The 115,104-nt window shown below is 45.6% G+C and overlaps 2 protein-coding genes and 1 long non-coding RNA gene across 3 annotated transcripts in view; 1 reads left to right on the top strand and 2 right to left on the bottom strand.

Moving 5' to 3' along the window:
• PAFAH2 (platelet activating factor acetylhydrolase 2) overlaps window positions 1-6,598 on the bottom strand; it is a 14,481-nt gene extending 7,883 nt beyond the window's left edge. The window contains exons 1-4 of the mRNA XM_028738789.2: window positions 6,347-6,598; window positions 3,749-3,899; window positions 2,982-3,078; window positions 207-275 (exon numbers count right to left, since the gene is read on the bottom strand). Coding sequence (XP_028594622.2) covers window positions 207-275; window positions 2,982-3,078; window positions 3,749-3,899; window positions 6,347-6,436 — 407 coding nt within the window. The 5' untranslated portion in view covers window positions 6,437-6,598. The remainder of the gene's footprint in view (window positions 1-206; window positions 276-2,981; window positions 3,079-3,748; window positions 3,900-6,346) is intronic.
• Window positions 6,599-45,401: 38,803 nt separating this feature from the next.
• Window positions 45,402-112,613, top strand: EXTL1 (exostosin like glycosyltransferase 1). The gene is made up of 11 exons (XM_028738787.2): window positions 45,402-46,882; window positions 89,162-89,255; window positions 92,563-92,670; window positions 94,072-94,191; window positions 97,830-97,962; window positions 99,900-100,018; window positions 107,963-108,058; window positions 108,496-108,582; window positions 110,494-110,654; window positions 111,230-111,401; window positions 112,105-112,613. The coding sequence occupies exons 1-11, from the start codon at window positions 45,945-45,947 to the stop codon at window positions 112,291-112,293; spliced, it is 2,217 nt and encodes a 738-aa protein (XP_028594620.2). The 5' UTR covers window positions 45,402-45,944; the 3' UTR covers window positions 112,294-112,613.
• Window positions 60,563-83,816, bottom strand: LOC114601547 (uncharacterized). The gene is made up of 3 exons (XR_003707779.2): window positions 83,714-83,816; window positions 69,747-69,908; window positions 60,563-61,231 (listed from the first exon to the last, which is right to left on the bottom strand). It is a non-coding gene; the product is annotated as an uncharacterized LOC114601547 (long non-coding RNA).
• Window positions 112,614-115,104: the final 2,491 nt, after the last annotated feature.

The following is a 115,104-nucleotide window of genomic DNA, read 5'->3' on the forward strand; positions in this document are numbered from 1 at the left end:
CTCTCCTTTTGCTCTTTTAGTTACCAACGTCCCTTTCATACTGCTGGAATTGTGGGAACAGATGCTTACAAACCGTGGCTGAATCCAGCAAATGCACACATGAGTGAGGTGGGCAACTGCAGCATATCAGAGTCAAATATCAGAGTCATACCAAAGCACACAAACAATGGGATGTCTTCCTGCTCTAAAGGGATTCCACCTCTCACCTGTGCTCAAGCGCCATCACCACAAAACCACGTGAAGCCATTTCAACACAGATGGCAGAGTACACAGTTCTGGAAATTGAAACAGAGAAGATAACGTTACAAATAGTGGAAAATCCCTGTAATTCCTCTGGTTTTTTGTTTTGTTTTGTTTAACGGAAATTTTGTACTGCTTAATTGTAAATAAATCCTCTGTGTGGTTTACCAAGGCTATATAATATACATTAAAATTCTCAGTAGAGATTGAAGTTAAAAACAAAGTTTTTTTATAACAGTGAAAATACGAATAAATGTAAAATATGAATAAAATGCAAGATTCAGTCATACCTTGGTTGCCAAACACCTTGGAATTCGTACATTTTGGCTCCCGAATGATCAAAAACCGGAAGTGAGTATTCTGGTTTTTGAACGATTTTCGGAAGCCAAACATCTGGCGCAGCTTCCGATTGGCTTTCGAATAGTTCCAGAAGTTGAACAGACTCCCTGAATGCATTTTGTTTGAGAACTAAGGTACAACTGTATAAGCTAACATTACTTATTAAAATTTGTTGGAGGCATCTGTTTCTAGGAATCTACTACATAGCTAGTGCCCTCAAAATCTTGTTGGACTACCACTCCCATCAGTCCCACTGAGCACGGCCAGTGGTCTAAGATGATGGGACCTGTAGTTCAGCAACATCTAGAATGCCGCAGTAAGTGTGTGGGAACTTTTGATCCTTCAGTTGTTGTTGAACTACAACTCCTCCCAGACCCAGCAAGCGTGGCCAATGGCAAGGGATGATGGGAGTTGTAGTTCAGCAGCATCCAGAGGACCAAAGGTCCCAACACCTGCCAGTCCTGAACCAAAGTGTGTCTGCTCCTAAACCTCAAAATAAAAATTAATCTACCTGTATACTATCTCTCTCTGTCCAGGAGACTGTCCTCTTCAAGATGCACAATACATTTCTCTGAACATAACTGCTCTGCTGGCAAAACATTCAAAGGTGTGATGATGACCCAGATCAGAAATTGGCATTCTACACCCCTTAGTAAGCTTTGGGTCACCTGAAATCACACCTCCAGAGGAGTATCTTCTACAAAATATTGAATAGCATGCAGCCCTGAGTGCAGAACACTAAAACCTGGTACCCCTCCCCTCCATGCTCCTTCAGACCACCTTTACACTGTACATTTAAAGCCTGATGACACCACTTTAAACAGTCATAGCATCCATAAAATAATCCTGGGAAGTGTAGTTTGTTAGGGGTGCTGAAGGTTGTTAGAAGACGCCTATTCCCCTCATAGAGGTACAATTCACAGTGTGGTTTAACAAAATCAATCCTTTTCCCCAGGGACCTCTGGGAATTGTAGCTCTGTGAGGGGAATAGGTTTCTCCTAACAACCCCCAGCACCTTTAACGAACTACAACTCCCAGAATTCTTTGGGAAAAGTCACGAGTGTTTAAAATGTTATCACAGTGGTATGGTATGAAACCGGCTGTAGTAGCCTCGCTGTTGCTCAGTCTCCCTCCAAAGAAAAACGCGACTTCTATGGTTCCTTGCAGCTTCCTACATAGAAATCCTGTTTACAATGGTAGTATACCCTTGACCGAAGAATACACTCCTATCTGGGATGGTCGTCCTCTTCCACCGAGCGTGCAGCTTCGGGAGGGACGCACATGGAGCGGTGAGGGAGGAAGGGGACACCCGCCTAGCCAGCCAGATCAGCCGAATCAACCCTGGCGATCAACGGGGTGACAGATGTCGCAGCCAGATCGCCCTCACATCCAACAATGGTAGTGTAAACGGGGTGTCAGTTTGGGAGGGGAATTAAACACAAGATCGAAGCTAACACTAAAAGCACTTTAAAAAGCAACAACCATTCACCCAAAGTCTAATCCAAGATGTGTCTGGGCTCATGTGAACTAAGCCGTTCTAGTCGATATTTATCCCTTGGTGCTTTCTAATGAGCTCACAAGGATTTGTGGGAAGACTGGACGGCAGAGAGCGGGTTTTTCCACATCTAAGGCATCTTTCCAATCCCTCTTGAAATAGATCCAAACCTGTTGGCAGTTTTAGTGCCCTATAAGCAGCTAGAGGGCTGCTCTTGTTCCAGATGATTGTGCCCCAAAATGCCACTCAGACAAGGAACACTGCCTGTTTTAAGAACTCCAGGAATGCTAAAGATTGTGACGCACGTTGGATACTCTGAAGTGCCAAAGAAATGCCAGGTACAGTGGTACCTCGGGTTAAGAACTTAATTCGTTTTGGAGGTCCATTCTTAACCTGAAACTGTTTTTAACCTGAGGTACCACTTTAGCTAATGGGGCCTCCCACTGCTGCCAGCGCACGATTTCTGTTCTCATCCTGAAGCAAAGTTCTTAACCCAAGGTACTATTTCTGGGTTAGCGGAGTCTGTAACCTGAAGCGTCTGTAACCCGAGGTACCACTGTATATTGCAACAGGCTAATGCAGTGACCTCTTGATCACAATCCATTGTTTTCCCCAGCATTACTGTCCTTTGCTGAAAGGCCAGCTCCATTGGGCCTCCTCTCCTTCTACAGTCACCCAGTAGCAGCCGTTCCGGCCTAAAGGCCCTTCTAGACTTGGGTGTGTTTTTCTGGAGGTGTATCTCGCAACATGTCATTGATGCAATACAACACTGCATTAGTGGTGGATTTACGTATACTTTACCAGACAAGCCACGTATCATCATTCACTTTATCATTTGCACTGTCCATTTTATCAGTCCACAGGAGGTCTTGCAAAGATGAAGGAAATGTGAGCAGAAGAAACTTACCGAAAGGCTCCTAATCCGTGGGAGAATATGATCAATGGATACTTGTGGGAACATGGTTTAAACGGAGCATCCCAGCTCACGGGGATCTTGCATGAACCTGTGGAAATCAATGGTCACATATGAATGTTCCAAGGCCTTGTTATGCAGCAAGTGGTCAATGCTTCACTATCCCAATTATGCTACGCTACCCAAGAAAACCTTTCGCTCTCTCTTCTTAGTGGTTTCTTGAAGTTCAGAATTGTTTCAGATACAAAAGGCACAACCTTTTCGCATTCCCTGCATGGTGCACATCGCAGGTTAGCGGCATCTACTAGACTTAGTTCTTGCTTGTACTGGTGGCACAAGTTAAGGAAATTTAAGACACTGGATTGACTGATCTTATGCCTCTCTTCCAATAGATGCTTTTACTGCACTATATATTTAAAACACATGACTCCTCCCCCCAAAAATCATGGGAACTGTAGTTTACCCCCTACAATTCCTGGCACCCATAGCAAACTAAAGTTCCCAGGATTCTAAGTGCTTTAAACATATGGTGCAGATGTGATGTTACTTCAAATTGTTGCAAGCCAGCAACTGCTGCATTTGGGAGGCGGGGGAATTCCAGTTCATCCTGCTAAGAAGAGCCCCAAGCTTCTGTCCCAAAGTCCTGCCCTGATGGTACTGCTGGTCTGAGAAAGTTTCAAGATCTTGAGGGTTACAGGTAGAAGAAGGGCACAAAAGCAGCACCACTGCACCAAGATGCTGGCAGCCAGCAAACCCCTTACCGAAAGTCACGCTGAGCAGTGGGGCGCACCATTTCCTGTTCATGTTCAAGTAGTCGGAGATTCCATAGTAGTACTCATAGCGAGGGATCCAAAAGGGCTGTTCTGCCCCATCCTGCTGGATGCAGGGGTAAAATAAGCGGAAGAAGAGGCCCTGAGGAAGAGAAAAGAGATTGTAGCGTAAACTCAAGCGCCTGCCTGGAGAAGGAGGACTCTACACTTTCTCCCAACACCACCTTTTTCTTCATTAAAGTCCGTAGGAATGAGGTACGGTCGTCTCATTTGCGCTTACTGAAATTAATCCAAGTAACAGCACAGGACTTGTTACCAGAGCCCTCACTGGCACTGGGAAGTATCTGGGGGCAACCAGAACAAAGATGAGAAATGTTAAAACTGTACTTGGATTTGTTTTGATGGCTGCAAATCTATTCATCTCTAGATACTGGAAATATGTGGAGGGCCTTTCTATAGAGGCGTGGTATAAAAAGGTATCGTTTTTTTGGAAGTTTCAGAGAAGTTGATCACTAAAGTGTGATTATTTAGGGGACACATCAAAAAAGACAAATTTGGCCTGACTTCATCGATTGTATAGCAAAATTGGAAGAGCCCAACAGATTACCAGCATTATTTGCATTTACTGGTATATGGGACCAATAATCTCAGCTACTTCTCTTCAGAGTCCAGATACATTTGATGAGTATAACAAGTTAACATTTATTAACGTTTTTGCGAAGCAACAGATAACCATCTCATGATTATTTTTTATTTTTTATTTAATTCATATTTGTAGGTAGCATTAACATTTGGGAGGGGTGTCAGGGTGCTATTGTCAACAAAAAATAACTATCAGGTGTGTGCCTTCATGGGTTGGGGGTGCCTAGGACAAGGGGAAATCTAGCTATCTGTAACCACATAAATTTTGTTTTGTTTTAAAAAGTTAATTGTGAAAATTAAAAAGCCTGTTCTCCTAATCCCACCTTTTCTGTGAAGCTTTGGGCACAGCCTCCCAGTTCCCATCCTATGCCCTAATGTAATTCAGTCAGTACAAAAGGGGGAGGAAACCTTCTCAGCCTGAGGGCCACATTCCATCCTAGGCAGCCCTCTGGGGGCCACTTGCCAGTGGAGGATGACTCCAGAGGTAAAAATGTGCCAGGCATATGGGTGTTTTGCACAGAGCAGTAGGCTTGTTTCAACATACAACACACAAATCTCTTCTCTCCTTTATCCAAGTAAGCAAGAGGCACTACAGTATCAGGGTTCAGAGGACACTTTCCTGTCACCTCAGGGAGTGACGCAAGGCCAGTGAGGGGGTGTGGCTTGTGGAGAATGCCAAGGGTCAAACTGAGAGGCTGGGAGGGCTGCATTTGCACCTCTGGACCTGCGATTCCCCACCCGCTGCTACACAAGGGAGCATGCCAGAGCTATGCCCTTACTTCTCCTTGTCATATGTTCAATTAATAAAAATAATATGTTGAAGGCACAGGAGCAGAGCAGGCTGCGTTTGTTTCCTGCAAGTTGGTCACCTTGTTAGATGACATCCAGATTATTCATTTTCCCTCTGTGCCCAACCCTGTCTCCCCCAACCCGAAAGAACCTTGGCTGGCTTTCCTGGTGACAGTGAGTCACCAAAACAAAACATCACAGAGATACCAACGATACCAGCAGAGGGCACCCTCTGGATAGTTTCACCACCACCTGAAGTGCAAGGGGTAGCCGGGGTGGCCCGGGAAACTACCTTCCCTGGGGCAGCCCCTAAGTTGTGGAATCCCCCTCCCCACAGAGGCAAGGCTGCCACATTCATTATGTGGTCATCCATACTAGGCTATGAAGCTCAATAGGTGACCTTGGGCCTGTCACTGCCTCTTGGCCTAACCTACCTCACAGGGTTATTGTGGGGAATGCCACCTTGAGTTCCTCAGAGAAAAGGTGGGCTAGAAATGTGATATACACATTTTTTAAAAACCCACCCTATTTTCTCTGCCCTGAAAATTGTTTGAACTGATTTAAAAATATTTTTAATTAAGAATTGTAACCTGCCATGGAATCTCATGGTGGAGGGTGAGAAAAACAATCTAATAAACAAATAAAAATAATAAAGGCAAAATACAAAACTGCTAATTGCCCAATTCATACGACTGCTGTGTTAGAATATGCTCTCTCTCCAACCAGTCTTTTTTTTGAAGGGGGGAGGGATGGGAAATAATTGGTGTGACAGAACTGGGGGTTCCCAAGCCGTGGTCTGTAGACCACCAGCCGCCCCTGAGCTTCGCGCCTGTGAAGGACACTGGCGATCAGAATCCTACAAAGTCTGTACTCAATTTGTAACGCAATAAAATACAATGTAAGGAATGAAGTAAAGCAATAAAAAAAAATCACACGGCAGCTAGCACAGCGCATTACAATGGCTACCACAGGCGGGGGGACGGACCCATTATGTGGCCTGCCAAGACCCCCAGCTATTTTCAAGTAGGGAGAAATAGAAAAAAATGCCACAAGAAGCAAGTCGGCGGAGCCCTGCTCCCTTCTTCGTTGACTCTCCAAGCTGACAGGCTGGGCCAGCCTCACTTCTGCCCCCATCCCCGCCCCAGCAAATCACGGTACCTTTGGCGTCTGCCCCACCATGACATCCGTGCAGCCCACCGGGAAGGCTCCCTTCCCATGAGGCAGCCCCAGCGACTGGCTGACCCCCATGCTCTCCTGCTGCTTCGCTCTCAGCGCGAGCCGAAAAAGACGGGTCCGCGGGCGCCCCTTATTTGAGAAAGACGCCAGCGGGCAGTTTCATTTCCTCCTTCGGTTCCTGCTGCGCCTCGAGAGGCGAATCTGACGCTCGGCTTGCGCATTGGCCGGCATGGCGCGCCCTTTGCCACCGAGGCGCGGTGGGAGGAGACGGGGGACCGGGAGGCGGGAGGAGGCGGGACTCGAGCTGGGCTCTGTATTGTTTTGCTTCTAAAGTGGGGAGAGAAACGGCTTAAGGCGCAGAAGTCGAGAAAGTTGAAGGATCCCGCGCCTCTTCACGCTGCCCAAGGCTGCTTCGTTGCGCTCAGTCGGTAGAGCATGAGACTCTTCTTAAGCTCAGGGTTCTGGGTTCAAGCCCCACGTTGGGCGAAAGGGGGTTGGACTAGATGACCCTCCTGGTCCCTTTCAACTCTACCATTCTATGATTTGTCAAGGAAGGGCGATTTCTTCCGAAGGAGGATCTGGCACGTTTCAGGATCCTCTTACGCCTGCCCTCCTCTCCGTCACGCGCGCCTTGCGACACAGCGCTTAGTTTGTTTTTCTGGCGTCCTTGGGCGCAGGCTCGTCACAATTTTTGCGAAAGACAAAAGGAAGGGGGACTGTTTCTCAACAGCTGAACTCGGGGTCAGATCTGTCGATTTGGGTTTTCTTGTTTGTTTGTTTGTTTGTTTGTTTGTTTGTTTGTTTGTTTGTTTGTTTACTTATTCGAAGCGTTTGCACCCCGCTTCAGCCAAAGGCTACCAGAGTGGCTGGCATACAGTACAATCAGTTAAAACTAGATAGTCTCTGCCCGCACATGCTTACAATCTAACATTCCTTCAGTCTTCAGTTCGGCTCTCCACATCTGATTGAGGGTTTTTTGTAAAATGCTCCTGGGAATTTATCAGGCTTTTATTGTTATTTGGCTGTTTATGTACTGCTATGTCATTAAAAAGAAAATCAAAGCAGTTTACAACAAAATCTACATAGCAATAAAAATTGTGTAAAAAAAGAAACATAGACCCTCAACTCACTATAATGGAAATATGTTTTCTTTAATTGTTTACTTTGACCATGAAAAGTTTTCAGCCAGAGTTTAAAGGCATTTTGGTGCATATCTCTCCTCATACACAATTTTGCTATGGAATTTTGTCTAGTATGCCAATTATTTCAAGCAATTTCCTCTAATAAAAGGCTTTAATTTTTATTTTATTTTTTGCCAATATCTACATTTTTCATGCACATTTTATAGGGTAGGATAACTTTGGTAAAAGTCAGATAAGTGCATATTTCAAAGGATAGCTGTGTTCTGGTTTGCATATTGTTTTGAGAAGGATGCACTAGGTAGAGTCACGTGAGAATTTAAAGCAAAGTGAATTCTTTTCTCGATTTAAAAAGTGGGATCGAAATACTCTCCAGCAGATAGATGAACCAGCATGATAATGGAAAGTTTCACCTGTTGAGTTACTGCCTGCACTTAATCTGCACAGCATGCACTGCCAGAACGCAGGGGTGCAGCTGGGGAGCACAGATACATTAATCTTGCAGCCTAAGTGTCAAACATTGGAGCACATCCTGCAGCTGCACTTATTTGGCCTGCAGGATATCAACTTTCACGCTCTAATGCTTTTTAATGTGTTATTTTACTATTCTGAAAATTATAGGATAGGGGAGCTAAGTGTGTATTGCTCACTGGAAAATGTACAGATCTATGGTTTGTGATTGTTTTTTTAAGTGTTCTTAGTGTCAGGGCAATGTGCTAGTTGGATTTTCCATAAATCTGATGAAGAGATTTTCACAATCATGTATTATTATCATTATATGGTTTTTCCCTTGTCTGTGTTTTCCTCTCGTCACCATCCTTGTCACTCCCTCTAACAGCAAACTCAGGCCATGAGTGCCAATAGGATTGTTGCCAAAATGGGGCCACTGAGAATCAAGAAGGAGGTATCAGTAGGTACATGTGTTGGATATGCAACAGTATGGCTCATTCAGTCTCTAACATAAGGGTGAATTCTGTTAATGCTAAAGTCAGCTAGCCAAGAGAGGGATGGGATGCTGCTTAGCAACCAGGCATGAACCGCACTGAGGCAGCACATGCTCTGACTGGCTGTGTAATTCTGAGGGAGTTTTCCTCTGTATGTTTGGTTGAATGTCTTCCTCCCAAACCGAGAAAGACAAAACCTCTGTTTCTTTCTCCTCAAATTATATACTGCTTTTGTTCAGTTTCCTTAATAAGGTGTTATCAGATTTATTTTTTTCTCTGGACTCAGTCTGTGTTATTTAAGTGTTATTGCTAATAAGGAGGTCATACTATATTGGAGGGGGGAGCCAAGGGACCGCCCCTTTTTTAAATAACCCGTTGAGGAGGAATGGGTATGTTTAGCAGTTATGGAAGGAGCATCTGGAAGTGCTCTTTTTGAATTGCTTTATTACTTATAGCTAGGTTGAGGAACCTGGGGCCCACACAGGTGTTGTCTGTTTGGGACGGAAAATAGAGGCAGGGGTGTGAACTGGCCTGCTTGAATTCTATACCATTTATATTGTCCTGGACGACAGCATGGTTGGTTGGCTGGCTGGCTAGCTATATGGAACCCTGAACAGGAGCACTACTGTTGGGGGGGGGGGTGAGGCTACATTGCAACATTTTCTTGCAAGCCCTACTTGTCAACCCTAACTTTTTGCCTGCAGTGCAAAGCAGGAATGTGCAGTCCAGCAGAGGGTGCCACTTAACCATTCAGTAGCAACCACTCCTCCTGTCTTTAACTTGCTTCCAAGGGAGCATCAAATGGATTGAATGGAGCTGAAGAAGAGCTGCTGAAGGAAACCTTTCAAAGCAGAACAGGGGGGCCTGTGCGCCCTCCAAATGCTGTTGGACTCCATCTCCCATCAGCCCCAGCAAGCACAGTCAATAGTCAGGAATGATGGGAGCTGTAGCCTGGCACCGAGGAAGGCTCCTGCTTGCCAGTTTCCCATAAGCATCTGGTTGGCCACTGTGGGAACAGGATGCTGAACTTGATGAGCCATTGGTCTGATCCAGCAGCCTCTTACACTCTCCTTTAATGGCATTTGATCTGCAGAAGCAGACCTGCGATCATATTTAGGAGAGACATGTGGCGCTGTCGTAAGAGTGCTGTTAATTCTCCATAAGTTGATATAAAACTTTCCCCCCGTAGGATGCAGCTGCAGAATACTCATGACTGTCTTATCTCTGTTGCTGTGCAGACTAACACATAGTGCTGGCCTCTGTCAGAAGCTCCAATTACAGCATTCTTTGTGGAGAAGGATTGTTGGAGACAAAACTGTAAAGAAACTGAATTCTGAAGTTGCAGGGCTTTGACAACTTCGGACCTCTCTGGGCTCAGAGAGAGAAGCCATTCTGAAGCAATTGTGTATAGGAATGCCCAGAAAAGGAATACCAAGACCACCTTTGTCTGCAGCTGCATATAACACACTGTGTCTAAGTCTTGATCATTTGCCTTGACGCATAAACGAAACAAGGAATTTGGGCCATTTAAAGTATTATCATTAGTCTGTCATGGAATGTTTTGAATGAGAAAAAATATTTTAGGTAATAACGTCATCTTAACTGCTGCCATACATCATGGCAATGTTGTCTTTTCTGGTTATGTATCTTAGATGTGAACTCAGAAATAACAGGTGAATAATCTAGCTTTTCCAATACAGTGGTACCTCAGGTTACAGACGCTTCAGGTTACAGACTCTGCTAACCCAGAAATAGTACCTCAGGTTAAGAACTTTGCTTCAGGATGAGAACAGAAATCACGCGGCAGCGGCATGGCAGCAGCAGGAGGCCCCATTAGCTAAAGTGGTACCTCAGGTTAAAAACAGTTTCAGATTAAGAACGGACCTCCAGAACGAATTAAGTTCTTAGCCTGAGGTACCACTGTATAGAAATGTCTTTGGGAATTAAAATACCAAGATACTGAAAATGCAAAGTACAAATTTTGAGTCCAGATACTTTTCATAGGTTTAGTAACGTGTTGGGAGGAGTGTGAATGCAGAGTAATTCCGTCTTGCTATAATTTACAGCAAATCCCGATGCCTGACCAGAGCCTGCAATTTCTGACATAATTACAGGTACAGACTTAGCTGGATTGGAAGTCATGAGAGTGACATCACCGGCAAAAATATTAATTATATGTTTTTGACCATTAATAGTGACACCTGATAGTCAGTCTAATACGCACAGTTACTTTCAGTTCCCTTGATTCTTTGTGGGTGAAATGAGTGCTTGGAAAGTAAGGTGCAGATGTGGCCAATGCTTGCGCAGACTTACTCCCACCCACCCATCACCCCAGACTTTTATTTAGAGAGATCTCACCAGTAGAAATCGGAATGCAGAACCGCAAAGTGGATGCTCCACAGTTTGGCTCTGGCAGCCCTTAACTTGCTGGGGATGATGACTTCACCCCTGTCATTTTCCTGCCTGCTTTTTTGTGTGATCTGAGATAAAATGAAGGCAACTAGGATGAAAGAATGAACAGCATGACCGTCGCCAAACCCACAAGGAGCAAAGAGGATATGAGAAGCCGAAAGTTCTCCCAAACCACACCAGATCTGCAGTCTTCAGTGGTGTTAGGAAGAGGGCAAACTCTTTTCGGGCATCTGGGAGCTATTTTCTTCTTGGGCTCAGCGAGAGTGAGTTCTCTTTTCTTCTTCCTCTGCAGAAACAGTTTAGCTCATCCCTAACCAAAAACACAAAGCTGCACCATTCTAATAGATCCTTTCTCTTTTTTATCCTTCATTTTTTTTCTTTTTAACCAAATGGAACCGGGGGGGGGGGGCACGGAGGAGAAGCCATGCTGTCAAGATAATTACATTTTCTGTTTAATTAAAAACAGAGACACGGCCAGTATCTTGTGGTACAGCTTCGCATGAAGGAGAAAGCCGGTTTTTCTTGCTAATTAATATGTTTCATTGTGCTGCTTGAGAGGAAGTTAGCATGCGGAGCAAAAAACAGGTTGAAGTTGAATTTTAAGGTTGTCCTACCCTTCAGATGCATGTCATATTTAACAGATTCAGCATGTGCTCAAGGCAGGACCAGTAAACTCCTATCTAAAGGACCTCCTTCTGCTGTATGAACCTGCTGACCCACTGAGATCATCATCTGAGGCCCTGATCTTATTGGTTTTCGATAGTTGGGTGGTCACTGATCGGAGGCAGGACTCCTTCTGTGGTGGCACCCCACCTGTGGAGCTCCTGCCTGAGACATGTTTGCCCTCTTCAGGCATTACAGTATCACCAGTGATGGCTGATGCTGACTGAGACTGGAAGGGCAGAAGACAGGGAGCCGAACAGCAGGTGGCGCCAGAGCCAATGGCAGGTACAGTCAGCTAGTGCTACTTTTGTCCCCATCCTCCTCCCAGCTGTGTTCTACCACTGAGACTAAGGTGGAGGAAGCAGACAGGCAGGCTGTGGCACCACCAGGACTGACTGTTCGTAGAAAGGCTGGCAAGTGTAGCCTGGGCTGGGGCTGGCTGTAGGTAGGGTAGTGGAGTAAGACCCTGTTTGTCTCTAACAGACTAGCCCTCACTGGTTATTCTAAGATGCAACCCGGTAAATCTCGGCTGTGGTGACACTTGTCTAGCCAGGGCCGGCCCTGCCATTAGATAGGCAGCAGGTGCAGCAACCATTTCAGACAGCAGGTGCTGGAGGGGCAGCCCCTCAGCCCTTCCTCCTGAGCTCCTCTTCTGTTGGGAGAAAAGGGCTGTGTGTTCCCTGTGGTCTGCCCTGCACCCATGTAACTACCCTCTTGCCCTCAACAATATCCCATTGCCTGTATTGAACTAAGATTCAACTCCCAGTCCTGCTGGTTCTGTAAGAGGAATGGGAGTGCCATGTTAGGCACATAGGAAGATACCTTACACTAAATCAGATGACTGACTCCTGCAGCCCAATTCTGTCAGTGCTGACTGGCAGTGGGTACCCAAAGTTTCAGATAGGGTTTTTGCCCAGCCCTACCTGGAGATGCCAGCGATTGACAGTACACAAAACTCCCTGCTTTGGAAGTTTACTTTAATCACACAAGGGCTGGAATAAGTGGCACAGCTCCAGGGCCAGGGCTAAACGTGGATCCCAGAAGTCCCAAAGCCTAGGCCTCCAACCTTTACCCTTGTACCTGGGATTACTCCATCAAACACTAGCACTTGTAGACATCTATACAATTGTACGGTAGGTTAGCTATACAGGGAATTCTTAACTCCTGAACATCAAGAGACATGACTAAGTCTCTTTGCAAAGTTTTTACACTTGTCTTGGGGGGGGGGGGATGAGGATTCTTTAACGTCCAATCATGCTTGTTGTGTAATAGTAGTTTCAGAAAACAATTTCCAGGGACTACTTGATCTCAGATGAACTCACCACAAGAAAGATGCATCCTGGGTCCTAATAGGAAGAGCCAACAAAAGGGGAGGGGGCAACAGCAATTCTTTAGCACCCCATGAATTCTTATTGCCTGCTGTCCAAACAACTCATCAATCCCAGTTTTGACTTCATTCATTGGCTAAAAACACTTGACAGGCAGGAGCAACCAGCCTGGCTCATTTCACAGAAATTGCTTAGACGGGTACCTGCCCAGTTTGCTCTCTTTCTAGGAGGGCTAGGGACTAAATATTTTTGTTCAAATAAATGAATGAAAACTCAGGGGTCTGGGGTCCCTGCTGGCAGTACCAATGAAGGCCTTGGTGGGTGCCCAGGCGCCCAAGGGTGCTGGGTTGGCAATCACTGCACTATTGACTGCAAAATGTGGAATCTCTTTAGAAAGACGATGTCATTGCCCTCCAGTCATGTCTGCCATGTTTCCTGGAGGGGACAAGGCGCGAGAAGAAGAAGAAAACTACTGTAGAAGAACATTTACATAAAGGGTAGACTGAAATTAATGTTTACTAATGAGAGCTGCCAGATACTCTGGGGACCAGTTTATGAAAAATAAATCACGGTGTCCTTGCTTTGGAAAACAGGCTGTTAATTACAGCCGGCTCCCCTTTGGGACATTCTCACTCGGAGGCAGAGAAAATAACGGCTCCCATAGAGCAAACGTTTATGGAGCCTTTCCAAGCTTTCAGCTATTTCATCTCTGCTTCACTGTGGCTAGACACAGCTGGCCCTATCCATAGGCAAGGTGAGATGGTCGTCCTCATTTCTGGACCCACGTGAATCCCGATAAAACCCTTCCTGCGCAGTAGAGGCTGGTCCATTGGAGAAAATGGGGCACTGCCCCACCAGAGTGTGGCTTTGTGATCCTCTGATTCTGTAGCTCATAGCCTGCTTGGAGCTGTTAAAAGTTTGAGCATGACTTTGTTTTGGAGCAAGCTAGGCTATTTTTGCTTCTGGGGAAGGAAGGAGCAGCAGGTCAAAATGCCATCTTGCCTCCTTGACATCACAGCCCTCCCCTTTTAAATGCATCTACAGTGGTACCTCAGGTTACATACGCTTCAAGTTACAGATGCTTCAGGTTACAGACTCTGCTAACCCAGAAATAGTACCCACTTCGGATCTTGAAATATGGGTCCCCCCAACAAAATTTAAAATTCGGCTTTGTAATTTGTAATTTATGTGATGCGATTTAATTTGATTTGATTGGCCGGTTGATAAAAATTATTTTTTTAAAAAATAGAAATAGTACCTCAGGTTATGAACTTTGCTTCAGGATGAGAACAGAAATCGTGCTCTGGTGGCGTGGCGGCAGCAGGAGGCCCCATTAGCTAAAGTGGTGCTTCAGGTTAAGTACAGTTTCAGGTTAAGAACGGACCTCCAGAACGAATTAAGTACTTAACCCAAGTACCACTTTATATTCTGCCTTTGATACAAGAAGTTCACAACAGCGTATGTTGCGCTCCTCCAATTTCATATTCATAACAACCCCGTGAGGTAGGTCATAATTAAAATATAGGAAGGTGCTTTATGCAGAATCAGGCCATTGGTCCATTTAGCTCAGTACTGCCTATACTGGCAGCTAGCAGCTCTCCAGGACTGCACAAAGAGAGTATTTCCCAGCCTATCTGGAGACAGTGAACATGGCACTTTCTGCATATAAATCCGATCATCTACCACTGAGCCCTGGCCTAGATATATTTGAGAACCAGGATTGTGTTGGACTGTGTGACTTATCCCCATTCCATGCTGGTGTTCCCCAAGCACTCTGCTTCCTTGGGGAGGTTCAGGAACCTGCCAGTCTTGGAAATTTAAGAGGCAGCCCCTACAGGCCTGGCTGCTTTTTTGATCTTATGCCACCTTCAGCCCATTTCCATGCTGAGGGGCCAAAGGCAACGCTCCCATCTGATTGCTTTGCAGCTGGCTTCTGTCCTGCGGGGCGTTTTGACTCTGTGCCGAGAATGCGGTGGAAGGGTGTGGAAGTCCTGTGGATACAAACAGAACTGAAACCAGGCGAAGGGAGAGGCAGCCAGTTCAGACATGCAAACTGCCAACTTTTATTGTCATGACGATTACAAAACATGCCCTCTCTATGTGGTGGCGGCTACTCATTCGAAGTCTTGCTCCCTAGAACCAAGGACTCTGGCATCAGGACCTGGGGCAAGCAGTTTCCCCTAGTATAATGCATTTTGTATGGTATCTTCACAGATATATGTATATTTTTATGCACGCTTCACCCTAGTTCATGCATTTATATCTGTCTTGCACTCATTACTTGGCTAGAGAACTGCACAGCAAAATTTGGAGAGGTGCAAATTTTGAAGGATGGCTGCGTTTTGGTTAATTCATTGTTTTGGGAAGAGTGAATTGGGTAGGTTCACCTTCAAGTAGGAACTGAACTGAATGCCTCCTCCATCCCTTGTGGCACTGCAGCTTCCAGCTCAGGGTGAGTCAAGGGAAACCAGAACCTAGATGTGTGCAGGTGGGTTTGCGGGGAAAGAAGGTACTAGTCAGTACTGGAATTCCCCTGGTCACATAACCTTACCTGCCCACCATTCCTTTATCATTTATTTTCAATTTCTTTACTAGAAAAACAAAAATATAAATATAATATAATTTAAATATAAAACAACACCGACTATAACAAATAGATGAAAAAAGAAACACCATCAAAACACAATTTAAAAAATGTGTTTATATTCCACCTTTTTCTCCAAGAAGCTCAAGTTTACAGTACATGGTTCTCCCCCTCCTCATTTAATCCCCACAACAACCCTGTGAGGTAGGTTAGGCTGAGAGGCAGTGACCAGCCCAAGGCCCTCCACTGGGCTTCATATGGTCAAGTAGAGATTTGAACCCTTGGCCTCCCAGGTCCTAGTCCAGCGATCTGACCACTGCATCACACTGGCTCTCTTTGGTATGTGCTTGAATCCATCCTGAAAAATACTCAGAGACTTTAGAATTTAAGATTGCAGGAGAGGGGTGACCCTGAAAATGGAAGACATTTGAAGCAAAAGTGTGGGAGGGGGAAAAAGGGAGGGAGCAAGTTCAGTATTTCATAATCTCTAGTGTCACTGATTTTAAACTCTTGTACTTAATTTTAAATGACCGTGCTTCTAGGTTGCGGAAGTATTTTGAATTGCTGTTTTAAATGATTGTATTTTGTTAGAATGTGATTTTTGTAGTTTTGTGTGTGGAGGTGGCATAGAAATGTTTAAGAACCCAGGACCCTACTGGATCAGGCCAGGGGCCCATCTAGTCTAGCATCCTGTTCCCACAGTGGCCAATGAGATGCCCTTGGGAAACCCTTGAGCAGGACCTGACAGCAACAGCACTCTCCCCTCCCTCTGGTTTCCAGCATCTCACCCAAGTTGGTGACCATTTACCGTATAACAATGCATATGTAAATAAAGGCAATAAAATGGATTTAAAAGCTTCAAAGTGGTTTGAGTGATGTCTTCTCTCTCCATCCGTTTTTTTGACAGTTGTAATAAGTTTGCCAAAATTTCACTCATAATAGATTAACCGACATGGACCTCACTTTGTTAATTAATTGAGCTGAGCTCTTCCTTGGCTCTAGTTCCTCAATTCTCATAAAATTACCTTGCTTTATATCCTAACGCCAAGTCTTTTCTCTGCACCCGTGTAACGATTATGCCTAACTTACTTTGCACACATCCATTGACGTACCTGGGCCTTACCTTGTTAATTAAGCTGGAGAGGAGCTGGGTGAAAAAATGCTCCCCAGATCTGAATATTTGGCAGTTGCAGAAGTAATTTTGGGGCTCATCCAGATGACCTATTTATTCTGCATTCATCCTGATTTGGACCCACCCTATTCATGTGAGTGTAATTTGTTTTAACTGTTTTTAATATTGAATTTTAAATTGTTGTAACCTGCCCTGGGACCTGCTGGGGGAAGGGTGGGTAATAAATTTAATAATAATAGTATATTAAAGTAAAATATGCTTGCACGACACTTATGTGAAGATGACTAGTGATGAGGGAGCAAGTCAATTCAGTTCATATTTAAAGGAGAGCTTACCTAATTTGCACTTTCGAAAACAAGATGCAAACTGAAACACACTCATCCCTCAAAATTTGCACTTCTCTGAACTTTGCAATGCATTTTTCCAGCCAATTAATGTTTACAAAAATTGATATACTCGTGTAGAGTGACCATATAAATGCATACATTCATTTTTTTAAATGAAAATAATTCATTATATTAGGGGAAATCGCTTTGCAAAGATGTGTCTGTAAAGAGAAATTCAGGCTAAAATGTTGAGGAATTTTCACGAGAACTTAAAAAACAACAATGCAAACTGTTGCAAAAATGTGGAGAACTGAATTTATGTTCAGTTTCTGTTTCAGTTTCTGTTAATTGGTTCTCGTGGGAAACTTGCAGATTCTAGCTTCGCACAATTAACTCAGGCTGGTGTCAATTTACTCTTGGCAGAAAGCCCAGGTCTGCTTGACCTAGAAACTACTCACTCTGATTGGTTAATGACCAGCACTCTGCTCTGTTATCTAGGATTGCTAGCTCAGTTTGAGTTGAGGTGTTGTTAGGAGTAGAAGTGCTGTGTATGGTTTTGAGAGAGAGAAAGAGAGGGTTTATTTTGCTTTGTTTTTGTATGCAGAAACTCTGCTGGTTTTATTTTCTCCTTTTAATAAATCCTGTAAATAGTTATTCTGAGTCTAGCTGACTAGTCATTACTGCCGCAACTAGCTTCCTCGCTGTGCAGGAAAACTCTGCTACGTTTGGGCTAAAGCCAATAGGGCTATGCCTGACACTTCAAAGTTCCATGAGGTTATGGGCATTGTGCTGCCAGCCTGAGTTGCGGTGGTGTCAGCATCAACGGCGTTGGTTCCAGTAGTTCCAGAAGTTGTTGTTCTCTGGCTGGTTCCTGACCGTGGTGAGCTGGTGACGCAGTGGACACAAGGACAACAGCTGCAGCGTGTGAGTGCTGGGTGCTGTGGTTCCTGTTTTCTCTCTCGGTGGTCGTGAGTAGCTGGTTCCGGGTTCCAGGGACATCGCTCTCAAGATGGCCTCACAACCAGTTCAGATGGCTTTTGAGCGTCTGAATGACTCCAATTACTTGCTGTGGTCGGAACGCATGCAGGCAGTGCTGCAGAGGGATCGTCTCTGGCAAGTGGTGAGTAAGTTTCCTGTGAAGCCTGATGATGAAGACCTCGATAAAGACCAAAGAGCAAGGGCCACAATTGTCTTGGGGCTGGAAGATTCCCAGTTGCCGTATGTGAGGGGAATCAAGACAGCTAGAGGTGTGTGGCAAGCACTTAAAGAACTCCATGTGCGTGAGACAGCGGTTTCCAAGCTGTTTATTCGCAAGGCATTGTACAAGGCAATGTTACAGCCTGGGGTTACAATGCAGGAACACCTACACAGTTTACAGTTAAAGTTTACTGCGCTACAGGAAAGAGACTGTGCGTTAGACCAGCAGGAGAAGGTGGCTATTATTTTGAGTTCTCTCCCGGAAAGCTGGGATAATTTAGTTTTGTCTCTAGAAGGCATGCAGGAGCATGATTTATCAGTCAGTTACGTTACTGGGCGTTTGATTGAAGAATGGCAGAAGCGGCAAGAAAGGTCGTTGGCTGCAGAGGCTTCTACAGGCGGGCGGTTTGGAAGGAGTTCTCATGCCGTACCAGAGGTGAAGCAAGTGCAGCGTACCGGTGAGAAGTCAGCGTTTGCTGTTAGGCGTTGTTTCCGATGTGGGTCTTCAGCGCATCTAAAACGACAATGTCCGGAGTTGGTCAAGTCTCAGTTGCCGGTGCAGGAGCAGAGACGAGATCAGCAGCAGCAGCGGAAAAAGAAATTCTTCAAACAAAAACAGTCGGCTCAGCTGGTGACCGGCGAGGTCAAGAGTGCTGATGAGAAACAAGCGGTCTGGGTGGTCGATTCGGGAGCATCTCGCCACATCGTAAATACAGATGAATTGTTTGTTTCCAAGAACTCAGCACAGCGCAGCCAGGTGGCTCTAGCAGACGGAAGTACTTCCGAAGTGATTTCGGGGGGTGCAGTTTTTGTTCCTTGTCTTCGTGAATGCCTGCAAAATGTACTTTGTGTGCCGTCATTAAGGAGCAATCTGATGTCTGTAGATTGTTTGCTAAAAGCTGGGTTTAAAGTGCATTTTGAAGGAGACAGTTGCATTATTAAGAAGGCTGGTGAGATTTTAGGCACTGCTAAGTCAGAGGGAGGCTTGTTTTGGCTTAAAGCAGGATCTCAAGTTGCAGCAGTAGTCAGTAAATCTCAGCCTGCAGTGAATAACAAAGCTATACATGACAACTGTGTGCACTTATTGCATAGGAAAATGGGGCATGCTTGCTGGAAAAGTGTACTAAAAATGTCTGAATTGGCTGATGGGGGTAATTTAAAGAGTTGTAACAAGTACCTTGATTGTAATGTGTGTAAAAAGGTCAAAACACACAGAGTCTCTTACCCCAGAAGTGACAGAGTTAGTGAGGCACCGCTACAGCTGGTTCACATGGACGTAATTGGTCCATTTGCTGTAAGCAGGGGTGGATCACGCTTTTCACTAACAATTGTGGATGACGCCACACGTTATTCCTGGGTTTTTCCCATGAAGAATAAGGGTGACGTGTTCACTAAGTTTAAAGGCTGGGTGGCATCTGTGGAAAGATTTCTGTCCATTAAACTCAAAAGGATTCAGACGGACAGAGGTGGCGAATTTATGTCAAATGCTTTTAAAGATTGGTTACAAAAGCGTGGCATTGGGCATAGGAAAACGAACGTTTTTTCCCCAGAGGAGAATGGCGTTGCAGAGCGAAAAAACAGATCTTTACAAGATATGATGTTTGCCATGCTTGATGATGCTGATTTGCCCATGTCTTATTGGGGGGAGAGCATGCTCACCGCGTGTTATCTCCAAAACAGGCTCTTTCATCAAACAATAGGTACAACCCCGTACTTTAAATTGTTTCAGAAAAAACCCAAAATTGACCATTTGCATGTGTTTGGATCAAAAGCCTGGGTATTAATTCCGAAACAAATGAGGAAGAAGGGAGATCCTAAGACCAAACAGTTAGTGTTTGTGGGTTACCAGGAGCTGGGAAAAGGTTTCCGTTTTGCTGAAGGGACAAATGGCATTGTGATCTCCAGGAATGCCAGTTTTTGTGAACATAGTGGCTGGGAGAGACTACATGCCAATACTGAGGTTTGGTTTGAACCTTCCCAGGAGCTTCATGACTCTGAAGGTAAACACAGGGAGTCAGAGTCTGAGGGGGAGGAAAGTTCAGATAAGAGCTCTCAAGAAAGTGAAGTTAGCCAGAGACCAGTGGCTAAGCAACAAAAGAGAGGTCGTAGTTCTGAGGAGGAAAGTGGGTCAGAAGAAAAATTTTCTCCCAGAAGATCTAAAAGACAAAACAAAGGAGTGCCTCCGGTGCGTTTTTCCCCAGATACTGCAAATGTGTTTAGTGTAATTGCAGAACCCAAGAGTTTTCAGGATGTGTTAAAGTTACCAAAAGAGGAGGCAGAGCGCTGGAAACAGGCAATGGAGGAAGAGATGTCCTCTCTGAATGAGCACAAGGTGTTTACACCAGTAGCAGCGCCTGAGGGGGCAAAGATTGTAGGCTGCAGGTGGGTGTACAAACTTAAACCTCTGGTGACAGGAGAGTACAAATACAAAGCTCGTTTAGTGGCTCAAGAATACTCTCAGAGGCCTGGAAAAGATTATGACGAGACTTTTCCCCCTACTGCTAAGGGGGACAGTGTAAGGCTGATTTTAACGCTTGGAGCAAAGAGAAAACTCCTGTTAAACCATTTTGACATTCAGACTGCATATTTACATGCGTCAATATCAGAAGACCTGTATCTTGCCGAACCGCCTGGTTATGAGACAGGTTCCAATAGAGTGTTAAAATTAAACAAAGCTCTATACGGTCTCAAACAGGCTGCAAGATCTTGGAACAAATGTTTCCATGAGGCCTTAGTGTCATTTGGTTTCAAGCAGAGTACAGCTGACAATTGTGTTTATGTACGTGGTACAGGCAGTGATCAAGAGTTTTGTCTGATTTATGTAGATGATGTTTTGTATACTTGCAAAACAGATAAACAAACTAAAAGATTTGCCAAGCAATTGTCCAGTAAGTTCAAAGTGAAAGACTTAGGCCCGGTTAGGACATATCTAGGGTTGGAAGTGTGCTGGGCCCAAGATGGCAGCTGCTTAATTAGTCAGCAGAACAAAGTTAAACAACTACTGACTACATACAGGATGCAGGATTGCAAAGGGGCAGTGGTGCCTATGGATCCAGGTTTCATAAAAACACTTCATATAGATGAGAGTCCTGAATTTGAACATCCTGATGTATATCATTCTGTAATTGGAAGTTTATTGTATCTAGCACAGTGGTCCAGACCTGATATTAGTTATGCAGTAGGCATATTAAGTAGATTGGTCTCAAAACCCACACTAAATGCCTGGAAAGGGGTAAAACAAGTTCTGAGGTATCTGAAACAGACAATTGGCTATATGTTACAATTAAATTCTTCAGAGGATGAAATGTTGAGTTGCTTCTGTGATAGTGACTGGGGAAATTTGCCGGATAGAAAATCTGTCACAGGACTAGTCATAATGGTCGGTGGAGCTTTAATCAGCTGGCGGTCACGCAAGCAAGACGTTGTAAGTGTGTCATCAACGGAATCAGAGTACGCCGCATTGAGTGAATTGTGCAACGAGGTGATTTATTTCAAGCATTTGTTAGCAGATTTAAATGTAAATTGTGGAGAACCAGTACAAGTTTACATTGATAATCAAGCTTGTATAACCTTAAGTAAAACAGAGGGTTTCAAATCGCGTTCCAAACATATCTCTGTAAAATACCAAAATGTACGTTGCTGTGTACAAGACAATGTAATCACCTGTACTTATGTATCAAGTGAAGAAAATGTAGCAGATGTGTTAACTAAACCATTGGCAAAGATAAAGAACAAGCGAATGTGCAAGGGTTTAGGTTTGCTGGAAAAATGATCTTCTACATAGGTGTATTTGGTGTTAATTGTTCAGCAGAATCTGTGAGGGGGTGTTCAGTTTCTGTTTCAGTTTCTGTTAATTGGTTCTCGTGGGAAACTTGCAGATTCTAGCTTCGCACAATTAACTCAGGCTGGTGTCAATTTACTCTTGGCAGAAAGCCCAGGTCTGCTTGACCTAGAAACTACTCACTCTGATTGGTTAATGACCAGCACTCTGCTCTGTTATCTAGGATTGCTAGCTCAGTTTGAGTTGAGGTGTTGTTAGGAGTAGAAGTGCTGTGTATGGTTTTGAGAGAGAGAAAGAGAGGGTTTATTTTGCTTTGTTTTTGTATGCAGAAACTCTGCTGGTTTTATTTTCTCCTTTTAATAAATCCTGTAAATAGTTATTCTGAGTCTAGCTGACTAGTCATTACTGCCGCAACTAGCTTCCTCGCTGTGCAGGAAAACTCTGCTACGTTTGGGCTAAAGCCAATAGGGCTATGCCTGACACTTCAAAGTTCCATGAATTTAAGATTTGAAAAATGAGAAACTGGAATTGACAGATTAAGCCATCCATAAGCACTTTCATCTATGGATGCCTCCAGACTAGGCTGTGTGACTATATGACAAACAATGTGAGATATGAAATTATTCCAGATTATGGGGCAACTCAGAGCCTTGTTTCTCAGGCTGCCTCTGGACTGTCACTATTTTGCAGAAGTGATTCAAGTGCATACCAGAACTTTAGCTTTGCAGTTATAACGTGGATTACAGTACTCTGTACCCCCTAGCACAACACTTCCACTTTTAAAAAAGCAGCTGGTTTTTTAAGGTCTGGAAAGTAATGAGGAAATGGGCTGAAAAGTGTGGTGTGAATGAATAATGGGAAGCCATATAAGCACCTCACAAGCAAATCAGGATGAATGCTCATTGCCATATAAGCTCCCCAGAAATAAATCAGAACAAATACACAGTGAAGACTGGACCAAGGCTGGATCTACACACAGGGGGAAAACGCTATAAATAAGTAATAAATTAGATCATTATGACAAAAGCAAAGCAAAGCAAAGCAAAACAAAAACAACCCTATGTAAAATCACATAGACAACGTTTTTGCTCTGCAGTTCCATCTGGTGTTTTATCTTTACAATGGAGTTACAACGATATAACTGCCTGAGTGTAGCTGAGTCCCTCGTCTAACCACTGTGTGATGTTTGTGCAAGCAAATCAAGATGGGTGCTGAATAAACAAATAATCCAGAAGAGCCTCATTTTAACTGCAGAAACCTAAATATCCAATATGCACTTAAATCCCCACTGCAAAATAATGGCAGTCTGGAGGCAATGCTGCTCTCTCCAGATAGCTTTACTTTCAAAATCTCAGCAAAGAACCATCCTTTGTTTCTTTCGATAACATTCCTCAGAAGAAGAATGAAAACTTAGAAGAGTGAGAGCTATATGGACAATTTCTAGAGCTACGTAGTTTACTGCCTAAAATGATGGAGAGGGCAGGTCGTAGCACATGTCTGAGTCTGCAACATAGCCTGTTTGTTCTGTCTCCTGTTTATGTTCTCAGACCAGACCCTAAGAAGCCCCCCCTCCCTGCAGTCCTAGAGGGGGCCCCTCTGCCTCCCCATTCTGAGGTTAGCTGTGCCTGCCAGATCTCTAATGATAGCCTTCGCAGTGGTGAAAAGCAAGAGGACAGGGGGAGCTTTGGTGAGGTCTAAATGTAGCCTGAGCCGTAAATGTAGGGTTTGGGGAGGGAAAATGTGGAGGGGAACTGCAACTCAGCTGAAGAGCACTTTAGTAGATTTTAGTTTAGAGGAAGGGTAACACACCCAGAAATGCAGCCCCAGCTACAGCTGTGAACACAATTCTCATAGACCTAAATGAGTTGATTCCTTGGGACATTTATACCCCAACTTTCCTCTAACAAGCAAAAGGCAGCATACATGGTTGTTGACTGTTCCCCTTGTATTTGATGTAGGTTGGCCAGACAGACAGGGACTGGGTCAAGGTTGCCCAGTGAGCTTCAAGGGCAAGTGGGGATTTGAACCTGGTTCTCCCTATTCCTAGGCTGCCAGCCTAACCACTACACCACACTGTCATCTGGGCACTGCTACAGATCAGGCCCTCTCTCTCAGTCCAACCAATGGTGTTTCAGCCTTGAAGAAAAGCCTCTCCAACAGATCATAGGGAGCAAGCAGGAAGGTGCAGAAGACAGTATTTCAGTTATCCCCGGCCTGAGCCATTAGGACAGGAATGGGGAACCTCAGGTCCTCAAGATTTTTCCTAGGCCATGTCTCCCCAGGTCACAGCCCACACAAGCCCTGCTTCACATCTTCCTCAAGGGCCTTTTCCTGGGTGGGATGCATCTTTGAATGGTGATAACACTTTTTGCTTCCTTGGACGGCGAGATTGCGACTGTACGCAGAAACCTCTGGTGTTTGTGCACAAAGAAAAGAAACACACCTGTTGCTCCTCCCAATTTGCCCCCTAAAAGGCTCCCCATGAGAGAAAGTGACTGCCTTTTAGCTGAAACAGCAGTAGGACTTTCAAAGTAATCATGCTGACAGCTTAAATTGTGCCAGGAACTAAACAGTATTTGTTGGAGGAAGGATAGCATAAAGTGTAAGAAATAAATAATATTTATCTCATCCTGCCATGAAAAGATCCACTGTCAGTGCCTTAAACAAACTATTGTTTCCAGGGTGCTTTGGGGGGAAGCCATAACTATTTAAAGCAGTATAATAGTGGTTTAAATATATAATGCAGATGGGGCCATTGGCTCCATCTCTTCTGCAACAGGCTGTTGAGGAAATCAGTAATGCTGGGCACCACTTTCTCCGGGATCCTTCTCTACCACGGCTGATCTTCTCGTTGCAATACTCCTAGGACATTTCTGAGGGATCACAGGGCTTTTTGGAATATTGTTTGAAAATCCCAGGAGAATCAGAGCTGTTAATTTACATGAATGCCCCCGAGACAGAGGCAGACACATTCTGTGTGGGTGTGTGCATGTTTCTGTATGCAAGGGGGCGAGTCGGAGGCAGACGCAGAGGCACATAAAAGCTATTAAAGAAATAACTGCAATGAAATCAGACTTTCTAATCAGCACTAAAGAATGTGCCTGTAGTTGGAAAGAGAGAGAAAGGGCTTAAATTAAAACACTTAGTGCTCCTGACTACAAAGGGATTCCATACTCATAAACAAATCCCCAAAACTTCAGCTAACGTTCGTCATGTTGCCATGTTTTTTTAAGGATGAAAAATTGGAATACTGACAAGCTTCTGCTGCAACTGACTAGCATGCTTACCAACTTTTCAACATGTCTCTGTAGAAGCCTGATAGGCATTAGCCAGAGTAGTGGACAGTGTGGCGGGGTGGTGGCACTAATCTGACTTCCCAACACCTAAGTCACTGCTCCTTACTAGGGAGGAGCAGGGAGGAAGCAGGGAGGTCAGTGCGGTGCGAACATACCAAAGGAGCCTCTCTGGCTCTCCTGCCAGTGTGTTTGGACTGCGCCAACCTCTCCTGACACCGCCTCTCCCCCCTCTCCTCTTTGGGAAGCAGCAGCAACTCAGCCGTTGGGAGGTCAGATGAGCTCCATCGCCCCACCACATTGCCCACTCCTGATTAGCAGGTGATATTAGGGGTGTTCAGATTTTACATTCAACCAGTGGACAATCTGCATTCCTGTGAACACAAACAGCTGAGTTTTATGAATCAACAAGAATAGACTCTTTCACACACACTTGTACATGTGTAGAGACGGCTTGTATCTGTGTTCAGCGTAACATGTGAACAAGATTAATGAGTGGGCCGGCCCACTCATGAGGCAAGTTGGGGCAGGATCCACAGGAGCAGCAGATCCTCATGTAGGATTTTTATTTCCCCCTCGTTCCTGATGTAGCTATTCACTCACTCCTTCTTAACTGGTGGGGGCAGCATTTTGTGGTTCACCTCAAGTGCCAAAATGTCTCATAGAATTGTAGAGTTGGAAGAGACCGTGAAGATCATCTAATCTAATCCAACCCCCTGCAATACAAGAATGAATATGCAGCTGCCCCATACGGGGATCAAACCTGCAACCTTGGTATTATCAGCACCATGCTCTAACCAACTGGCTGGTTCAGTCTGAGGCTCAGGTTGCTATTAAAGGCATGCACAGCCCACCCTATGAAGCAGTTGTCAGTGGGGGCAGACCTGGAGGCATGTTCAACAATGCGGGGCAAAGAAGCAACACGAAGTTTCTTTCACACATACACATATATATCTCAGTCTCCTTGGTTGTTATTCTTTCTTCCCCAGGGCAGAGTTGTCCCCCCCCCTTCCCTATCCCCTGGCTGTGAGTATTTATGTGGCTGGCACACACCAAAGTAATGCTGGGGTCTCCATAGATCATCCCCACAGCCATAAAAGCTGGCAGAATGAAATGAGTTTAGTGCACGGGGATGGGGAGGGGTGGGGGGAAGAAGACGAGAAATGATTGAAAATGTTGCAGATTGGTCCAAGGCCTTGTCTCACTCTTGCAGGGAACGGCTCCCCTCTCTCATCATCTGCCGATCCCAGGGCGGCTCTGCCTCCTCTCTGCTCCTGATTAAATCGGTCTCTGCAGCTTTTTACATATTTATTGGGCCACCGGGGAAGTGGGGTGGGAAGGAGGGGTGTGCGATGTTCCTTGGGTAGCCTCTAAACATTGCAAGGACACATCCATTTGTTCTGAGGATGGAACGGCTCCAAGGTCTTTCTTACAGGCTCCCCGTGTAAATAAATAAATAAATAAATAAATAAATAAATAAATAGGAAAAGCCGTTACAGACCCAAGGATTAATCTGATTAGATCAAAAGATCTTGAGAAAAATAGTACAGGAGTGAGCTGACCTACTCCCCTTACACAGCAGCCCTATACATGTGCTTGCAGAAGTTAAGTCCCATTGAGTGTGGTGGAGGCAATGCTCAGCGAAGGGGATGGAGCACTGCAGCCTCATAATTGCTTAGGCTTCAGCTAGCCAGCATTGGTTTGTTTATCCCTCAACCAGCTGAAGTTTCCAAAAGGCAGTTTTATGTAGTTAGGGGTGGACGAGAAATTCAGTTCCTATTTAAAGGCGAAGCTAATTCACACTTCCCCCCCCAAAACAACAACATGCAAACCAAAACATAGCCACCCCTCAAAGTTTGCGCTCCTGCAGATTTCGAAGTGCAGTTTTCCATCCAGGCAATGTGGACAAAAATGTATATACTAGGGTAAAGTGTGCAGTTTTAAAAATGCATATCTTAGTGAAAGTAACTTACGAAAGTGCATTGTATTAGGGGCACAAATGGGAAATTGCATACAAATATGTGCATCTTAGGAGAAGTTCACATTAAAATACCGAGGGGTTTTCATGAAAACAGCAATGCAAACTGATGTGGAAATGTGGGGAACTGTACTTAAGACTATAAGAATGAGAAACTGGGGTTGGGGTGGCCGTGGACCCTACTTTACAGAGGGCAGAACCTGGGCAGAGAGTGGACTGCCCCCTATAAAGTAGAACACCCAGACACCCAATGGCCATATTTTAAAGCACAGAGTTCCAGGAATCGGTTTGTTGTCCATGCTGCCATTCCTATTTTTAAGACTGGTATCATTTTCCTACACTGCAGCCGTCTCCGCTAAAGAGAGTTATCTCAGGACCAGCTTGCGCCTGGCACTTGCCCCAGAGAGGTCATCGGAAACAGACATGTGACAAGAGAGGCTGTCACAGGCTTCACCCTGCTTAGCACACATTTCCTGGTTATCGCATCAAAAACCTCTGCAGCAGATGGAGTTGACAGCGAAGCCTGCACACTAAAGACTTTGGGTAGGTTTTATGAGTCAACCGATCTGTGAACTCCTTTGAAACAGGATTGTAGTGGTAGCAAGCTACCTTATGAGCCAGACCCTTGGTCCATCGAGCTCAGGAATGCCCCCACTGGCTCTCCAGGGTTTCAGGCAAGGAATCTTTCCCAGCCCTACCTGGAGATGCTGGCAGATTGAATCTGGGATCTTTCGCATGCAAAGAAGATGCTCTCCCATTGAGCGACAGCAAATTCTGGTCCAATGCGTTACTTGTATGGCTGTGATGATGCTATGAGTGTGCACTCATGGTCCTGCTGTGACATGTGTAACCAGTATGGTATCCTCCGGATGTTTTGGGCTACAACTTCTGTCAGCCGCAGTCAGGGATGATGGGAGTTGTAGTCCAGCAACATCTGGAGAGCACCATAGTGGCCACAATCCCCCCCTGCACCATCTGCCCCAGGCAGCTGACTTTGGGAGCCATGTAAGGGCAGAAAATGGTTGTATTATTGTTATATTTTTACTGCTTACAGGGTTTTCTGCCTCTGGTGCCAGATATCTTGGCTGTACTATATAGTGCTATACAGTGTGACTGGGTTGGACAGAGGGCTTTTGCTGCTCCTGTTCAGGCAGCAAAATATATAGGGGTGGGCCCTATATGATATAATTGCCATAATGCGGGGATAGGGAGCCTGTGCCCCCCCCCTGAGGTTGCTGCACTACAACTCCCATCAGCCCCGATCTTTGGCCATGCTGGCCAGGGGCTGATGGAAGTGGAGTCCAACAACATCGGGGATGGGGGGGGCATGGTCTCCCCATCACTGCCATATGGGCATGAACTGAATCTAATCTGGAATCTAAATTAATTTTGTGCACAATGCTTCAAATCACATGTGATGCTAAGCCAAACCATGGCTCAGTGAACATGCGGAGTCCTGGATAAGAGATCACGTTAACTTTGCTTTTCTTCTGATCCTGCTCCTACTGCATGGTCTGGCTTATCTTGTTGTCTGAACCTGGGTTTGTCTCCTCCAGACAAACCAAGAACAACCTTTGGTTGCTGTAGCTTGTGGCTTGTCTGGTGTGAGACAAACCATGAGCCCAAGATCAGATGACATGCTCACCATGGCTTAGCTTGCAGCAGCAACAGGACTAGAAGAACACAGTAATATGCCTGGAACTGAATCATACCCTTGGGTTCATCTAGCTCAGTAGTGTCTACATGGAGATGTGGGGGATTGAACTGGGGACTTTCTGCATGCAAAGCTGAAGCTCTGCTACCGAGCTACAGCCCTTCCCCAAGGAGAAGCAAAGCAGATACAATCTCCTCTCCATGACCCTGAACACTCATGAGTTTGCACCAAGCCATGTTTTGGTTTAGCATTACATGCAAACCAGGTCAATCCTCCCACCCTCCACCCCAGATTATTTTTGGAGTACACTTTACACACCCTGCCCATCCCTCTCCTCTCCCTCTCATCAACAACATCCAGCAAGGGGCATTGGGCAGGGTAACTGCTATTCGAAATACGGAGAGCCAGGGAGAATCGCTCACCTTGGGAAAGTGGTTTCAGAGGGTAGCATCCCTGGGTGGAGTGTCATGTGCACCCTCTCCCCAAGCAGCATCAGATTACTCAGCGATAGGAAGCTTCTGTAGGCTGAGTGTTTTGAATCACCCCAGTTAAAACCCCATTGTCATCTCCAACAAGGGAGAGCTTCATTTGAAGCAAGTAGAAGAGAACGTAAAACTGGGCATGTAAAGAAAACAAAGACACAAAGAGCAGGCTAGCTAACACAAGTTACCAGGAGCTCTTAATCCACTTCAGGTGGCTCCTTGTTCCCATAGCCAGAGTGCAAACAGCAAGCGCATACCCCACCCAGCATGGGCACGCTGGAATCTCAAGTTTCTGCTTCCAGCAGCCAAGGCGGGGCAGTGAGGTGGCGGGGCACCTTCTTTTCTACGAGATGCTCTTAGATGAATCAAGTGTTTCTGGAAACCAATTAACATACACCAGTTATATATTTCACATGTAGATAAAGAGTTGAGTCACCATGTCTGGGGAGAAGGTAGGATGAGGGTTTGGGTTTTTTTTGTTTGGAGAAACAGTGAGTAAGAGGTGGCACGGCAGGAGCTGGAAAAATTATGCATGGTATGGAGAAAGTGAATAGAAGAAAGTTGTTCTCTCTCTCTCCTAACACCAGAATTTGGGGACATCCAAGGAAGTGGAATGTTGGAAGATCCAGGACAGATAAAAGAAAGCAATTATTCACGCTGTATGCATAGCTATACTTGGGAATTTGCTTCCACCAGAGTCAGTGACGGCCACCAACTTGGATCGCTATAAAAGAGGATTAGACAAATCCATGGAGCAGAAGGCTATCGATGGCTACAACTGAGGCAGTAATGCTTCTGAATACCACTTGCTGGAAACCACAAGAGGGGAGAGTGCTCTTGTGCTTGGATCCTGCCTACAGGCTTCCCACAGGCATCTAGTTTGCCACTGTATGAGCAGGATGCTGAACTAGATGGGCCATGAGCCTGATCCAGCAAGGCTCTGCTTATGTGAATCACTGCCACACTTTGCATGCGTCTCTTTGAGTGTGTGTCTGAGGGTGGTTGGATCAGTTCAGGTGGGTCTGCATCCATTGAGTGAACTGCCCCCCCCCCCCTTTAACATATGCCAGTAGGGCCTGATCAGAAGGCATGTGACGCACCACCCTTGTGGGAGTTAAGCAGTTCTGGGCTCTGTCTGTACCTGGGCGGGTGGCTGCCTGCAAACCTGGTATGTGCCACCCTGAGTTCCATGAGGGAAGTAAGTTAGGAGTCTTAGGGACTGGGGGGGAGGGGATTTGATTCCCTTCGCATTTCAAGGTGAACATACCTAACTTGCACTTTCTGAAAGTATCTGAGAATGGAAAGAAAGCCATCCTTCAAAATGTGCACTTCTCTGAATTTTGCAGTGTGGTGTTCCAGCCAAGAACAAAATGCATAAACTGTGCATAAATGTGCATATATTAGTGAACGTAACACACACACACACAAAAGCATCACATTAGGGGAAATTGCTTTGCAAAAATGTGTCTATTAGGCAAAATGACATACACATGTGTCTATTAGGAGAAATTCACAGTAGAATGCTGATGAATCTTCATGAGGATTTAAAAAAAAAATTATATATATATAGCAAACTGATGTGGAAACATGGAGAACTGAACTTACGATGGGGGGGGGGGGTTAGAGAAGTATGAGAAACCAAAACTGACATCCAAAGGTTGGAGAAGGGCTGTAGCCAATAGCTGAGCATCTGCCCAGCATGCAGAAAATCCCCAGTTCAATCCCCAGCATCTCCAGGTAGGGCTGGGAATGTTCTCCATCTGAGGCCCTGGAGAACTGCTGCCAGTCAGTGTAGACAATACTGGGCTAGAAGGAACAATGTTCTGATGGTATGAAGCAGCTTCCTATGTTCCTGTGACATACTCACCCCCATCCTTGTTTGGGATAGAACTATGATGAATATATCCTAAATGCTCTATGTAGAGATATCTCTGGACAAATAAAGATGGGAAGAGTATTTAAAAAGTAAGGGGAAGGAAATCTGGGGTGCGATGAAATAGTTGGTGCTCAGGGCCCAAGGCCACCCTTTATCACAGCTCATATCAGGGGCAATTGCCTACCTCTTCTTCCCAACCTGGGCCAAGCAACTTACCTGCTGTTGCCTCCAAGATCAAAAGAGCTCAGTTAGTTATTCAGAGCCGCACCTTCTCTTGGCCAAGTTTCACTGCCAAGAAAGTGGTCATCTCTCACCAAGGATGTTGCTGCATTTTAAGCAGCACTGGGGAGGGAGAGAGAGAGAGAGAGAAATCCCATCCATATAGTTGTATTTCATAGTCATATTTTCTCAGGTCACTTTCAGTCTCAAAGCTCTGCTGCAAATCTTTTCTCCTATAAGGAGTTTTAGTGTGCATGAGAGAGTGTGTTTTTCCTCCCCCTAAGCAGGGGTCGGGGACCAGTGTGCCTTCAGCCTAATTTCAGGCATATCACAAGGAGGGAAAGTGGGGTAGCAGAACTGGGCCTTGTCCACTTTTAGCCCTGGCTCCAACCACCTCCAATATCTGACCCCTGACAGATTACCTCCAATGGAAAATGGTTACTGAAATTATAACAAAAGGGTTCCCCATCCCTGCCTTTGATTATCCATTCTAGAACTGTGACTGCACAAACGCCAGACATTTAAAAACATGACTCCCTAAATAATCCTGGGAACTCTAGTTTGTTCAGTGTGCTGGGAACTGTAGCTCTGTGAGGGGTAAACTCCACACACCTATCTCTCCTCCATCCAGACAAGCCAGAGGCCTTATCAGAGTTCAAAGATGTGTTCCAGCCAAGCAAAAGCACTTGCAGGGGCTGGCAGGGCCATGGTGTGTGTCCTGCAGGGAGTTCATGGGGTTATTATGAGGTTAAAAACAGAAAGGAGGTAGACCCAGGAGGAATCAGTTCAAATGAAGCCAACTTTCATCTGTATCTCTTTCCCAAGCAAATAAGAACCCAGTGATGAGCAGAAGGACTCAATGGAACATATCCAGTTAAAAGCCCAGTTGAAGCAGACATCAATTCTCGACTATTTAAAATCTCTTTATTGAGCCCGAGGCTCAATACATGTGTAAGGGGACCATAATGCACATCTTGGCGGTTGCAGTCCTTTAAAATAAATCTCTTGTAAAAGGGAATAGCCCCCCAGGGCATGGTTAGGAATGTAAGAGCTTACCAAATGCCAACAGCCGAGTTGTTTGAAGCACTCGAAACAGCCCCTTCCCCGTAAAAGAATATGCCAGCCTCTTCATCATTGTCTGAGGAGGAGCCAGAACAAGCTTTGTGGCCAATATGTAGGCGCATACGAATTGTTGTGCCGCAGCAGAACGAGGCCTATCTGCTTCAGCAGCCTGTGTCCCTTAGGAGCCAGCTGGATGCCTCTGGCTAGACCAGGGTGAGCAGCCATTCCCATGTAGGCAAGCTTCTGGGAACTGAAGACCATTGGTGGGCGGGGCCAGAATCAAAAGTGGGTGGAGCAATGGAAGTGACTCTTGCCTTTGTGCAGTGCGGCTATGTTCTTCCCAGTCAGAAGCCAGAGGTTTGCACACACATGCATACCTCTCAATCCTCCATCCAGGGAAACAAGAGGCATTACCACAGGTCAAGGGCACATTCCAACCAGGCCAGAGCAATCACTTAGCACATAGAGCAGGGCGAATGAAGAGAGAGGGGCTGTGGCTTGCAATGTCCCAAGGACTGCAGAGAGGTTCCTGGAGGGCCTGAGGTTCCCTACCCACAATGCTTTGATTCAGGACTCAGCTATACAGCTGCAAATAGAACGTTTTAAGTGTGTTTAAAGTGCATTATACAAGTGTGACACTAGATGGCAATAGTGAGCAAATTCAATATACCACATTTTTCCATGGACAAGACAATGCCCCCCCCCCATCTTATATACTGATTTATATTCTAAGTCTTGGGTGAGGTGGTGACTCCAGCGAGTGCCAGACTCAGGGCCACAGAGCTAGCTTGAGAGGCGAGGCAGTGCCGAGGCGAGGAGGGAGCTTGGCTGCAGCACTGTCGGCTCTCACCAGCTGAGGCGAGGTGAAGCCAGATGCAAGCTGGAGAGGCAAAAAGCTTTTTGACGATTTCCCAAAAAGGCTGAACAACTTTAAAATACTGATTTCTTAATTTTGGTCTCTCAAAAGAAGGGGTCGCCTTATACATGGGGTCGTGTTATATACGGAAAAATATGGTACAGTGGTACCTCGGGTTACATACGCTTCAGGTTACATACGCTTCAGGTTACAGACTCCGCTAACCCAGAAATAGTACCTCGGGTTAAGAACTTTGCTTCAGGATGAGAACAGAAATCGTGCTCCGGCTAAAGCTAAAGTGGTGCTTCAGGTTAAGAACAGTTTTGGGTTAAGAATGGATCTCCGGAACGAATTAAGTACTTAACCCGAGGTACCACTGTATTTTTCAAAACTAAAAAAAACCCCAACCATTTTCACAGCGTTTTTTATGAGTCTAGATTCTAGCTCAGTTAGTAATGTTAATGAAGTGATTGGCAATCACATTGCAGGTTTTTCTTTTTTTAATAAACATAAATTGGGGGCTGGGTGTGTGTGTGACTGGCACTGCAGGGCACAAGGCAGGGAGGTTTAACCCCCTCCCAGCAATGATTTCAATAAAAACCACCTAGTTCTCATGTGGCATTATACAAAGCCATACAAAATATATCTTAATATTTTATAAAATAATGCTAAGTGCTGCATTGGGTTGTGTTTTTTTTTTTCTGACCCCAAGGAAGGAAAAGGTTAAGCATCTCTTCCCCAAGTGTTGTAGTGGTGATCACAATCTCTCCTTGCACCTGGTACCATAGTTGGTTTGTTTGCTAATCCTGTTGTGAGCATATCATGGCGATAAGCCTTCCATAGTAGCATCGCAGTGATAAATATTATTGGGGAGAGGACTGTAGTCTGTAGGTGGCAGAGCACAGGTGCAGGGTCTCCATCTTAATTCCTGGCAGTGAAAAGCATTCCAGGGAGCAGGTGATGGGGAAGGTTGTCCTCTATCAGAGACCCTGGAGAGCTGCTTCACAAAAATTATGCAGCTTGGATTTCTTTTAATAGACACATTCTTGTATGCAGTTTTGACTAATGCGCACATTTTTGCAAAACAATTTCCCCATATACAATACATTTTTGTGTTATTTTCATGAATATATTCATTTTCATGAATATTTTCCCCATATATATATATATATATATATATATATATATATATGCTTTCGTAGATTTTCACGGGTACAGGAATGCAGGTTTTGGTGTCCTCGGGTGTCTTCCCGTGTAAAAGTTGGGGTGTCTAGGCGACGTTTCGACGAGGTCTCACTCGTCATCTTCAGGCTGGTGTTTTCGGCTTCTTGTTACTGGAACAGAGCAGGATCTCAGTGTTTGAGTTCCTATAAATACTGTTGAAGGTGTGGTGTATAGCCTCCAATGTTTTGGGCAGAGAGGAGGTTCCCAGGCTAGTGTGCCTTTTCTTCTTTTGTTCCTTAATTACTTGAGGGATATCTTGAGTGATTTCTTGAGCGATATCCTGAATCCCACTTAGGTGGGTCATTAGGTGTGGATTAGTTTCTCAAGCCTTTGTGTCTTGAACTCTTGAACTTTGTGAAGAGTTTTTTTGAGAAGATGGCTGTACTGCATTTGGTTGTGCTCTGGCTTGGCTTCGTGTATAGGGGCGAGCTGTGGTTTTGTGGCCTGTGCCAGCCAGATCTGTGTAGGGATTGCAGGGGGGTGCAGCATCCGGAGGTGCCACCATGGTTTGGCTACTGGGTGGTATCTGTAATTCATCTGTGGAGAGGGTCTGGGTTTGGGTCTGGTGTGGTTGATTGGTGATGGCGTTCTGTGTGCCTCTGGATCTGGTGCCTTAGACAAGTCAGAACACAAACCCAAACTTTGGCTCAGATATGTTGACGACACCTTTGTAATTTGGCCACACGGGAAGGAAAAACTGGATAGCTTCCTCACACATCTCAACAGCCTACACCCCAAAATACAATTCACTATGGAAATAGAAGCCAACAACCAACTTCCCTTCCTTGACGTCCTAATCTACAAAAAACCTGATGGCTCCCTAGGACACACTATCTACCGGAAAAAAACACACACCAACCGCTACTTACATGCACAATCACACCACCACCCTGCACAAATAAACTCCGTAGCCAAGACTCTCATCTCCAGAACCAAACGCCTGGCTGACGAAGACCACTTGACAACTGAGTTACAGAATCTCTCAAATGTGTTAATTGCCAATGGATACCAGCAAAACAGGGTTACGAAACTAATCCAAAAAGAAACACCCCCAAAAAACCAAGACACAGAAGAAAACAATGGCATGGCCCTCCTTCCTTATATCAAGGGCACTACAGATAAAATTAGCAAAATCCTCCATAAACACAATATCAAAACAGCCTTTTGCACCAACCAAAAAATAGCCAATATCCTCAGAAACCCCAAGGATAAAATCCAGTTGGAAAACCAAGGGGTCTATGAAATACCCTGCAAAGTCTGCCCAGCCACGTACATTGGACAAACAAACAGACGAATAAATGCACGTATCGCAGAACACAAGAATGCCGTCAAAAAAGAAGAAAAAACTTCCTCTCTTTTCCAACACATGAAAGAAACAGGACACGAAATTAATTTTGCAGATTCCAAATTGCTCTTTAACATGGAACATCACCACAAGAGAATAATCATGGAAGCCATCGAGATAGAGAAACACCCTCACAACATGAACAAGCGTGACGACACATCCCGCTTGCCAGACATCTGGAAATTAGCCCTCCCCACAAAATCTGACACCAGATCCAGAGGCACACAGAACGCCATCACCAATCAACCACACCAGACCCAAACCCAGACCCTCTCCACAGATGAATTACAGATACCACCCAGTAGCCAAACCATGGTGGCACCTCCGGATGCTGCACCCCCCTGCAATCCCTACACAGATCTGGCTGGCACAGGCCACAAAACCACAGCTCGCCCCTATACACGAAGCCAAGCCAGAGCACAACCAAATGCAGTACAGCCATCTTCTCAAAAAAACTCTTCACAAAGTTCAAGAGTTCAAGACACAAAGGCTTGAGAAACTAATCCACACCTAATGACCCACCTAAGTGGGATTCAGGATATCGCTCAAGAAATCACTCAAGATATCCCTCAAGTAATTAAGGAACAAAAGAAGAAAAGGCACACTAGCCTGGGAACCTCCTCTCTGCCCAAAACATTGGAGGCTATACACCACACCTTCAACAGTATTTATAGGAACTCAAACACTGAGATCCTGCTCTGTTCCAGTAACAAGAAGCCGAAAACACCAGCCTGAAGATGACGAGTGAGACCTCGTCGAAACGTCGCCTAGACACCCCAACTTTTACACGGGAAGACACCCGAGGACACCAAAACCTGCATATATATATATATATATATAGTGTGTGTGTGTGTGTATATATATATATATATATATATATATATATATATATATATAGTAAACATTGTTCAATTGGAGAACTACATCACCAAGTTACAACAGGTGCAAGTTTTGACAGATAGCTGTGTTCTGGTTAGCATATTGTTTTGGGCAGTGCAAATATGATAGCTTTGGTTTTAACGGAGAACCGAATTGAATTTCTCCCGAATCCCTAACCCTGACTAGCTGTTGGGAGGGGGAGAAAACTGTGGGGTAGGTTGGGGATGGGAGTGCACTGGAAGATAGCATGGCTATCTGGCTGGAACCCTGAGCAAGAGCACTTCAGGCTTCAACATGTTGTTTCAGGTCTCACTTGTATATTGCTCAGTTCTGCTTTACTTTTACAGATTAACAACTTAAAAGCAGAGAGCCAATGGTGGAAAAGGAGGGGGGAGCTCACCAAGCAACCACAGGCAGGTCAACTGGAGTGTCGTGTGAGGATAAATGAGATAATCTCATGTATGATTTCCCTGAGCTCCTTTTTGGAAGGGTGTGATAAATATAATATATCAGAGAAGCTCACGGAGCTGGCCTAAAGAATCTTAGAGCGCGTCACAAGGTCTCATTGGTACTTACGTTAGAAAAATCAAATGCATGGCTTTCACTGCACAACTGGCTGCCGTCAGATCTTCCCAGCCTCCTTTTTCCAATATCTCCAATGGGCCTATTCCCACAGGAGTGCCCTACACCATTGCATTCTAATATATACATGCAGCTTTCAGCACACCAATAAAATGCAATGTCTGCCACACCTCTGTATATATCAGGTATGGTGGGGAACCTTGTGGGATGTAACATCACTGTAGCAGTCAAGTACAACATTTCCTATTTGCCCAGAGTGGACACACAGAGGGATGTTACTCCAGCCAGGAGGACTTCCTGTGACACCTGGTCTGGAGCATCCTCCCTCTGCGTGTGACCAAGTAGATGGGCGTGACCCTGGGAGACCCCATATAAGGGCTAGTCACACAGCCATCTTCCCTTACTCTCCTTTTGCTGTTTCGCCTTGTTCCACCTTGGTGTTATTTTGCTGTCTGCTGGCCAGCAGCACATGGGCTCATTTGCCACATGGGATGAACCCACACTCTCTTCTGTAACTACAAGCCAAAGCCTACCTTCATGATCATACTGTGAACTGAATGCAAGTAAACTTCTTATTACTTTTAAGAGAAGACTGTTGTGTCTTTATTCTTTTTAAAAGGGAACAAAGGGAATTTACCAGGAACAATCCAATCTGGACAAGCCAGACTGGATTGCTTAACTCAAGAGATACTACCAATTCGCTTCCTGCAATATACAGGGGAATGTACTCTGCTACCAGCTGACTAGCGTGAGTGAGGAAGCATATTTTTAAATCAATATATCCTCTCCTACTATCCTCAACATTCCCACAAACCCTGGGCACTACAACTCCCATCAGCCCCAGCAAGCATGCCCAATGGCAAGGGATTATGGGAGTTGTAGTCCAGCAACATGGCCAAAAGTTCCCCACACCTGATATGTATGAACATGGACTTGCTATAGGTTGACATGATAATGTCAGTAACGTTTCTCCACTAGGGGCTACTGCAGCTGTGCCTTTAACAATCTGCTTGGTCACTATAGGTGTCCAGGAATTCCATGCAGACAAGTGAGCAGGCTGGTAGAGAGAGGAGAGCATTCTCCATCTGTCTTCACCAGTCTACCTGGTTTCTATATCAGTGGTGCCTCTGCTGGGTGTTGCCCGGATGGCGTTGACCTGTGACAGGGCCTTCTTGGTGGTGATTCCCCATTTGTGGAATGCCCTCCCTGGTGAGATGCATCTGTCTTCCTCCAGTTTCAGCAGGAATTTAAAAACATTTCTGTATACCCAAGCATTTTATGCCTGAAAAATTCTGTTCTTGCAAACATTGAAAGTATTGCTGTGAGAGTAGGCAGTTATTTTTAGGTACTTTTTAAATATGTTGTTTAAATGTATTGTTTTAACATTGCATTTGCTGCCCTTAGCACCTTTGGGAGGAAGGGTGGGGTTTGAAGTAAATAAGTAAGTAAGAAAGTAAGCAAGAAGAAAGAAAGAAAGAAAGAAAGAAAGAAAGAAAGAAAGAAAGAAAGATATAAATAGCCACGGAGGAAGGAAAGCCAAGCAGGCTTGCAGAGCAGAGATAGATGGCTACATCCTTCACCTGCCAATTCCCTTGGTAGAAGGCTTTTTTTTTTAGTAGTCTGCTAAGAGCAGTAGCGTACTGGTCTTGGATGGGGTGTGTGTGTCAAAGACCTGTTACTATTTCTGCAGCAGAGTCCCTGCAGGGACCTTGGTCTCCAGTGTCCTAGAACTGGCCAGTCAGCATGAAAGCAAAGCTTTATAGTTGCTGTGATTCCAAGGCTAAGATTTGGGAACCCTGAAAACACAAGGGGCTTCCATTTCAAGAGAACGACGTGCAAGTTCTGTTACATACAACGGAACTTTGTGGAAAATGCAAATTAAGCCCCTCCGAAAAGAAGATATTGGAGCACTCCAGATCATTTGCTCATGTACATGCACAGAAAATAGTAGATCTAGCTGAAAGACAACACATGGGGATCTTGTTCCAATGCACCCCTAATTATTATTATTGTATAAATATAATATTGTTGTATAATATTAGAAGGGACATGGCTGCTTTGTTGCCAGACTTTGAAGTCTGACCCTAAGTCTCCATGTTTACCTGACTCCCTACAGGTGGAGGGCTTGAATCTCCAAGTGCGAGAGAATGGATCCGCCCTCCTCGGCTCCCTTCTCCAGGGCCACCCCTGGGTCTCAGGTTTGGGTCCTGAAATCTCAGGATCTGGGATGCTCTTCACCTGGCAACTCTACGTGGATGTGACTATCATGAAGGGGCTCTGCACTTCTGATTTTGCCACTGCACTGCTGGCTAAGAGGGGCTAGTAGCCTGCATTTCCATGGGGGGTGGGCTTCCCTTCCTCAGCATCCAGCTCATTTCCATGCTCAGCGTGGAAGGCTACAGCTTCATAGCAGGCTCATAATTTTGTGAGCTTATTTATAAAGCTGGACTACCTGGCATTTGAAATGGCAATGTGAGCAGGGCCCTGAGATTGTCTGCTTTTGAGGTGGATCCCGGCAAATGCCAATCTCAGACACAACAGGATGGCAGCTGCCAAATTCAACACAGGAAGCTGCAATCCTCAGCACGTAGACCTGAGCAGCATCAGGTTTCAGGAGGTTTGCCTGAGAGTGAGAGTTTCAGCAAAGACAGTTTCTCCCATCACCACTTCAGCACCAAAAGGAAAGAAGTGACGTAGTCTCAAATTCTCCCTTCTCTGCAAGTGCGAAAGGCCCAATCTTTAAACGGAGTCTGGTAACGCTAGTTCTGAATGATCCCCACGTCGAGAGACTGATAGAATTTCACCTGCTCCCACCCCCGCATTGTCAATTATTTTAGCCTTATTTCATGTCACTCAAAAACAGAGAGCCAAGTGCTGGTTTTAATAGCGGCATGGTGCCAATTGGCAAGGATGGACCATCTACCTTCCCTACAAATCAGGTCAATTGTGTTGCCATGGTAAAAGGCTGTGATCTCGTAAAGAATGGTATTATCAGATTATAAGCAGAACTAAGAGATTCCAGTCAGAGAAAGGGGTGGAGATGGAGTGCAGGCCGGGTGACAGGTCAGATGGGTTAGATCCCCTGTGTAGCTGTGCTTGGCAGGAACAACAACAAAAACCTCTCTCTCACACAACCTGTCACTTTTTCCTCTTGTACTAGAAGGAGACAGACCAATGGAACTGGTAGGGCAGAAGACAGGGAGGCTCAATGATAGGGTGGAGCCAGGTACAATGACAGGCAGCGTCACAGCGAATGAGAGGCAGAGCCAACTATAATTCTCATTTTCTCTCCATTCTCCTCCCAGCAGAGTTTGACAAGGGCAACCACGAGGTTACAGCGGAGGAGGAGGAGGAGGAGGAGGAGGAGGAGGAGGAGGAGGAGGGGGAAGCTGACAGACAGGGCCACCTTCTGGTTATCTGTAAGGCAGGCGGATGCAGGCTTGCTGAGGGCAGATTGCGGTTGCTTGGGGTGATGCCCCACATGACCAGCCTTGATTGGACAGAGCCATGCTTCAAGTAGGGTTGTTATGACAGTGCAAAGTGAGGGTCCTTCCGGATTGTTCCTATTTTGGGGTGGGGTTCAAACACATACTGGCGAAGTCAGGTTTTACAGTTAAAGCTGATTGGGCACACTGGTGCCACAAAACCCCTTCCCCCAAAGACAAGACTTTTCACAATAAGAAAAGTAGTATGGAAATGCCCTGGTAAGTATGGGTAAACACTTGCTTTGGCCTAATATTGTCTAGCCTCCTGCAAAGAAATCAGGATGAATGCTCAATAAATGTCTTGAAGCGCCCTGAGATAACCTTTATGCCTTTGCCAAGCTTAATAGCTTAATATATCATATATATGCTCAATTGGTATGCATTGCAGGGGGTTGGACTAATAACCTTTGTGGTACCTTCCAGCTCTACAATTCTATGATCTACGGTCTATATTGTTGGCATACTTTGTGGGGGGAGGGATTGCAATAAAAGGAAGTGCCAGCATGTTCAGTGTAGGTTAGGGATGAGGAATCTGTGGTCCTCCAAATGTAGCTGGACTCCAGCTCCCATCAGCCCCAACCAGCATAGTCAATGGTTTGGGATGATGGGAGCTGCATTCCAATAACATCTGGAGGGCTACAGGTTCCCTGTACCAGGTGTAGGTGGACCAAGTACTATCAAGATTTAATGGGTCACCAGTGCCTTTAGTTAAAACCTTTCTGTTTCCTGGTCCTGGCTGGCTTTTTCTTCCTGTTGGCTGGGGAATTTGTGATGACTAGCCTCTCTTAACTGCCTCAGTGTTAGATTCTCTTCCCATCGAGGGAGGAGGTTTTAATTAGTCTGATCAGAATTCTCATGTGTAGCGCATGGGACAAGGTGGGAAGGGTTAATTAACTCTGAGGGATGTGAAGAAAACACACATGCTACAGTGTTGGAAATCTATTCACAGAATATTCCCTCACACAAATGGTTTCTGGCCTGTGACTATATGAGTTATTTGTGGGTGCAAGAAGAAAATAAATCAGTTTGTAGAAAGCTCCTGTGCCTGGTCGCATGGAGAGGAAATTTTATTCTTTACTGATAATTAGTGAAATAGCTATTTAAGAACCTGTGCTATAAAACTGCTGGTTTTATTTTCTGTTTTTCTGGTGTTTAACTCTGTTTCAGCTGCGGTTGAATAAACTGTCTTAAGTGCTGTTTTATTGTTCTTTTATGCTGTTTTCTATTTTATATTGCTGGCTGATTTTTTTAACTTGTTCTGTTTGTATTAAATTAACTTTTATGCTGCTAACTTGAAAAGTGTAGTACAGGTTTTTGAAGTAAGCAAATATATATCATTGCCTTTGCTGAAAATGTTTTAAGATCTGAGTGAAATGGATTTTGACATGTTTGTGCCCCTGCACACCTGTCAATCATGCAGTGTCATAATAGCATCATATGACTGACAGATGAACAGCCCCATGCACCTGTAAAATTTAGCCCGTAAGGCAGTTCCTGACAAGGATCTGGACCTTGGAGCTAAAAAGCTTCCCACCCGTTACAGTCAGATGCCAGAAACTTTTAAACTTATGCCTACCTAGGGCCAGTCAAAATATAACACTTAACCATGGTTTGTTGCTGTAACTCTGATTAAAATTCCAGATGTACAGTGATACATGTTTTACAACCCAAGTCTATGCCTTTTTCCTCATGAACAACTGACATTAGATTTAAAGCCTGTCTTCTAGCAGATGGGAATGGCTGTAGGAAGGTTTAGGTGGTACAGCCAAGGGACTTCCAATACTGTCCCCAAGCATCTGCCACTTGAGGAAGTAATCTCACTTTGCCTAATGGTAGGGCTGGTCCCAATTATCGCTTCTCAAGCAGAGAGTCTGAAGATGTGAGGAAACTGCCTTATTAACGATAGTTTCCTCAGTGTAGATCTAATATGAATCCATGGTTAACACAAACTATGGTTTGTAAATCTGGTTCAAACCATGATTCTGCATCCTGGTTTCTGGGGAATCCTTAACCTTCATAAAGCATCATATCTACATAAGGGCAGATAGTTTTGTGGTTGGCCAAAATACTATTGGGATAACATATAGCAGAGTTATCTGAACAGGAATCCTCATGCCAAATAGCGACAACATTAGTAAAATATACCGTACACTGTCCTGTCTTTTTCCATGATGCAACCAACCACAGGGGAGTTAAATCATTGTAGTACAAACACAGCTATGGATCTCGCTGTAATATTTTGCAGACATCAAACGCGGCAGCACTTCCGAATCTCTGGTAATTAAAACCCTGACTTGATGGAGTGTGTATCTCCTATTTCAAAGGAAAGGCTGATGTCAGTGGCATATTTTTAAAGGAAGCTCACATGAAGCAGGGTTGATCAGAAGACGACCAAGATAGATTCTGTGAATGGCTGATTGAGACCATGTGACATGGAAATAAGAACTGGCAACTCTGAGAAGTATGTAAGTGCTGTACGTGATTCTTGAATAATTTGGGAATTATATGGGAAACCACCCTATAAATTATGTAATTTTTTTCATGTTGTAAGCTGCTTTGAGCATGGCTTTAACCACGGAAAGCCGAAAGGTGGCATAAATCATAATAATAAAATTATGATGATGGATGTTCCAGGATAGCTCAGTTGGTAGAGCATGAGATTCTTAATCTAAGGGTCATGGGTTCGGGCCCCTCGTTGGGCAAAAGATAACTGCATCACAGGGCATTGGACTGGATGACCCTCTTGATCCCTTCCAACTCTACAATTCTATGATTCTAGAAGACTATTGTATTTTAATATTCTGTTGGAAACCACCCAGAGTGGCTGAGGAAACCCAGCCAGATGGGCGGGGTATAAATAATAAATTATTAATAATAATAATTCTGTGACTCCAACTCCCACCAGCCCCAGCCAGCATGACCAATGATCAGGAGCATGGGTGTAGCGGGGGGGGGGGGGGCAAAAATAAATAAATAAAATAAATAAATAAATAAATAATACATAGCAAACTGAGGTTCTGTCCCCACAAAAGGCCATCCCCCCCTAACAAAAATCCTGGCTACGCCAATGATCAGGGGTGATGGGAGCCGTAGTCTACACAACAACACCCACAGTGCTCTCCTTGCTTTAAGGTTTGGGGTAGGGGGCTTTTCCCAAACCTGGAGATGCCGGGGATTGAACCCGAGACATCCCGCCCTGTAAAAACACGTGCTCCACCACCGAGCTACCGTTTTGCCGGGGTGGTGGGCAACTCTGGCCACGTGGACCGGCACTTCTCGACGAGGGAAAGGAAAAAATGTAAAATGCTTCAATCCCCCGCCCCCCGCCAAAAAACAAGGTCTTCCCCTTCACCCCTCAAGGCGAGGAAAGGGTTATTAGGCAGCCACGCCTTTTTGGTAGGCGGAGAGCGAATGGCAGGCGAGGGGGGCGTGGCCGAGGTGGAATGTTGTGAAGGTGGAATTGGAACGTTGTGTGCGAGGACCAGATGCTGGTTAGCAGGAGGCGAGATGGGGAGGCCAGACAGAGAGACGAGCGGTCCAGCGGTTTAAGAGCAGCCGAGATGCAGGATGGAGGAGAGGAGAGGTGAATGCCATTTGTTGCTTTATTGACTGGAGCAAGAGGGCCGGTCAACGGAGAGTGACGCGGAATGAATAATGGCATAGGAGAGCGCGGCACGCAGCGATCCAGAGGCAGTTAGGTGCGCGGCGAGGCGGCGGCGGCGGTGCTGAGCCCAGGGTTGGCGCCCCGCAGGATTTATTCCGAGGAATTCTCCCGATGCATATCATGAGGCCAGTGCAACTCGAAGTAGAGGGATCAGATCCCACGGGGCAAAAGCAGGCGGGGATCGGGTTCTTCTAACGTCCGAGCCGATGGAGAAAAGTGACAGGTTGATTTTTTGTTCTTTCTCTTTTTTTAAGAGAGAGAAACAGACCCGCTCAGGGACAGAAATAACTTCAATCAGAGAGAAAGGAGGCGCGGGAGGGGGAATATAAACTAAAGGAGATCAAGGGAAAGAGAAGGAGATTAATATATCAAAAACGCAGCTTAGTCTTAAAGGACCTCCAAAAGGCTTCTGTAATGAGGCTGGGAATGTAAGCTTGTTGTAACTCCTGAGCAAGCTAAAAAGGAGGGGGTGGGAGAGAAAGAAGCGGGGTCGATGGACATCGCTGGGAAAAGGGCAGACGGGACCCTCTCCTGCATCTCAGACGCTCCTTGACACTTGACGAGGCGCCTGAGAAACGTGACCCCGGAACCCCTGGCTCGGTGGGTCTTCCGTCCATGGCAGAAGCTGCTGAAGTCTGCCGGTGCGAGTCTTTAAAGGCAAAGGATCCGATTCGGACCCGGCCGGCGTGTGAGGAGAGGCTGATCCTCGGGTTGCAGAGTCAAGTATCCAAAGAGAGGCTGAGCTGTTGAGAGTAGGACAGGGTGAACTCCCCAGAGGGGTGTGCGTAGCAGCAAGAGGCAGGGCTGTGGCGTCCCCGAAACTGATACCGGGACTTGAGAGCAACAAAACAAATCTGCAACCGCAGACTGGGCAAGAGAGTGGTTTGAAAGCAACATACAAAAGGCACAGGACGACTTGTTTTTTTAAAAGAGGGAAGAGAAAGAGGGCCGCCTCACTGAGGATTTAAAGCAGCAGCACAAGCCTCACACCAGAAAGTGGCAAGGGGGGAAATAGTAACAATCATCTCAGTTCAGGGTGGTTGCAAGCTGCGATAAAAAAACATTGCATTGTGGAGAAACGGGGCCCTGTAATGCTTTGCCACCTTCAAAGGGCAGGGAGATAAGGTAGGCTGCATATAGCAGAACTTAAGCGGTGCTGCTCTGAAGGAGAAGAAAGTGTTGCCATCAGAATTCGAGGCACAGGAAAAGGAGGAAAGCGAACTTCAAAAAGTGGAAGGAGCAGCAGTACCTGTGTGTGAGAGAGAGAAGATGGGAAAAGGTTTGGAAAGGTTAATACAGTTTTCCATGATTGACACGCCTCTCCACTAGTTTTGAGATTTGGGCTCCTGCTTAGCTCCAGTTGATTTACTTGCATCTTTTGAACCTGCCTGAATAATTTTTCCTTTCTGGATCGACTGAATGACCAACCTGGCCTCCTTTTTTCAAAGAAAGAGTTGAGGGTTCTGTATGAACCTATGCAGGCCCGGAAAAAATACATTTTCATGACTTTCTTTGCCACCTGGCTTCTGCTTTTCTTATTTGGAGGAGACCAAATCAGGCGCCTCCCATTCTTCTCTAGCAAGAAGGCTGGAGGGCTAAAGAGCTGGCCCCGCTGGGCAGATGGATTTCTCCTGAAGAACTTTGCAGATCCTGAAGAGCTCCAAAGTGATGATGGGGACAACGCTGAGCTGTCCCTCAAAACCCGGAGGGAGTTGAGGAGAAGCATCTACAAGAACAGCAGATGCCGCATGGACACTTGCTTCGATTTTTCCAAGTGTAGGGAACATGGGTTCAAAGTCTTTGTCTACCCCTTGGAAAGAGGGGACCCTGTCTCAGAAAGTTACCTCAAAATCATCACATCCATTGAAGAGTCACGGTATTATACCTCCAATCCCAAAGAAGCCTGTCTCTTTGTCCTAAATATTGACACTCTGGACAGGGACCACCTCTCCGTACAGTATGTCCACAACATCAATGAAAAAATCCAAGGTTTCCCTCTTTGGAATGATGGCCGCAACCACCTCATATTTAACCTTTATTCTGGCACGTGGCCTAATTACACCGAAGACTTGGGCTTTGACATTGGTCAGGCTATCCTAGCCAAGGCGAGCTTTTACGTGGAGAACTTCCGGCCTGGTTTTGATATCTCCATCCCTTTGTTTTCAAAGGACCATCCCCGGAAAGGTGGGGAGAGGGGCTGGCTGCAAAAGACCTCTGTCCCTCCAAAGAAAAAGTACCTCTTGGTTTTCAAAGGAAAAAGGTACCTGACTGGTATTGGTTCAGACACCAGGAATGCCCTCCACCATATCCACAATGGCAAAGATATTATTTCCCTGACCACGTGTAAACACGGCAAAGACTGGGTGAAACACAAGGATAAGCGGTGTGACAAGGATAATACAGACTACGAAAAGTAAGTGAGATGCTTTTTCTGACTCTCTGGGGCAGGTCATACCACAAGGCAAGGTAGATTTTGGGTACAGTTTAGGGCAGCAGTGAGGGATGCCAGTGGCTATGATCAACAGGGGTCAGGATCCATGGGGAAATTCTGCAGAAGTCCTGTGCCAAGAGCATGTACTCCTTCCAACAAGCCTTGTGCAAAACAATTTCCCAATCAGCCATGTCCCGTTTTAATAAGCATGTGTGAGGTGCGATTTTTATTTCTCACCTCAGGCGTTGAAATGTGTTGGGTGAGTCCTATAATTTGCTTCTAAGATGCTTAGGTGGAGATGTTCACGCAGTGAGGCAAACAGAGGACTCAGCAAATAAAAAATGCAAGTGCGACAGAATTTCCAGGATCAAAAAGCTAAGATATCTCGAAAGCCTTGTTACGTGGATTTGTAGTGTGACCCTCATGTAATGATGTGTCAGCGTAACCTTGCCAGGTTTGTTTGCTCAAACTTCTTAGGTTGAGCCACTCCTCAGTAGGGTTTGTCCCTGGAAGCTGTCACTGCCAGGGCTTGGCTCTGGAATGTGTAAAATGATAGTAAAGAAGAGTGTGCCTCTTAACATGTGCAGAGTGCTATCCTCTCAGTGCTGAGTCTCTGCAGCCAGCGCCCATATTTCTGGGATTGGGGTAGAAGTACTGGAGATGGAAGGCTGTTTCTTTATCCAAGCCTTGGTACTCTTCATTTTTATCATGCAAACTTATGTGGTCTGCACTACTTAGCATAATTTACTGTGCATAAGCTATCTTCTTTAGTCTTTTATGTTCTTCTATAGCATATTGGAGATGGCTAAACAAATATTTGCCTCCTTTTTCTTTTTCTTCTGAACAGCTAAGCCTGAAGGGTTCTGTGTGACTTGCAAGCTTCCAGTGCTAATTGGCCTTAATAAAAGTGCTTCATGTTCAACACTGCAGGCAGCAGTTACTCTTTTACTTTCAGATAATCTGCATGTTTTTATTTTAGGCAAATTGGTATAACTTGCATATCATTTTCAGAAAGGCATAGGGACTTCACGCACTAGACGTTTTCGATACTTCATCTGTGACATAACATTGATTCTTGTTCTGGAATTATTGATCCAGTTGAGACCCGTTTTCAGAAATATTTTATCGGGATCTAAAATGCATAATGAATTTAGACTTCTGTTCACTGTTGCTGGGCTTCTTGTCAATCTGTTATTGCCATTATTATTTCAAAAACTATTGAGCCAATGAATGCTAAGAATTTTTCTTTTAAAGCAATTTAAAATATTGCACTCATGTTCTCAGTATTCCAACAAATGACTCAGGGCAATTAAAAACCCATCATGTTCCAGGTGATGTAAGGCAGCTATAAGTCTGATCCTGATTGTATGCATGCTTTATTCAGAAGTAAACCCCACAGTATGCACTGGGATTTGCTCTCAAATAAGTGTGAGTACGACAGCTGCATAACTGATTTTAGTGAGAAGAAGCTAAGCACATAGATGAGAAAGTAGTTATAAGGGACTTAAGGAAGTCTGAGGCTGTAATACTGCCTTTGGCTGGAGCTGATGGGTGTTGTATAATTTATTTATATCCCAACTTTCCTCCAAGGAGCTCAGGATGGCATATGTGCTGTGTCCCCCCCCCCCATTTTATCCTCACAGTAGGTGAGAGACTTAATGGCTGAGCGGGGATTTGAACACCGGTCTCCCTGATAGTAGTCCGACAGGCTTATGAAGCCTACTGTAATGTGGTGTACACTTGAGAAGGGAACAAGCCCACTGAACCTGGTGGAAGTTACTTCTGAGTAAACATGTGCAAACAAGTGGGGTGCGCCTTTGGATTGTGCCCTAAGCGCATCACTGGTCCCAGTCATTTGCTTTAATAATAGTTGTGGTGGGTTAGTCATTAACCCATCCCAAATAGTATTAACCATTGACGGGTGAGTTGCCAAATGCTGAATAATCAAGGAGGTGTACAAGATTACCACTACTTTCAAGAAAGTGCCTTGTCACTAAACATCTAGTCATGGGCCGTCTCTGATGTTAACCGACATGACCAGGAAATTCTGCGAGTTGTTCTGCAATGGAGTCTCTCCTCTTCCCCTCTCCGCCAGATGGGAGGGGGTATAAAATAATACATTGTTATATATATTATATTATGATGCTGATTGAGGGCCAAATCTGCTTTGGAGAGTGTGCCAACTTTCCAGAGCACATACACATGGGGAGTGCATGTGGGGTGAGGAGGAGGGAAGAAAGAAAGAAAGAAAGAAAGAAAGAAAGAAAGAAAGAAAGAAAGAAAGAAAGGAATCATAGAATCATAGAGTTGGAAGAGACCACAAGGGCCATCGAGTCCAACCCCCTGCCAGGAAGGAAGGAAGGAAGGAAGGAAGGAAGGGAGGGAAAGTTCTGGTTGCATTCATTCTGCATCCATTCTGTTCACACAGTGACACAATTGGATATGATTATTTTAATTTCCTTTGGTTTATTCATTTAAAGATTTTTTGGCCACCTTATAGGACAAAGTTCTGCCTAGGTGACTAACGCAAGATAAATTCTCAAGTGGTACCCCATACAAAAAATGATATAACTTATGTATGGCAAATCCCATTTTCAAAAGTCAAGTTGAAATGTTATAATCTGGTCTACAGAGAATCACCTATTTATTTGTCATGCAATAGACAGAACAAAGCGCTGTCCAGACTTCCTTGAAGTGGATACAGTCCGTGCATGGAGAGAGGATTGGAATTGTACCCTCTGACCTCCAATGTGTTGTTCAGACCTTGTGTACAGAGCCTCTTCACAATGCCTAGCCGAGTTGTGCAAAAGGCCCAATCAACGCCTAGAGGTCACAGCCAGGGGTACAATCCCACCCCCATGCAGGTTGACTTTACTCTCTTGAAGGATGCCTGCACAGGGTGTATTACTCTATTTCTTGGGTAGGATATTAATATTTCCAAAAGGGAAGCACATGCTGGCTGGGGCTGATTGGAGTTCTGGTCCAAAACATCTAGAGGGCACCAGGTTGGTGAAGGCTGCTTTAAATGGTTTGGTTATTTTAATAATATTTTATCCCTTTTTGCCATGCAGACCATTAGATTCTAAAGCTTAGAGAGAACAATCTGGTATTCTTTCAATTGTGACATGGAGCTCTTTTCTTATTGCAAGGTTTCCCAAACTTGGGTGTCCACCTGTTTTTGGACTACAGTTCCCATCAGCTAGGGATGATGGGATTTGTAGTTCAAAAACAGCTGGAGACCCAAGTTTGGGAAACCATGGCTTATTGTATACTGGGTGAGATGCAAGACAACACTATAAGTACGGTAGCTACTAGCCCTGTGCAAGTCAGAATTTACTCAAAGGGGCCAGGCAAACAATCTTTTGAAAACTGGAAGATAGTTGATTCCCCTTTTTTCCCTCTTGTATGACCACTCTTTGATTTATTTTTATTTTTCCTTTTGGAAGATATTGTGTGCTGGTCATCCTGTAAAATTCTTCTTGTTGGTAATGAGGAGGGCTAGTCTCTTTTGCTGAATATACTGGCAGTGCTAAAGCTTGGATCAGTGGTGTTTAAAGTGCATAAAATCTTCACTATGACTTCAAGTATTTAAAAGACCTAGACCCCAGATCTTTGGGAAATCCAGGCATTTTGATAAAAAATTAGGTTTGGGCAGAAGACTCTTGTGACATCTTCAAGACTAGCACATTTATGTCATAAGACAGCCCAGAGGCTGCTGGTGGTGCAGAATGAAGCTGCTAGGCCGGTTATTGGGGCAGTCTGACAGGACCCTGTGTTACCGGTTCTGAAAGCACGGAGTGAGCTACTAGGCCCACTTCAAGGTGCTACTGCCTTGAAATTATTAGCTGTTTTGAACTCTGCCTGCCCTGCTTTTAAACAATTTAGATGTTTTAATTTTTTAAAAAATGTTTAAAAAATGTTTTTATATTATTTTATCATGGCATTGTTTTACTACTTTGGTGTTTTGCTGCCCTAGGCTGCTCTTGGAGGAAGGAGGGATAGAAATTAAATTAGTAATAATAATAATTTTCTTTGACATACAGTTCGCTTCCTTAGACTCAGGAAATCTTGTGCTATAATAAACGTGTCAGACTTTGAGGTTCCACAGTGCAAAGCTCTTTCTTTATCAAGGTTTGTACCTGCTTCCCCCAAATCCTTAAAGCTTGGGAGTGTGCAGTGCTTCAAAAATGTCATGACACAGATGAAATTTCACCACATGATATATATGTTGAATCAGGAAAGCTAGGAGGTTTGAATGACCAAAGCTGGGATAAATGATCTGGGGTTTTGTTTTGTTTGCTGACCTTTCAAGTTTGTTGAAATCAGCAGGCTTCTGCTGGCATAGAGCTTGACTCTTAGTTTCAAGGAACATAACAGATGGCAAATAATTTCCGTGATCATTCCTGTCTCTTCCACGCCGTCCTCAAGTACACCGCTACTCAATTTTCTTGATGGGGTGGAAGAAGGTGAAGTGTCTAGAAATTCAGGGATTCCCAGGCAGCTCTTTGTGAAAGGTCAAATAATCTAGCCAAATTAAAGGCGAGATAACCTGCTCCTATTTTTCTTGGACAGGATTCTTTAAAAAAACAAACAACAACAAAAACCAGACCTCCAGCCGTGATGAATCATGCTTTCATTGTGTGATTGTTCTGTAGTAAATATTGGATTACACTCAACCTAGAAAAAGCTCTTGGTTGCCAGTTCACACATGAAAGGACATCGCTTTGATTACCCAACACTCGATGGCTCCTTGCCAGATGTGTGAACAGACTCTATTAGCTAACTGTACTGGGTTTTGAGACGATGCAGAAGGAATATGAAATTGCTGTCTGTGGGTGCTTGACCTCTGGTGAGTCATTTGCACATGCACACCGTCACTTGACGCAGAAATCCTCATGTGACGATTGTGGATGCACGAAGCAGCCCTTTTGTTTCAAACTCAAGACCCACCTGGCACTATGTACTTATTTATTTCATTAAAAATTGTACACCCTTGTTTACAAAAAATCAATAAAATTATCAATAAGAAAAATTAACAGCAACAATGGAAGACTTTCAGAAAGTTAAAATAACAAAGGACTAAAAACAGATTGAAACTGGCGTCAACTTTCTAAACAACTAGGTAGGCTTGTCTAAACAAAAATGTTTTTAGCAGGCGCCAAAAAGAGTACAGTGACGGCTCTTGCCTGGTATCAGCAGGCAGGAAGTTCCAAAATGTAGGTGCTGCCACGCTAAAATATTCCACAAATTGAAGCTGCCAAGTGGGCGTATATGGAATAAAGCAGTATCATACCATTTCAAACAGTCATGGCTACCTCAGAGAATCCTGGGAGTTGTTAAGAGCACCAGTCATCATTACGAAACCCTCGTTTCCCTCACTGTCTTACAGTTCCCAGAATTCCTTTGGAAAGAGTGGTGGACTGTGAAACCATTCTGGGATTTAGAACTGTGGGGGGGAATAACGAGCTGCTAACAACTCTCAGATCGGTGCGGTGCAAGCAGACCAGTAGGAACACTGGATTGGGTCTCTCAGTGCACCCTTGTTGTGTCTGCTGTGCCCTGTCTCAGAAAACTGTGATGCCAGAAGACTGGCTCCTCCGAGTGCTGGCCTACCCGCCAGCCGCTCCAGGAGAAAGTACAGTGGTGCCCCGCAAGACGAATGCCTCGCAAGACAAAAAACTTGCTAGACGAAAGGGTTTTCCTTTTTTTAGTCGTTCCGCAAGACGAATTTCCCTATGGGCTTGCTTCGCAAACGAAACGTCTTGCGAGTTTGTTTCCTTTTTCTTAAAGCCGCTAAGCCGTTAATAGCCGCTAAGCCGTTAATAGCCGCTAAGCCGCTAATAGCCACTAAGCCGCTAATAGCCGTGCTTCGCAAGACGAAAAAACCGCAAGACGAAGAGACTCGCGGAACGGATTAATTTCGTCTTGCGAGGCACCACTGTATCCCCTTCCCTCTCTTCCTTCTTGCATTTATTCAGTCAACCAAGTATGCTTCTCTGAAGTTGACTGAAAACTGTATCTCATTTTGGAATTTATTTCATTTATTTATTATTAAATCTATATCCTTTCTTCTTCCCTGGTTCAACCCCTCCTCCTTTTTCCCTCATAACAACCCTGTGAGGTATTATTATTATTCATTTCATTTCTATACTGCTTTATGTTTTTAAGGGGGGAAAATCTCAAAGCGGTTTACAACCTGCATTAAAACATTAAATGAAAAGGTTAGGCAGAAGGACGGTGACCAGTCCAAGTTCACCCAGTGAACTTCATGACTGAGATGGGATTTAAAACATGAGCTCCAGGGTTCTAGATCAACACCGACCACAGCACAACACTGGCATGCGTGTTCAGTAGGTGTGAGAAGTATCTGATGGTACAATGAATGATTGGCATCTTTCGTTGTGCATTTATTTATTTGCTTTGTCATATTATTTTCTCTTCCTACCTCTGAGCATTGAGCTTACTAATTTTAAAAAATGGTCAAAATAATGAAAACACAATAATTTAACAGAATAATCCAGAAATAACTAACATCATCATAAATCACCGAACAAGAATTAGCATAGCACAGAAAGATATTCCTAGTCCTTATTAAGGGTGAGGTAAAATGGGATGGTTTACAACTTGAGCCTCTGGAAATCTGAGGTCATGTCCAAATTAATTTGTTTGTTCCCTGATTGTTATGGGAAGTCCATAAACCAAGCAGAGTTTCTGGTCCTAGAAGGTTGAGCATTTTTGTGCAAGAATAATGTGGAATATATAAATGCATCAAATCCACTAATTTTTAATTTGGCATCTGCTATGATCTTGAAAACATTAAGCAATCGTTTTAACTAAATGGAACCAAAATCTAAATAGTAACCAAGCAACGTATTTCTGATGTGGATTTCAGCTCTTTTAAAAATTATTATTTTAATGTTCATTGTAACATTAAGCCGTGCAGATAAAACAGAATAACAAAACGTGCAATTCATTCAGAGGCTAAAATTTGAATCGTCTAAACCGTCTAGAGAAAAAAATACAAATTAAAGATATTACTTAGAAGCCGGGGGGAAGAAGAAGGGAGAAAAGATAATGAAATTTGATATCAGAGAAAGTTCTGACATTGTCAGGCAGATAGTAAAGCGTTAAACTACTGGCACATAGTGGGGGTCATCACCATTTTTACAGAGAGAAGAGTGACATTTGGAATTCATAGCGATTGCACAGAGATCTGAGTACACAGACTACAGTAATGATAAGCACTGATTCCAGGTTTTGGGGGACTCCTGCAGGCTTGCCTATGGCTGCAGGCGTTGCAGTGATCAGTGCTGGATGACTTGGAGCTGCTGTTTTGATCTCCCTGATATAGGGATGGGCGAATCTGTCAGTCTTGGGATCTGTAGTTCGTTAAGGGTACTGAGAGTTGTTGGAGACTCTTACCCCCCTCAGATCTACAATGCCAGAGTGGTTTAATAGTCACTCCCTCTTTTCTAGGGAACTCTCGGAACTGTAACTCTGTGAAGGGAATGGGGTGTGTGTGTCTCCTAATATCTCTTGGCACCCTTAACAGACCCTCCAAGTGACCTTATTTTCCAGGGACAGTCCCGGATTTACAGAAGCCGTCCCGGTTTCTGATTTGATCCCGGAATGTCCTGCTTTTCCTTAGAATGTCCCTATTTTCATCTGCGAAAATTTTTTCCCTTTATTTCCCCCCCAAAAAACTAGGTGCGTCCTATGGGACGAAAAATACGGTAGTCCTCAAAGAGAGGTCTTGGGGCACTGCGGAATACAAAAAGCAAGGATGACTTTGAAACAGTTTAGTATTGGTCTATGTGTTGAATAAACAGTGTAGCCACCATCGACTCATGGTTCATTTTGGAATAACCTGTTAAGAAGACATGGAAGAGGCGCTCGATCTGGACAGAGATCAAAACCAACAGCATGAAGTATTTCATAAGCTTACCTGCTACTTAAGTAACTGGAACATACTAACCTGCATGATGTTGGTTTCTGCTTTCCTTCACTGTGCAGCGAAAGGGCTTGTCACGAGACAGGTGTTTACATTCCACAGTCTGTACTGTTGGAGTTTCTCACGGGAAAGGGAGACTGGATGTGACGTACACTGGTTTCCTGTTTTTCACTGTGTGATTCTCTCCAAGCTGTTGAGGAGAGAGGATGCATTCTCTGCTCCTGCAGAGGCAAGATGTCTTTCTGTAATATACCAGCTTTGAACTGTAAATAAAGCAATATAGAGTATGTAGTACGTACTCCTCATCCTTCCGCTGGGCACGGAACTCTGCTTTACACCAACACGTGGTTATGGGCCCAGAAGTCGAATCGGAGTGCCGGCAAAGGATCGGAATGCAGAGGGACAGATCGGATTGGAATCTGCTCTGCGCGTAAACATGATTGATGAGGTATGTGCTACTGCTCCGGGCAGCCTGCCAGCTTCCAGTTAATGGCTTTATGGCTGGACTTTGAACTTTTAAAGCCGTTTTGCCGGGAATACGCAAAGGGCTCCCAGGCACAAGTTACTATGCTGGGGAAATCGAAAGTAACTTTTAAAAGCGCTTTTGGACTAAAGCAGCTGCAGCAGTGACGCAGCAAGATTTAAAGCAGCATATATAACGCTGAAGGCTAATGCCAGAGTCATGATGGCCCTTCAGGATGCTTGTGGGATTCCTAAGCTCAACAAGAAAAACTATGCGGACTGGGTTTTGTATGCAGAGGCAGTTCTGCGGAAAGAGGGTTTGTTTGAGGTGATTACAGAAACCCCCCCCCAGCTCCAGTTACAGATGCATGGAAAGCTAAGGATTCCAAAGCACGGGGAACTCTTACATTGATAGTATCCCCAGAAGAGCTCTGTCTATTGCGTGATAAGACCTCAGCCAGAGAAATTTGGGATTCTTTGAGAGAGGCTCACTTAAGGACAGAAGCTGGATCTACTATGTTTTACTTTAACAAGCTGCATAATATGGCTCTTGCTGAAGGTGGAGATGTGCGTTTACATCTGATGGAGATGCAAAATCTGAGACATGAGCTGCAACAGAGAGGACTCAACTTTCCAGAGGCTGTGTATTCTTTCATGATACTACAATCTTTGGGTTCAGGTTGGGAGTCTGTTGCAACCCAGATTGCTGTGCAGCCAACAGCTCAGCTGACAGTGGACTTTGTTACTGCCGTGGTTTTAAATGAAGCAGATCGCCGGGGTGCTAGCTGCATGGGCAAGGGGGAGTCTTCACAGACGTCATCCCATAGTGCAGTGGAACCACCAGATGGCGCCAAAGCTTTGAAGGCAGTGAAATGCTACTCATGTGGACGTCTAGGCCATATGAAGAGGGAATGCAGATATCCCAAGGCCAAGACAGAGCAGCGCAGCGAAAGCTCATCGCGCGGAAAAGGCCGAGGCAAAGGCAAAGGTCCGGTGTCTAGGACAACGCAGCACAAGGCTATGGTTTCACGCTTCACTCCAAAGGTTGCAGAGGTCCAGAAGACGTCTAGATCTTTCTTCGTTGTTGATTCAGCGGCGACCCACCACATGTGCAATGATAAGAGACTGTTTGTGTCTTTTACACCGCAGGAAGGTGCGATTCACCAGGCGGATGACCACACTATTCCCAGTAAAGGCTACGGAACTGTTGTTCTTCACAGTTTGGACTTATCGATACAGAATGTCCTTTACGTGCCAGACGCCAAACATAATCTTCTCAGCGTTGGACAGCTAATTGAGCGGAACATTGACGTTTCCTTCAAGAACAAGAAGTGCATCATCACAAAGAAAAATGACTATGTGTTGCATGCTGAATATGTTGATCGTTTGTTTGTTTTGTATTATGATGATGTTGTGCAGGATGACACTTGTTGCATTGCAGGTTCTAACAAAAGTTTGCATGCAGGATGTATTCATGATTTTCATCGAAAATTTGGTCATTTGCATTTTGAGGCAGTATCTAAAATGCCTGCCTTGGTTGAAGGTATGACTATTAAACCCTGCAAGTACCACATGAAGTGCAAAGCATGCGCAGCAAACAAGGTGAAAATGGCTGCGAAAGGTAAGGTGTCTAGTAGGCAAGCTACGGAACCATACCAGATCGTTCATGCTGATTTGGTTGGACCACTAGCGCCCTCTTTGGGTGGAAATAGGTACTTCATGGTTCTCATTGACGCATTTTCTAGATATATTTTTGTGTACAATCTCAAGCAGAAATCAGAGGCTTTTCCTAGGTTCAAGGAATTCTGTGCTTGGTTGGAAAATGTGCATGGTAAGAAGATAAAGACTCTTTTCAGTGATCGCGGGGGAGAATTCACTTCTCAGCAGTTTGAAGCTTTTCTGACTGAGAAAGGAATTCAACACGATTTGTCTAGTCCTCGCTCGCCATGGCAGAATGGACTTGCGGAACGGGCAAATCAGACATTGCTTCAAGGGTTAAAAACCTTGCTGCATGATGCCAATCTTCCAGAGAGTTATTGGGCCGAATCTCTCTCGTGTTTTGTTTACAGTTACAATCGCAGGTTATCTTCAGCGATTGGTTGTACCCCCTATGAGAAGATGTTTGGCAAGAAGCCATACATCAAACACATGAAAATTTTTGGTTCTGACATGTGGATTCACTCACCACAAAACTCCAAGTTAGACAAGCGTGGATTGCATGGTATCTTTCTAGGTTATCAGAAAGGGTCTTACAGAATAATGATGACTGACTCTAAGACAATTAAGCTCACGAGAAGTGTTGAGTACAATGCAAAGTGGGGGGAGAATGTGGGAATTTTCCAATGTTATCCTGATGACGGTGATGAGACTGAGGATAGTCAAAAGCAACCACAACAACCCACACCCACTGATGAAGGTTCTGAGTCTGAATCTGAAACTGAATCGGGTGATTCAGAGGATTTCAAGAGTGCGAAAGCCTCTATGCGACCCTCTGAAAGCTCTGATCGAGAAGAATTGGAGGAACCATTGTTCACAATAGGTCGTTTTTCTCCTAAGAAGGAAGAGGAGAGTGTTGAGGACTTAAGGCTAATTCGTAGGTCACAGAGAGCCACAAAAGGCAAACCTCCAAAGAGATTTGCTGATGAGTTTGCTACGATAGCAGTAACAGCTGTTAAAAGCTCCAAGAAGGTATTTGAACCTTCAAGTTTCCAAGAAATCCAGGGTTTGGATTCAAAGGAAGCTGAGCCATGGTTAAATGCCATGAAGGCTGAGCTTGATTCCTTGGAAAGGAACAAAACATGGGAACTAGTTCCAGTAGTTCCAGGAATGAAACTGCTTGGAAGCAAATGGGTCTTCAAAGCGAAGACTGATCAAAATGGCAAGATAGTCAGACACAAAGCCAGATTGGTAGCCAGAGGTTTTGCACAGGTACCAGGTGAAGACTATCACGAGACCTACTCACCCACAGTGAGGTATGAAAGCATTAGGCTTATGCTCAAGCTAGCTGCAGAGGAAAATCTACACATTAGTCACCATGATATTAATACAGCTTTTCTGTACGGATCTCTGGATGAATCACTTTATATGCTTCCACCTGATGGCGTACAGGTAAAACAGGGATTTGTTTGTGCTCTGAAGAAATCCCTTTATGGTCTCAAACAAAGTGCACGGTGTTGGCACACAAAACTCACTGAAGTATTGTTTTCTCTAGGTTTTCAGCAAGGGAAAGCTGATCCATGTGTATTTGTCAAAGAGGAGGGGCAAAAGAAACTGTACTGTTTGTTTTATGTTGATGATTTATTATTCTTTTGGAAAGATGTCGCAATGTACAATAACGCCCTAGCTCAACTGAAAGAGCACTTTGACATGAAAGATCTTGGTGAGGTAAACAACTACCTATCTCTGGAAATAGAGAGAGATCAAGATGGTAACATTCTAGTACACCAGTCACGGAAAATTGCTGATGTGTTAAGCAAACTAAACCTGATGGATGCTAACCCTGTAGACACACCGATGACAACAGGTTATCAGGTAGATGACACTGAAGAAGCATTTTCTGACACTACACTATACAGAAGTGTGCTAGGCAAGCTAAACTTCATTGCCAGATGTTCAAGACCAGACATTGCTGTTAGCTGTAATTTGCTAAGCAGACAAGTCAACAATCCTAGTGTCAAGGATTGGAAAGCTCTGAAACGCATAGCGCGGTATTTGAAAGGCACTATGCATTACAGACTGAGACTTAACAATCAGAAGTCTGGTGGTCTTGAAATATTTGCAGATGCAAGTTTTGGAAGTGACACTACAGACAGGAAAAGTACGTCTGGAGTTTGCTACATGTACAATCAGGGTCTGTTTGATTGGTCATGCAAGAAGCAAACAACAGTTAGCTTAAGTACTTGTGAAGCTGAACTGAATGCACTGTCTTATTCACTTAAGGATTGTGAATGGTTGATACAATTGTGCAAAGACATGAAAATTCCTGTCAAATGTCCAATCCAGGTTTACCAGGACAACAAAGCATGTTTGGCTTTGCTGAAGTCTGAAGGTTGTAAGCAAAGCACGAAGCACTTGCAATTAAAGTTGCAGCATGCTAGGGAATGTAGTCAGAAGGGACTCGTAACGGTGTCCTATATGCCAGGTAATGAAATTCCTGCTGATGTATTGTCCAAGATTGTGTCAAGGGATCAACACTGTACCTATGTGCAGAAGTTGGGTTTGTACTGATATTGTACGAACACGCTGCCCAGTGATGTTCACAGAAAGGGGGAGGATGTTGGTTTCTGCTTTCCTTCACTGTGCAGCGAAAGGGCTTGTCACGAGACAGGTGTTTACATTCCACAGTCTGTACTGTTGGAGTTTCTCACGGGAAAGGGAGACTGGATGTGACGTACACTGGTTTCCTGTTTTTCACTGTGTGATTCTCTCCAAGCTGTTGAGGAGAGAGGATGCATTCTCTGCTCCTGCAGAGGCAAGATGTCTTTCTGTAATATACCAGCTTTGAACTGTAAATAAAGCAATATAGAGTATGTAGTACGTACTCCTCATCCTTCCGCTGGGCACGGAACTCTGCTTTACACCAACACATGGAATGTCTGGGGTGGGGTGGGGTAGGAGGAGGGGAATGGGGTTTCTTTGTTAAATGTACTTTCAAAAATAGAGTTTCAGATCTAAAAACCAATTTCAGTTATAAAATCATTCAAAGCCAGTGCAGATGCAGACTGGGATACAGCTCTGCTTTAAAGGCTTGTTGAAAGAGGAAGGGATTCAATACCAGGCAGGCACCAAAAGACAACAGAGGTGGTGACTGTCTAATACATGAGTCGGCAAACTAAGGCCTGCGGACGGTCCAGGAATCGCTCTGTGGATTGCCAGTGCGCACATTCTTTCCCTCTTCCTCACACGATGGCGGTGGCGGTGCCTCCTCCATCCCTCCTCCTGGCTTCTCCCTGTCCTGCCTAGTGGAGGAAGGGGGCTGGGCTTTGTTGGTGCCAGCAGCAGCGCTTGAGGGGCCGCCATTTTAAGCAGTCCCTCTCTGGAGCCCTTTCGCGCGCCGCTCATCGTTCCTCCTCCACTGCCGCTGCCAGCCCCTGCCGCTCACAAGACACAGGTAACAAGCCACTGGGGCTTGTGGTGCTCCCGCATCATTTCCCCCCCAAAATATAGCCCGGCCCCCCACAAGGACAGTGGACTGGCTCCCTGCTGAAAAAGTTTGCTAACCCCTGGTCTAATATGTAGTGGGAGGCCTTCCAAAGCTGCCACCATGCTAGAGACCTGACTCCAGCATTGTAGGGAATGGACCTTCTCCTGCAGAGTAGTTATCGGTTGGGTCTATAAAGCGTGATCTTTGGGTATCCAGATCCCAAGCTTTATAGGGCTTTGTACAGCAGCAGTAGCAGCACCTTGAGCTTAGGGGAACTAAGTGTTAACTTAGCAAACATTGCCTTATCGAGGTTCCCAGTTATGAAGAGGCACATTACGTTCTTTTGAAAGCTTTAGTACTCAAGAGCAGGTTAATGGGCTTTTTATTAAAACACCTTTTGTTCACTACTTCTAGGCTGTGGAGTACCTAAAAGAGGGGGCTGCCTCTTCATCTGGCACAGCAAAACAGCACCCCCCCATAACGTTGAATCAAACGTCTCAGGATGTTTTAGGGCTCGCACCATGACCAGATCTCTGAATGCTGTGAGGAAATAATTCATCCTTGTGGATTCTGAGGGTAAATGAGCCTGATTTATGGGCCCCACATTCCTGAAGGTTGCATTTTCAAACATTTGCAGGCCTTAAATGTTACACCTCCAAATAAATGTTTGCACATACCAAATGTTTCCTGTGAACGCAGGAGGGTGGAAAATGCGTCTGTCAGATTGTTGGAGATCACGTAGTCTTGGGCTCTGTCAGAGTTTTCAGGGGCTCCACTGTAACATCATGAGAGAACAATAGAGTGGGATTAAGCTATAAGGGCCCAGGTTGTCTGAACAACTGATGATAAAGACATTGGTATCGAATGGGCAATGTAAGACACCCTACCATCATGCCATGTGTGAGGTGAGTGTTCCAAACAGAAGGTTCATGCACAATTGCAAAAGGGAGAGGAGCACCAGAATGTATGAACTAGCCCAGTGCTAGCTCCATACATTTTGGCACCTGAGGCAAACCTCAAAATGGATCCTGTCCACCACAGAAGTAGCGGGGAGTAAAGATCTACATCAGGAACGGGATGGCAGGGAATCTAATCAACCTTGCCCAGTGGTTGAACTGGGAATCAAAGTCTGTTGCAGGAGGAAATGGGCCCTTGCTGAATCATGCTGGGAAGGTGCAGAGCTCAGGAGACCCGAAGGGCAGCCCCTGCCGTTTCCTCTGTAGGGGTGGAAGGAGACCAGCAGTGCCTCCTATTCTCCATTTCTCATAATTCATGGACATTCAGTGAAGATGAATGTTGGAGGATTTGGGACAAACAAAATAACTGCTTCGTACTGTGCATTGTCAACTGTGGAACATGCTCCTACAGGAGGCAGTAATGGCCACCAATTTAGATGGCTTTTAAAGAGAATTAGACAAATTTGTAGATGTAACGGCTTTCTGTCGCTACTAGCCATTATGGCCATGCTTTGCCTCCACAGTCAGAGGCAATTGCTGGGAATTACAAGGGGGGAGAGGGCTGTTGCACTCAGGTCCTGCTTTCAGGGGCATCCAGTTGACCATTTGGAGAACAGGATGCTGGACTAGATGGACTATTGGCCTAACCCAGCAGGCTCTTCTTGCGTACTTATTGCAGCAACTGTGTGTGTGGTGGGGGGAATGCAAGAGAGATGGGGCCAGTCCTACCATTGGGCAGAGTGATGTGTGGGTCAAGCAGCCTTGGAACCATTTGGCAATGTTTAGGAATAATCTGGAGATACTGGCAGGTTAAGTGATAGAAGATAGGGGAAAGAAGGCATTGCATCATCATGAAGGCGGTTATCAAATAGCAGTTGGGAGTGTCTCGAGAGGATTCTTTGAAAGGGTAAAGCCTCACCACATGTTAGGCTTCCCTACAGAGGTACAGAGCTCAATTATCAGATACAGGAGATAATTAAGTTGTGAGAGGTGGCACCTCAAGAGAATACTCTGATAGGAGGCTGGAATATTTCGCAAGTGGACCAACAAAGAGTCTTGTGTCAAAATTGGGAGTGGTTTACTCTGTCAACTTTTGTTCCTTTCATTTTTCCAGCTGTAAATTCAGTTTTCCACATTTCCACATCATTTTTTAAATAGAAAAAGGTCCTCACCAGAATCCACCCACATTTAAATGCTTACAAAATTATGCAATTTCTCCCAATGCAAAGAGTTTTGGTATGTTAGTTCCCCTTAATAAATGATGTTTTATGTATGCTTCATCCTAGCACATGCATTTTTGAACATATTTTGAATACATGGCTGGAGTACCACAGTGCAAAATTTGGATAAATGTGAGTTTCTAAGGATGATGTTGTGTTGGTTCATGTATTGTTTTGGAAAGTATGGATTGGGTAAGTTTGCCTTCAGATGCAAACTGAATTAAATATCTTCCCCATCCCTAGTCTCCAAAGGTTTCACAGGTGAATTGTTACATCGGCAGACTAGAGCCTCTTTTATCAGATGGATTGAGTGCTGTCAAGGAAGTGGGATGCAGTCTAGAAAGCCACAATAAATCTGTTTGTCTTTCAGGTACCACAAGAGACTATTTCTTGTGTTTGCTATCAGATAGGTGCTGCTCTGTAATTTCTCACACCCTACTAAGTTCCCGAAATGCTTTTGAATAGCCTTTCTGTACCATCTTTTCGAGAGGGTGCACAGGCTAAGACAGCCTCCCACAACCTGGTGCCCTTCAAATGTTGGACTCCAGTTCCCATAAGCCCCAGCTAGCATGGCCAGTGGCCAGGGATGATGGGAGTTGCAGTCCAGCAACACCTGAAGGGCACCAGGTTGAGGAAGGCTGGCCAATATGGCTTAATTGTGAAGTTGCATTCCTGTGGCCGCTTGTCTGGGAATGAGCCCCACTGAACACAGTTGGACTTACTTCTGGCTAATGGTTATAGCCAATGTTAGTCCTACTCAAAGCAGACTAACTTCTGTCCATTAATTTCAATGGGCCTTCTCTGAGTAGATCTTAGTAGGCTGCACCCCTAAGTAAACTTGCATAGAGTTTCAACTATAAATGGTTTGCTTTTGGGAAGCCTCCAGTCCTGCCTCCAAGGGGGAATCACCCTTTGCCTACTGCTTCCCTATCCATCCTTGTTGCTGCCTTTCTGCACAGAGAGGCTGCAATCAGTTAATTGCAAAGCAAGCTTTACTTCCCGGTTCTCCTGTGGACTGTGAAACCAGCCAGATGAGATAATGTATCTGTCAGAACAGGAGAGAGAAGCCAATTCATCTTGTGCTGTGTGTGTGAAAGAGAGAGCGAGAGTGTGAGAGCGAGATCCCGTTTGCTTGTTGTTTCTGGTCTCTGGGGCTGCAGTGCAGCGACTAAGCGGCAGGGATGAAGGTGAGGTGACAAAGGTCCTGTGGCTTCTTAGCAACCAAAGGCAAGGGCATTTATGGTGGCACCGTTTGGCTGGAAGGAACCGAGTGGCCTGGGAATATGGCCGTGTGTGTTACGAGAAAGCTGCAATCAGGGGTCATTGCATATGGCAGCGTGAATGGGGAGTGGGGGCAGAGAGAGAAGAAACATTGTTCAGTGTTTCTCAGATACAGGAAAGTAGATTGGTTTTAGGTTGCCAGCTGTCCAGAAGAACCAGCCACTGCTTTCAGAAGCAGCTTTAGTTAAAACAAATAAGGATAAAACATTTAACAAATGCAGAATGCAGCAGCCAGGGCGTTGACTGGACCATATAAACTTCTATTTGCTAACCCAGGTGTGAGGAACCTTTGCAGGTTGCTGAACTCCAACTCCCATCAGCCCCAGAAGCTCTGAAGGGCTCTGGTAAGCCTTAGAGGTCAAATGACATGTCATGTGACTGTGCATTGTGTCCCTGCCCCCAAGGGGGACATATAGGATACTAGGTCCCAACATTCTGGTAAGGTGCTGTGGAAAGGGATACCAATACTCTTGCCTAGGGTCGGACGAATCTATCAAATTTAGTTTCTATTTTTTCCAGTCTTGAGTTCAGTCCACCACCTTTCTGCATCGACTTGTGATTCTTTATTTTTCAAGTCCTCCTGAAATTTGATCAGCATTTAAGCCAGCATTTCTCTCAATATACCCATTTTTGCATGTATTTTTTGTCTAATATGCACACATTTGCAAACCTTAACCCTTTAATAAAAAGCATTTTGTGAGCATTTTCACTAACATGGATTTTTATGCGCATTTCCTAGCATGTGCATTTTTCTGTATATTTCTTGTTGGAAAAATTGCAAAATTTGGAAATGTGCACATTTTGAATGCTAACTACATTTTTGTTTGCACAGATTTTTCTTTTGGGGGTGTGTGTGCAAATTAGGTAGGTTTTCATTAGGATGTGACCCAAACTGACTTCCTCCCTCATCCTTCTCCTAAGTCTCAGCCCTGCCAGACCCCAGTGTGTGAGACATGGCCCAGGGATTGGTGAGACATGGCCCAGGGATTGTCCTTCGCTTTCCTGCCCTGGTGGCAGGCTGCACATCTTCTCCAGAGTACAGTGGCAACATCTCTCGGTAACTATTTTGGGCTCCTTCTCATACTCCAAGGAATTAATTAAAGGCAAGTCTGAAGTGATGGGGCTTTTTTCCCTTTCATTTCCTCCACATGACGGAGGCATCGGCAGAAGCAGCACAAAGACACTCGCCGCCTCATGCATTATTAAATGGGTCCTCGCCCCATCGCGTCAGCCGAGCCTCGCGCTCGGTAATTGTCGTTCTGAGATTTCAGTATAATCCATTGCGTTTGTTTGTTTGCTGCTGTTCTTAAAATGAGCACTCACCTTGCTGGATTTCCCCTCCTCCTGTTTTGACACTCAGCTTCCCACTCTTCCCCCATCCCCACGCCTCCCTTCCCCATCTCAACCTCCCTTTCTCTTTCGGCACAGATATTTTTCCTTGGTGGGAGAGCGCTGGTGTTCGTGCGAGTGGTGTTGATGTGGGAGAAGTAACTTTGTGCATGCACTGCTTAGTGTGAGGGCTACATGCTTGGATTGGTTTATTCAGCGAGGAGGCCAATATTAACTGAAGGGAGCCTTGAAAGGGGGGGGGTACACTTTCGGAAGTCAGAGATTCAGAAGCCAGAGAGACAAAGGTGGGCAACAGCTCTGAAGGCAACACCATTCCTATGCACCAGAAGTGTGGAACCTTTTTTGGACCACATTACCCCTGTGGAAAGCTGTTGGGGGGCATATTCCAGTAATGGGTGAGGCAAGATCCACACACCGTTGCACACGCTTAACTAACACACAGGTAAACACAAACACTGTTTCCCATGGAAACAGTTCTGTCTTTGATTCTTAGTAACGCCACTGAAATTTCACCTTCCATTTTCTTTATCATCTTTTGTTTACTTTACCAGTATTTTTTAAGAATAGTTTTCATAGTATCCATTATCTACAAAAGGCATTAAGAGTAATCCAGCAGAAGAATGCAAATAAAGTCAATACTTCTGAACTGCAAAACCTGCCCTACGGCGACATGAGTTTAAAGCCCCAAACTTCAAAATGCTCTTGCATCCTGAAAATTGCACGCTTGCAGTTGCAAAGCACATGGACTACTTTTTGCCTACTTGCCAGGAGCACAAGTCTGCCGAGTCATTTTCTTCCCAGCTTTGCACAGCATCAAAGCCCCTTTCCCTCCTTTCGAAAAGCTGTGTGCCCTGATTTGAGAGGAAACCCCATTGAACCCAGTGGGACTTACTTCAGCATGGTTTGAGCTCTTACATTTGAAAAGCGGATTAAGAGTTTGTTTCCCATGCACATTGCCTTTTTTCCAGGGGGTCCACAAATGTGACCTTTACTTACTACCAAGCTGTTATTTGTGGTTGTTACCAGTCTCCTTCCCTGCCTCTTCTGGCATGCACAGAGAGCATGTCGGTGAGACAAGGGTTTCTCTCATTTATGTGGGTATGGATAAAGTGAGAAACGGGTTTGTATTGCTGCTCAGAAGGGCCCCATGCCATTTCTTACTAGCTCTAAATCTGAAGTGCAAATGAGACATCTGAGGTAGGGATCTGTGTCAACTGTTCTGCTCAGCAGAGGGATGAGGGAAGTTCCCCCTGGCGAGCTCTCAGGTAGATTTGTGTCTGCCTGTTTTTGGCCTGCAGTTTCCCCCACTCAAGCAGCCCTTGTGAAACTAACTTTTGCCTCTGGCCGAAGCTTTTTAGAAATCTGTGCATTTTGTGCAACTAGGGGAGAAATTCAATTCAATTCACAGTCAAATTTGAATTTATGTAATTTGCACTTCCCGAAACACAGCCATCTTTAGAAATTTGCACTTCTCCAAAATTTGCAGTGCAGTTCTCCAGCCAAGTAATGTGTGTATAGAACTGCATATATTAGTGCAAAGTGCGTCTATATGAGTGAAAATAACATACAAAAATGTCTTAGATGAAGAGAAATGGTTTTACCAAAATACATGCAAAAATGTATAGGAGAAATTCCTACCACTAAACTCGCATCATATTAGGAGACATTTGCACTGATTTTTCATGAGGAGTTTCTTTTCAAAAAATATGATTCTGTGATTCTATATGAAAACATATGTGGAGAACTGAAGTTAAAGCATGGAAAAATTAGGAACTGAGAGAAAGCGAAATGGACAGATTTGGTCATCTCCACCTTGGGCAGCAAAAAACATGTATTTGCCCTCTTCTGGCTGAACATTTGCAGAGTGTTCTCATGTTCCCTTTCAGTCTTCTCTTCTTCAGGCCACATATGTCCTGTTCCTTCAACCTTTCCTCATAGGACTTGCTGGAAGCAGCCACAGAACATGAATGCACCTACTTAGTCTGCCACCCTCAGCCATTTGAGAGCAGAAGAGAGGAAGGAGAGTGCTTGAGTCTAAGGCCTGCTGTGGCTTGTTCCTGCTATTGCAGGTTACACAAAACAATGCTTTTGTGTGGTGTGCTAACACTGCCACTGAAACCACCAGTTTGAGAAATCTGGAGGTGTCCTTTCATTGGCTCCAAGAGCCCCTTTGGTCCTTAGAGCTATTCTTAGGTGTGTTTTTTAAATTAAAATAAAACCCATAAGGCATTTCCCCTCTGGACCCTAGATGTGAAGATGTGAGAAATAACCAAGGAAATGTCTGCAAGAGGTACTGTAGGAATGCCGAGAAAATGGATGCACTCATTAATGAAAACATCTGCATCTTGATTCACATCTCAGTACATTAGGCCCAAGCACGCCTGGCAGTGCATTTTTCATATCTGTGTATCTTTGCATGAAAGGCCCAAGAGGAGGCAAAGACGCATCATTGCAAAGAGGAGATGAGCGATTGTCTTGCCAAGAGCTGAGACACTCAGTGATGCTACGATGGGAACAGAGATGCCGTTTGTTAATGTAGTACATATGTCATCAAACAGTTGCCAGATCAACAGCATCAAAATGAGCAATGCCCTTTTCTTTGCTGGTGAGGCTTTTCAAGTACTGTGTGGCCACTAATTCTCGCTTTAAAACTCCATTTATCACACGTCCCTCATTTCCGTGTGCATCAGCAGGTGGACTTTGTGCAAAGTTCGCACCACGGATACTCCGAAATATACACATTCAAAGAAGCCCCTGCCCCAAACCCTGCTGAACATTTGCTTTGTTTGGGGGCTCTTTTCTTTCTTTAACTACTGTTTCTTGGCATTCTAGTTAAACTTCGTCCTTGCCCTCACTTGCCCTTGCTGCTGTTTAGTCTGTTTGGCAATAACAACCTACCAGATTTTCCATATGAGCGTAAAGTGGTGGGACCACGTTACTCAGAGTATCGTCACATCATTGGCAGTGGCAGACCATGTGATTTTGTCAATCGGAAGGGATGACGACAAGAGCAAGTGAGGCCAAGGACAGTGAGGGCAAAGAAGAAGAAAAATGGTACCAAAGAGCAAGAGGAGGGTAGCAGGTTGACACAAGGGTGCTGAACAGCACTTCAAAAATATGTTAAAGAAGCTGGTATGTGGTAAATGTGTGTGTGTGTGTGTGTGTGTGTGTGTGTTGTGCTTATAAATCAAATCATAAAAAATAAAAATAAGGTGGAATGAAACCAATATAAGCTTATATTGTTGATATAATCTCAGGTGGTTTCAGGCTCTAAGTAGGGTTGTGCGCACTTTGCACGGAGCTCTTATTTCTTATTTCTAGACATGTATAACAGTTGTGTAACAGCCGTTCATTAGCCCAGCTTAGCTATTATGCACACAGCTACACAAACAGGACACGCGCTGATCATTACATACAAATTACTATATGAGTGTACAGCTACACTGTTTTTGTACACGTATACACAGATGATACATCCCTGAATTCACACATCCTCTTGTGTGCTAAAATGGCAGCCACCCAGTCTTGACAACGTCATCCAGGTCTCTTTCCCTGCTGACTGAAGGCCACAGCTACTGCCACACATTCCACACCCTTCCGCACAGGCTCCAGGTAGGGACGGGTGAATCTGTTAGTTTCAGATTCTCTCAGTTTCTTATATTTCCAATCTTAAATTTTGTTGTTCATATTTCCATAAGTTGCAATAACAACAACAACAACAACAACAATAATAACAACAACCTCATGAAAATCCACCATTGCTTTAGTGCAAATTTCTCCTGACACACACATTTTTGCAAAGCTGTTTTCCCTAATACAATGCACTTTTCACTACAGCTATTTTCACTACAATATAAGTTGTTGTGCACACTTTACCCTAGTATATGCATTTTTGTACACACCACTTGGCCTGGAGAACTGCACTGCAAAATCTGGAGAAGTCTGAATTTTGAAGGACAACTGTGTTTCGGTTTGTGTGTTGTTTCAGGAAGCGCAAATTAGGTAGGTTCATATTTAAATATGAACTGACTGAAATTTCTTCCCCATCCCTAACTCCAGGCTGCAAATCCCCCTCTCCTTGACATGAGGATAATAGGAAGCTGTCTTGTACAGAGTCAGACCATTGGTCCATCTAGCTCAGTATGGTCTACACTGAGTGGCAGTGGCTCTCCAGGGTTTTCAGCTAACAACCTTTCCCAGCCCTTCATGGAGATGCCAGGGGTTGAACTGTGGACTTTCTGCTCTAGCCCTGAGCTACAGCCTTCCTGAAAGTCAGGCAGTAGCTGGTAGCCCTTTGTCCTGCAAAGGGCATGGCTTTCTTGTGCTATAGAGGATTCAACTGCGGAGCGTGATAAGGGTGCTGCAAACCTCACAGGGGATCCCAAAGGGATAGAAAGCCCCGCTCTGGTCATTGGCAGTGCAGTGCAGCTGGGGCAAATGACCGGGGACATGACTATTGGGGGTGGAAGTCTTCTGGAATTACCAGTGAGGGGAAGGAGCGAGTTATTTCTGAAGAGTCCCTGGTGAGTCTTCTTCCTGCTAATTGGGCCTCACTTGCAGATGCAGGCGTGGGTATCATTTCCGTGGCAGCCGGTCTCTCGGAAAGGAGAAACCAGGCAGATTTGCCTACCTTCTGTCTGACCACCTGCAGAAAGCAGAATCGTAGTTAAGAGCCCACCATATGGCTTTCTAATGAAAACATCACTTCCAATAGATTTGCTCTAGGATATACGCAGCCTGCTCTGCAAGGAGGCAGGCTGGATCAAATCAAGAGCGACTAATCTCCAGGCAGAGAGAAAGCGAGTTCTGATTAAACGAGACTGACCTGTTGGCCCAGAACTAGATATTTCTGAGATGGGGGTTTCTTGATTCCCAGTCTGCGTCTTAATGCATCTGAGCCTCCTCATAGGGAGGGCGGGAAGGTGGGGGAACCTGGATTGCATTATGCCATGAAGTCCATATGATCTCCCTCTGTGTAGCACAGAATTACGTTCGAAGGGCGTAAGCCCTTGAAACCTTGGAAATACCTGTGTCAAATATGCACACTTTGTTCACATATATTGGGCTAACACTAAATCAAATCAGGGCTCAGTATGAACGAGCAAGTTGTGGGGAGGGCAAAAATCACACTCGCTCAGCTCCTCCCCTGGTCAAGCTGCTGCTGCTGCACCAGCTAGAGCTAAGGCATGGTTTGTTTTAGTGTCATGTGCAAACCAGAGCTTATGGTTTGACTTCTCCAGACAAATGCAAACTGAATAACATTTCTCCCCTGTCCTTATTCAGAATAAACCATACCAGGAATAATGGACAGACCTAAGCAGGTCCAGTGGTTACAAAATGCCTGTTGTCAGAGTGTCTGTTGGAGGAAGGGAGACAGAAAACCAGGAAAGAGGGGGAACGGAATGGTGCACCCTTGAAGAGGGCATGTCTGGCTGATAGGCACCTTAAGCAGGCGCACTCCACCCTGCAATGTTTTGTTGCAGATTCCACCAGCTCTATAATAAAAACAAAAGCTCTATTATAATAATAAAAAAGAGCAATTGTGAGATTACATGTTCTTATTTTTTTGAAGAAGGGAATGGTTGTAGTTAACTAACACACAATGATATGAGAGCTAATTTCAGTGTGCACTCGTGTGTGTGTGTGTGTGTGTGTGTGTTCTAAAGTAGTAAATCTTTGTGTAAGAATAAGAGAGTTACACATATATGAGCGCCCCTATTTTCTTAAGCGAAATTTTAGAGGATATGCAACTCTTGTGATTTACACAGTCAACACAAGCTTTCTGACTGGTAAGAGCTTCAGGTTATTTTAATCATAAACACCGAGTCAGTGTTTACAGATGAGCAGAAGCTCATCTGCTTCATTGTAAAGTTAAAAAGCAAAGTGTGAAATGCATTGGGAATAAAGGATACAGGATTTCTGGACAGATGTGTTTAAACTTATCTTACATGCCTTTTACAGCTGTTTGCTCCCTCTTGTTGCATTGACTCAGTATTATTATCCCTTCTGTGTATTTGGAGAGGCTGAAACTGAGATAACAGTGGGTTGTCTACCCTACAACCATCCACTGAGTTTGTGGCTAAGGCCAGATCTGTATTCACAGTAGAGTGAGATGGTAGAGTCCTGCTTTGTAAAGCAGATGCCATTTTTAATGCTTTCTCATAATATACGATAAACAAATAATTTCCCTGCAAGCAAATAACTAGTCTAGAGCATCTGGAAGAAAGATTCTAGTCCAGTCCTTCTCCTTCTCCTGTTCTAGGATTTATTTATTTTTTACATGCAGGGTAAATGTGGTTCTATTTCTGCAGTCTGAAGTGGTACAGACAGTTCTGCCACGTTAGGACTCTACTATCTCATTCTCCTGCATGTGTAGATCCAGCTTTGTTTGATAGGGCCTGGATTAAAAGAGCTGGTAGGGTTTGGGCGGGGACCCTGATGAGGGATGCTCAAGAGCCCCACACATCTCCTGACCTACAAATAGGGATGTAAGAAGACAGGAATTAGTTACTTGTTACCCAAAGGCTTCCGATGGTTGACATCACAGGTGTAAATACATTACAGTGGTACCTCGGGTTACATACGCTTCAGGTTACAAACTCCGCTAACCCAGAAATAGTACCTCAGGTTAAGAACTTTGCTTCAGCATGAGAACAGAAATCGTGCTCCAGCAGCGCGGCAGCAGCAGGAGGCCCCATTAGCTAAAGTGGTACTTCAGGTTTAGAACAGTTTCAGGTTAAGAACGGACCTCTGGAACGAATTAAGTACTTAACCCAAGGTACCACTGTATACCATAAAATCAGAACAAAAAAACCTCCATAACAGCCACAGACACTTTGACAGCACTTGTAACAAAACAACATAATCTTTATCAAAAACCTGAGACTGAAACTATGTGAATCAAGGTGCCAGGTGAATCTTACTGGGGAGAGCCTTTCATAGATGGGGAGCCACAACTGAAAGGGCCCTCTCCCTTGTCACCACCTTCCAGGACCTGAGAGGAAGATTCAAGGGCCTGGGTATGTTTCATGCAGTACTGAGATAAAGGTACCTTTTTACCTATACCGGGATAGGCATTCTGGGAGATTTTGGGTTCCCGAGCTGTAAATAGCTTTATACATAAAAAACCATAGCACTTTGAACTGAGCTTAGAAACATACAAGCAGCCATTGTAGTTGCAACAGAATTGGTGTTATATGATATGTTCATGTTGAATTGGACTAAATTGGAGCTTCTGAACCATGCAGAGTTCAGCCAAAAACTTGATTGTTTGTCTTGCTCCCTGCTATTTAACACAAGTTATGTAACTATTTAAAGCAAAGGAAACATCCAAACAGCATGAAAAAAAACATTAATTACATATCTTTTGTGGACCTGACGAAAAAAACCTGTGTGAACGAATGCCAGTCATATTCCTTTCTCCGATTTCCATTCTGGACCACATATGAACATGCAACCTACTGCAATTTCCACTTCCTTTTCTGTTTTCACTAGAACTGTCTGACATCCCCTACCCACAAGGCCTATGGTTTCTTCTGCCATCATTTTTTTTTCACATGACGAGGCAGCCATGCAGAAAATGTGAATATTCCCAAACCGGATATGCATCACTTTCCAACATCTCTGTCCTGTGAAAAACCGACCAAATTAGCTTTCCTAAGCAGTCTGAAGTCATGCCAGGTTAATCGAGTTTTAACTGGCTTTTGCAGCTTAAAGGCTCCTACCGAACAACAATATCCGTATATTTCTTTGCGCATGTGACACACAAATTATTTCCTAACTTTGAAAAACAGGTTTCCTCTGTTGCTAGACACAACCTGTGAGGTGTGGTGAGGCCGTCCATATACCCTACCTACAGCATCTCACAGGTGAAAAATGGGAATACTTCTTTTTTCTTAATGCTTCTATACTCATACCCATGAGATTCTTCCTATCACTAGAACACACTGATGCAGATTCTTCTCACTTGCTGTACAAACCAGAGTTGAGCCAAAATGCCTCTCCCATCTTGCATCCCAGGGATAAGGAACCCTTTCACCTTGAGGGCCGCATCTCTCAGAGAGAACCTTCTGGGGGCCGCATTCCAGAGGTGAGCACACTGGTTTCCCCCAGTTCAATTTAACACCAGAAAGTACTAATGAGGATTGAGGTGGAACTGCAACCCAGTTTCTATTCCCCCCCCCCAACCCCAACCCCCCACAAAACCTACAGTCTTTTTGGGAAATGGTATGGTATTGTAAACTTCCCAAAGTCCAAGGTTCAGAAAGTGATATACGGTGCATATTGTATGCTCACTTACCCGAGAGCAAGTTCTGTGGAATTCAGTGGGTCTTGCATCTAAGTAAGCATGCACAGGACTACAAAAGTCACGGCCCTTTCCCTTTCTTAGGCTGCAATCCTACCCATGTTCACTCAGAAGTAGGTCCCATTAACTCAGTGGGGCTTTCTCCCAGGTAAGTGGATTGCAGCATCGTTGTTATATCCAATGCTAGTCCTGCTCAGAACTGGACTACTGAAATTGCTAATGTAGGTCAGTGGGGCTACTCTGAGTAAAACATAGCTGGATACAAGCCTTAGCGCTTAGGAATTGTCCTTATTTTCCTCTTTCTCTCTCTCCCCGCCCCTCCTCTTTTGTGGGGGTTTTTCACAGACTCTTCCCCTGACATAATCAGGTTTCAGCACTGACAGGGATCCATCCATCATGTACAACAAAGGAATTTGCCGGGTCAGAGAATCCCCACCTGAGTTAGCAAAATGCCATGTTCCCACTTCGCTTCTGTGACAAAATAATAAATAACGCCATTTCCCCAGTATTATGTTTTCTCCCCTTCAGCAATCTGCAATTTGTTTTTTATTTCTTTCAGAGGTGTGCAATCGTTTGCATGGCCATTAGAGTTTGATTTGGCTGTGATGGCCCTGGGGAAAGCAGCGCCAACCGTACCCTAAGTGAGTGCAGAGAATAGGCTGATAAAGGGGTGCAGGGGTAGTGCATGGTGCCGTCCTTATGGGACTGCATTCTCAAAGACCTGGGAAGGGGTTAGATTAGATTGCATGCTCAAATGCTTCCCTAGGTAAACTTGACCATAACACAAGGCCTACAGATGAAGGGTGGTATACCATGCTGATAGGGGCTGATGGGAGTTGTAGTCCAACATCTGGAGGACACAGTGTTGGTTTCCACTGATTTACATTGAGGAGTGTTGTCATTTTAAATTTTTGTTTATAAATTAAACTATTTCTGTACTCATTTCATTTCAAAACTACAAATTGGTGCATGATCCAAGTAGAGAAAAACAATAAAACATTACTATAAAACACACATCGGGTAGCAAATTACAACCACAAAGTGATCTAGGTATTCCACTCCCTGAAGTACCACAGTCCCTTGCTTGCTTGTACAGTAAGCTTGAGGCTAAGCTACAGTAAGATACACAGGCTGGCTACATTCCCTGTGCCTTTGGTCTTGACTTCTGTCACTCTTGCCCAAAATATGCCCTCCTTCCAGAAATGGGAGGGCACTAGGGATGGATGAATCTGTCAGTTTTGCTTCTCTATGTTTCTCAGTTTTTTCCAATATAAATTCAGTTCTCCACATTTCTGCAGATGTTTGGGGGGGAAATCCTAATGAAAATTCATTCGCATTTTGGTGTGAATGTTTCCTTACAAACCGATTTTTGAATGTAGTTTCTTTAATGCACAAGCTTTTGCAAACAATTTCCCCCTACCATAATTCATTTTTGTATGTTATCTATGTTTCCTGCCTCCCCTTCACATTCTGCCCTTATATATGCATTTCGTACCTCAGAAGCTTACAGGGAGGGCAGGTAATTAATGATGATGATGATGACTAATGATGTTTGGTTGGGGAACTGCTCCCCACTCCTGTCCTAAGATGCTATGAAGGTTGCCCCACATGCTCAGACGTCTGCCAGCACATGAGGGCCAGGGCATGACCCAGGGAGAGCAGCTGTAAATCGAAGATTGCACTCGGATGCCCTGCTGAGCCTCAGCTTTCTTGCAAGTGACCAGGATTTGCAGGGTCAAGTCAAGTATTTTAATTGTGGGTGGTGGGGAGAGAAGATCTGGTGCTTTTGAACATATGCCCACAGTATACAGTAGTTTCACCTCCCTGCTGACTTCTGTCTTTCAGAGTATTTCCCCTGCAGAGAGTGGCTGGGGAAAGGACAGGTGTGTAGGCAGAGGGCTGAAGGTGGAGTGCCCCCCTTGCATATTCTCCAAAGCAATTTCAAATAGCGACTTCCCCCATGTTTCTCCACAAACCTGATGTTTTCTCATAGTTATTGGAAATGTTGTTTATATTTAATGCTCCCCTGCTCAGTGCCATTAATTCTGTGTTGCTATTAAACGATGAAAAGCAGTCAGAATTCACCTCTGAGGAAATGTTCTAATGACACAAATATGCCTGGTGGAATTAGGGATGGAGGAGAAATTTGATTTAGTTTGCACTTAAAACTGAATCGACCTAATTTGTACCTTCTGAAACAAAGCACGAATGGAAACACAGCCACCTTTCTAAATTTGCCCTTCTCCGAATTTTGTAATCCAGCCCATTATGTATAGAAATGCACACACTAGGGCAAAGAGTGCATGAAACAGTGTACAAAAAATGTGTTATTTTACGAGAAAGGGTTTTCCACAAAAAGTGCATATCAGGCAAAATGGCATACAGGCATTGTATATTACGAGAAATTTGTACTAAAATGCTGATGAAAATTCATGAGGACTTTTTCTTTTTCATTGCAAACTAATGCGGAGAACTGAACTTAAGATTGGAAAATACGGGAAACGGCGAGAAACTGAAACTGACAGCTTCACCCATCCCTACTGGGGAGATGATATGTGCAGACAAAGGGTTAGATGTGGAATGGTCCCCTTGCATTTCTCACAAGGCAATTGCAAACAGTGACACCTCCGCCCCATGTCTCTGCACAGACTGTTTCTTCCTGTAGTTATTGGATGCTTCGCTTCTGTCTCATGCACATGCACACACCTGCCCTGTCAGATGCATCAATTCTGCTTTGTTAGTAAATGATCAGAAGCAGCCATAGCTCACTGTTGGGAAAACAGTCTAGTGGCACAAAGATACCTGATGGGGTACTAGCTAAAGCCGTGCTTTGCAGCATAGGGGCAGCCATCCCTGCCCAAGAGTGTGGGGCACACTGGGGCACATGTCCTTTCCCCCATGTGCCTGTAAGTGTAGAAACAGTGACAACGAGAAATGGCACTCGCTTGGCTTCCATGACCTATTTTTATTTACTTTTGTATGCATTATTAACCCTCCTGGGTGTTCTGTAATCATAGTGCCACATTATATTGTTATGCCTACCTCACTTCTCCAAGCAGTGAGGTGCTTTTTGGGGCAGTGGATAGTTTCTTTTCCTTTGGAAAGAGGTCCCTTGAGGCTTGTTGGTGCTTAGCAATATTTGGGTTGATTTACAAATATACTAGTTGAGCATGGATGGAAGCATCGGATAAGCTCTCCAGCAGATCACCCACATGCACTCCAGCTGGTACTATAAGATGCTCACAGAGCCAAACTCAACTCTCAGACCCTCCCCTCTCAAATTTTTGTATTTTTTCACACAGAGACATTTAGATCACTTCATCCTTTGCTGGTGGGTGGGGAGGCGGATGTAGTTCCTAGTCTTTGAGAAAGGCCAGCTATCGAGAGCCATCAGCCAGTCTCACTAACTAAAGAGAAATACTTGGCAACTGTGCTAAGACCAAAGCAATTTCTAGCACTACTCCTAGATCCATTTGACCCTCTCCTGCCCTGCTCCCAATCTTATAAGAATATATATAATTAGAATCCATTGCCCCACATTTTCCTCCATGGTGCCACTTTCTTTCTATGCACAGGTGATTCCCCTCTTCCTCTTTTCTCCACGATAAGTATTCAGACATGCAATCTTCCTCTGCATGAGTGCATAACTTAGTTGTATAAGAACACAAGAAATGTTCTGCAGTACCAGGACAAGGATCCAGGGGAATTCTGCTTCCAATAATTGCTGTCTATGTAGGCTCCCAGAAATTTGTATACAGGGCATGAAAGCAATGCATCCATTATTCAGAGAGATACACTGCTCCTCAGCGTGGAAGTTCCACTGAAGCAGTCGTGACAAATAGCCACCAATAATCCTCCATGAATTTGTCTTGTCCTTTTCTCTTAAGCCACAGCCATCACTAGAACTTGTGGAAGATGCAGGGTTCTTGTTGTTTGGTCTGTCCTGCATCTACTGCAGGTCAGTTTCACAGCTGGTGACCCCATGCTCCATTACCATGGTGAGGCAGTTTCCTGGGTTGGCGGGTGGGGGTGGTCTGTGACAGCTGCTAGAAGAGCAATCGTATTTGGGCAGCAGCCCCACCCAATTTTCCAGAGTGAACTTTGCCTAACAGTGCAACTATTGTCAGGGGTTGATCTGTCAAAGGGGGGGAAGCTTTAAACGTCCCCCATTCACCTCCTCTTGTCCAAGGAACTGTATTAGCAAACAGGTTCCATCAAAGCACAAGTAAAGAGGGAGCCTTTGTACTTATGCCGCACTAAGAATATTTATAGGAATACTTTTACTATTACTAGTTGTTCAGAAGCTGGGTTCTGATTCAGATCAGCTAGCAGGATGAACACAATATAGTAACAGTAAGGGTGGAATCTGTGTCTACAAACACAGGCTGTAGCTGAGTAGGTGAGCAAACTCTGGCCCCAGTTCCCCCTTCCATCTGGCTTTGCCCCACCTTTCTCCTTGCATCCTCTCTCTTTTCCCACCTTGGGATCTTCACCTCAGTCCCAGCTTCCCCAAGTCTTGCTCTGCCTCTTGGCTGTACCTTCACCCTGCAGCCATGCTCATTTCTGTAGGTCCACATTCATTCATGACCTATCATAGCTTGAAACATGGTGGTCTTTGCCACTATTCTCAGTGGGACATTGGCTGCTGGGCATGCAAATAGATCTGTGAGGGTTTGGTGCATAATAGCTTCTGACAAAGCTGCCATAGACTATGAAGCCCATGGTGCACAGTGACTGCTGGTGAAGTAGACACATATCCAAGAAGATTTGGGTCTTGCGTGACTTCACAGATAGGAACAGATGGCTGTGCAAATAAGAGCAGATGGAACCTGTGGAGTAATGGGAATGTTTAAGCATGCTCCTAACTCCAGATTGCACTTCGAATTTTGCAGGATGGCATGTTTCACCCCAAATTCTACTTTGGTCAGAATTTGCAATAATTCTAAGTTTGACATTGACAATGCTGCGAAGCTAGAAAGGAAGACAGTAGACAAGCTTTTTTTTAGAGAGAGAGAGAGAGAGAGAGAGAGAGAGAGAGAGAGAGAGAGAGAAACAGTGCTCTTTTAGTATGCTGTTCCTCTGGGCCAGGAATCGGCAGGGAGAAGGGCTTTGGATGTTTGCATGCAGGTTCCCCAAATAAAGTGTGCTCCTTTATTTTGATTATATTTACACACCACCTTTCCTCCAAGGTGCACAAGGTGGCGTCTGTGATTCCTCAGTTTATCCTCATAATCAACCATGTGAGATGGGTCAGGCTGAGAGTGAGTGACTAGCCTGGGATCACCCATTGAGCTTCATGACTGAGTGAGGATTTGAACACTGGTCTCCCAGGTCTACACCACACTCCCTCTCAGCTTTCAGATGATACCCCTCCACCTGTCTGTCCCAACAAAGCAGTTCAGAAAAAGTGAGCAAAAAAAGCAGTCAAAAAAGATTATCTGCCTACACTCATCACCTCTGCTCCCCATTGGGACCAGCTCTGTCTAAGCTCATTTACTGCCTTACTTTTTCACTTTGCAGCAATGTCATAATTACAGTTACTGCCAGATTCTGACCAAAATAGGATTTGGAGCGAAAAGCACACTAAAGCAAAAGCACATACTGAGCTGTGGGCATGCTTAAATATCCACATTACTCCTGCAGATTCCATCTGCTCTTAACTTGCACAACCATCTGCTCCTATCTGTAATTTGATACAGGCCCCAAATATTTTTGGGTATATGAGTTTTGCTTATGGTTCCTGTGCCTCATTGGTTTGTGTTTTGCAACCTATAGTAGGCTATAAAGCCTCTACTTTGAGTGAAGTACATGGGAGCAAGAACAGAGGGTGGTAGTCAACTGAGTTTTACTCAGAGTAGACCTGTTGAAATCAATGAACATGAGTAAAACTTACGTTGAATACCACCCAGAGAAAGCACTGGCAGCATGAAGAGGGTCTTGTAAAGGTAAAATTGCTCTCATGGCAAAACATTAACAACAACAACAATTTTGTTGGGTTGCCCCAGCCACTCTGGGCAGCTTCCAACATATATAAAAACGTAATAAAGCATTACACATTTAAAAACTTCCCTATAAAGGGCTGCCTTCAGTTGTCTTCTAAAGGTTATATAGTTACTTATCTCCTTGGCTTGGGGTTCAGATAATTCCATAGCCTCTAACATTTCTCTTATGAAAACAGGGACATCCTAAGAAAAAGCGGGACATTCCAAGATCAAATTAGAAACCAGAGCGGCTTCTGTAAATCTGGAGCTGGCCCTGAAAAATAGGGACACTTGGAGGGTCTAATGTCAATCAGCCTAAAGTGCCGGAGAGGACTCCCTTAATTTGGGGGTGCCCAATAAAATTGCAGGAGATTCAGGACAGACAAAAGGATTTTCTCAGCTCATGCTTGCAGGTTTCCTACAGGCATTTGCTGGCTTCTGTGAGAACAGGATGCTGGACTTGATGGACCACTGGCCTGATCCATCAGGCTCTATGTTCTTAGTTTGAGAATGTCTGCTCTCTCAGACCTGCCTCTGAGCAAAACCTCACCTTCTTGCATTGGTGCTTCTACAGCTAGCCAGAAGGGAGGTTTCATCTCTTCCGCTCCTTTTCTGTACTTTTTGTTTTTAAGGAACAGTCAAACAAACAGCGGCCTACATCCTTGTAGTTTCCTTGGGGCCTGTGACGGTTGGGAAAGAATTTAGGTTCTTTTCAGGTCCTTTCCTATTCTGTTAAAATGCATGAAAAGTGAGGCTGGCCCAGCTACTTCTGTCCACAGCTACCTTTGCTCAACGAGACCTCGAATTAGGCCACAGATTATTACAAGTACAAGTCAGGGAAGGACACTCCTCAGGGATGTTGGGTCTTGCAGAAATCCCTCCTAGTCTTGCATGCTGATGGCAGGAGCAGCTGAGCTGTTTCTTCACAGAGATGGAGGTGAAATGTGTTTGGTCTGCATTTTAAAGCGAACCGATCTAATTTGTCAGGAATGGATTTATATGTGGATCAGAACACAGCTGTCACACAGACTATACACTTCTCTGAATTATATGATGCAATTTCATTGGGGGAGGGTGCACAAAACTGTATTTCTTGAGGAATTTTTTGGGGAGAAATGTACTGAAAAGCAGAACATTTTAGGGGAAGCACACAGATAAAATGCAAGTTAAATGCATGCAGTTTAAATGTGGGGTTTTCATGCATTTTTTAAATCTGCAAAACATGGGATGGACCACAACTATAATCGAGTCTGTGACACAGTATGGAAAAGGGCTTATCTGTCCATACCTGTTTCTTCATTTATACTGGGTGCCATCAATATGAATCATTGTCTCCGTTTGAAAGGGCAGGGGTTGGGAGGCAGAATGCATTCTGTTAAGCAAATATTGTAGTTGTGTGACAAGAGTATTAATTCCTCCTGGGCCTGAGAAGCTATGTTATAAAGTACTGTTGCATGCCACCCCAATCTCCGAGCAGTGTGAGATTCCAGGGGTTCCAGGTGGAATTAACCAGAGTTTGTGTTTCCTTTGGAATGAGGTTGAGTGCAGACAGTGGTGTCTTTACAATATAAGGTTTATTTACACATATCCACAGTTTGAGCCTACAATGGAGGGTTCACAACATTAACACACCAAGAAGGATTCAAACAGAAACCAAGCATCGCTCTGACTCTCTTGCTTCCTATCTTGCTGCTTTGCTTCTGGCTTACATCACTCCACTCTCAGCTCTCATCCCTTTTCTAACTACCAACCAGTTGAGGGAGGAGCCCTCAACCCATTTTCCGCTTCTTTTATTCCCTTAATGGTCCCTTACCTAGGCAATTGTCTCACTAGGAAGCTAGCTTGGCTATTTCAGGAATCAGAAGGGAGACAAGGCATACAGACTACCTCTCCACCAAAAAGCCTCATAACACGTGTGTGTGTGTGCGCGCGCACGCGCTTCATTTTCACCATGTTCTCTGGCCCTGCCCACTTTGGCTTCTGGCCCCTCCTGCTTTACTAGAATACAGTGGTGCCCCGCAAGACGAATGCCTCGCAAGACGAAAAACCCGCTAGACGAAAGGGTTTTCCGTTTTTGAGTTGCTTCGCAAGACGATTTTCCCTATGGGCTTGCTTCGCAAGACAAAAACGTCTTGCGGGTCTTGCGATTTTTTTCCGCTTCCCCCCCCCTTTTTCTAAGCCGCTAAGCCGCTAATAGCCTTTTAGCCGCTAAGCCGCTAAGCCTTTAATAGCCGCTAAGCCGCTAATAGCGCTAATCCGCTAATAGGGTTGCTTCACAAGACGAAAAAACCGCTAGACGAAGAGACTCGCAGAACGGATTATTTTCGTCTTGCGAGGCACCGCTGTACAGCCCCCAACAGGTCTCAACTGAGATAATGCACTTTGGTGGCCTTGCAATGTCTGTGTGAGTGAGCAGCAAGCAGGTGTCAAGAAGAGTGGCTAGTGAATGTCAGTGCCCTCTGACATGCCGAATTACGATTCAGCTGTCCAATATTCAAAAGATGATTAAAATCAACAGTAGCTAAAAATAAATAAAATGCACATAACCTCTATATGCCTGGGTAGGCTTGCCTACGCAAAAATGTTTTAACTAGGTGCCATAAGAAAGCAGAGGGAAGGTGCCTGCCTGGTGTCAATAGGCAGGGGGTTCCAAAGTGTAGTGCAACTTTTGATCTAGTTTTACTGACGGACTGTGAGTATAAACAAAACTCAGGCACTAGTTCTTAGTAACATCTTTGTATTCTTTATGGCAAGGAGGGGAGAAGTCAGCTTACCGCTGCCACTCCTTTTTTGTTGAACTGGTGGGGGCAAGATGAGGCCGGGATATACTGCATAACTGCTTTGACTCACTGACCAAAGGCAGAGGCCAAAGCATATTACCAGGCCAGGGTTTAAAGTTTTGTTTTCTAAATTTTTTTTTTATATTGCTGTACATTCCTCTTATATTTTTATGAAAGGGCGGTATATAAATACTTTTATAAATAACATAAATAAATGCTGCTGTTCATCACACACTGTCACACACATACAGTACTATGCTAAAATGTTCAGCAACTTTGCCTAGGGCCTTTGTGGGACAGAGGTTCAGCGCACAGCTCCTTAAAGGAGGGACTTTATTGATGGTCCTTTTCCCCAAACACAGGATGTTCCACGGAGCAAACACAGATTTCAGCCCCTTTTAGCAGGTTTGGAAAGGCTGTGAGCTGTTATTGCCAGCCAACAAGCAAAGGAACTGCTCCAAAAGAAATATCGCGTCAGGCCTGCCAACTGTGGAGTGCTTTCGGGATCACTCTGGTGTGGTATGTCAGCCAAAGAACTGGCAGCTGTAGAGACTGCTGGATACCCGCCAACAGCTTGACGTTGGTTCTGCAAAGGGGCATTCTGGCCACAGAGACGTCTTTCTGCTCCTGCCCAGGGCTCGATTGGTACTGCCGTAAGGTCTGCCGGCAGTCACTTGCAACTTGCGCCATTTCTCAGGGCCATTTTTGTAGGTGTAGGTTTGTGACTCAAGAGAAACTCACGCTGCTTACATGTGTGTAAAGCCATCTTCACACCATACATTTAAGGCACTATCATACCACAGTCATGCCTCCACCCTAAGAATCCTGGGAACTGTAGTTTGTTAAGGGTGCTGAGAGCTGTTAGGAGGCCTCCGATTTCCCTCAAAGAGCTACAATTCCCAGAGTTCTCTGGGAAAGCAAATTGGTTGTTAAAATTGCTATGAGAACAGGCGCTCTGTGGAGGGAATAGGGTTCTTCTAAAAAATCTTTTCAGGTGCCATACATTTCCCTCACCATTTTAACAAGCTAGGAGTTGGGGTGCAGATATCAGAATAGTTAACAGGGTGGTGGGCACTGTCTCCTACTTTACCGATGGCATCCTCTGAAGGTTGCTGGGCCTAAATCTGATTTACAGAGAAGGAACTCCTAAGAGGGGAGAGCAAGAGGGGCCTTGAAGTTGCCCATAATCTGTTAACAGCACATAGAAAACAGGCCGAGAAGGCACCTGACGTGGTCCTCCTCACTTTGGTGAGATTAGGGATGGACTGGCCATTTTGGTCACGTACCTCCCAGTTGTACATGCTTCCGTGTGGTTTTTAAAAGGGGGGATCCTTAGCGTCTGTGTAGAAACGCAAATATAAAATAAAGAAACAGAAGTACTTACAAGGCAGTCCAAGGGCTCCAGTGCTGACTCAGTCCATTCTTAAAAAAACAACCTTTTGAACATCAGAAGTCATTTAGTCGCTCACAGCCTGAAGTGCCTAGTGTGGGGGCCTTTTTTGCTGCTGCATGCTTAGGGCAGGGCCATGTTCACACCATGCCTTTAAAGCAATCATAGACATTCATGACTCCCACAAAGCATTCTGGGAGCTGTGGTTTGTTAAGGGTGCTGAGAGTCGTTAGGGAGGCCTCCTATTCCCCTCACAGAGTTTTGATTCCCAGAGTTCAGAGTTCTGTGCAATCTGATTGATAACTGTGTTCTAATCCAGCTTTAAGTTTGGGAACTGTGAGTCAGGTCAGTTCACTTTAAGAACGTGCGAAGATCTTGCTGAATCAGTCCAGTGGCCTATTTAGTCCAGCATCCTGTTCTCACAATGGCCAACCAGATGCCCTTGGGAAGCTCACAAGATAGGCCTGAGCTCAACAGCACTCCCCCCTTCTGTGGTTTCCAGAGACTGGTGTTCAGAAACATATTGCCTCTAACAGTGGAGGTGTTTTTGACAAGTTTTGAAATCGAAAAATATGCAATTTTACACAATTTAAAGTTTGTGCAAAATTTTATTTCAGTTTTAGTATAAGTGATTTTTAAAAAAAGAAGTAGAGAGAAATGTCAAAATGAGCTGAAGCTCTCTGTAAATGTGGACTAGACAAAATTCTCTTCCATCCCTCATTAAAGTGAAACAAGCCCACACACGCATGAACAGATCCTAAACCAGAAGCACAGTCAGAATAAGATGGTGGTCCAATGAATGTCGTCAGATTTGCTGCTAAGGAAACTATTGTGGCTTTTAAGAAACAACCCAAGATATGTACACAAGCAAACTAGATTTTGTATTATGCTATGAGACTGCAGACTGGTAGAGGGTTGGTTTTTTTTTAAGATCCATAGTTTTTTAAGGGTGAGGCTGGGTGGGAATGGTTGGAGAACTTTATAACCCAACAATCTGTTCAGCCTTGCACTCCCCTCAGTGTTTTGTATGCAAGGGGAGCTGACCTCCTCCTTGAAAGCCAAGAGTACTATTCCACGTGGCGCCGTGCCCCACACTGGCCCCTTTGTTCTTCCTGCCCCACTGTGCTGCTTGTTGGTGGAGCACAAGTTTGGAACACAAGATGGTGTGTCCAGAGCAAATGTAAATATTGGATTTTCCGCTGTGGTTACACAGGCAGCCTGCAGTGAATTTACCTCTCTCACTGTGAAGTTTGCACAGAGGCTTCTTTCATCTCTGGGTGTTTCATGGAGCATGGTGGTTGCTGCCAGGTTCCAGGCTTCCCAAAATCAGGCTGTGGTAGGAACCAGGAACATTCCCAACAGAGCCCTTTGTGCACTGGGGAAGATGTTTAGAAGACATTGACTTGCCCAACAGAAAGACTAGTTTCCTTGTTCTTCTTCCTGGTTTGAAGGGCTGATGAAGACTCCAGGTGAGTGGACTGCAGTGCAGGCCTCATCATCGGCCTGGATTTATACATAGGGATCTAAAGCCACGGCTAACAGGGGATGATGACATTATAATAATCCAGATCCTGAGAGCGCAACAACAACAGCATGGCCAGCTCAAGACTGAGATGAAAAACCCAAGCCCTGCAACCTGGCAGCTGCATGTGTGGTGTGACAGAGGTGTCTTACCAACACTGGTGTCGCTGCTGCTCACCTGTGTTTTCCGTGGCTTTTGTCTTGGTGGTTGTGAGGAATAAGAACGTGCTTTTTCAAAAGACTATAAGGTTGCAAACGGCTAAGTAATCACAGACTTGCTCATAGGGCGTACCTTTAGAAAAGCTTGTGGTTAGGATGCTCATAGATAAGGGCCTTTTGCAACCGAAATGCTGTTTATTGTATGCTTCGCTGATATGGAACTCGTTTACACCCACTAGTGGTTGGGATGTGGCTTTATCACTTGAGTCAATGTGTAAAAACATAAGAAACATGGACCAAAGGTAATCAAGGGTGGTAGCTGCCAAAATTAGAGTAATGGTGTAAGAAATGAAAATGTTGCTTTTCATATAAAAGCCACAAGGCCGCGGCTATGATGTTGCTTTGCTCAAGACCATAGTTACTGGAAAGCTTCAGGCATAATGTTGCATTGTACAAGGATGCTAGGCAATCTCAGAGAAGCAGGCATCTTGCTGACACCTGGTAGTGGTCAGAACGTGGGCATGATAAGTAGACAAGCGTCAGCAAGTATAGAGATCAATTCACACTTATCTCCAGGTATTTTTGTTTGGCTTAGCGTGTAGTTGCAAAGGAAATAGACCAAATAAGGGAAATAATGAATAATGTTAGTAGGGTAATTAGGCGGTCATGATAGGCTGTAAACTTTGTAGTCACCAACCAAGGGGGTGACTAGGGAGGGACCTGCGCTTCGGGTGTAGGGGATATAAGCTTGTGTCTGCTACTTTTGGACACCCACTCTTGCAAGAACACTTTTGCAATCAATAAATTCTTTGCTGCTTCACCAATTTTGTTCAGATTTTATTTTGAAGGTCTCAGACCCACTTCTGGTGTGGAGTGGTGGAGTGGTGTGGAGTTTTCCCACAGCACCTGGACAAGGGTGGCATGCTGGTAAGGTTTGGGCCATGCAGGTGCACCAACAGGAGCGCCTGATTGGTTGTTCCACTGGTGCGGCTACATGGCCCAGACCTTGCCACAACCCTTCTCTGTCCCTGTCCAGCCAAGCAGCAGCAACACCAGCGTTAGGAGGGCGTCTCCACAGTTCTGATAGACTAAGCATGCCTTTACTTCTCCAGTCCCTGCAGGCTGAGCACTTGGCTTTCCCAGGACACATATGTGCATCCATGTGTCAAGCCACACCAGTAAAACTTCAACTCTGTAGTCCCAGGGCAACTGGCCGTTGGGGCTAGGGGTGTTTTGCATCCCATATTTATCACATGCGCCACCGTTTCTGTTCTAGAGCGGTTCATCTTCTGCCAAAAACTGTTATTCATCTTGCTGCTCGCTGCGATGAGATTACATAACTTGTGTAATTTACATAATTACATAATTTCCATCCTGGGCTCCTTTGGGAGGGTGGGACATTATATGAACGAATATGTAATATGAATGAATGAATGTGTAAATTGTGTTGTAATTTCCACTCCATATGTTCTAATGCTAAGGAAATGCAATGCAAAGGGGGAGTGGACATAATCAAGTATGTATAATTTTGGACTGAAAGCAGCAACAACAAACTGATCATATTCACAGGATTGATTTCCGATCCAGATGTGGGATGCATAAGCGAACATTGGCAAATTCATTTCCATCAGAATCCTCTGCACATCCTACTTGAGCCTAAGTGTTCTTTTTTGGTAGAGAGTGGGGGAAGAAAGCTTCTTTTAGTTGCTCTTTCTTTGGCTGATGGATGGGACCAAGTTGGTCTCTTCCTTACCTTGATGTTCTTCCTAGGAGGCAAAGGGAGCAGCTCCCAACCAGCCCTTGGTCCCCCGGCCAATGGCTGTGGCCAGAGCATATTTCTCTTCAGTTCTGCAGTCCCAGGGCAAATGGCCGTTGGAGCAGAGTGCTTTTGTTGTCAGGGAGTGGGGAAGCAAGCTCCATTTCTGGTCAATGGTTGGGCCCCATCTGGACTTCCCCTTGCCTTTGTGTTCTTCCTTGGAGGCAGGGCCTACACAGCCCTTGTAATAAATAAATGTGTGCGTGTGAAAAATATATTTCCCATGAAATGCAGAATAATGCTTCCCTCACGGAAGGAGGCATTTATCACTATTATACTGTTAATTCACACCATTTAGTCCTCTATTGCATTTTCCCTGAGATCCATTATATGTAATAAATGAATCTACTTAACTAACACTCTGGAATTGCAGACTGCTTGGGGTATATTAAAAGAAATTGCTGGCACCCTAAACAGATAACCTGCAGGGGTACGTTTATAGAAAACAAACTATATTGTTTATGGTAGAAAGCACCCTCTGGGTGATTCAAGGCAATTTGCCCAGGCAGAGCAGCAAATGGTGGCTTCCCAACCTCTAGTCAAGTACCAAGGCTGACTGCCCAGTTATTTTTTCACCTGATGCAGAAAATCCCACAAATACCTCTTCCTGAGATTCAAACAATGACAATAATAAACAGGTAAATAACTATTTGCAGCCCTTTCATGTTACTTGGCTTTTCCAGGTGACAACCTCCTTTTGCCTAACAACAGGGCCGGCCCAAACCCAGTGGGAAAATTAAGTCAGGCCCTTGTAATGTGAACAAGCATTTCTGTCCAAAATGCAGGCTTTACATTTGCATTACAACCTGTCTGAAGCAGGAGCTGCTTGAAGCCATGTGTAAGAATGTGCTTGCTCTCATTCACAAGCTAAGCAGCCCTGGGCCTGGAAGTGAAGCCATGAAGTATAACTATGCACATATCCTGTGGGAAATCCTTCCATGTACAAAGCTCCTCTGTTGCCCCCCACCTCCCTCCCTAACACTACTTAGGATATTTGTATGTGTGTGGTGAGGGAAACTCGGGACTCTTAGCAGGGCTGTGTGGAAACTTCTGTCTCTCTTCAGCTTCCCGCCCCCCCCCCCCACCTGAGCTGCGTCACATTCAGCACACACAACTTCTCTGTCAGCCATTCTCTGGGCCTTGAGTGCATTCTTTGTTCCACGGTGCCTTAAACGCATACGGGAAGGATATACGTCATGGGCCCACCTTGGACCTGACCTGATGTGCAATGTGTGTTCAAAGTAGCTGCTTAGAATGGTGGAAACAGGAGAGACAACTGGAGTCTTGTAGTTGTTTTGAGACCCTTGCTGGGAGCTGGTTGCCCATTACGCCAGCCCCCAAAAAGGCAACTCAGGGACATAAAATTATTATTATCAAAAACATGCTGAGTCAGTCTATTGGTTCACCTAGCACAGTACTGGCTCTACTGGGGATAGCTGGTGTGATGGCGACCTCCAGATACAGTGGTACCTTGGGTTACATACGCTTCAGGTTACATATGCTTCAGGTTACAGACTCCACTAACCCAGAAATAGTACCTTGGGTTAAGAACTTTGCTTCAGGATGAGAACAGAAATCGTGCTCCGGCAGCACGGCAGCAGCAGGAGGCCCCATTAGCTAAAGTGGTGCTTCAGGTTAAGAACAGTTTCAGGTTAAGAACGAACCTATGGAACGAATTAAGTACTTAACCCGAGGTACCACTGTATTGTTATATTTATTAACATTGATCTATTGATCGCATACGCCCCAAGTGCCTCAATTTTCTAGGGACAGTCCTGGAATTCCAAAAGCCATCCCAGCTTCTGATTTGATCCCAGAATGTGCCTATTTCCCCTGCCAGGGCTATTCAGTCAAAGTCTTCTGCTCATAGGTTCAAGGCATAGGGGAGAGTACAGAGCTACCAATGACAACTTTCTGAAAAATAAGTTTGGGTTTTTTCTTCCCAGGTTTGACTACCAGGAACTTTTGCACAATTCCACCTTCTGCATCATTCCCCGAGGGAGACGCTTGGGGTCCTTCCGGTTTCTAGAAGCACTACAGGTACAACAAAAAGGGTTTTTTGTATTTACAGATATAAACTGGTTTAATAGTTGTTACTGTTTATCAGGCAACTGTTGCTCACAGAAGGTACAGAGAGCTGAAGGAGGAAGGTGGAAGAAAGAAACTTTCTTCCTTACTTCCTCTTTCAGCTCTTTGCTTTTCAGAAGATTTATCCTTTTAAATATATTGGTGGGTGAGAATTTTAGTTTTTGTTTCGTTCATTGCTCTTTTTATCTGAAAATGATACTGAAGCAATCAAAATTTGTAGTGTAGATGTACCTGCCCCACATTCAAGTGCACTGCAGGTATCAGCTGTTTTATGAGCCACTCCCATTTCCCCATTTCCTTACACTGTGAGATGTAATTCTTTAAACAGAAAGTGCAGTGCTTTCTCTCAGCACAATTCCTAAGCTACAGTTCCTAGGATTTCTTGTGGAGGCCATGACAGTTTGTAGAGTAGATATGCCTTCAGCAAGCTCAGTTCCTTTCAATCAATGGTGCAATGGAGGGTGAGGGCACAGGAAAGACTTTTCAAGAGCAGGAGTAGTGCCATCATCTGCTGAAGCACCAAGATTACTGGTGGACTCACCTGGCTCTGACCAGTGAATGAAGTGATAATAAGGCTTATTTGAAACAGATTGGCACAGAGGAAGTTAGAGTAAGAGGAAAATAACTAAGCAAGACCTAGCTACTTCTTTCCTTTCCTTTGATGGGGTTACTTCTTCACACCAGCAGTTTAATGGTAACAGTTCTTTGTGGCATTCTTTGCATTTCTAATTTAAAATTGTGGCATTTCAAGTGACTGATGATCTGCCATTAAAGCTTAATATGTGCGCATATCTGTATTATATACTGAAAAATAATGGATCAACAGAGATGTGTACTTTTAGGGATTCTCCTTGAGGGTATATGATAGCGATGGAGGCATTTCTCCACTCTCTGCCACCCCCTAACAATTTTCTTGAAAACCATAATGGGTGGTGTGATGGGATGATGAGCTGCTTGTGCGTGAAATCCTAGTCCCTCAGAGTTTGGCCAAGTCTGCAAACCTCTGCCTACGACGGAGCCCCTCAAGCATGGCTCCGTCAGTCGCTAGCAGAGTCCGACAGTGGGCACTTACGGAATCTCTTCCAGCATAAAAGCTCCTTAACGGAAACACGTCTTCTGGACTCTCTGCGCGACAGTTTCCGGCGAGGAGTGGGTGTCCCTATAGGAGGTCCTGAAACCTCCCCACTATTTTCACTGGAAGTGTCCCTGAGCCATCCCTCCGACTCACTTTCCCTTGGAGCTCTTTCTCTCCCCCTGCTGGTTCCCTCTTCAGCTGCTAAGTCTCTCTCAACCTCTGTGAGCCCTTCCACCTCCTGTCCTTCCGATGGCAGTTCCCTGACATCCACCTCCCCTCCAGGGCCCCCTTCACCCCCTCCCGTCCCCTCCTCTATGGGCGGTGAGGAAGCAAAACCCCTGAAGGAACCTCCCTCATCTTCCGAAGTCTCGAACACTTCCCTCCACCGGTTGCTGTTCCTGGTCTCCAAGTACTCCTCCTCATCGGAGTCTATTCCTTCTTCCACCTCCGATTCCGTGAATCCTTCCAGTTCCTCCTCCTCGTCGGTGGTGCCGAAGTACTCCCTCCTGAACCTTGCTACAGGCTGAGGTTTCCTCGGGAACCTTTGGTGGAACGTTTCTATCAAGACCTCGTCATTGACATCCTCTGCAGTTACCCAGGTGTTTTCTGACTCCGGTTCCCCTTCCCACGCCACCAAATATTCCACCTGATTTCCCTTCCACCTGGAATAGATGATTTCCGCTACATGGCTGCTGCGTTCCCTTTCTTCTAAGGCTGGTCCCCTGGTGGACTCCCCTTCACGTCCCCCCCTATACGGTGACAGTAAAGACCTATGGAATACTGGGTGCAATTTCATGTGGTTGGGTAACCGGAGTTTGAAAGCCACTGGATTGACCTGTTGAATGACCTCAAATGGTCCCAATCTTTTGGGTCTCAATTTCTTACAACCCCCTTTGAACGGCAACCCTTGGGTTGACAGCCACACCTGATCCCCCACCCTTATGGTTTCACCTTCCCTTCTGTTCTTGTCTGCCTGCCTCTTATATTCTTCTTTGGCCCTTTCTAAGTTGAGTTGGAGCTGACGATGGATCGCTTCCATTTCTTCTACAAAATGTTCGGCCGCCGGGACGCTCCATTTCTCCCCTCCTCCCCCTGGAAATGCCCTGGGGTGACACCCATAATTAGCCAAAAAGGGGCTCATCCCTGTAGACACATTCTCCGCATTATTGTAGGCAAATTCTGCCAGCGCCAACTTTTCGACCCAATCGTTCTCTCTGTCATTGACATAACACCTCAGCTATTTTCGCTGGAAGTGTCCCTGAGCCATCCCTCCGACTCACTTTCCCTTGGAGCTCTTTCTCTCCCCCTGCTGGTTCCCTCTTCAGCTGCTAAGTCTCTCTCAACCTCTGTGAGCCCTTCCACCTCCTGTCCTTCCGATGGCAGTTCCCTGACAGGTGGGAAGATGAATTGTGTGGCTGTGGTGGCCAGGACAGAGGCCGAGCAAAAATGGCCCTGAAACTCTGCAATTCAGGTGAACCTATGATCTGAGTTTTTGGTATATAGGTCAATTTAGGGGAAGCCTGATCAAAAGAAGCAAAACCCCTCCACATTTCTATACAGTGCTTTTTTCCTGGGGTTATGCATACCCCTAAACATTTTCTGAATCTAAGTTTGGCCTCATTGAGGGGCCGTATTTCAATATGAGTAGGAAAATGAGAGTACCCCTAAACATTTTTTTTAGAAAAAAGCACTGTTTCTATATACGTCTCTTACTTGGGAATTGGATGTCCTAGCACTTCGCTCCCCTGAAACAAGCAATAATATTTTATTTAGCTTAATCTCCAATTGAGCATAAATTCCCCAAGCCTCTCCAAGCCTGTTTTCTTTATACTACGTTGCTGCAGAGGTTCAGGTTGTGTGTGTGTGATTCCCACCTACAAACAGCCTCATCTTCTGGCAGCTCAGCCAGAAAGTGTGTAGGAACGGCAACAGAGCACTTGTATGACACACAGAGGTTGCCATTAAATCACTCTTCCTAGCTCAGCAGGAATTTCAAAGGCTGCAACCTTATGCACACTTACCTGGAAGTAATCCCCACTGAGCACAGTGTGGCTTGCTTTTGAGGAAGCATGCATGGATTTCTGCTGTTCATCCTAAAGCTGTCTCTGCCTGCTCCCCCCCCCCCTGCACAGCTCTCTTTCTTCTGTCTCTTTGATCTCTGTTCCTCGTCTCTCATTGATCCAGGCCGCCTGCATCCCGGTGCTGCTCAGCAACGGCTGGGAGCTGCCATTTTCGGAGGTGATCGACTGGAGCAAATCAGCCATCGTAGGGGATGAGAGGCTCCTGCTGCAGGTAACAATGCCTGCACTGTGTTAACAACCCGAGCCCGGCCGGCAGCCTGGTACAAGAAGGCACAGCATAAGCGGTCCTCTGTGCAGGGCTGTGCTTTTCACACAGAGCACTGTAGGCTTACTGTATAGCAGCAGGCGAGATTGTGAGATCATCACGGCTCTGGCCTGAACTGTTTCTTGGTAGATCATGCATCTGAAGAGTCCATGAAGGAAATGTGTGCTCTCCGTTAATCTGAGGGTGCATTGACAGGAGTGGTGCCTGAAGTATGAAAGACATCTAAGCAGTTATTTACGGAGGGTGATATCCAGTGCTTTCCCCCCTAAAAAAGTGTTTAGGGGTACTCTCATTTTCCTACTCATATTGAAATACTGCCCCTCAATGAGGCCAAACTTAGATTCACAAAATGTTTAGGGGTATGCGTCCCCCTGCGTCCCCTCCCCCCAGATAAAAAAAACACTGATGGTATCCAACTAAGGCCCCATCTGCACCGTACATTTAAAGCACTGGTTTTAACAGCCATTTTTCCCCTGCAAAGATTCCTGGGAGCTGTAGTTTCATTAAGGGTGCCGAGTGTTGTTCAGAAGCCCCTATTCCCCTCACAGAGCTACATTTTGCAGGAAGGTAGGACAATGCTCATCACCCTTAATGAATGCAGTTCCCAGAATGCTTTGGGGGAAGTGGTACGATACTGTCCTAAATATAAGATGCAGACGTTGCCTAACAGTTTTTATTATGGCATGAGCTTTTGTGGACTGGAGTCCACTTCATCAGATGTATGGAGTGCAAGCCTAAATTGGAAGGTTGTGTGTGTGTGTGTGTGTGTGTGTGTGTGTGTGTGTCTGTGTGCCCACACCCCTGTACAGTAGTTAGCAGTGAGGTCAGAATAATGAAATGCAAAAACTACAGGCTGTGACCATTACATTAAAACTTAAATGTACAGTGACCTAATCATTGCTAATGGTAATACAAAATTCCTGGCACTGGTGGAGCAATTAACATCTATATTGGGATAAAAACCTGTTATCTTGATTCAGGTCATAGGTGATAATATTGTATTTTTTAAAATAGTGGTTTCATGCCGGAGTCTCACTTTGAAGCGCATAGTAACTTATTTCATTGCACTGACCACAAAACGTCATTTCCAAAGGTTTTATGGACTCCCCACCCCACCCCAAGTTCAGAATATTCAGACTTCCCAAGTATGAAAAATGTAACCTGCACGAATGCATCTTTCAGGCAATGCCTGCCGTGCAGCTTGTTTGGCTGACTCAACATCTTTACCCTTCACTTCTGAGGGCCCCCCGCTGCTCCTGGTTTTAAAGCCAGTATGTCTGGGTATATATTTGTGATTGGTCATAAATCACTCTGCTTCCTCCCCCCGTCCCCTCTACCTCCTCACAGATTCCATCTACAGTCCGATGTCTCCACAGCGACAAGATCCTGGCCTTCCAGCAGCAGACCCAGTTCCTGTGGGAAGCATATTTCTCCTCTGTGGAGAAGATTGTGCAAACCACCCTTGAGGTAAGCCACAAGAGTCTGGGCAGCTGATTCCTTCGATGGGCCAGCTCCTTGTTCAATGTTAATTGTTGCTGAATGGTTTGGACCGAAGAGAGTTGATGGATCCAGGAATGCTGCAGGAGGCTGACTTCGTCATTGATGGGGAATCTATTTTGGCTGGCTGGCCAGATCCTTATCGCCTTTCCCCTGGAGGGCCCAATGAGACAGGTGGGTGGGTGGGGTCTGACACACTAACTAAGAACTGCCTTGTTGGAAGAAACCAAAATGCCCATGGAATTCAGAACCTGGCTTTCAGCAGAACTACAGCAGATGTTTGCAAGCAGGGCATATTGTGTTGGCAACCACTCCCTGGCTACAGCCTCTGACCATTTTATCATCCATGCCAAGTCGTCATTGATTGGACAGATTTGCAGAGGAAAAGCCTGTCATTTGGTTTGTACATACAACAATTTAAAATAATAATAATAATAATCCATTTATGCAAGTGAGCATCCCTTTTCAGTGAAACTGAAAGGAGTAAGAGGAAATGTCTCCAGAGGCCATGGCTATTGCTGGTCATAGAACAGTTGTAGACAATTCTGCTTTGTTTAGTGGCTGAAAAATTACGGGAAATTATGCCTTGATCAGGAAGCCTGGTGATGCATGGGAACTTCCAGAGCTGCACTCCTTGCCCTACTGTTCCCAGCATTAAAGGAAACTGAAAACATTTTCACTGCACACTTTTATTTGAAACTGTAAGAAGAGCTGTGCTGCATTAGACCAAAAGATCTGCCTGGTCCAGCATTGTTTCCTCAAAGCAGCTCAACAAATGCTTCTGGGAAGCTATCCAGGAAAACCTGAAGACAACAACCTCCCTTTGTTTGCCCCCCCCCCCAAGCTAGACTGCCTCTAGATGGGAAAGTTCTGTAGGAATTATGATTAATAGTTGCTGGTAGACTGATCTCCCTCCATGCATTTGTGAAATATATTAAAACGACCTAAGCCTTGGTAGCACTGAACCCTGTAAGTCAAGTGCTTCCTTTTCTCTGCTTTGAAGCATTTTTTTTTAAAAAAAACCTTGTTTCTTTCCAACCTTTATTGTATAATAGAGCCCAACATTGCAGGCACTGATCAGATCTAGACCTGCTTAGTTTCAGCAAGGTGGTGGTCCCATGTGCCTTCAGATTATATACACTGGCACCTACAGCCCACCCACTTCAGTACTTTACCCAGAGTTACAATATTATGAGAGGAGGGATCTTCATCAACTCTTTCCATGTCGTTCATAATTTGATAATGCTGTGTCGTGCCTGCCATTTGTCTGTTGTTGATGAATGACTGTTGTTGCACTCGAGGAAAGGCTAGAGAGATTGATCGAGGGTGTCTGGGGCGATACTGGGCCAAAAGCATGCTCAGATCCTACATGTACTGACTAAGACAAGTCAAACAAGCCTTGCAAAACTGAAGACAGTGAAAGCAAAGCAACATGCTTTGTACCAAGGTCTCAGGGCCTCTGCAGGTGAAGCCTGCAAATCAGTTTGGAACACCTGATCTGCTGGTTCAGTCCTGAGCTCTTGGCAGTACCTTGTCTCCAATGTGAAAAAGATAAGTAAGATTAATATTCCAAGAGGTCAGCTGCAAGTAAATTAAGATTAGAATTAGATTAGAATCAGCGGAATTGCAGACTTTAACATGGTGTTTAGATCCATAGCTTTTCAAAGCAAACACACAGACCACATTTGCCTTAAGGCCCAGTGAGCAATTTGGTGCATCCAGTGCTGTAACAGGTGTCAGTGCCTGTAATTGTGTAATTGTCTACCGGGTGCCCCATGAAAGCCTCTCGAAAAGGGGAAGAGCTGGTTCCTTTCAGTCCAGGCAGGAATAGAAAGCATTAGGACAACTGCATTGTTTGTTTCCATGCCTGGTTAGCAGCAGGATAAACAAAGTGGTGAGAGCTTAGATGAACCCCTGCAGTTTACAGCTGCTTGTCTAAACCTGAACACCTCAGCCTTCAAAGCTTCCCTGAGGTAACTCAGCAAAAGGGCAGAGGCTCAGGTCATGAGGAACACCTCCTTTTGCAAACTGTCCCAAGAGACGCTGCACAGGTGACAATCACCAATCCAGGGTTCTGCTCAACAGAAATTCTGAACCCCCTCTCCAAAAAAATAATTAAAAAAAGGCAGGGAAATTTGGGTTGGAGAGAGAAATAGCACATACAGATAAAGTGTTGCTGGCAGTCTTTTTTCATCCCTTGCTAATGGAAGCTGCTTGTCAGGTGAGGTGGAGCCGCTACGCTAGCTTCCCCACAGGTGGGCAGCAAGATGGTTGGTGAGGTGCAAACGCACCAGCAGGAACACCGAATTAGCTCCATCTGAACATTTTCATTGTGCAGATCTCCCTGCTGCGTCTCCCCTGCCGACTTTCCTTCCCAGTAAGCTGCAGGGACCCTCCTGCTGGGAAGCGGGCTTAGCGGCTCCCAGCAAGCCATTTCTGCTTGTTTATCTCTCTCTCCTAAACAGCTAATCTGCTTTGACTTCTTCCCCTCTCAACTCCTGGGGAATATTAACCAATATTTTAAAAAGAGATAAGAGAATGATAGCCACCAGCCCCTGTTTCCCTGTGTGTTTACTTATTATGTTCCTCTCCATTGTTCTCTGCCTGCCGCCAAAGAGGTCTTTGGAATTATTATTATTAAATATTTATTTATACCCCATCTTTTTCCCTGATGGGACTCAAGGCGGCTTACATATAAAAATAAGAACCACTAAGAACATAGGCGAAACAGTCATTGTAAAACCATATACATATTTAGACCAGCCCTTCCATTGAAAGCAGCCAGTTCCCTAAAGCCTGTTGAAACCAAAAAGTCTTCACTTGCCAGCAGAAGGACAAGGAGTCTAAGTTTCTCTAGGGAGGGAGTTCCAAAGACCGGGAGCAGCCAACACTTTAAGCCTGTTTCATGTGCTGCTTTGTGCACGCATGTAAAATATAGCGAGGTTCTTGTCCCATTGTAGGAAGGGCTATAGCAGGGGCGGGGAACCTTTCTGGCCCGATGGGACAGTTCTTTTTCAGCCCCACTTCCCAGGCCAAATTTGACAGGTGTCAATCACCTGTCAGTTATCAGGCACCATGTGGGAATGGGCAAGCGGTGAAGCAGTCTTCTGCAGGATTAAATGCTCTGCTCATCTGTCGATGAGTGGGAGGGTTCAGTTGTGCTATCTGCATCACCAGTGTGTGTTCCCTGCAGGGGGAGTGCAGGTGAAGCAGCACTTTGCATCTATGAACTATGTTCATCAGGTGGGGGTTGTTTCAGGGGGAAATAGCTTTTTGGGTCAAATTGAACACCCTTGCAGGCCAAGACTGGCCAGCAGGTCAGAGGTCAAAGGTGTTGTCCCCCCCAAAAAAGTTTTCCCCCATCTGCCATAAGGTAACTATGGAAGCTCACCCCACAGGTGAATTTTGAACTGGGGTTTCTTGGCCTGCAGTTCAGACTCTGGGTGTCTGTGTGCCCCTAGTCCAGCCTTCCTTATCTTGAAGTAAGGAGGATGGTTTGCAGATGATCTCACAGGCCGGGTGACGCCCTCTCATCACCTGTCAGGTGCTGACAGCTTCAGGAGCGTAATGCTGCTTGCGTGATGACAGCTTTCTTTCTTTTTTGTCAGATCATAAAGGATCGGATATTTCATCAGGAATCCCGCCCAAAGTTCTTCTGGAACGCCCTTCCAGGAGGGCTGCTGGCACTGCCAGAATACTCCACCCACCTCAATGACTTCCCTTTCTACTATCTGCAACATGGTATGGGACTCTTCCCCCCCCCCCCCCCCCGCACCACCCCCGCTGTCACTTAACACATCACATTATGCCTTCTATTTGCTTTTTATTCCATTAGTGATGGATAAATCTGTCAGTTTCAGTTCCCCTTCTGTTCTCTCCCCCCACCAACCTTAAGTTCATTTCCACATCAGTCTATCATCCTCATGAAAATTTTCACCATCCTTAGCACACATCACATATTTTTGCAAACAATTTCCCCCAGGATGATACATTCTGTATTGTTATTTCTCCCAATATGTGCACTTTTATGTGCATTTTCTCTTAATATGCACATTTTTGTACATGTGGCTTGGTTGGAGAACTGAATCACAAGCACAAATTTTGAATTATTTTGTAAAATTTGCATAGTTTTTTGGATAGCATGAACTGAATCGAAATTCTCACCCATCCCTAATTATTACAATAATGATTACTGTCTTATTTATGCACAGTCCTTACTGTGATGCCTGAGTGGGTGACTCCCCCTACATATTTTTGCTACATCCTCTGTAAACCTTGGAGCTTACCCTTGCATGCTGATACTGTCCTCTTGCCTTTTCCAGTGGTCCCATTTTAGCTACAATTCTGCCGGCATCTGGCAGCTGTGTTTGCTATTAGAAGGAACGATGGTTATTACTGCACCATCAGGGCACATCCTTGCACAGAGGCCTATATTCCCAAGGAGCCTGAAAGCAATGGAAGGGATTAAACAAAGTTACGGAGTGTAGAGCAGGCAGGGCTGCCCACCTGTCATTCACACCTGATGCCATAGTGATGGCAGGTGATGCTTCTCTTTGAAGGCCCGATTGACAAGGCTTCAAAGTAAACTGCAGAGCTTTCAAACAGCCCTTTGTCAACATCCTCACACAGGGATGTTTACAAAGGGCTTTCAGACCCCCACCCCTACCCCCACATTTCTCCTTCAAACTGTGGAGCTTAGAAGAAGAGGGAGGAGTGTTGGAGGTGCATTCACACCCACCCTCCACACTTCTCCTTTAAACCTTAGCAGAGGTTTGAAGGAGAAACTCAAGGAGCGTTTGAAAGCCTTGAGCAAGGTGTACTCCTACTGCTCACCAGCTGATGGGTGGGAGCGCACATTCACATGCCTCCCCTCCAAGCTTGTCCTTCAACCCTCTGCTGAGGTGTACACTAGAAATAGAGAAGGGGGCAAAAAGATAATAGCAACACCAACTGTCTGGTACGTAATGGAAGGGCAGGTGCCGCTACAATAGAGCAGCGGCATAGCGTGGGTTGCCGGTGCCCAGGACATGGCAAGTTTTGCCCCCCCCAGTGGACTGGGCAGCTAGGGTGGGGGCCAGGAGGGCCCATGCAGAGCCCACGCAGAGGGTGAATGGAGTCTGCTTCAAACAGGCTCCTGGTCCTCTGCCTCCATCCACCTGGCCACTAGACCAACCCGCCTGCCTCCGCGCCTCAGTTGCAAAGGCTCTGTACCTGTCATAGGGGTGCCTGATTATATCCCCTCAAAAATGTGCACCAGGGGCCATGGTTCCCCTATACCCACATGCTACGCGTCGGCAATAGAGACCCAGTTCCTATGCCATGCCTAATGGACCTCCTGATGAGATGGTATCAGCTGAAGGCCTTCCTGCAGAGTGCAGTGATAGGTACTGAGATGATCTTTTAGGTTTCGTGGTCCCAAGTCGTACAAGGGCTTTATACACCTTGAGCAGCCAGTGTGATTCTTTTAGCACCAGGATCACATGATGGGCGATATTCCACCCCAACGATCCCCCAAGCCACTCCATTTTGCCCCACTCTCCCTCTTTGCCCTTTCCTCTGTTGTTTTGCGTTGCAGTACGGATGGCAAGTTCCTTGGGACAGGCAGGGCTGCATGGAAAAAGTGGGGCACGAGGAGCGGTTTTGGTATTTCATACTAATTGTGTTTCTCCCTGTAACAGGATCCAGCCCCTCCAACAAATTTACAGCATTCATCCGGGCTGTCTCACCTATTGTCTCCCTTTCTCAACCCATCCTCAAGCTCATCCAAGCTGTCTCTGGGTCCCAGTACTGCGCCCAGGTAAGCAGGAGGTGTGGCTTGTCCTACCTATGGTATAGTACAGTGGCTTTCTGGGAGAACTGCACACCCTGACTTCTAGGTTCTACCACCTCGTCCCTACCTTTATTCTTTCCACCGTTCCGTGGAGTAAGGTAACTTTAGATTCTGGTCTTAATGCTGTTATCAGAGGAGCAGAGGGGAGAGGAACTGTTTTGATCAGGTCTAAAGAACCTTTGGCCCTCCCAATATCGCTGAACTACAACTCCCCTCATGCCTGGCCATTGGCCATGTCTGCTGGGGCTGATGGGAGTTGTAGTTCAGTGACATCTGGAGGCCCAAAGGTTTCCCTGCAGCTGCTTTATATGCCCATATGTGTTACATCACTTGCATCAAATGGTGATATGCTAACTCTGCTGCATTTGGGTGGTCCTTGTGCTCATTCTGCTGAATAGGGCTGTGGGCGTCTGCCCTAAATGGTGCCAGTGTAACAATTCCTGTCCTACTGCTGCTGCCCTTTTTAAAAAAATACTCTCCAGTAATCTTTGATGAAGTGAGACGTTCTTCCGCCCCTCCATAAATATGCACCCATATGCACCAAGGCATAATGTCAGAGATGGCAGATTTATTTGGAATGGTTGGCAGCTTGGAGGAAGCACCTGGGTGGGCATACAGCCACCGCTGCTGCCAGCAGGTGCTCACCTCTCCTTCTACCTGCAGGGCAAGTCCTGTCAGCAATTATGTCTTGCTGAAGAAGAACTCTGCCAACAGGCCTCACCCATCTCAGGCCACCCCAGGTGCTCAGAAATGCACAGCAGCAAATTGGCCTGGGCACGCCAGCCCAGGATGCCCTTGCACCCTAGATCCAGGCCATGTTTACTCTGAAGTAGGGGTAGGTGAGGTAGGTGAGAACCAAAACGCCAGCTTTCTTTCCAAATGTGCGTTTCTGCGAATTCTGAGACGCAGCTCTCCAGCCAAGTAATGTGTACAATTTCGATAAAAAATGCATATGTTAGTGAAAGTGACATTCAAAAATGCATTGTATTAGGGGAAATGGCTTGGCAAAAATGTGTCTGTTAGGCGGAATGACATGAAAGTATATATTAGGAAAAATTCACAGTAAAATGCTACTGAATTTTCATAAGGATCTTTATTTAAAAATAATAATAATAATAATAATTATACTTTTATAAGAAACATGGAATTATAGAGTTGGAAGGGACCATAAGGCTCATCTAGTCCAACCCCTTGTGACGGAGGATTCTTTTGCCCACTGTGGGCCTCAAACCCATGACTCTGAAATTAAGTCTCATGCTCTACCAGCTGAGAACTGAATTTGGGAGAGGGAACTAAGAGAAGTGGAATTTATAGATTAATCAGGGGGCCCATTTTACTTCAGCTGAACTTGTTCAAAGTACATATGTTCAGGCACCCAGTCTCAGGTGGTATGTGGTAGACGGAAGACTGTGTTTTCTCTGGGAGGCTGGGCTGGCTCAATATATTTTGCTGCCTGAGGCTGAGTAGCAAATGCTGCATCCTGTCTCCCAAATCAAAATGTATCGCACTCAAGGCAGTTCAAGTCATTACGCCCCATGAAGCAGATGGAACACCCCACTGTATACCTCTTCCTATTCCCTGCTTCTAAAAGAATGTGATAATAATAAATAGCTTCCAATTTGCCCTTTAATGACACCCAGTAGCCTGAGGCTGCAGCTTCATTCTGCCTGATGGTAGGGCTGGCCTCTGAGAGAGGCCCAGCTCCCTTGTTCGGTCATGCCACAAAAGATTTGTGGCTTTGGGCTGCCTCCCAATCGGTAGAGCCGGAATGCCAACCCATAAGATTGTTGCGAGGAGAAAGCAGGATATTGATCTGCAACCTATTCACAACCCTGGAGGTAGGGCAGGAAAGAACAGGGGAAGCCTACAAAAATGCAGCCATTCTGGTCTTATCCAAGCAGAAGCAGTTCTTGTTGAGGTGTCATCCACAATGGCATGGCGCCAGCTACAACCAGGAGGTGAGGCAACAAGTCCTAAACAAGCACACCGCACAATGGAAATTCAGCTCTTCCCTTCTGATTTGCTACCCTTAATTTTTTTTTATCTCAGCTGTGTACACAGCATGGGATTTAATGCACCTTTCCCCAAGAATTCTGGGAACTGTAGTTTGCTTAAGCTTCTGGGGGTTGTAACTCAGTGTGTGGTAAACTACAGTTCCCATGATCATTTGCCCAGTAGGGTGTGTGCCTTACATGTATGGTATATACACAGCCTTTATTGTGCATGGTCCTCCCTGCCCTATTCATTTTATTGTTTATGAAGATGAGGATTATGTTTTGGTCAGCAAAGTGGAGTCTTGTGCTTTTTCTAGGGATGGGGCAAAATCCATCTCCATTTTGTGTCTTTTAAAATAATAATATGGACTCTGCAGGACCAATATTTAGCTGAGTCAAGCTGCAATGAAATAGCAGAATTGTGATAGCCAGTCTTGTGCAAAACCACCATATTATTAGTATTTTAAAGGTTGATATATTTCCCCTTTTTTTACTTTGTGAAGATCTTGAGAAATTAGCTCCTTCAAGTTGGGTTCTTGAATACAGACATGCCTCCAGGCTGCAGCAGTCAGTGGAAGTAGGAACCCTCTTTTTGTCACTTGGGCCTCTGGAAATAAAATGGCCATATTGGGCAAGTGGAAATAGGGATGTGGCAATAGAGAGCAGCCAATGAAACACAACCTCACAAGTGACCGCTCGCCCACCCCTCCACACCAACTGTGACAGAAGATGCATTGTGGCTCATTTTTACAAATAGGATTCTCCATGGTATGGGAAAATCTGCATGAAGTGTAACAAAAGTATGGGCTGGCATTCCATTGCGATGATGATACCCTGTGGAACCTGCCTCTGACATGCACATACAAGTCACTGAGATCACACAACAGCTCTCCCGTGTGAAATTGCACAATAAACTCACAGCTGGAAGCAAGCTAGATGGCCTAAGCGGCACTTTCCTTGAGTTCATGATTGTGAGTGGAAGAAAATGCTGCTCAAACCTCTGCAAAAGACAGAAGAAAAAAAGAGTGCAAAGTAGCCCACCACAATGATTTCTCTTCCCATGCATGGCAGTCCCCATGAGGGACAGCTGCAGATTCCTGCATTGCTGGGGGTTGGACTAGATGATCCTCAGGTTCCCTTCCAACTCTATGATTCTATGGTAATAGCTTCTGGGTGGCCATATTAGCACAACAAGTAAAGGCTGCTAGACATGCTGGCCTCATAAGAAGAATTGTTTGCATCCTTGGGGAAATGTTGTAGTTAAGTGATACAGGCTGTGTGCATGCCATACATTTAAAGCACATAGCTTCCCCGCCAAGAATCCTGGGAACTGTATTTTACCCCTAACTGAGCTACAGTTCCCAACGCCTTTAACAAACTACAGTTCCCAGCGTTCTTTTTGGAGGGAGGGGAATCTTGTGCTTTAAAGCCATAAAGCACACGTTTTGCATTCAGAAGATCCCAGGTTCAGCTCCCAACCTCTCCAGAGAGGGCTCTGAAAGATCCCTGTCTGAAACCCTGGAGAGCCCTTTCCACAGCCATCGTAGATTGTGCTGAGTCGATGGAACGATGCACTCGCCTGATGTAAAAGGCCTCATCCTACGTTCCTGCGTTAACTTTCTAGCTCATGCAGAAGGCGAAGAAGATGTGGAGTGGGAAACTCAAATCGCTGGAGAAATATAAAGCCTTCTTGCTAAATTAAACGAAATAGACCCATTACAATATGCGCTCTCCCCCACGAGAGTCTTTTATTAGCAACGATGCTTTGCTTTTAGTAATAATATTGAGGTTGTATTAAAGTGCATACTCTAGATGTCATCTATTAGAGCGGAACTGTAATTGCTTCTAGCATGGTAATTATATGGTCGACGGTAAGTATTCTTTTCTAAAAGAAAAAAAAATATTAGAGATACAAACATAAAAATAAATCCTTTGAAATAGGATGTGGGGCAAGCTAAACACAAAGACAGTTGCCATCAATCCAGGGAAAGTTTCTCATAAAATGCAGCCTAAGGCTGACATGACGCCATTCATGCAGGTAGGGAAGGTTTTCTTTCAGCCAGATAATGCTTCTTGCTTGCCTCAGTGGGAGGTGTGTCTGTAAGTTGATATTCTTGCTCTGCCCACTTTTGCCCCTGACGCCACCCACCACTGGAATTTGACCTGGAAAGTTGCCTAGAAGGGAATGTACCGTACTTTTCCGTCTATAAGATGCCCCCATGTATAGGACACCTGCTATTTTTGGGGACCCTAAGAAAATGGGGGAGATGGTACAGAGTTGTTGAACTTTTTTTAGGTGGGAATGCCGAAAATCACTCACCCGCATATGTCGCAAAATCCGCCTCCCGTCTGTCCCATCGGTGGCAGAAACTGCCTATCGCCCACCCAACTGCCGGAGTGTCAATCAATACCACCTATTGACGCAGCAACCAATAAAGCGCACAATAGCCGCTGACAGACGCAGCAGCAACCAATAAAACGTCCACCCTATGCACTACCCATGTGTAAGACGACCCCCACTTTTTAAGCATTACTTTTAAGGAAAAAACTTAATCTTATACACGAGAAGGTACGGCAACTCAAGAGGCTGAAATGGCTTCCCCATCCCTGGTCCTGATATTAAACAACTACAGGCCAAGGAACAGGAGACTTTATACAGTGGTACCCCGCAAGACGAACGCCTCGCGAGACGAAAAACTCGCAAAACGAAAGGTTTTTTCGTTTTCGAGTTGCCTCGCAAGACGAATTTCCCTATGGGCTTGCTTCGCAAAACGAAGCTTGCCCCGGGGACAGCGGGTCTTCTCTTTTGAAGCAAGGGGCGGCGGGGAGATCGCTTCTCCCCACCGCCCCTTGCTTCAAAAGAGGTCCGGGGGCAGCGGGAAGCGCTTCCCGCTGCCCCCGGACCTCTTTTGAAGCAAGCGGCTGCGGGGAGATCGCTTTTCTCCGCAGCCGCTTCCTTCAAAAGAGGTCCCGGACCCCTTTTGAAGCAAGCGGCTGCGGGGAGATCGCTTCTCTACGCAGCCGCTTGCTTCAAAAGAGGTCCCGGACCTCTTTTGAAGCAAGCGGCTGCGGGGAGATCGCTTTTCTCCGCAGCCGCTTCCTTCAAAAGAGGTCCCGGACCCCTTTTGAAGCAAGCGGCTGCGGGGAGATCGCTTCTCTACGCAGCCGCTTGCTTCAAAAGAGGTCCCGGACCTCTTTTGAAGCAAGCGGCTGCGGGGAGATCGCTTCTCTACGCAGCCGCTTGCTTCAAAAGAGGTCCCGGACCTCTTTTGAAGCAAGCGGCTGCGGGGAGATCGCTTTTCTCCGCAGCCGCTTCCTTCAAAAGAGGTCCCGGACCCCTTTTGAAGCAAGCGGCTGCGGGGAGATCGCTTTTCTCCGCAGCCGCTTGCTTCAAAAGAGGTCCCGGACCCCTTTTGAAGCAAGCGGCTGCGGGGAGATCGCTTCTCTACGCAGCCGCTTGCTTCAAAAGAGGTCCCGGACCTCTTTTGAAGCAAGCGGCTGCGGGGAGATCGCTTTTCTCCGCAGCCGCTTCCTTCAAAAGAGGTCCCGGACCCCTTTTGAAGCAAGCGGCTGCGGGGAGATCGCTTCTCTACGCAGCCGCTTGCTTCAAAAGAGGTCCCGGACCTCTTTTGAAGCAAGCGGCTGCGGGGAGATCGCTTTTCTCCACAGCCGCTTCCTTCAAAAGAGGTCCCGGACCCCTTTTGAAGCAAGCGGCTGCGGGGAGATCGCTTTTCTCCGCAGCCACTTCTTTCAAAAGAGGTCCCGGACCCCTTTTGAAGCAAGCGGCTGCGGGGAGATCGCTTTTCTCCGCAGCCGCTTGCTTCAAAAGAGGTCCCGGACCCCTTTTGAAGCAAGCGGCTGCGGGGAGATCGCTTTTCTCCGCAGCCGCTTGCTTCAAAAGAGGTCCCGGACCCCTTTTGAAGCAAGCGGCTGCGGGGAGATCGCTTCTCTCCGCAGCCGCTTCCTTCAAAAGAGGTCCAGGGAACACCTGCCCCAGCCGCCCCGCTTCGGAACGCTGCTCCGAAGCGGGGCTGTGGGGCGGGAACCTCTCCCCCCGCCGCCGGGCATCGGAACGATGCCCCGATGCCGGGCGGTGGGGCGGGAACCTCGCACCCTGCCGCCGGGCATCGGAACGAGGTCCTGGACCTCTTCTGAAGGCAGGCGGTGGCAAAAGTCTTTGCTCCCCCCGCCTGCCTTCCCGGGACAGCGGAGACTTCTCCGCTGCCCCGGGCGATCTTAAAATGCTGGCGGGCGGGAGCGAAGCGTTCGCTGCCGACCCCCAGCATTTTAAAATCTCCCCGGGGCAGCGGAGACTTCGCTCCCGCCCGCCAGCATTTTAAAATCGCCCCGGGACAGCAGGGGCTTTTAAAATGCTGGCGGTCGGCAGCAAAGACCTCCTGTCCCCGGAGCTTGCAGGGCGGGAGGTGGGAAGAAGGGCTTTTCTTCCCACCGCCAGCCTTCAGAACAGCCTTCTGAAGGCTGGCAGTGGGAAAAAAACCCTTGTCCCCCCCTCCCCCCAGCCTTCAGAAGAGGTCGGGGGACAGACTGTCCCCGGACCTGGTCTGAAGGCGGTTTCCCTAGGAACGCATTAATTGATTTTCAATGCATTCCTATGGGAAACCGTGCATCGCAAGACGAAAAACTCGCAAGACGAAGAGAATTGCGGAACGAATTAATTTCGTCTTGCGAGGCACCACTGTACTATTCTCTCCAGGTTTTTTTGTTTTTATACAAAACATGGGTGAGGCCCCTGGCAACTCCCCGGTCTGTTTGATTAAAAAGGTTAATCAAGGTAAGGGTACTTTTATTTGCTGGTGTAGAAGAGGGCTGGGCTGGCTTGACCGTGGGTTTCGGAGGGAGTTACTGTATGTACACACAGAGGTAAACACACCTTCCTTACTATCTAAATACACACACATGCAAACATATTCAAAAAACCTCAACCCAGGCTGTCTGATTACATACAGATAGGTTTGCCAGCTTTTGCACCTGAGTTGTCCCTTTAAGGCCGTTTGATTTGCAGCAATGAAGCTGGGGACTGGTTATTAATTCCATGCCATTAACTAGCTTCACTTTCTGAGTTCTGCAGACCAAAACTCTCGTAAAGTCCCAAAAGCAAGCCAGTTTCAGTTTGCTTGTTTTTAAAATCCGGTCCATTGGTGACCTTTCATATACAGCCTTTTGAAGTTAGGATGGAGTGGGGGGAAGTTACCTTTTATCTGAGAACTCCAGGTAGATAAAAGCATCTTCCTCCACCCTAAAGCTCTTTAAGAAATGTGCACTACCTGCAAAGGGGCCATCCTTCTGTTCTATATCGCCTCCCTCTCCCCCCCCCCTTTATAATTCGCTCTCCTTTTAACATAAGCAAGATAAAACCCATTTATCCACCTTCCTCCAACTTTCAGTCAGCTGCTTGGATGAAGGTGGAAGGCCAGCATCACATGGTCTACTCTACTCCAAGAATGCTTCACCTGCAGCCTATGGGGCCGTATCCAGCCCACCAAGCCACAGGAAGTGGCCTGCCAGCCCTTGAAGCCAATCAGATTGGGAGATAAAGCACTCTGCCTGATCTTTAGAGAGCCACTTCTGGAGGGCAGCGAGAGCACTTTATCTCATGATATAAAACCCCCCTGACTGCTCTTCAGAGATCCTCTCTAAAGAACAGACAGAGGGATCTTTTATCTCTGATCCTAGGGTTGAGATAAAAGCAGGAAGAGGCGTTATCTCTTAAGATGAAAAGGCAACATTCCCCCTCACTCCTGATCTGGGGTGGGGTTAGCCTTAGAATGATCTGTAGAAAGTAAAAGGCAACCTGCTCCCCAGCTGTGTGGTAGGGAGTGTGCACACATTTGTCTGTGACAGTTGATGCATGATTCTGTGAGTGATATGCCTCCTCTTCTTCTTTCTTTAAATACAGATTTTAGTTTTATGGAGCTGTGAGAAGCCACCCCCACAGAGCAGTAAATGGCCGCAGACAACGGTACCTTTGACCATCATCCAGGGCAGCGGCAAGGTAAGCTGCCTTTGACTGCCGTGGAGGAGATATAGAAGTTAAAACATTGGCATTAACGTACCCCGGATAAATGCAAATGAAATTCTTCTTACAATTCTTCACAGTAACATATCAGGGTTTATTTTGCCCCGAGTTCTCTCATTCCAATAGGAAATAAACTCTGATTTTTCAGTAAAGGTGTTATCATGTCTTCCCTGCCTAACCATAACCATTATTTGTGAATTTAATCATTGGTGCAATATGCCAGATTTTACTTATTCTTTTCCTTTTGGTATTCCTTCCTTTTTTCATGCCTGGTCTACGGTTATTCGTGCTGCATGAAGTAAATGAATGGTCATTTCTTGATCTTCCTTCAATAATGTTTTCTTGATATGCCTAAATACTATGGGGTCATTTTGATCCATGTCCCTCTTGTGTCTCCTTCTCTTCCGCTGAAGGTTAGTGACCGGTTTTTGCCTTACTCCGCCATTGGGACAGATGCGGTGCTGAGTCTGGATGAACACACCAGCCTCTCAACCGGTGAGGTGAGGCAGCTCTCCTGAGCCTTTTAATGGTTTGTTCGCAGACATGGGCACCCATAATATATGGGCATGCCAAAGGGCATAATATTTGATGGGCAGTGCCCTGCACTCACACTCACAATTGAAGAGACACAGCACAAAAGGAAAAGAGGCTGGGAGGGAGGAGGGAAAAAAACAAGCTTAGGCACTAATTCTTAGATAATAAAGTTATTGTAGTGAGCAACAGGAATGGAATTTTGTTGGGAGGTGAGTCAAAAGCTGCTGGTCTTTTAGCTGAGCTGCTTGGTGAGGCCTTGCACTCGCATCTCTCTCCTTCTCCCACAACTTGGTAGAATTTCTCCTTTTCAGCTGGTGAACTGCCAGCAAGGTAAGACCTTTGCCTTCACCATCGTGAGCTGAGTGAGTTCCAGCTGCTCAGCCTCACTCCCTTGCCGCAAAGGTCCTCAGCGGGGAGCTGCTGCCTGGCAACACCAGGGAGGGCCAAGGATGAGAGCAGGAAATGCCGCCTGCATCAGCCTGGCATCATTTGGGCACTGTGCTATTTCTGTTTCCGATAGGGCTGGTCCAAGACATTTTGCTGTCTGAGGTGGAGCAGCAGATATCACCCTCATTCCCAGATCAAGATGAATAACAGGCACAAGGCAGTATAAATGTTTGGCATTTCGGGCAGAAAATCCCCCAGACACCTTCCACGCCCCACAGCAGTAGTAAAAAAACACAATAAAAATTAAATAACCAACAATTTCCAGCACTCCCAAGACATCCAGTACCTGCTGGATGAGGCAGCTGCCTCACTCTGCCTAATGGCAGAGCTGGCTGTGATTCATGATACTACACTTGAATATGATTGCATTCTGCACATTGCTTGTATGCCACCATGAGAGCCTTGGGCGGCGGGGGAAGGGTCTGTAAAGCAGGAAATAAGTATTCTGAATCAGGGGTTCCCAAAGTTTGGTCTGTAGACCACCAGTAGCCCCTGTACTTCATTCAGGTGGTTCACAGGAATGACTCTGGAAGCCAAGCCTTATGAGGAACGGTTGAGGGAGTCGAGCTGGTGATAAGGACATAGGAAGGTATCTTACAGAGAGTCAGATCACCGGTCCATCTAGCTCAGTATTATCTACACAGACTGGTAGCAGCCCTCCAGGGTTTCAGGAAGGAGTCATTTTCCTGGCCCTACCTGGAACCTAGGACCTTCTGCTTGGAAAGCAGATGCTCTCCCACTAAGCTGAAGCCCCGGCCTTTTGAGGATCATGCATTTAATTGCTTTAGGGAGTGGTGATCAAGGGAGAAGTGCTGTTCTTTCAAATAGGGCTTGGAGGAGTAGACAGCTTGGGTGGGGAAGATGTCATTCTTTTATTTAAAAACATACAGGCGTGTTGACTTTTCCCAGAGCAAATGCAGCAAAATGCTTAGTAAGTCACTTCTCAAACAGGCAATCACCTGAATGGCCACCAACTTGGGTGTCTTTAAAAGAGGATTAGACAAATTCCTGGAGGATAAAGTTATCAGTGGCTACTAGCTTCAGTTGGTGTGTTCTACTCCCACACTGTCGGAGGCAGTGTGCCCCTGAGTACCTGCTGGGAATCACACACTTAAGAAATCCCCTGCACATGGAAGACTAGCATTTCAAGGAGGAAGCTAGGCTCAAATCCTTTCCTCTTGCCTTTCTGTGTGCAGGGAGTTCTTAGCAAAAGGGAAGCATTCAAACATGAGATTGCCCCACAGCATTCTGAAGTGGCACAGTCCTAGGAAGTAGATACCACCTGCTCTTCTTGCACGGTTGGATTGGCTGTTCTTGTTCCACAATCTACTAAAAAATGCTGGAGAAGGGATGGTGGCTGGGAAGCAGTATCCTTTCTTGGAAGAGCGGTGCGCTTATCCTCTTCCTTCTCTCTCTTCCTAACTCTCCAGGTTGACTTTGCCTTTGTGGTGTGGAGAAGTTTCCCCGACCGGATTGTGGGCTTCCCTATGCGCAGCCACTTCTGGGATGCCAGCAAGAGCCAGTGGAGCTACACTTCAAAATGGACCAATGAGTTCTCTATGGTCCTCACCGCAGCTGCATTCTACCACAGGTACCCCCCCTCCCTTCCTCAGCTATCACTACTGATAATTACAAGTGGAACCTGCAACAAAATGTTGCAGCGTTCTCCTGCTCAGCCTTCCAACCAGCCAGCTGTGCTCTCATCTAGGGTTCTCCATTCTGTTCTCCTCCCCTCCTGGTTTTCTGTTTTTTCCTTCCACACCCACCCCTTGCTTCGACTGTCTATTGCCACTGAGCGCAGCCCCACCAACCTCAGTCTACCCTCAGTGCCCCCCCCTTGCCTGCCTTCTTTCTTACATCCAGTCCAGAGGGTGGCCCTGCCTGTCAACTTCCTCCTCCTTAGTCCCACTGCTGCCTTTGAAGAAGAAAAAGAGGACAGAAATAGAATTAGTTTACTCCATCTGTCATTGGTTCTGGCTGCTGTTGGGCTTTGGCTCCCCCTACTGTTGGCCTCGTTGCCTTCTGCCCAACCAGTTCCAATGAGCACCAGCCCCATCCGCCCCTACTAGACCACTGATTCCCTGAACCGTCCGGAGATAAGTCAGTAATGCACCTGTTTCTCCTTTCCTGCCACTTTACGATGCCTCCGTTTCTGCCCCTCGACAGGTATTATCACAGCCTCTTCACCAATTATTTGCCTGCTAGACTAAGGAGCCTTGTTGATCAGATTGCCAACTGTGAAGACATACTGATGAACTTCCTGGTTTCTGCTGTCACCAAGCTACCTCCCATCAAAGTGACCCAGAAGAAGCAGCACAGAGAGAGTCCTCCACAGCAGGTACAAGGTGTTTACTGGCCAACATGGGGAGTAGATGGGAAAAGAGCTGAACAAGAGTTGTTTCCACATCATTTCCCCTCCAATAGTCATTTGGACCCCTGAAATGTCACTCCAGATCTGCCTTCCCCAAGCTGGTGCCCTCCAGATGTTCCAAACTACGACTCCCATCAGTCCCAGCCAGAGAAGTGCAAATTTTGAACAATAGCTGTTGTTTGTGCATTGTGTTGGAAAGAATTAGGTGTTTCCTCACTAAAATGCAAACAAAGTCACATGTCTCCCTCATTCCCTAGGCTAGACTCTGCCCCCCGCATGGGGTGTTCACATATAACATTCAATACGTGTTGCTGCTGTGTACCTGTGCACAGACATAGTTAAGCTGTACACTCGTACACATGCTCACTTGCAAGGCTCAGTGAGTACACAACCTGTGTACACAATGGCTGAGCTGTACAAATCAACAAGTGCTCACTCTTTCACACAAACTTTCACGTGTGTTTAGAGCCAGTTTATACCTGACTCTAGATGTGAACAGCCCTTATGTGAAATCTCTATGTGAATTGCAGAAAGGAGAAGCCACGAACCCTTGCATGGCTTCCGAATAGCACTTTTGCAACATCCTTTTGTTTTGCAGGGGGCAGGGGGTTAATTCACAGCAATGTGTCTGAACTCTCCCTCCCATTGCCTGCCTTTGTTTCCCCTGCAGCTGTTGAAGAGCGCTCCCCCATCCAATGGGAACCTTCATTTCTCCCAGCGCCAGGAGTGCGTCAATCAGTTTGCAGCCTGGTTTGGGTACATGCCTCTGGTGCATTCCCAGTTCCGCCTGGACCCCGTGCTCTTCAAGGACCAGGTGTCCGTGCTGCGGAAAAAGTACCGGCATCTAGAGAGAGCCTAGCTCCGGAGAGAGCAGGAAGAGACCTCTTCCCTCTGGGAGAAGAAATCATGCAGAAGGAGCACTGGCAGACCCGTATTGGACACTGGGAGTACCTGCAGTGCTGTGGCACACAGATGGGTTGCTGAGCTGGGACCATTCCATCAGTAGCATTGCAAGGAAGGAGACTACAGACCACCCCATGGGGCACTGCACCCAGAGCCTTCTAACTTTCGATACTGAAAGGAGGAATACTCTCGTCTTGCTGGTAGCTGTGGAGATGCCAGATGAATTTTCAGTCTTTATTGGGTTTTACCAGTACAAATAAAGGTTTGCAGGAATTGGCTCTGTCTCTCCCTGATTGCTTTTAACAGGACTGCTTTTTTCATTGTCTTCACTTCAGATAGAATTGTCAGCATTTTTTCTGACGTAACCTCAGTTGCCTGGAATTTATTGGAGTGATCTACTATCTCACCCTGCCGCTCATATGCTGGAACTAGAGGATACACCATATACATATACACATACACACACACACAATTTCTTTGTTATTCCCTGCTTTCCAGCAGATGCAATTTTAAAATAGGTAGGTAGGTAGGTAGATACTGGGAGGGTGGGCTGGAAGCACTCTGCACATGCTCAAAACAATGTATCCTTTCATTGTTTTTTTCTTCTTTCTCCTGGTTTTTGAATTGGAGGGAAAGGTTGGGGGTCCTGTCATGAAATATGCTAACTCCACCCTTTGATTCATGCACTTTTAGCCAGTGGAGGCTGGTGCATCAGGGCAAATGGGGCAGTGTCTTAGTCCAGCCTCAGTCTGCCCTCAGCACCTGCCTGCCTTTCTACTTACCGTATTTTTCGCTCTATTGGACGCACCGGACCACAGGACGCACCTAGTTTTTAGAGGGGGAAATCAAGGGAAAAAATATTATTCCCGCCCCCCCAGCCCCAAAGAGCAACGGACAGGCTGCACGCAGCCTGTCCACTTCTCCCAGACCTTCTCGGGGCTGCGGGGGAAGCCCGGGTTCCCCCCCCCCAGCCCCAAAGAGCAAAGAAGCCAAGACAGCGCGCGGGGTCCATAGCCGCACAACCTCTCCAGCCAGGAGCTAAACCTCTCCAGTGCAGCTAAAGAAGAAGACAAGGCAGCAAGCGCGATCCATCTCGCTCGCTGCCTTGGCTTCTTCTTTAGCCTTGCGCAGCATCTTTAGTCTTGTGCAACGGGATGGATTGCGCATGCTGTCCACCGGGGCTGGACTAGATGACTCCTGGGGTTCCCTTCCAACCCTGCAATTCTATGACCTCGGAAGGTGTTTGGGGTCTCCACCACTGGAGGCTTTTAAGCAGCGGTTGGGGGACCATCTGCCTGGCGTTCTTTAGCTGTGATTCCTACATTGTGAGGGGGCTGGGCTAGATGACCCTCGGGTGGCCCTCCCAACTCTATACAGTCCTACAGTTCTGCGGCAGGAGATCCACAGCCACTTCACACAATGCCCACTCCCAATTTTCATTGGAGAGACATGTGGCTTCACTGTCTAGGTAGGTACCCCCCTACCTGCCACACTTCCCCCACCCCACTTAAGCTGGGGGGGGGGGGAATCCGCTGAAGCCTCCAGCAGCGGAGGACTCATGGTCCCCTTCCTTCCCTCCTCCGTAGTTGCTTTGAAGGAGGAAAGTGGGAGAGGAGCTGCTTACACGAGTGTAAGCTGCCCCCCTCCCACTTTCCTGCTTCAAAGCAATCACGGAGGGGGGAATCTGCTGAAGCCTCCAGCAGCGGAGGATCCATGGTCCTCTTCCTTCCCTCCTCCTTAGTTGCTTTGAAGGAGGAAAGTGGGAGAGGAGCTGCTTACACGAGTGTAAGCTGCTCCCCTCCCACATTGCCGCCTCAAAGGGAACCCGGGAGGAGGGAATCTGCTGCAGCTTCCCCCACCTCCCGCAGAAGCCGCACGCTCTTTAAAGGGGCGGTGCGGCTTCTCCTGGGTTTTCTGGGAGGTGGGCGGATTCCCCCACCTCGTAGAAAAGCCTGCAGGAGCCGCACAGCCTTTAAAGAGGGCGCTGCTCTTGGGGGCTTTTCCCCCAGGAGGGAGAAGGGACTGCTACAGCCAGTCAGTCCCTTCTCCCTCCTGGAGAAAAGCCCGCAAGAGCGCACGAAGCTTGTGTGCGGCTCTTGAGGGCTTTTCCCGCCTGCCTCCCCCCTGCATTCGCTCCATAGGACGCACACACATTTTCCCTTGCTTTTTAGGAGGGAAAAAGTGCGTCCTATGGTGCGAAAAATACGGTATATCCATTCCAGGGTGTGAAACTGCATGTCACCTTCCTCCTCCTTAGTCTCAATGTTGACCTTTCAGATCTCAGAAGGAAGCAGGATGTGGACAAAAGTACAATTAGTGGGCTCTGGCGCCACCTACTGTTTGGCTCCCTGCATTCAGCCTTGCTGGTCCCAATGGGAACCAGCCACTACTGGTTTTAGCCAAATCTTTTTCATCTGTGGTAGCTGTCTAAAAACAGGGATTAAGGGACCCTCAGAAAAGGTAAGGGGATTGGGAGGACCCTTTGTCCTCTGTGATTTGATAAGTAGTATGTTTATTTGTTTTAAACCGCTTACTCTTGGAAAGGTAGGGTTGCCATATGTCCGGAATTTCCCAGACACTGAAATCAGAAGCAGTGTCTGGGCGGAAATTGCTGAAATTGTCCGGGAAAATACGAACATATGGCAATCGATGTCGGAAGTCGAGATTTTGGCAAATTTTCTTTAAAATAGCTCAGATTTTGCACACAATAAAAAGCTCAGCAACCTTTTGTCCAGATTTTCACTTTTTGAAATATGGCAACCCTACA

This window comes from Podarcis muralis, chromosome 7 (genome assembly GCF_964188315.1).
Source record: "Podarcis muralis chromosome 7, rPodMur119.hap1.1, whole genome shotgun sequence".
NCBI classification, from domain to species: Eukaryota; Metazoa; Chordata; class Lepidosauria; order Squamata; family Lacertidae; genus Podarcis; species Podarcis muralis.

Excerpts from the sequence above, each read along its gene's own strand:
- EXTL1 (XM_028738787.2), top strand. The coding sequence starts at position 45,945 with ATGCAGGCCCGGAAAAAATACATTTTCATGACTTTCTTTGCCACCTGG. Across the intron at positions 46,883-89,161 it reads GATAATACAGACTACGAAAA|GTTTGACTACCAGGAACTTT; the intron begins GTAAGTGAGATG and ends TTTTCTTCCCAG. Across the intron at positions 89,256-92,562 it reads GGTTTCTAGAAGCACTACAG|GCCGCCTGCATCCCGGTGCT; the intron begins GTACAACAAAAA and ends TCATTGATCCAG.